The 123918-nt window shown below is 40.3% G+C and overlaps 5 protein-coding genes, 6 long non-coding RNA genes and 1 pseudogene across 14 annotated transcripts; 4 read left to right on the top strand and 8 right to left on the bottom strand.

The window, feature by feature from the left end:
- Positions 1-40863: 40863 nt before the first annotated feature.
- On the top strand, positions 40864-41895 carry LOC120321076. 2 transcript variants are annotated; one of them, XR_005560623.1, is made up of 3 exons: positions 40864-40878; positions 41339-41485; positions 41544-41895. It is a non-coding gene; the product is annotated as an uncharacterized LOC120321076 (long non-coding RNA). The 2 variants fall into 2 exon arrangements; XR_005560622.1 differs by lacking the exon at positions 40864-40878 and having other exon boundaries at positions 40899-41485.
- Positions 41896-42386: 491 nt separating this feature from the next.
- On the top strand, positions 42387-45950 carry LOC26534609. The gene is made up of 2 exons (XR_001453749.3): positions 42387-42572; positions 45471-45950. It is a non-coding gene; the product is annotated as an uncharacterized LOC26534609 (long non-coding RNA).
- Positions 45951-55327: 9377 nt separating this feature from the next.
- On the bottom strand, positions 55328-56539 carry LOC120321136. Its single transcript, XR_005560707.1, has 2 exons — positions 55706-56539; positions 55328-55631 (listed from the first exon to the last, which is right to left on the bottom strand). It is a non-coding gene; the product is annotated as an uncharacterized LOC120321136 (long non-coding RNA).
- An 832-nt stretch (positions 56540-57371) lies between these two features.
- LOC26534837 lies at positions 57372-57986 on the top strand. The gene is made up of 2 exons (XR_005560706.2): positions 57372-57419; positions 57478-57986. It is a non-coding gene; the product is annotated as an uncharacterized LOC26534837 (long non-coding RNA).
- A 2629-nt stretch (positions 57987-60615) lies between these two features.
- LOC120321178 lies at positions 60616-61506 on the bottom strand. Its single transcript, XR_005560768.2, has 2 exons — positions 60820-61506; positions 60616-60754 (listed from the first exon to the last, which is right to left on the bottom strand). It is a non-coding gene; the product is annotated as an uncharacterized LOC120321178 (long non-coding RNA).
- A 3169-nt stretch (positions 61507-64675) lies between these two features.
- LOC120321004 lies at positions 64676-66360 on the bottom strand. Of its 3 annotated transcripts, none has more exons than XR_005560549.2 (3): positions 65875-66360; positions 65449-65827; positions 64676-65390 (listed from the first exon to the last, which is right to left on the bottom strand). It is a non-coding gene; the product is annotated as an uncharacterized LOC120321004 (long non-coding RNA). The 3 variants fall into 3 exon arrangements; XR_005560550.2 differs by having other exon boundaries at positions 65449-65799; positions 65875-66351; XR_005560548.2 differs by lacking the exon at positions 65875-66360 and having other exon boundaries at positions 65449-65868.
- Positions 66361-66876: 516 nt separating this feature from the next.
- On the top strand, positions 66877-73483 carry LOC6539074 (guanine nucleotide-binding protein subunit alpha homolog). The gene is made up of 6 exons (XM_002085952.3): positions 66877-67588; positions 71975-72113; positions 72175-72380; positions 72433-72564; positions 72620-72759; positions 72808-73483. Exons 1-6 carry the CDS (start codon positions 67193-67195, stop codon positions 73166-73168), a joined length of 1374 nt encoding a protein of 457 aa, XP_002085988.1. The 5' UTR covers positions 66877-67192; the 3' UTR covers positions 73169-73483.
- Positions 73484-88966: 15483 nt separating this feature from the next.
- LOC122319541 lies at positions 88967-92882 on the bottom strand (annotated as a pseudogene).
- Positions 92883-93241: 359 nt separating this feature from the next.
- LOC122319540 lies at positions 93242-93775 on the bottom strand. The gene has a single exon (XM_043206925.1). It carries the CDS (start codon positions 93773-93775, stop codon positions 93242-93244), a length of 534 nt encoding a protein of 177 aa, XP_043062860.1.
- Positions 93776-99798: 6023 nt separating this feature from the next.
- Positions 99799-100260, bottom strand: LOC122319539. The gene has a single exon (XM_043206924.1). The coding sequence runs from the start codon at positions 100258-100260 to the stop codon at positions 99799-99801; it is 462 nt and encodes a 153-aa protein (XP_043062859.1).
- A 4687-nt stretch (positions 100261-104947) lies between these two features.
- Positions 104948-108686, bottom strand: LOC122319553. Its single transcript, XM_043206953.1, has one exon. The coding sequence runs from the start codon at positions 107648-107650 to the stop codon at positions 106397-106399; it is 1254 nt and encodes a 417-aa protein (XP_043062888.1). The 5' UTR covers positions 107651-108686; the 3' UTR covers positions 104948-106396.
- On the bottom strand, positions 107666-110028 carry LOC122319538. The gene is made up of 2 exons (XM_043206923.1): positions 108785-110028; positions 107666-107769 (listed from the first exon to the last, which is right to left on the bottom strand). Exons 1-2 carry the CDS (start codon positions 110010-110012, stop codon positions 107666-107668), a joined length of 1332 nt encoding a protein of 443 aa, XP_043062858.1. The 5' UTR covers positions 110013-110028.
- Positions 110029-123918: the final 13890 nt, after the last annotated feature.

Genomic DNA, 123918 nt, shown 5'->3' with positions numbered 1-123918 from the left:
CTTGGATTTCCCGAAGGATATTCATTCCAATAAGGCCATCAAAGAATTGATGAAAATCAAATAATAAAAATGGGAATTTAGTGTCATCATTTCTTTCTTTGAAGATAGATAATAATACCATATGCGAAATTGGGTGTTCTTTGAGAGCAGTTGAAATGGATACTGGTTTTTCTAATTCTATAATGTTTTTTTCTGAAATTATCTTAGGGTGTACAAAAGAACCCTGCGCACCAGTATCCACTAGGAATTTTAAGTTTGAATGATCGGTAAGGCATATAGTAATGTATGGTAACATAGACCCTAATTTAAATTTACTCATGTATCCCGTTTGGGATGTGAGGCATTTAACTGAAAATTTTTGTCTTCATCGTACTTATGTGAAATCTTATTTTGGCTATCATTCGTATTCAAGTCCATATTAAACAATCGTTGACTATTTAAATTAGTCTTCTCATTTTTAAAATTTTGATTTGCGTATTTGGAAGTACTAGGCTTGTCATCGTTGGGCATAATAGCTGGGTACCTATTTGTGGAACCGTTGTTGTTATTTTTAGTTGTAAAATCCCTTCTGTCATATCTATTATAAGAACGATTGTAGCCTTGATTTTGGTATTGGCTGTTCTTATACCTATCTACTTGCCTGTCTTGAAACCTGTTTTGGCTTGGCCTGTTTGCGTTTTCCGTAAAATAGGTATTTCGTTCTTTTAGTGCCCAATCGAATGCCTCTTCTAAATTTTCCGGTTTCATAGCTCTGACTGTACTACCTAGTGGTCCCCCAATTCCGGTGAGAAAGGACTTTAAACAGGCCTGCGAAATTGACCTCTTCTTAACCCTGATCGCTATTAACTCTGTTTCCTCTGAGTCTACCAGCCTAAATAATGTGAGTTTAATCTTAGTTATCTGATCATATAGTTTTTGCAAAGGTAATCTTTTCTGAGGTAGATTAAACAATTCTGCCATTAAAGTAACCTCATCCCTTCTATCCCGACAATGTACGATTAAGGCTTCCTTAATTTCATCCCAGTTTAGAGATGCTCCAGAAGCTATCACTGCCTCATTAGCTTTGCCTTCGATTTTCTGACGAATTGCCCTGAGTAACATTTGTCCATATGGGGCTTGATCTGTGCCCCTAATAAGTAAAATGATCTCTTCCACGCTTGTAATGAAATCGTTTAACGTGTAGGAATCTCCCCCATACGGTGGTAAGAAGCGGATTACATCCGGAATGCGCATAGAATTAAATAAATCAGATGGATTCACGCTCGGAATTTGAGAATGGAAAGATTACCGGTGCTACTACTCCTGGTGGTAATTCTTGAGCCAGGCAAATATTTTTTTACTTTTTGAATTTTCGACATCAATTAACAATTGAATTGGATGATTTTTCTTTTATATATTTTTTGTATATGTATATGCCCTAATTTATGTTTTATGAGGATATACCCACTATTTGTTGTTTTATCATAGAAAACTTAAATATAAAATGTTGTTGTTTTGTATTTTGTCTTTTTCTTAAAATTAAGTACTTAATGTGTTTTTGTGTGTTGTTGTTCTGCCTCCGCTCGTGAAGTGTATATTATTTTCCTGAATTCTAGTAAGACGTTTTGTAGTTGTAGCTGGATTTCGATACCTTGCGCTTCAAGTTGAATGATCAAGTAATGATCGTGTTTTCTTTAATTGTGTTCTTTTTTTTTTTGTGTTTTAGATTAGGCTTGCCCAACTCAACGTTGTTCAAAACCTGTAGGTAGGGAGAAAAAAGATTTTTAGTATGCGTTTAAGAAATAACTACTAGCTGCTAGTACGTAGTACATCTGTCATGCCTTTGCGGCTTCAACTATATTTGTATAAATTTCCCACACATACACATCTCTTTTCTCCATATATTTTTATTTTTACGTAGTTTTTTTTTTGTGTGTTAGAGAATTCGGCTTAGAGTTCTCGACTCTCGAAGTTTAATTACGCTAGAAATTCGCACTGAATTAAAAAAAACGCAAAAACTTTAAAAGTTGTATATATATTTGGTATATTATTTTTATTTTCTTCCGTCTTCAAGCTTGCATATGCCACGAGAAGTTTATTGGTGGGTTATATAGTTTTAAATTTCGCTAGAAATTCGCCCTGAATTAAAAGCTCATAAAACATATATATTTACTTCTTCTTTTCTTTTTTACTTGGTTTTGCCAGAGAATTCGCCCTGAATTCTAGAGGCTTCAAAGTTTAATTACGTTAGAAATTCGCCCTGAATTTAAAACGCAAAAACTTACAAGATTGTATATATATTCTTTTTTGTTTTCTTCCTCTTTTTTTTTGTTTTGCATATGCCACGAGAAGAATTTATTGATGGGGTATATAGTTTTTAAATTTTGCTAGAAATTCGCCCTGAATTAAAAGCTCATAAAAACGTATATATTAATTTTTTTTGTTCGTAGGTTAGAGAATTCAAAGTTTAATTACGCTAGAAATTCGCCCTGAATTTAAAACGCAACCACTTAAAGCAATGTATATGTGTTCAAAAGCCTGTATGTGCCACGAGAATGATTTATATATTTTGTTTTTGTGTGTTGTATTTCTTGTATAGGTTACACATTTCTTTTCTAGAGTTGAGAAAATATGTAGTTTTAATTTGCTATAAATTCGCCCTGAATTTAAAGTGCATAAAAACAACATATCTATTATTCACAACTTTCCTATTTATCATTATAAAAAATTTTTTTTACGTGTTGGATACTCTCTTTTATATTTTTTTAATAACTTTTCTTTATAATAATTCTTTTTAGTCTTTCTATATATCATATATTTTCTTCTTTTTAATTTTTATATAACTGTTACCCCGTGACCGAATAACGCTGATCAAACTCCTCCTCCCGTTTTCATTCATTTTTCCTTCACTTTTTTTTTTTTTTTTTTTTTTTAAATAAATGTACACTTCACTTAATACTTGCGGTTTTTGTGTGTGTGTGTATTTTTATGTGCATCTTTTTTTTACATTGTTAGAAAGACAGGGAGCTTAATTTTTGGTCCGTAGACGGCTGCGCAAGTTATAGTTCCGGGAGTAGTTGTCGAGGAAATAGTTCGGCTGTAGTTTTAAACTTGTAGGGTAATTCAGTTTGTTTGAAAGAATACTTGTGAAGAACTTGGATGTCAAAATCAGACTGAGTTTATATTTTAGCTTTGGCCACAATGAGACCTCCGCCGTTTAAGTACATACAAAGGGATACATAGTCTTAAGCATAAATACAAATGTAAAATAAACTGCTGTGTCGGATTGTCTTGAGTTGGAGTGGTGCCTGTTGCTGACTCGTAGCTGTGGATTCCTGGTACGCTGCGGAGTGGGGGCATCCTGCCCAAGTGCAGCGTAGACATATTTCATATTTAGTCAACGGCCGGTCGTTGAACACAAGTTTATGTGTTTGTTGTCCCGATTCCAGGGTAAGCCTGGGTGGCTTAGCTGGTGGGTCGGTATACCGGTTGGAACCGGTAACTCGCACATAGTGAGCAATACAGGGCGCGCATCAAAATCCGAATGTTATTGCCGCATGACGAATGTGCGGTTATTTGATGAAACATCTCAGCGATATCCGTGCACACGCCTATACGACCTACTCTGAATGCCATAAGAACCTCGGTGAGCGGGTTTAAGTAATCGGTCCCGTTCAGGGAGGGATTTGCCGTGACTCTTTGCAGCTGCATCCCAAACCAAACTTATTTTATTTGGCTTGTTTGGGCTTAGAGCGATGAATATAGGGAGGTACCATACACGGTTTATGTCCTTAGCTATTTCTTTGGTTTCCAGTTCGAAAGCGAACTGGAGATTTTGTCGATTAAGTTGTCATAGGCTTTGTTCGTAGGCCTTTCCTTTGAGTTCCCTTCCCTTTCCCTTGCACTTCTGGAGACGAAGCATGTTCTCAGCGTCTGAAAATCCGGCTACCGAGCAGCTGTTCTCGTATATGCTTATGAAAATTGGCCAGTCTGCTGGGTTGCCATTGAAAGTCGGCAGATCCGCTGCTAATATTTGCCTTGTTGCTAGTTGGGATGCAGTTGGTCCAAATTATAGGATGTGCTTTTCCTGTGTCCCCTGCTCGATATATTTTTTTTTTCCACTTGTCGTGTCTGTTCTGGCATCTCTATCATCAAGTTTTTTGGGCATGGAGTTTATGATGGCTTATTGGGATTGATTTCGATTTGTATCATATCGCTATCTTTCGGCAAGGTATTTGTCAGTTCGTTGCGTTGTGAAGCGGCTTGCTGTGAAGTGGAAGGGGTATCGTCGACAAGTTCGCACAAGTCGCACGTCCATTGTGACGTGCGCCCAGTTTTGGACTCCACTAGATAGGCGGCTCTTATTGTATGAACCGCAAAGAGTTACATCTCCCTCCATTTCCGCTATGAGAATTCAGTCGTTTTCTTCGTCACAGATAATTTCACAACTAATGGCGTCGGTTCCTGGCGTGATCTACTTCAACAGAGTTCTACACATACATAGCCTTCATACGTGTACGTCTGTATCTTGGCTTATAGGTTTGCGTGTGTTCCGTATTAATTTCACAAATGGTTTGCTTCACTTGTAATAGCGCTTAGTATTGATTACTTTTAAAGTTTTTTTAAGAAATGTTGAGGCGTCACTTTTAATTGCGCTTAATATTGAGTACTTATAAAGTTTTGTAAGAAAATGTTGAGGAACTAATTAATTTGGGCCTAGGGAGAGCAATAATAAACCACCTTTTGTAGCAGTCAATTTATTGTTATTTAATTTTTTTTAGCAAAGCGAGCAGCTTTTAAAAACTTTGTTCTTTCTCCTTCGCCAGTGTTTCCTCAAGTGTCGTACAAGTGTTTCCCTATCCAATAACCGCAGATCATGGGTAACATTTTTTCCAAAGGGTTTTAGGGTTACGTCGTTTTTTCCTGGTTGGCGGTTGAATTTTAATTTCGGCGGTAACAACACCCGTCCCGAATAGTTTACCACCACAAAGGAATATTGAGTCCGGAGTTGAGTTCCAAGTTGGCACTTCAGAAATACAACCTGCACTGCCAAAACCCCTCTCGGTGGTTCCACTAAAGAAACCAATTTTCTTTACTCGGCTTTCCCCTGATCAAACATCATTTGATGTATTGTCTTATATACAAGACAAAACAAAAGCCGACAACATAAAGGTGGAAAAAATTTAACTTTTCTTACGCTAGGGACATCTCATTTTTCATGATAACTGTCCCTACTGAGCTATTATCGACCATATGTTCCGTTGAATTTTGGCCGGATCGAAGCTAAGATTAAAAATAGAAAAAAGGGGCAGTGGGAATTAAATTTCCCACACGTGGCCAGATCACTGCCCCATCCTCCTCTACTATTTCTACTTCTTTATCTTCAAAAAACTAAAATCTTGTCTCATTATCTGTTATCAAAATGAAATATAAGATGTAAATGTAATGCTTGTGTAGTAAGCTAACTAATTTGTATTCAGAAAGTTCTCCTATGCATCCCATATTATTGTGTTTACAGAGACTTGGTTAAAACAGGAGATACTTAACTCTGCAGTTTTTCCAGGTATGTACACAGTATGACCGTCCCTCCAGGCGGGGAGGCGGAGTCCTAATTGTCGTTAGGTCTCACGTCAGAGGAGGTACTTTTTGACGAGTTCCGTAACATAGAATTTTTAATATTACGTGCTCTTACATTCCGCCGTCTTCTGAATTTCCTGGATATATAAGCCATTTGTCCGATATCCAATACGTTTTATATAGACTGTCCGATAGGGAACAACTGGTTTTTTTAGATGACTTTTATATACCAGGCACTAAGTGGTCCATAGAAAAATAGTCGAATACCCTTATCTCATAGCACAGCATGACTTTATTGACGGCTTGCTCGACATATTGTTGTCGCAAGTTAATTATATTCGAAATTCTTTTGCACGATTATTGGATCTATGCTTTGTTACAAGTCATGAAACACACACAAGTGTGTTTCTGACTAGGGTAGCACCTCTTAGTCAACCAGAAGATCCATAACATCCAACTTTCGAGGTGACAATCGACACAGGTACCGTAATAAAAGAGAGGTAAGATAAGTCAACCAAACGAATTCATTGATTTCGTAGGGCAAACTTTCGGAGGCTAAATCATTTTATATCTGGCTTTAATTGGTCCGATATTTATTCTGGCAACATAATGGCCGATGCCTTAAATATTTTTTATACTCCCAATTTTACCAGCGCATTGTTGTTAGTAGTAAATTGGTCTACCACTGCTTCTATTGCTGGTATAGATGCCTTGTCCTTGATGGCTTGCAGTATTTTGTTCTGCAGCACTCCTTGGTCTTGCATCAATTTCACGATCTTTCCGACAACATCTTGGGAAAACAATCACTGTGACTTGTGCTTTCTGCTTGTATTTTTTGGCGTGATCCGTTGGAGGATTTTTTTGATTGGTCGCCCAGTTGACCTAGCTGTGCCTCGACTCACAGCTGATTGATCAGCCAACGAAAAGCAAGAACACAATGTTTCACCTTATAGTCCTAGTACTTTAAGGCGTGGTCTTTTATTCTGTGTTTCTTACCACTGGTAGGGGAAACAACAGAATCACTCGAATAACCTTGCTCTTTTTACTTTGAAGTGCTGGTTTCTTCTTCTGTGTTTCTTACCACTGGTGGGTGAAAACAACAGAATTTTTCGAAGGACCTTGCTCTTTTTACTTTGAAGCGCTGGTTTTTTCTTCTGTGTTTCTTACCACTGGTGGGGGAAAACAACAGAATTTCTCGAAGGACCAAAATGTTCACACTAAAAACTAATGCGTACACTTAATGAGTTCAATTCGAGTGTTTGAATATAACTGATTCGCTACTGCGAGGGCGTCGCCTTTTATACATTCTTACATAGGTTCTTATCATCTAATTATATAATGCAGCGCTTGTAAGACGCTGCAGTCTGCGTTGGTCAATGCAGATGAGATTTATCTTAAATCTATGTTTTTGGCCTATGACCGCGCTAATCACCTCCCGCGTGATCATATCTCTTGACACTTCGACAATAGACCACTGCAATCGTACTTATCTGTAGTTGCCACTTATGTTGTCCCGTGCCATGTTTATTGCAGCCCATAAATAGAACATATTTATAGTTTGTCTACTTATCATGTCTAAACACATCTTTAGACACATGCTTGCACGCTAAAGTAAAACAAGGATTGGTGTTATCCATAACCGTTGAGCAAAGGGCGCAATTATTCTCCATATTACCTTCCGAAGAAGTTCTGCGAGGCGTATTCACTACTGGCATTGCTGGTTATCTTAATTTTTTTCTTAAGATTTTATCCTGAATTTGACATTTGATGGCCGTATCTATAACTAGCGTTGAGGGCTGGATTATTGAAAGTTTGATTTCCCGATTGAAATGAGTGCGTTGACTAACTTTCTACAGGTTTCTATTCGGCAAGTGGAAGCATTAAGCTGCATCTTCACAAGTTCCAGACAACAGATCGTATTTTAACTGACAACTCGCAACTCACAGAGCTATCAGATGTGTTTTAAGGAATTTGCAGCAGTAGCGGCATGTAGAAACCACACTCTACCAGCTGAGCGATCATTAAGTATTGATATTCGATCAGAGTCAAATCATCAATATTCTTTAAGTGCTCGTCCCTTTCGCTTGCAAATAAGCGACTGGTACCCTGCCCAAACTCCTACCACTGAACAAAAGAGCATTGATAGTTAGGGACACAAGATTTCCGAATAGCTGATGTTTTGCTAAATTCATGGGTTGGTGTACACTTCAGGTTTCTCGGTTTGATATCCGCGTCCGAATAGCAACGTCGTAGGCCTTGTTAATGGATGAAACATTTGCCTTGAATCGTTACAGGTGCCAACCATCCCAGTGGGTCGAAAATTCTGGACAACTGTGATAACACTAACCGCTTTGTTATGCGTGTTAGCATTGGGTTTTCTGCCGAAAACGTAAATGTATCCTTCTTCGGATCCCATTGAAGTCCTAAGGTTTTGATCGATTAATTCTCCTCAATGCAGATTTTCTCCGCAGCACCGTCGTCCTGAATGTCGGCTAAAATACGTTCGTCATTTGCAACCCATTTTCGCAGATGCATGCAGGCCTTCTCCATCACTTGTCTCAATTTCCTTTGAAGTTCATAGCACTCGTTGACTGTTTCTCCACCAGTTATGAGGTCATCCATATAAAAGCCGTCTGTTATTGTTTCTGCTAAGACGCTATCCTCTTGGCAAAACCGATCTGCCAGCTCTCGTAGACATCGGACTGCTAAGAAAGGTGCTGCCGAGGTGCCATAAGTTACGGTTGTTAACTTAAACTCACTGATCGGCAATTTTGGATCATCTCTCCATAGGATATATTGGTATTCTTGATCTTTCTCAGCAACCTTTATTTGGCGATACATTTTTTCAATGTCAGCTACCATAACATATTGCCAATTGCGCCATTTAATTAGAATATCGAATATATCCTTTTGAATCTTAGGACCAGCTATAATAACGTCATTTAGGCTTAGTCCATTTGTCGTCTTTGCTGATGCGTCAAAAACTACTCGTAGCTTCGTAGTTAAGCTTCCAGGTCTGATGATTGCTTGATGGGGTAAATAGTATTTACCTTGACCCGTTGTCCTTACAGATTCCATATGTCCCATCTTAAGGTATTCTTTCATGAATTTGTTGTATGCAGCCCAGTTCTTTGGGTTTCTTTGAAACTTCTTTTCCATTTGCATAAGCCTTGCCATTGCCTGTTTGCGAGAGTCCCCCAGCTTTGCCTCTTGGTGGAATGGAATTGAAACCACAAATCTGCCTTCCTCGTTGATGACAGTTGTTTCTTGGAATTTTCTTTCGCATTCTGCATTGTCTGTAATTGTCTCATCGGCTTCATCTTCCAATTCCCAAAAGCGATCCAGGTCCTTTAGATTTATTATTGTAGTGGCACTTATAATTTTTTGCTTTGCTGCTCGAGTTATATTTCCGGACACAATCCATCCAAATTTGGTTTTTTTTCCCAAGATTCCATATACGGTTTTTATTTCCTCCATCATAATCAGGGGAAATAGATCCACACCTATCACCATGTCAATTCTGCTTGGCTCGTTGAATCGTGGATCTGCTAGCCTGTAGCCCTTCCACTCTTTGTTGATATCAATATCAAACTATGGAGTGTTGGTAAAACCAATGCTTCCGTTGATGCTTTGAAGCTGCTTGGAATTTTTGGTTTGATCGTCAGGTGGACACTATTTTTTGATAATTGAGTAGTCTGGGAGATACCTTCGACCTCTATAGTACTTCTTACTCTGGGAATCCTTAATATTTGTGGTGCTTCCTCTGAAATTAGCGTCTTCTGGGATCCACCGTCAATAAGCGCCCTCAACTCGTTGTAACCTCCAGCTTTGTTTTTCACTAAAACAACAGATGTCTTGGCCTTGCTTAGGGCTATTGCTGTAGTTCAGGTTTCTCGGTTTGATATCCGCGTCCGAATAGCAACGTCGTAGGCCTTATTAATGGTCGCACTTCTCCCTCTGACATGGGATAGAAAGATCACGCCGTTCTAACTACTTCCACACTTCAGTATCCTTGGGATATCCCATAAAGGACAATGAATTGGATTAGGAAGTCTATACCACTGAAGTTGTAATCGTACCGTGGCATGCCCCACGTTGGGTGCCAAAAGTTATGTAAGGGTTGACTTAAGCATGAGAAGCCGAGGGGTATAATAGTACCCAAACACTGGTGATTCGTGCTCTCACTCTTCTACTCGATTATGAATAATGGCGGGCGGAATCCTCTGGTGCCTTAGCACTTTCGGCGATTGGGTGGGTCGGATTGCCTTTCATAACGGTCCACACATACTTTAATTGTTAGGATTCCTACGGAAACTATAAGTTACTAGACTTGTTAGCATGTACTTAAAGAAGAAAACTGAAGTTAAAAAAAAAAACGGAACTCGCCAAGTGAAAAAAAAGAAAAATGTTACAGACGACAGCAAGACTAAACGGTAGCAAGGTCTTTGGTGGAATTTGAACCTCGCTTTCTCTACCCAACCCGACCATAATCTTCACGATAGCATCTTCGAAAATTCCCTATAGAGACTTCCGATTTTATTTAAGCTGTCATGTCAACTCAGGATAATTACAGGTTTAGCAATTCATGATTTTTTTTTTTAAGTTCGTATAATTTATTTTCAAAAGGGGCTGGATGGCCGAACAAATAAAATGTAGAATGTAGTAATAGTATTAATTTATGCAACTTCATTGAGCGCTTACTCAAAACAAATTAAGCAAACTAAAAAAAACTCCTTCATTTACTTAAATTACTATCGAAATTTTCATTCATTACATTTCCTAAGATCTAAAAGTATTTCATTTAATTCATTTTGTAATGTCTTATCTTAATATTTATGGTTAAATGTTGGGGTTTCTATCAAACGAACTATGCATAAGGTTAGAAATACTTTTGAATAAGAATGCTAGGCCATATGGGGTCGCGTTATGGAAAAATAAAAATAAAAAAAAAATTTCCTTTCGTAACGGGCTCTCTAGTACTTCAATTTCGTTTAATTTCCAGGTTTAGATATATATCTTTTTGTATTCTTTTCAGTCACCCCTTAATCTTTATATTCATTTGAGATGTTCTTGTAAGAATGTAGGTATGGCATACGCTACGACAATACGAAAGTTCCAGCGTTGAAAGGCCTTCCAGCGGTGAAATGATGGTACGGGTTGTCAATGCTAGCGGAGATTAATTGAAGTATAACAAGAGAGAACGCTATAGTCGAGTTCCCCGACTATCTGATACCCGGTACTCAGCTGGTGGAAGTGCGAAGGAGAGTCTTAAACACTGACAGTTTTTGGCAATTTGTGGGCGTTAGGGTGGGCGTGGCAAAAAGTGTTTTTGCAAATCGATAGAAATTTACAAGACTAATACAAAAATGAAAAAATATCAAAACATTTTTCAAAAGTGTGGGCGTGGCAGCTTTCGGCGGTTTGTAGGCGTTGGAGTGGGCGTGGCAAAAAGTTTTTTGGCAAATCGATAGAAAGACCAATATAAAAGTTTTGGGCGTTTTGTGGGCGTGGCGACATGAATCGACAAACTTGCGCTGCTTCAATGTCTTGGGAGTCTGTATGCTTAATCTCAACTTTCTAGCCTTTGTAGTTCCTGAGATCTCGACGTTCATACGGACGGACAGACGGACGGACAGACGGACGGACAGACGGACAGACGGATGGACAGACGGACATGGCCAGATCGACTCGGCTATTGGTCCTGATCAAGAATATATATACCAATTGGGCGCATATATATATCAGCGCACAATTGGTCCTAATCAGATTAAGCATTGCTCTGATCAAAATTATATAATAAGATAATATTTAAACAGATATTGGGCTTATTTCGTGGAATGCAAGAACAATAATATTTCAAAGGGTGTATTTAGATCAATATATATTGAATTATTGAAAAGTGGGAAAGAAAAGCAAAACAACAAATGATTTTTCATATTTATAAGAATATATTTATCAGCGCACAATTGGTCCTAATCAGATTAAGCATTGCTCTGATCAAAATTATATAATAAGATAATATTTAAACAGATATTAGGCTTATTTCGTGGAATGCAAGAACAATAATATTGCACAGGGTGTATTTAAATCAATATATGTATATTGAATTATTGAAAAGTGGGAAAGAAAAGCAAAACAACATATGATTTTTCATATTTATAGGAATATATTTATCAGCGCACAATTGGTCCTAATCAGATTAAGCTTTGCTCTGATCAAAATTATATAATAAGATAATATTTAAACAGATATTGGGCTTATATTGTGGAATGCAAGAACAATAATATTTCACAGGGTGTATTTATTTATACGAATAAGTATTTAATTTGTAGACAAAATAACGCTTGAAGCATTTATGCAGTTTTGAATATTGTTAGCGTCTGGCAAAGTGTAGCTGCACCGATATATTACGTCATGGGCAATCTCTGACGTCATTGAACTTGCTACTCATTAAAACCTTACATTCTTAGAAACATGAAGAGTAATAGAGTGATTAAGCCAAGTTTTTTCGATCGATTAATATTTAGTGCAAAGGAACAATTTTGACCACATCTCAACAGGGGTTTCGACATAATCAAATAAATTAAATATTTTCTCAAAAGTGTGGGCATGGCAGTTTTGGGCAGTTTGTCGGCGTGGCACACAAATTTCTGGGAAACCCATAGAAATTGGCAAAACAAATAGAGAAATGAAAAAATATCAAAACCTTTTTCAAAAATGTGGGCACGGCAGTTTTGGGCGGTTTGTGGGCGTTAGAGTGGGCGTGGCACACAAATTTCTGGGATACCGATAGAAATGGGCAAAACAAATAGAGAAATGAAAGAATATCACAACATTTTTCAAAACTGTGGGCGTCGTAGCTCTGGGCGGTTTGTGGGCGTTAGAGTGGGCGTGGCAAATACATTTTTGGCACACCGATAGAAATTTAGAAAAATATCAAAACCTTTTTCAAAAGTGTGGGCGTGGCCGTTTTAGGCGGTTTGTGGGCGTTAAAGTGGGCGTGGCAACATGAATCGACAAACTTGCGCTGCGTCTATGTCCCTGGAGTCTGTATACTTAATCTCAACTTTCTAGCTTTTGTAGTTCCTGAGATCTCGACGTTCATACGGACAGACAGACGGACGGACAGACGGACATGGCCAGATCGACTCGGCTACTGATCCTGATCAAGAAAATATATACTTTATATGGTCGGAAACGCTTCCTTCTGCCTGTTACATACTTTTCAACGAATCTAGTATACCCTTTTACTCTACGAGTAACGGGTATAAAAACAAGAGAGAATGCTATAGTCGAGTTCCCCGACTATCTGATACCCGTTACTCAGCTAGTGGAAGGGAGAGTCTTAAACACCGTTTTTGGCGGTTTGTAGGCGTGGCAGAAAGTTTTTTGACAAATCGATAGAAATTTACAAGACCAATACAAAAATGATAAAAAATTTGAAAACATTTTTCAAAAGTGTGGGCGTAGCAGCTTTGGGCGGTTTGTGGGCGTTAGAGTGGGCGTGGCAAAAAAGTTTTTTGGCAAGTCGATAGAAATTTGCAAGACCAATACAAAAATGAAAAACTATCAAAACATTTTTTAAAAGTGTGGACGTGGCAGTTTTGGGCGGTTTGTGGGCGTTAGAGTGGGCGTGGCAACATGAATCGACAAACTTGCGCTGCGTCTATGTCCCTGGAGTCTGTATACTTAATCTCAACTTTCTAGCTTTTGTAGTTCCTGAGATCTCGACGTTCATACGGACAGACAGACGGACGGACAGACGGACATGGCCAGATCGACTCGGCTACTGATCCTGGTCAAGAATATATATACTTTATATGGTCGGAAACGCTTCCTTCTGCCTGTTACATACTTTTCAACGAATCTAGCATACCCTTTTACTCTACGAGTAACGGGTATAATTACGCGGCTACATGACGGCGTTTACGAAAACTCTCTCGCAAGTCGACTTTCGTATGGTCTAGCAACCTGCACTGCTTTTATCTTAATCCCTTATCCGCTGACGGTCCTGGTTTTGGTTTCCATAAATGATCCTGACTGGGAAAAGTAACTGGTGCGGCTTATCTCATCCTGCGGTGCGGAGTTAGTTGTAGTTGTTCTACTGCGCACCGATATATACATATATAGATAGGTCGGAGTGTCCAATCAGTGCTTAATCGAAGGGTAAGGCTTCGGGATGTTGGAGTAGCTCCCAGAAAGACAATTGCTTAAATTATTAGTAGCCAGGGGTTGTCCTACGCAGAATAATAACGCTAGTTGGTGGTCAGGAATCCCTCCGACCGGCCAGTATTTGCAGAGGCCCGTGGCCAGATGAAAACTTGATACTGCCAACAGTAGGGTTTTAGTTGGGGCACTAGTGCAAGTCGGCGATATACCTATTCTCTTGGGAGAATTCCCTCCGAGGGGTTATGCGAATCACGTGGTTGGGGCTCCAAGGCGAGGCAAACACCGCGAAGAACACAGTTGCCACTTAAAATTTTGGGGCAGTTTCGTTTTTCCCTCCAATATGTGATCAGATCACGTCACCGATCAGACGACTCTAGTAAGTAGTTGTGCTTAACCTTTAACTCTATTTAGAGGACTTGCACAATGATTTAGCAGGAATATTTTTCTGGTTACGAAAAGAGCGGGACTGAAGCCGCGTGGGCATTTATATACCACCAAATTCCAATAATTATAGCTGTGCTTCTATTGGAAAGTTGGAAGACGCCCTCGGTGTTGGGCAACGTTTTCGGACATGTTAATCGATGATTAGACTGAGGTTATCGACCACAGCCTAAAAGCATAACCACTGAATGAACTAACCCATCCCTAGAGTCAAGTTCTCAGTTGTAAGTGGCCAACATTGCATTTATAATTTCTTTCTATTTGCAAATTCTTTTCGCTTACCATGCCGACCATTACACCACCCGATTATATTTCTTCGTTAAATGCAATATTAGCGGGAATAAGCTTCGAATGTCCTTTGCATGATAGGTTCCTACCTCTCTTCCGCTGGTAATAACAATTTCCCAGTTTTTTTTGATTCGGGACTTTACAAATTATGGGCCTAATTTCGAGTTAAAATTCTGCGCGAATTTGCTTTGGGCAAAATTTCGACGGAATACTTCCTGTCCTTCCTTAAAGGAAATGGGTTTCGCGCGTAGATTATTTTGCCGCACATTGCGATCATAGGAATGATTGGCCTGAACGTCTTTTCGAATGATGACTAAATTGTTAGATCGGGAAGTCGGTGGTATCGGTTCTTCCAATAGGGATAAATTCTTTAGCACTTTATAATCAGATCCATGGGTAATCATATCTAATCCGGGAACGGTTTACTCTTTCGGCCGCATTACTTTGTGGTGAGTATAATGCGGTATAGACGTGGTTTACTCCTAATTCCGTAAGAAAGGCATTGAATTCGACAGCTTTAAATTGGACTCCATTGTCGCTCACGATGGTTTCGGGAACACCTACACTATGAAAGACCTGTTTTAAAAGGAAATCTATGATTGCCGTTGAGGTAAATTTTTTTAGGGGTTGTAACCAAGGATATTTGCTAAAGTGGTCTAATACTATAAGCAATCCAACATGTCCTTCCTTACTACGGGGATAGGGTCCGAGCAAGTCACAAGATCGAATGTAATCTCTAACATCTTTTGATAACCCGGGCCAAAATAGATTCCGGCGTAGCCTTGCGATGGTCTTCTGCATTCCGGCATGGGAGGACGTAAGACTATCGTGTGCCTGTCGAAGCACTTTCGGTCTTAACGTTTCGGGAACCCAGAGTTTCCAGGACTGTTTGTCGTAAAACTCATTTGTACGAATGTACAAAAATTTATCTACTATTTTAATGTCGGGAAATTTTTTCTTCGCTATTCGTAAATTTAGTTTTTAGCGTCGTGTAAGTGTCCTCGTTTAACGCTTCCGAGCTAAGGTCGATTATAGGGGCCATGTCTAATGCATTCTCGAATAGTCTATACAAAGCGTCAGGGACAACATGATCTTTTCCTTTTCGATGCGAGACTGAAAATTTAAACTGTTGCAATCTAAAAACCCACCTAGCCAGTCTTCCTGTTGCATTCTGTTGCCTTATGAGCCATAATAAGCTAGAATGATCGGTAACCACTTCAAAGTTATTATTAAGTCGATCACAACGTAATTATAGCGTCACCGAACGAGAGTGTTAGGCAGTGGTATTACAATGGCTAATATATTACAATGGCTAATACCACTGCCTAACACTCTCGTTCGGTGACGCTATAATTACGTTGTGATCGACTTAATTTTTTTGACATATAGGCAATGGGATTTTCAGCTTTATCTTCCGCTAGTTGAACCAACACTGCACCGATGCCGAAATTAGCTTTTGTCCATGTTAAGAGTAAGATTGGCTTTGCGAAATTCCTCGGCCAATCGAATCAGTACTACCGAGTGAGATGGTGCATTACAAAGCCCGAATGGCATAACCTTAAACTGGTATACTGGTTTTGATTCAGCCCTGAGCTGATGCCCATAAGCATCTTTTAAATCGAGCTTAGATATGATGTTAGCTTTGGGTAATCGGGAAAATATTCCGTCAATGCTGGGCAACGGAGAAGCATCCTTTTTGGTAGCATCGTTAAGCCTGAGTGCATCCAGGCAAAGTCGAATTTTATTAGGTTTGACGACCATACGCATTGGAGAGCTCCATGGGCTTACGAAGGCTCAATAACATCTAATCGCAGCTTTCGATCAATTTCTGCATACAGTAATTTCTCTACTGCGGGACTGACTGGATAGAACCTCTGTTTAACGGGCTTTGCATTTCCGACGTCAATGCAATGTTCAATAAGTGCGACCTGAAGCTTTTGGAAATAAATGCTTCACTACTGCTAGACGCTGACTTTCAGACGACGTTAAGGACACATATTTTCGCTGGCCAACTTATTGTCTTCGATTGGTACGTGTACGGGTGATATAATATTTGGAGCAATTTGGAAAGTTCTCCAAAAGTCGTGGCCAAGAATAAGTCTTTGTTTGATGTTGGGAATTATATACAATCGCAGGGGTCTCCTAACTTTATTGTAGGTTAGTTCGATGTCTAGGAACCCTATTATGGTTTGATTTTCACCACTTGCTGTCTTAGCTCGCGATTTGATAGGTTTAAATTGAGGATGACTTGAAAAATCCTGTTGTGCTAGCTCTTCTCCAAGACAACTAATGTTCGCTCCTGTGTCCAACAGACCAAGTTCTGTATACCCCATGAACGATACTTCAGCATAGCTTCGCAAATCCCTTGATTAATCTAAGTGTTTATATCCTGAAATAGACGCTTCCTTACTTTAGCATAGTTCTTCATATGGGCGTAATCGCATCGGAATGCAGTTAGCCATCGATGGCTTATGTAATGTGGCATTTTGATTTAAATTTTCGGGGGCATTCGGTTCTTGTTGAATGCTCCCGCATGTCGGTTTTCCAATTCTTTTGACGGCAATTTTGACATTGCGGCTTGTAGGTGTCTGGCCTACCACAGCCGTAGCAAAATACTCGACGATCTGCTAAGCAGTTCTCCCAGATATGACCTATTTCTTCGCAGTTCCAACACTTTAGCTTTTCCGTGGATCTACGTAAAGCAGCAATTTCTGCACCCGTTGGAGAAATTTCTTCTACCTCCGAGCTATGATCTTCTAACGCAAAAACCTGTCGGCGATTTGGAATGGATTTTGTCTTAACTTGTTCTGTCCGGCAACTGATTTCATGGGATAAGTTTTCACTCAATTGAACTAGGTGACGTAAGTGTACCACCGAATGCACGGGCTGATTCAGCAACTTTTGCCTAGTCTCGGGTAACAGGTTGTTCTTTAAGATTTCAATAAACTCCTCTTCTTCAATTTTTATCGATGCCTTATCAATTAATAAAGCCACTGCGTAATAGAAAGAGGAATAAGGTTCACCGTGTTTTTGCTTTCGTGCTCTTATCAACTCCATGCTCATAAAATCTGATCGATACTCCTTATATTGTTGATGGAGTGACGCACAAATGTTTGACCAAACTATTCCATCTACCTGCTTGTGGTATCTCCAATACCAGGATCTAGCCTTACCGGAGAACAATACATGCATGTTCTTATACATACTTGTAAAATCACTGCCAAGGTTTCGTCTGTGAGCACTTTAATTCTATATATAAATTCTTCAACTCCTAACCCATCAGTAGATCCATCAAAATGTACTCCCCATTCTTGCATGATGTCGACTGTCGGCCGAGAACTTATTAAGGAGGAACTGAAAGAGGCTTGCTCCCGAGTCATGTCCGGCCCTTGGGAGTTGCTTGGTGGTGGAAGGTTCTGTATGGATAAGGACGATAAAACCCTGGTAATGGTTTGCTCTATCATATCTTGAATTGTATTATAATCCACCGCTTGAGTTCGACGTGAGTCAATGGTTCTGACTGGTCTACCCGAACGGGGCCTACCACGAGGGGGTCTAGCAATACCCTCACAAATGTACGGCCAGTAGTTGTCTCTCATTTATGCGTTGCCTCCGGATATAAATGAACATTATAATTATGATAATCGTTGTCAACGCTAGAGCCGAGTGTCCGCTTGCCGTGTGGAAAATCAAGTCATCAATGTGTACTTTGTTTTTTTTCAGAGTCTGGATGCGCATTTGAAGATTTTGTAGTTCATTAGTGTTGTTGACAATCAAGTGCTTCAGCGGGATCACGTTCCATGTCTCCTTGTCATCTATAATTCGTAAACTGGGGAAGATAGATATTTCAGACGCTGTCGAAATTACTTTTTGAGTAGTAATTATTGTTGTATCCCCTAATATTGCTGTGCATCCTCCAAGTAGTTGTATAATGCCTTGATTGGGCAGTCTTATAACCTGTTCGTTGCATCTTATATTAGCTGTTGTATTCCGAAACAGTCTAAATAGCCAACGGTTGGATCCACTTATCTCTTTGATGAACGTATTGCCTTGGAATTCCATCATTTCGCATGAGTGCTTGGTTTCAATGGAGATATTTCGCAAGAGTGATCATCCGCGTTTTTCCATGCCCAATTACTTTCGCAAAGCCATGTTGTCGAATCCTCTTGTCTGCATTGGTTTATTTCCGATTTAACGTAATTCCATTTGACATTGCGAATTAGTTTATTGATATCTTCCACTCTAGTTCTGACGAACTTATCTTTGCTGCGCTTGTTTTGTATCCAAGCAATAGTAATTTGCGAATCACTCCATGCATGCATTGTAATCTTGTTGCTCCATATAGCCTGCACTTTCGCTAATAACTTTGCTAGTAAATGCGCAGCACATAATTCCAATTTTGGAATTGTTTTCCTGTTTTTTTTATAGGATTTACTTTGCTTTTTGCTGCTAGCAAAGTAACTCTGCCGCCTACTTTTGTATACACAGCCGCTGCATATGCTTTCTCTGATGCATCGCAGAATCCATGTAGCTCCATAATACCTTTGGAGCATCCAGTCCAGCGTGAAATGCCAATTTCCTCTAAATCTGATAGACCTTTAGCATATTCTATCCACCAGTTTGCCAAGTTGGATTCCAATTCAACGTCCCAAGTCATCGGTAACTTCCACAGTTTCTGAATGAAACATTTGCCTTGAATCGTTACAGGTGCCAACCATCCCAGTGGGTCGAAAATTCTGGACAACTGTGATAACACTAACCGCTTTGTTATGCGTGTTAGCATTGGGTTTTCTGCCGAAAACGTAAATGTATCCTTCTTCGGATCCCATTGAAGTCCTAAGGTCTTGATCGATTCATTCTCCTCAATGCAGATTTTCTCCGCAGCACCGTCGTCCTGATTGTCGGCTAAAATACGTTCGTCAATTGCAACCCATTTTCGCTGATGCATGCCGGCCTTCTCCATCACTTGTCTCAATTTCCTTTGAAGTTCGTAGCACTTGTTGACTGTTTCTCCACCAGTTATGAGGTCATCCATATAAAAGTCGTCTCTTATTGTTTCTGCTAAGACGCTATCCTCTTGGCAAAACCGATCTGCCAGCTCTCGTAGACATCGGACTGCTAAGAAAGGTGCTGCCGAGGTGCCATAAGTTACGGTTGTTAACTTAAACTCACTGATCGGCAATTTTAGATCATCTCTCCATAGGATATATTGGTATTCTTGATCTTTCTCAGCAACCTTTATTTGGCGATTGTGACACTTGCGGCAGAGCTAAAGCTGCAACGCCATCTAGGTGTCATATTGCGAGGCGTGCGCCACCTGCATAACGCGTGAAGGGGTTAGCGGCAGGGTCACGGGTCTTACAGGGCTAATTATCAGTTTTCCCAGAGAGAGTAAAATTTCTACAAATCGGGCAGATGCTAGGTTGCCGCCTTATTCTGGCGTCATCAGCAGCCATTCTCCAGTTAAAGATCGGCGGAGAAGGTTCGCTTTGTGATTATGGGCAATTTAAGCCAAATCAGTACAAGTGCTACAGGCGAACCAGATTGGCGAATAGCTTGGACTGGCGGAGAGCTGGGGTAAGTGGAGGAAAAAGGGCTAAGAGACCCAGATTTTTATCGCCTAAATTTTGTGCAGGGTTTTAAAAGAACCAAGTTTAACCAGCTTACTGATCCGGAAGGAAGAAGCGCTACAGCCAGGCAGCGCCAGAGATTGGAGTTTTTTTTTTGTCAGGCCACAAAAGGGAATTAAAAGGCAAAGCAGACAACAAATCTTCGGCTGCAGCTTCTGCGACCAAGGAAGGCCTACGGACCGCGGAAGAAGTAGCCGCCGATTAGTGGATTTTTGTCGGTTGGCTCGCGCGTTTCGCTAGCAGCATGAATTTATAAAAATTGAAAATCGAAAGAAAAGTCCGATCCGCTCGCGAATGCGCAGAACGCGATTTAAAACTAATAGCTATTATAAGACCCGCATTTAAGGCAAATTTCACGAAAGAAAAAATCCAAGGAAAAAGGGAGGAAAACCCTAACTACGGGAAAAGAAAAGATAATTATGTTTTAGTCAATTAGGTTAAGAATTTTTTTTATTATTGTGAAAAAAAATAATGTGCAAATTAATGTGAGGAGAAGTGTCCGATTTCTTTGTTTTGTGTTTTATATTTGTGTTCAATTTGTAAGCCACACGGAAAAAAAAAATGTCCCGACTTTAAAAGGAGAACGAAAAAAAAAATAACAGGGATAAGAATGTGTGCGAGATAATCAATAATTTTTATATTTTAAATCCAAAAAGAAAACTTTACTCCCAATGAAATAGCTGCCGTCGCCGAAAGCGCTTTCTCCGATGGAAGTTACCAAAGAAGAGGGTGAGTCACCAAAGAAAACCATGCTAATTATGTATGTTGGCCAGATTAAAATGAGTTCAACACCAAAAGCATTAACGTAGATGTCCCTATTGTTTTTTTCCCTTGAACTGTTCAAATAAATGATAACGTATAGATCATAAAAGGAAATGCAAAAGAACTAAACACATTCACACTGAGAGAAATCCGAGACAATCGCTATTTAAATTCACGTATATTAATGTCTTGTAATTTTTTTTTGTCAATTTTTATATATTTTTAATCCTCACTTTTCGTGAACTCCAAAAACAATAATTTATTTATATATAAAAATTTATCTTTTTACACATTTATTCCAATTTATTTTATATGCCTAGTTTTAAGAATTTTTATATGCACTAGTAATAAAATCCGATTTATAATGTGGTAATTCCCTAAGTTTTCGCCGCAGCTAGCATGAGGCCCTTGCGAATAGATTAGGTTTCCAAAGGGGCCGTCAGGGAAAATTTTGATGATAAGATGGCCATTGGTAGGGCGGGTCAACGAAGGCCTCCAACAACACCGGAGGCTGGCCGAGATCGGTTTGGCGTAAACTATTAGAACATGTTTTCCCTCTCTAGATGTCTGTAATATGAGTTCTCCTACTTCCGGATCAGGTTGTCAGGATCGTGCTTGTCTAGCACGCGAAAAAAAGTTTTATAATCAAAAATAGGCAAATATGGGATCGCAGCAAGACCACCACCCCCTTTTACCGACAAGCAGCAGCCGGACCATCGCTCGCGTGCGCTCGATACCCATCGAACACCCTGCCTGACGTTATTCTTGGATGTGATACGTTACATTTATGAATAATTAAGATAATTATGATTATAAATTCTTTGGCGCCCAAACGTGTTGGCCACATCTTTAGAAGTGCTCACACTCATATATATATACACAATCATTTTCTATTACTATTTAGCTATGAGCTAAGAGAATCATTTGTGGGCGAACCACATTTGAGCATAAGCCACAGCTACTCGCTTTTATTACCCAAAACAAATACGTTTTAGTTCCGCTGTAGTTCCTGTCTTGCGAATGGGATTGACGAGAGATTTTATCATCAGTAATAAATCAATCGGCCTCGCAAGTCAGTAATTACAAAAGATTTACATCCGTCCTATCACCTACATTTTTATTTATGAGCCACACAGAGCAGCTTATCAGTACGCATAGGACAAGCAGGCGAACAATCTTTTAATAAGAGGTAGTCTGAACACGGCTGATTGGCTGTAATGAAGGGTAATGTTTTCTTACACGGAAGCTGGATCGTTAGTCGTTTATCTGCATAGGATTTACGTAGGCATTCTTTTTATAAAGAAGTTTACAGACCACAGACGACGGCAAAAGAGATAGGCTCCGTTCTTCTTGAAGAAGGGTGCAGGCGGTAGTCGCGTGGACCGCAGTCAGGGATTATCTCTTAAGCTTAGCCACTGACCACAGATGACCACCGGCACAGCAGTGTAGTTGTTGTTGCAATTGCGCGACAAAACTTCTTCGTTTTCCTTATGTTATTTTGTTATAGTCAAACGGTAGACTCGGTTTGAAACCAATTACACATTTGCAGGGGAACAAGCTATGCTTGTCGGCAAAATATAATATATGTTTTGTTTGTTTAGCAATCAATCTTTCTCAAGTTTTGGAAGAGTTCCGGTTGCATGATTTGCGTTATTATACCCGTTACTCGTAGAGTAAAAGGGTATACTAGATTCGTTGAAAAGTATGTAACAGGCAGAAGGAAACGACCATATAAAGTATATATATTCTTGATCAGGATCAATAGCCGAATCGATCTGGCCATGTCCGTCTGTCCGTCCGTCTGTCCGTCCGTTTAACGCTGAGATCTCAGGAACTACAAAAGCTAGAAAGTTGAGATTAAGCATACAGACTCCAGAGACATAGAAGCTGCGCAAGTTTGTCGATTCATGTTGCCACGCCCACTTTAACGCACAAAAACTCTGTAGCGCTTTGTACATAGCCGCGAGACAACCTTATATAATATATGTTTTTTGTTTGTTTAGCAATCAAATTTTTCTCAAGTTTTGGAAGAGTTCCGGTTGCATGATTTGCGTTATTTTTCTATCTATTTACAATTACAAGATTTAACTTTAAAACCAAAGTCATTAGCTGTTATATTAATGTGTTGCTGCTGAAAAAAGGGAAGCGCAACGAACAAGCAGCTGATAAGCAAAGGGAGGTCATTGAACCTCGAATAGGCAAGTGCAAGAATAGCAAAAGAACAAACGCAATCGTTGATATTTACATTATTTGGGCATTTGAATTTTTGTGATTTAACGATTTGAATTGATTTTTGTTTGATTTGCCATTTCATTTGTTCGTTTGATTGCAATAAATATTTTTATTAGTTCTGATTTGATATATTAGTTATTTCGTCTGGTTAATCTGATCATTAATTTTAACTAATTTTTAAATTTATTATATGTTTTTGGCGATTACTCCATCCGTTTAATAAAATTACACTCCGTCTTATTAATTTTTTTTTGATTTATTGTTCTATTTATTTTCAATTTCGATGTTACAATTTTATATTATTTTTTCTGAATTTTATTTATGTGGTTAGATTAGATTATTTCTGTAATTAATTATTCTGATTGGATTTCGATTTAATTTATTTATTGTCCTATTTATTATCATTTATTTATGTGATTTGATATTTGATATTTCAAATATTTTTATTTGTTTACTTTTATACATTATTAAATAATAGTTATTAGTTGCTTACTATATTCATTGGTCTAAATTGGCAAAAATGCCGCTGTGCGAGGAAGAGGGATCCGCAGGATCCTCTCCCAAATGCATCTTGTGTGAAAAATCGTTGGCATCTGCATCTATAGTAAAGATCAAGTGTGGGCATAAGTTTCACAAAAATTGTTTCGAGGTCTACTCCAAAACCAGCAACACCTGTCCGATTTGCAAAGAACCTCAACATCATACTAGGTTGCAGAAACGGCAGAACACGCCTTCAAGATCTGCTCCAGCCAACAATGAAGATTCGGGGCAAGCAGAAATTCCTCATCAGTTAATAGGGAACATGGTAGCAGAACAAGTCAAGGCCATGCAAAATGAACTACTTACGCAGCTGTCGGAAAAAATGTCGCAGCATATACAAGCCAATATAGCTGTGCATTTTCCGCAACCGCCTATTACCACTGCCAATATAGACACAAGGCGATATTCAGAGTCGGTAAATTTTCAGGTTGGAGGGCCAACAAGTATGGTACATGGCTCTGGAAGGGCAACTCCAAGAACAGAGGTTACCGATCTTGTGCAACGACCCGATAAAGTTGGCCAAATACTTAACAGTTGGAAGCTAAGATTCAGTGGCAGTCCAGAGGGCCTGGGAGTTGACAATTTCATATATCGGGTAGAGGCACTTACACAGCAGACGCTAGAAGGGAATTTTGTGGCTTTATGCAGCAATTCTAGTTTGCTGTTTGATGGCAAAGCGCGTGATTTCTATTGGCGTTTTCACAAGTCCGTTAGGGAGGTACGATGGGACTCGCTTTGCTATGCGCTACGAAAGCAATTTCGGGACACCCGCACTGATGTGGATATTAGAGAAGCTATCCGAGATAGAAAACAAAGGGCGAAAGAGGATTTCGACACATTTCACGATGCAATTATGCAGCTCATGGATAGTTTAGAAACGCCAATGTCAGAGCGAGATGTGGTGGACACTCTGAGTAGGAATTTACGACCGGAAATTCAGCATGAACTCCTGAATGTTAATGTCGGCACCGTCGATCGGCTGCGCGAGATTTGTCGGCGAAGAGAAAGGTTTTTAGACGACGTAAGGCGAAGCCATAGCTACCAAAAGAATATCCCTTTTCGCAAGAATGTCTCCGAGTTAATCGAGGAAATGCATTTGGATGACGCAGTTGAATTTTCGGATGAAGGAGAAATAGGTGCTATGGCGTTAATTTGTTGGAACTGTCGCAAAGAGGGTCATAGGTATCAGGACTGCGAGGGAAAACGAAAAAATTTTCTGTTTTGGTTGTGGACGACCGAATACTTACAAGCCATCTTGCGTAAAATGCCAAAAAAAACTCCAAGATGAGCACACAGCCTCGTTAGCAGTCGTGTGTTCAGCGCCAGAAATCGACGAACCCAGATGCGAGCCAATAGAAAATGAAAACTTATCACCTACAATAAATTTCCCGAATTTGTCCGATAGCATTGTCAGTCCGTTTACTCCGTCGCCACAGTTAATAAAATCTAATCAGTTATCCATAAATCCAATGTCAGTCAGTCCGAAGAAAAGATCGCGAAATGCAAACAGGATGAGAGCCTTTTGGCGAGCAGCAAAAGCTGTTAACGCTATCCGTTATAAGAAGGCCGATAAACGCCCTTACGCAGAGGTGCGTTTGCTGGGTAGATACCGGAGCCGCAATGAGTGTGGTTGGGGGCCAATTAGCTGAGCAAATTGTTGTCAGTAAAATTCCTTTTAAACGCGCTGCATCGGTTGCAAGCACGGCGGATGGAAAAAAGCAAGAAGTAATTGGCCCGCTTAAAACTCCTGTGCAGTACAAGCAAGTAATCAAAGATTTAGAGCTGCATATTATTCCGTCCCTTAGTCAGGATCTTTACCTGGGAACAGATTTCTGGAAAGAATTCGATCTTCTGCCGGTTAGTATGAGTGTGGACGAAATATCCCCTGAATCACATCAACTTTCGGTCAGCCAACAGGACATACTCAAGTCGGTGATTCAACGATTCCCATCTTTCGCAGTTTCTGGGTTAGGCAAGACGAACAAAATCTCACATACTATTGACATTGGAGACGCAAAGCCGGTGAAGCAAAGGCATTTTCCCGTCTCTCCGGCAGTGGAAAAGTTGTTGTATGAAGAGGTCGATCGAATGCTCAGCTTAGGAGTTATTGAGGAATCAGATAGTCCCTGGTCATCACCGGTTGTTCTGGTGCAGAAACCGGGAAAAATTCGTCTATGCTTGGATAGCCGAAAGGTCAACGCGGTTACTAAAAAGGATGCGTATCCGTTGCCTCAGATAGATGGTATCTTAGGGCGGCTTCCCAAAGCTATGTTTATATCAAGTCTCGATCTCAAGGATGCCTACTGGCAAATCCCTCTGGACCCTGCATCGCGTGACAAAACGGCATTTACCATACCCGGAAAGCCCCTATATCAATACAAAGTTATGCCTTTCGGTCTCACCAACGCTTCTCAAACTATGACTAGATTGATGGACAAGGTTATTCCCGCAAATCTGAGAAATGAGGTTTTCGTGTATCTGGATGACCTGCTCATAGTATCAGATAGCTTTGAGGCTCACATGAGGGTGTTAGGCTTAGTGGCGAGCTATATGTAAAAACAGCAGGGTTAACTCTCAATGTCGAGAAAAGCAAGTTCTGCATGCGTACTGTCAAGTATCTGGGCCATATTGTCGGGGAGGGCGTTATACGCACAGATCCAGATAAAATATCAGCGATGACACATTTTCCGTTACCGCAGTCGCTCAAGGCTCTGCGCCGTTTCTTAGGCATGGTTGGGTGGTACAGGAAGTTTATAAATAATTTTGCATCTGTCTCCGCTCCGCTTACTGACCTGTTAAAGCCAAGACAAAAATTTGTGATGACTGCTGAGGGAGAGAAGGCTTTTGCGAAGCTTAAAGAAATGTTGTGCTCTGCCCCAGTTCTTCACAGTCCGGATTTTAGCAGACCATTTTTTATACACTGTGATGCGAGTAAGTTTGGTGTTGGTGGAGTTCTTGTGCAAAAGTCGGATGAAGGGGACGAATACCCATTAGCTTTCGTTTCAAAAAAATTGAACAAAGCACAGAAAAATTATTCGGTGACAGAGCAAGAGTGCCTGACGGCCATTATTTGTATAAAAAGATTCCGAACGTATGTAGAAGGACACGCATTCACCGTAATTACCGATCATGCGTCGCTAAAGTGGCTTATGACCCAAACGGACCTCCATTCACGTTTAGCTCGGTGGGCCTTGAAACTGCAGAGTTTCGATTTTAAAATCGAACATCGTAGCGGAAGGTTGAATGTAGTTCCCGATGCATTGTCGAGGGTAAATGAGGAAGAATTGGCGGCCATAGACGCAAGTCACGGGTTGCTAGTAGAATTAGATTTGCCGGAATTCAAAAGCGATGAATATGTGGAGCTGATTGAAAAGGTAAAAGCGAATGGAGAAAAGCTTCCAGATTTGAAGGTGGTCGACAATTTGGTGTATCGCAGAACCGATCACGCTACTGGCGAGGCCTTACACGACAACTTCATCTGGAAACTTTGGATTCCAACGAAATTAGTTCCCGAGGTTCTGAAAAAGCTCACGATGATCCACTAGCATCCCACGGAGGCATCCACAAGACCTTAGAAAGAGTTCGAAGGTATTACTTTTGGCCAGGGTTGATCAAGGACGTAAAGGACTATATACCAGCTTGTGCCACTTGCAAAATGTCGAAAGCGCCGAACAGGATTCAACGTCCACCAATGGGTACCACTCCAGAGTCCCATAGATTCTTCCAGAGACTCTACGTTGATTTTCTAGGACCATATCCGCGGTCTGGGAGTGGGCACATGGGGATCTTCATAGTTTTAGATCATTATACGAAGTTCGTGTTCCTAAAAGCGGTAAAGAAACTCACAGCAGACGTAGTAATTCAATATTTACAGCAGGATCTATTCCATACGTTTGGAGTGCCGGAAACTATTGTTTCGGACAACGGTTCGCAATTCAAATCAGATGCATTCCAGAAATTTTTGCGGGAGTATAAAGTATCGCATACTCTGACAGCATTTTATTCACCGCAGGCTAATGCTTCGGAACGCGTAAATCGATCTGTGATAGCTGCAATCCGCGCATACATTCGTACGGATCAAAAGGACTGGGATGAGCAGCTCAGTAGTATTTGCTGCGCATTGCGATCCTCTGTTCATTCTAGCATTGGTACTTCTCCCTATTATATGGTGTTCGGGCAGCACTATGTATCTTCAGGCTCCACTTTTAAGCTCTTAAGAGCTCTGCGATTGCTCGAGGACAGGTCAGCGGTGTTTACACGAGAAGATTCGCTAGATTTAATTCGGAGTAAAGCAGGCGAGGTTATGAGGAAGCAAAATGCGAGGAACAAACGACAGTATAATTTGCTGTCGAGGGAGGTGTCGTATGCAGAGGGTCAGGAAGTATGGCGACGGAATTTCAGACAAAGCAATGTCGTAGCCGGTTATAACAATAGTTGTATCTTGTATCTGTCTTGGGAATTTGACTCCCAAGTCAGATCTTTGGCGGGGGGTATTTGTGGCACTTGCGGCAGAGCTAAAGCTGCAACGCCATCTAGGTGTCATATTGCGAGGCGTGCGCCACCTGCATAACGCGTGAAGGGGTTAGCGGCAGGGTCACGGGTCTTACAGGGCTAATTGTCAGTTTTCCCAGAGAGAGTAAAATTTCTACAAATCGGGCAGATGCTAGGTTGCCGCCTTATTCTGGCGTCATCAGCAGCCATTCTCCAGTTAAAGATCGGCGGAGAAGGTTCGCTTTGTGATTATGGGCAATTTAAGCCAAATAAGTACAAGTGCTACAGGCGAACCAGATTGGCGAATAGCTTGGACTGGCGGAGAGCTGGGGTAAGTGGAGGAAAAAAGGCTAAGAGACCCAGATTTTTATCGCCTAAATTTTGTGCAGGGTTTTAAAAGAACCAAGTTTAACCAGCTTACTGATCCGGAAGGAAGAAGCGCTACAGCCAGGCAGCGCCAGAGATTGGAGTTTTTTTTTTGTCAGGCCACAAAAGGGAATTAAAAGGCAAAGCAGACAACAAATCTTCGGCTGCAGCTTCTGCGACCAAGGAAGGCCTACGGACCGCGGAAGAAGTAGCCGCCGATTAGTGGATTTTTGTCGGTTGGCTCGCGCGTTTCGCTAGCAGCATGAATTTATAAAAATTGAAAATCGAAAGAAAAGTCCGATCCGCTCGCGAATGCGCAGAACGCGATTTAAAACTAATAGCTATTATAAGACCCGCATTTAGGGCAAATTTCACGAAAGAAAAAATCCAAGGAAAAAGGGAGGAAAACCCCAACTACGGGAAAAGAAAAGATAATTATGTTTTAGTCAATTAGGAATTTTTTTTTATTATTGTGAAAAAAATAATGTGCAAATTAATGTGAGGAGAAGTGTCCGATTTCTTTGTTTTGTGTTTTATATATGTGTTCAATTTGTAAGCCACAAGGAAAAAAAAAATGTCCCGACTTTAAAAGGAGAACGAAAAAAAAAATAACAGGGATAAGAATGTGTGCGAGATAATCAATAATTTTTATATTTTAAATCCAAAAAGAAAACTTTACTCCCAATGAAATAGCTGCCGTCGCCGAAAGCGCTTCTCCGATGGAAGTTACCAAAGAAGAGGGTGAGTCACCAAAAAAAACCATGCTAATTATGTATGTTGGCCAGATTAAAATGAGTTCAACACCAAAAGCATTAACGTAGATGTCCCTATTGTTTTTTTCCCTTGAACTGTTCAAATAAATGATAACGTATAGATCATAAAAGGAAATGCAAAAGAACTAAACACATTCACACTGAGAGAAATCCGAGACAATCGCTATTTAAATTCACGTATATTAATGTCTTGTAATTTTTTTTTTGTCAATTTTTATATATTTTTAATCCTCACTTTTCGTGAACTCCAAAAACAATAATTTATTTATATAAAAAAATTTATCTTTTTACACATTCATTCCAATTTATTTTATATGCCTAGTTTTAAGAATTTTTATATGCACTAGTAATAAAATCCGATTTATAATGTGGTAATTCCCTAAGTTTTCGCCGCAGCTAGCATGAGGCCCTTGCGAATAGATTAGGTTTCCAAAGGGGCCGTCAGGGAAAATTTTGATGATAAGATGGCCATTGGTAGGGCGGGTCAACGAAGGCCTCCAACAACACCGGAGGCTGGCCGAGATCGGTTTGGTATCGGTAAACTATTAGAACATTTTTTCCCTTTCTCGAGGTGTCTGTAATATGAGTTCTCCTACTTCCGGATCAGGTTGTCAGGATCGTGCTTGTCTAGCACGCGAAAATAAGTTTTATAATCAAAAATAGGCAAATATGGGATCGCAGCAAGACCACCACCCCCTTTTACCGACAAGCAGCAGCCGGACCATCGCTCGCGTGCGCTCGATACCCATCGAACACCCTGCCTGACGTTATTCTTGGATGTGATACGTTACACGATACATTTTTTCAATGTCAGCTACCATAACATATTGCCACTTGCGCCATTTAATTAGAATATCGAATATATCCTTTTGAATCTTAGGACCAGCTATAATAACGTCATTTAGGCTTAGTCCATTTGTCGTCTTTGCTGATGCGTCAAAAACTACTCGTAGCTTCGTAGTTAAGCTTCCAGGTCTGATGATTGCTTGATGGGGTAAATAGTATTTACCTTGACCCGTTGTCTTTACAGATTCCATATGTCCCATCTTAAGGTATTCTTTCATGAATTCGTTGTATGCAGCCCAGTTCTTTGGGTTTCTTTGAAACTTCTTTTCCATTTGCATAAGCCTTGCCATTGCCTGTTTGCGAGAGTCCCCCAGCTTTGCCTCTTGGTGGAATGGGATTGAAATCACAAATCTGCCTTCCTCGTTGATGAATGTTTCTTGGAATTTTCTTTCGCATTCTGCATTGTCTGTAATCGTCTCATCGGCATCATCTTCCAATTCCCAAAAGCGATCCAGGTCCTTTAGATTTATTATTGTAGTGCTGCTCGAGTTATATTTCCTGACACAATCCATCCAAATTTGGTTTTTTTTCCCAAGATTCCATTTACGGTTTTTATTTCCTCCATCATAATCAGGGGAAATAGATCCACACCTATCACCATGTCAATTCTGCTTGGCTCGTTGAATCGTGGATCTGCTAGCCTGTAGCCCTTCCACTCTTTGTTGATATCAATATCAAACTATGGAGTGTTGGTAAAACCAATGCTTCCGTTGATGCTTTGAAGCTGCTTGGAATTTTTGGTTTGATCGTCAGGTGGACACTATTTTTTGATAATTGAGTAGTCTGGGAGATACCTTGGACCTCTATAGTACTTCTTACTCTGGGAATCCTTAATATTTGTGGTGCTTCCTCTGAAATCAGCGTCTTCTGGGATCCACCGTCAATAAGCGCCCTCAACTCGTTGTAACCTCCAGCTTTGTTTTTCACTAAAACAACAGATGTAGCCAATAGTGTGTCTTGGCCTTGCTTAAGGCTATTGCTGTAGTTCAGGTTTCTCGGTTTGATATCCGCGTCCGAATAGCAACGTCGTAGGCCTTATTAATGGTGGCACATCTCCCTCTGACATGGGATAGAAAGATCACGCCGTTCTAACTACTTCCACACTTCAGTATCCTTGGGAAATCCCATAAAGGACAATGAATTGGATTAGGAAGTCTATACCACTGAAGTTGTAATCGTACCGTGGCATGCCCCACGTTGGGTGCCAAAAGTTATGTAAGGGTTGACTTAAGCATGAGAAGCCGAGGGGTATAATAGTACCCAAACACTGGTGATTCGTGCTCTCACTCTTCTACTCGATTATGAATAATGGCGGGCGGAATCCTCTGGTGCCTTAGCACTTTCGGCGATTGGGTGGGTCGGATTGCCTTTCATAACGGTCCACACATACTTTAATTGTTAGGATTCCTACGGAGACTATAAGTTACTAGACTTGTACATGCTATACTTAAAGAAGAAAACTGAAGTTAAAAAAAAAAACGGAACTCGCCAAGTGAAAAAAAAGAAAAATGTTACAGACGACAGCAAGACTAAACGGTAGCAAGGTCTTTGGTGGAATTTGAACCTCGCTTTCTCTACCCAACCCGACCATAATCTTCACGATAGCATCTTCGAAAATTCCCTATAGAGACTTCCGATTTTATTTAAGCTGTCATGTCAACTCAGGATAATTACAGGTTTAGCAATTCATGATTTTTTTTTTTAAGTTCGTATAATTTATTTTCAAAAGGGGCTGGATGGCCGAACAAATAAAATGTAGAATGTAGTAATAGTATTAATTTATGCAACTTCATTGAGCGCTTACTCAAAACAAATTAAGCAAACTAAAAAAAACTCCTTCATTTACTTAAATTACTATCGAAATTTCCTTTCATTACATTTCCTAAGATCTAAAAGTATTTCACTTAATTCATTTTGTAATGTCTTATCTTAATATTTATAGTTAAATGTTTGGGTTTCTATCAAACGAACTATCCACTTTTTTTTTTCTTTTTCTTATTTATTGAATCTTCCCTTTTACTTAAGAGACTAACAATAAGTTTTCAAATCTTATTCTAAGCTAGCTAACTATCATTTTATGAGATTTACAAATTTAACGCTGGGCTGGTTGATCGTTGCGGTGCAGTCGACTTTGGCTGCATACTCGAAGAAGTTTTCTTGCAAGGGGATTTGGATGTGAGCCTAGTTTTTCCTTGTATTTTACTTTTCTCTCTGTTATTGTCTCAATGACAAGTTTTATTTCTAGGTCTTTGTGTATATTCTCGTTCCGAAGATACCATGGAGCTCCAATTATGATTCTCAGAATCCTAGACTGTGCTCGCTGTATGATGCGCGTGTGGTTCATAACCAAGGGCGGGCAGCTTTGTTTGTTAAGGGTAAACGTAACTTCTTTGCATTTTTGTTCGTTTACTCGTATGCGCCAATCTGCAAGCAAATTCTCTACACATGTTAAATAGCGTGCAAGTTGCATCGTAGCTTTTACTGGGCATTTGGATTGACTCAGTATTGCAGTGTCATCAGCGAATGTGGAAATTGTTAGCTGGTAGTCTGTTGGGATGTCCGCCGTGTATAGGGTGTATAGAACTGGACCTAATACACTTCCTTGGGGCACTCCAGCTTCTATAGTACACTCGCTTGAAGTGCTTGAACTACATCTAACCGCGAACACTCCTTTGTATAAGTAAGACTTTAGAAGCTTATGTAAGTTTTGAGGCAGCAGTTTGGTTATTTTAAACCTAAGTCCATCCAACCATACTCTATCGAATGCTTGTGCAACGTCTAAGAATAAAGCTGTAGAATATTCACGATGCTCAAAAGCAGTGCGAATTTCCGTTGTGATGCGGTTAACCTGCTCAATAGTTCCATGTTTTGCCCGAAAACCAAATTGGTGCGATGGGAGTGTGTCGTGTGTTTTAAGGTGGGGACTGATTCGTAGCAGCAGTACTTTTTCAAATAACTTGGAGAGACAAGTAAGTAGGCTTATTGGCCTGTATGATGATGGCTGTGTTTTGTCTTTCCCAGGCTTAGGGATCATAACTATAACTGATTTCTTCCACTTTTGAGGAAAGTATATAATTTTGGTAATAGCGTTGAAGAGTAGGCAGATTTGTAGAACTGCACACATTGGAAGCTCGATGATCATTTTCGGTGTTATTAAATCGAAGCCAGCCGATTTTCCAGTCTTCAGTTGCTCTCTAATGACTTTCGTTATTTCGCTTGGCCGGAATTCTATGGGATCTTGTGGTGCTAAGTCAGATGCAGTTAAGGGTGGGACAGTAAATGAGTTAGTGGCTGGATTTGGTTGGAATACCTTTTTGAGATGATCAGCGAAGACTCTTGCTCTGTCCATGTCACTACTAGACCAGTTTCCGGTAGAGTTACGGAGGGGTACGACAGTTTCTGCTGGTGCCTGCAGATTCCTGTGGGCTTTCCACAAAGAGTTTTTTGTGCTGGTGGGCGTGAGATTCTCGATGTAACGCAGTTGTGCGTCCGCTTCTTTTTTCCTAAGCGCTTTAGAAAGTCTGCGAGAGGCTGCTTTTAATCTACTCTTTGCGACAGGTGATCTGTGCTCCTGCCACTCCCTTCAAAGTCGTCGTTTTTCAAGCACAAGGAGTTCGGTATCTCGACTTGTCATGTTGAACTTTTTACTGCATCCGTGGGTATCTTGTGGAGTTGACGCTTTTGCTGCTGCAACTAGTGTTGATTCTAGGCTACCAGCAAACTGATCGATGTCTTACTCGGTTTCCAATGAGCTAGAGAAGTCGGTATGTGAACAAACATATTTTTTGTACCTCTCCCAGTAGGTTCTGTTGCTTGTGAGTCTATACGGCCGCTCGATGTGTTGCAGTTGGTACAAAAGATTAAAGAGCACCGGGCAATAATCAGATGAAAGTTCTGAAAGTGCCTCAGCTGTAATCATTGATTGGGATATCAATCAAGTCTGGAAGCTATTTAGGATCTGCTGGCCAGTATGTAGGCGTACCCGGAGAAACATAATTAAGCTTGTTTTGAGGTTTAATAATTGCGTTGTATAGCTGTTTTCCTTTAGGGGTCGCTATCCGAGATCCCCAGTACATGTGTTTGGCATTCCAATCACCAGCTGCAACAAACCTTTCACCGAGAGAGTCGAAGAGTGTTGTGAATTTTTCCTCTGATATTGTGAAGCGGGTTGGGCAATAGACAGCAGCCAGAGTGAGAGCACCGTTATAGCATTGGAGGCTTATAGATGTAGTCTTCTTGCCAATTACTAACAAAGTGGTGTTTGATTCGCGATCGTATTAGTATGCCAGTGCCTCCATGGGCCTTGCCATCCGGGTGATTCGTAAAGTAAAATTTGTATCCTGGTATTTGAAAATTGTACTTTTCAAAAGGGGCTGGATGGCCGAACAAATAAAATGTAGAATGTAGTAATAGTATTAATTTATGCAACTTCATTGAGCGCTTACTCAAAACAAATTAAGCAAACTAAAAAAAACTCCTTCATTTACTTAAATTACTATCGAAATTTCCTTTCATTACATTTCCTAAGATCTAAAAGTATTTCACTTAATTCATTTTGTAATGTCTTATCTTAATATTTATAGTTAAATGTTTGGGTTTCTATCAAACGAACTATCCACTTTTTTTTTTCTTTTTCTTATTTATTGAATCTTCCCTTTTACTTAAGAGACTAACAATAAGTTTTCAAATCTTATTCTAAGCTAGCTAACTATCATTTTATGAGATTTACAAATTTAACGCTGGGCTGGTTGATCGTTGCGGTGCAGTCGACTTTGGCTGCATACTCGAAGAAGTTTTCTTGCAAGGGGATTTGGATGTGAGCCTAGTTTTTCCTTGTATTTTACTTTTCTCTCTGTTATTGTCTCAATGACAAGTTTTATTTCTAGGTCTTTGTGTATATTCTCGTTCCGAAGATACCATGGAGCTCCAATTATGATTCTCAGAATCCTAGACTGTGCTCGCTGTATGATGCGCGTGTGGTTCATAACCAAGGGCGGGCAGCTTTGTTTGTTAAGGGTAAACGTAACTTCTTTGCATTTTTGTTCGTTTACTCGTATGCGCCAATCTGCAAGCAAATTCTCTACACATGTTAAATAGCGTGCAAGTTGCATCGTAGCTTTTACTGGGCATTTGGATTGACTCAGTATTGCAGTGTCATCAGCGAATGTGGAAATTGTTAGCTGGTAGTCTGTTGGGATGTCCGCCGTGTATAGGGTGTATAGAACTGGACCTAATACACTTCCTTGGGGCACTCCAGCTTCTATAGTACACTCGCTTGAAGTGCTTGAACTACATCTAACCGCGAACACTCCTTTGTATAAGTAAGACTTTAGAAGCTTATGTAAGTTTTGAGGCAGCAGTTTGGTTATTTTAAACCTAAGTCCATCCAACCATACTCTATCGAATGCTTGTGCAACGTCTAAGAATAAAGCTGTAGAATATTCACGATGCTCAAAAGCAGTGCGAATTTCCGTTGTGATGCGGTTAACCTGCTCAATAGTTCCATGTTTTGCCCGAAAACCAAATTGGTGCGATGGGAGTGTGTCGTGTGTTTTAAGGTGGGGACTGATTCGTAGCAGCAGTACTTTTTCAAATAACTTGGAGAGACAAGTAAGTAGGCTTATTGGCCTGTATGATGATGGCTGTGTTTTGTCTTTCCCAGGCTTAGGGATCATAACTATAACTGATTTCTTCCACTTTTGAGGAAAGTATATAATTTTGGTAATAGCGTTGAAGAGTAGGCAGATTTGTAGAACTGCACACATTGGAAGCTCGATGATCATTTTCGGTGTTATTAAATCGAAGCCAGCCGATTTTCCAGTCTTCAGTTGCTCTCTAATGACTTTCGTTATTTCGCTTGGCCGGAATTCTATGGGATCTTGTGGTGCTAAGTCAGATGCAGTTAAGGGTGGGACAGTAAATGAGTTAGTGGCTGGATTTGGTTGGAATACCTTTTTGAGATGATCAGCGAAGACTCTTGCTCTGTCCATGTCACTACTAGACCAGTTTCCGGTAGAGTTACGGAGGGGTACGACAGTTTCTGCTGGTGCCTGCAGATTCCTGTGGGCTTTCCACAAAGAGTTTTTTGTGCTGGTGGGCGTGAGATTCTCGATGTAACGCAGTTGTGCGTCCGCTTCTTTTTTCCTAAGCGCTTTAGAAAGTCTGCGAGAGGCTGCTTTTAATCTACTCTTTGCGACAGGTGATCTGTGCTCCTGCCACTCCCTTCAAAGTCGTCGTTTTTCAAGCACAAGGAGTTCGGTATCTCGACTTGTCATGTTGAACTTTTTACTGCATCCGTGGGTATCTTGTGGAGTTGACGCTTTTGCTGCTGCAACTAGTGTTGATTCTAGGCTACCAGCAAACTGATCGATGTCTTACTCGGTTTCCAATGAGCTAGAGAAGTCGGTATGTGAACAAACATATTTTTTGTACCTCTCCCAGTAGGTTCTGTTGCTTGTGAGTCTTTACGGCCGCTCGATGTGTTGCAGTTGGTACAAAAGATTAAAGAGCACCGGGCAATAATCAGATGAAAGTTCTGAAAGTGCCTCAGCTGTAATCATTGATTGGGATATCAATCAAGTCTGGAAGCTATTTAGGATCTGCTGGCCAGTATGTAGGCGTACCCGGAGAAACATAATTAAGCTTGTTTTGAGGTTTAATAATTGCGTTGTATAGCTGTTTTCCTTTAGGGGTCGCTATCCGAGATCCCCAGTACATGTGTTTGGCATTCCAATCACCAGCTGCAACAAACCTTTCACCGAGAGAGTCGAAGAGTGTTGTGAATTTTTCCTCTGATATTGTGAAGCGGGTTGGGCAATAGACAGCAGCCAGAGTGAGAGCACCGTTATAGCATTGGAGGCTTATAGATGTAGTCTTCTTGCCAATTACTAACAAAGTGGTGTTTGATTCGCGATCGTATTAGTATGCCAGTGCCTCCATGGGCCTTGCCATCCGGGTGATTCGTAAAGTAAAATTTGTATCCTGGTATTTGAAAATTGTACTTTTCAGTATTGTGAGTCTCTGAGAGTAGCATAACATCAATGTATCTGTCCGCTAAGAACTGAGCAAGTTCTAGCTTGTGCCGCGAAACGCCATTAGCGTTCCAGGTTGCTATTATTAGGGGAGTCATTATACTGTTTTAGAAGAAACGAGCATTTGAATAAGGATGTTTTGGTTCCTCATAAGCTCTTGCATAGTTGTTTGCATGAAGGCCATGAAGTCTTTCATGATTTGCTGCATCGAAAGCATAATCGCTTCAACGCCAATTGGCTGCTGTTGCATGTTATCGTGAGTGTTTGTTTGATGAATGGGGGTTTCCGCTGCTGGTGTTTGGATCCCTGATTTTATTTCACTTGCAAAGGAAATATTTGGCGCTGTTCGGTAGCTGGTAGACAAAGGGATGTTAGTTGTACTCGGTTCCATTGCTTTGTGAATTGTTGGTGTGGTACGATCACGAACTGAAGTCAAACAAACTCAAGTTTGTTTAGGCCACTTTTAAGTTCCTTGTAAACAATGCATCCTCGCCAGTTGGCTGTGTGGTTTTCTCCACAGTTGCTGCATAATTTAATTGAGCTGTCGTCCTTGTTGTTAGGACAGTTTGCGGTACTGTGAGCATCGCTGCAAACGACGCAGATAGATTTTTGGGTGCAGTACGCTTTGGTGTGGCCATATTCTTGGCAGTTAGTGCACTGCACAGGCTGCTTGCGCTTGTGTGGCTCTTCGACGGTTATTCTCTGGTGCAGTAGAAACTGTAGTTTATAAATAGGATGTACTTCATTTTTGCTGATTTTTTGACTCGATGGCTCCAGTTCGACTGTGAAGAGTGGCTGCGGCTCTTTCTTCTTCTTAAGAATGTTGATCACCGTTTTCGCCTTAAAGTTTTTCTCCTTTAGTGCCTCAATAATTTCGGATGGGGTCACTGATGAATTAATTCCTTTAATGACAACCTGCAATCCTTTGGCACTTTTAAGCTGGTAGGTATAGTAACTCTTTCCAGCTTCATCTAAGTACTTGGTCACTGATCGATGGATAGACTCATCCGAAGTCTGCTCTTTCGTTTCATGTATGTTTCCCTTGGAAAGAGTTATAACGTGGAACTTGTTTTCTCCGATGATCGTAGATAGTTTGTTAACCAGTGCACTTGAGGTTTTCTCTCGTATAAATATTGGTGGCGGCTTAATCTTCTTCAGCTCCTGTTCTTTGATTGGATGCACTTCGTAGTCATCCAGTAGTGCAAACCTATTTGAAGTTGAGTTTTCAACGTTGGTGCGATTTATTTTCGGCTGATTACCAGCCTGTTTGTGTTGTGGGCTTAGCTTTCGCTTTATTTGAATGTTTGAAACAGTTTTGTTTTTTGTTTTGGTTCTTGTCCGCTTTTGTTTTCTAGAGTCGGAGAGAGTGCACTTGCTTTGGTTGTTGTTGATTCAGCAGAAATGTACACAGCTCTCGGTACTGAGCATAGTGTTGATGTTGTTGTGGTTGTTGCTATAGGTGCAGTTGCAGTTGATATCGAAGTTACTGTGCTGGTAGCTACAGAGCTTGACACCGTTTGCAATGAGGAGAGCGCGAGAGAGACGCTCTTAATGCGTTCGGGTTCACATCGTGCAGTCATAAGCATTGTGAGCAAGACTGCGATCGTTTGCTTTCTGCAGGTGCTAGGTCATTGACCCGATGGATTGTTTGGCACTCGCGGGCGTCAGACACGACGGTGAAGTATGCATTGTTTCGTTGGAGAGAGAGACGGCGCTCGTCTTGCTCTTTTTGCCGCTAAGCGCGCAAATCGCGTTGGCTCATTTTGGAACTGTCGATTTGTTGATGGTACGGGTTGTCAATGCTAGCAGAGATTAATTGAAGTATAAAAATTACGGGGCTACATGACGGCGGTTACGAAAAAACACACTCTCGCAAGTCGACTTTCGTATGGTCTAGCAACCTGCACTACTTTTATCTTAATCCCTTATCCGCTGACGGTCCAGGTTTTGGTTTCCATAAATGATCCTGACTGGGAAAAGTAACTGGTGCGGCTTAGCTCATCCTGCGGTGTGGAGTTAGTTGTAGCTGTTCTACTGCGCACCGATATATACATATATAGATAGGTCGGAGTGTCCAATCAGTGCTTAATCGAAGGGAAAGGCTTCGGGATGTTGGCGTAGCTCCCAGATAGACAATTGCTTCAATTATCAGTAGCCAGGGGTTGTCCTACGCAGAATAATAACAGTAGTTGGTGGTCAGGAATCCCTCCGACCGGCCAGTATTTGCAGAGGCCCGTAGCCAGATGAAAACTTGATACTGCCAACAGTAGGGTTTTAGTTGGGGCACTAGTACAAGTCGGCGATATACCTATTCTCTTGGGAGAATTCCCTCCAAGGGGTTATGCGAATCGCGTGGTTGGGGCTCCAAGGCGAGGCAAACACCGCGAAGAACACAGTTGCCACTTAAAATTTTGGGGCAGTTTCGTTTTTCCCTCCAGTATGTGATCAGATCACGTCACCGATCAGAAGACTCTAGTACATAGTTGCGCTTAACCTTTAACTCTATTTAGAGGACTTGCACAATGATTTAGCAGGAATATTTTTCTGGTTACGAAAAGAGCGGGACTGAAGCCGCGTGGGCATTTATATACCACCAAATTGCAATAATTATAGCTGTGCTTCTTGGAAAGTTGGAAGACGCTCTCGGTGTTGGGCAACGTTTTCGGACATGTTAATCGATGATTAGACTGAGGTTGTCGACCACAGCCTAAAAGCATACCCACTGAATGAACTAACCCATCCCTAGAGTCAAGTTCTCAGTTGTAAGTGGCCAAAATTGCATTTACAGTTCTTTCTAATTTCAAATTCTTTTCGCTTACCATGCCGACCATTACACAATCGACACAGGTACCGTAATAAGGCAAACTTTCGGAGGCCTAATCTTTTTATATATGGCTTTAATTGGTTCTTGCAACATAATTGCCGATGCCATAAATATTTTTTTTACTGCAATTACATCATTTTTTAACTCTTGTGTTCCGTTTTACTATCCGTCTATCCCTAACAAACCTCCTTGGTTTAATAAAGAGTTGACACATGTTTCGTTCCGTTCTGTGCTTTATTTACCGTTTGTTTTTAAAGGATGCGTTTTTAATGTTTTCATTTGGTGGCATTTGTGAGAAAACAACAGAACGAAATGGAAATAAACGTTGAAAAGTTAATTCAGGAAATATTTTTACTCCCAGCGCTATGGGATCAAAAGAGCAAGATCTATCATAATAGAATCTTGATGGAAAAAAAGGTATAGGTATAGTAACTCTTTCCAGCTTCATCTAAGTACTTGGTCACTGATCGATGGATAGACTCATCCGGAGTCTGCTCTTTCGTTTCATGTATGTTTCCCTTGGAAAGAGTTATAACGTGGAACTTGTTTTCTCCGATGATCGTAGATAGTTTGTTAACCAGTGCACTTGAGGTTTTCTCTCGTATAAATATTGGTGGCGGCTTAATCTTCTTCAGCTCCTGTTCTTTGATTGGATGCACTTCGTAGTCATCCAGTAGTGCAAACCTATTTGAAGTTGAGTTTTCAACGTTGGTGCGATTTATTTTCGGCTGATTGCCAGCCTGTTTGTGTTGTGGGCTTAGCTTTCGCTTTATTTGAATGTAGCGATCCAGCCCTGTTTGAAACAGTTTTGTTTTTTGTTTTGGTTCTTTTACTCCCAGCGCTATGGGATCAAAAGAGCAAGATCTATCATAATAGAATCTTTATGGAAAAAAATTGGACAGAAATGGAAAACATATTAGAAACCGAAAGTATGTATAGATTTATTAATAACTGTAAACTATTCGGTGTTTCTGTGAGAGCAAACAAAGTCGCGAAAGGCGTTTCTAATTAATTGGCCTGTTCTTAAATTAACATGGTTGAAAGTTTCGTCGTTATGAGTTTCGGTGTCAATATGGAAATTTTGTGTTTCCATATCAATATCATAAGGCCCTTCCAGGTCAATGATTGTATTATGCAAAAGACATATAATCTTCACAATTATATCAACAAAACTGGGATCTGTCTCAATAGGCTTCCAGAGAAGACGCCACTTGGATGTTATGATACCAAAGGCACATTCAATGCATCTTCGAGCTCTAGAAAGTCTACTGTTAATATATTCGTTGTTTGCATTTATATCCCTTCTTGAATATGGCCTTAAAAGATTTTCGAGTAGTGGATAAGCCTCATCACCAAAAAAAACATATGGCATCTTTGTGTTTGTTCCAGGCAAGCAGGAATCTGGCGCCAAGAATTCTCGAGCCTTTAGCAGCATATACAGTTGTGATGCATTGAATGTTCCACCATCACTTTGTTTTCCGTAACCTCCAAATTCTATGGCAATAAATTTGTACTTGGCATCTGCTACCGCTTGAAGTACTATCGATACGGATAATTTTCGACATCAGTGTAATTAATACAATTTTTATTTCAGAAGCCTGTTTAAAAAAAAATGGAAGAACATCCGCGACCAATTCCGAAGCGAATGGAAAAAAATTCCTATTCCAAAATCTGGAGACCCTGGAATTTCGGAGGAGGCTTACAGCCATTACACTTCTTGGCCTCATTTCACCAGTTTTGCTTTTTTTTAAAAGACCAGATGAAACCGCGCAAATTGGTTGGAAGTTTTGACGCATCATCACAATTTTCCTTTCCAAAAGGAAAATGGATCCGAAACAAAAATTAATATGCCGAATGAAAATTGAAAAAACAATTTTTAATTTTTCTTTTGACGGTATTTCCGATACCGACAAACTATAATACGCAATAAATATATTAAAAACTTACCTCAATGTTATAGGGCAGTAGAGGGTGTATAAAAAAATTTGGCCAATTCTTCATCAAACGACTACTAATTTTATTTAATATAAAATGAAAAGTCGAAATAGACATACGCGTATAGGTAAGGAACCTATCTGGGTAGTTTCGTAAATCATTGTATAAATTGTTGAATTCCCCTTTTTTATTTCTGTTGGTGTTAAGGGGGTGGACGGCGGTTTTTTTTTTAATAGAAAGTTTATAGTTGCGCTTGATGCGAAAAATTCTTCGTCCGAATCCATTGCGGTCACATTTATAACTAAAAGATAGCAATATAGCTCGCTTCTCGCCTCGCTAACTTTGAATTGCATGATCCCTACAGAATTATGTTCTGAATATAATATATTCTATCCTATTATCCCTAATTTTGACTTTCTGTCGTTCTTAAAGCGATCCATACTAAAGTATTTAACAAATTCTTAAATCTTACTATATCGCGTCTATCTTCCCGCGATTCGAGTCGTACGATACACGGCACCGCCCCTCAGTTGGTTGGGTGGGAGGTGTGGCCTTTGACTCGCGCGTTAAAAAAAAATCCAAATTATTTTATAATTTTAGGGTGATGTACGTAGTAAAAAGTAATAATATAAGGAACCAAATTGGATATCAGCTTCCTAAAAAAGCACGAAACTTTAAGTCATAATTTGTAAGTGTACATGTGTGGAATTCCTTGCAAAAATCTAATTTCAGAATTGTTCGATTTAAAGGAAGCCCTGCGGATACATATTATATGTCCAGCCATGCTAAGCATGCGCTTAGGCTTTGTTGATGTTGTGGGAACACATACAAATTTAGGTACTATAGTTATCATATAGAATCATTCGGCTTAAAATTTAGTGATTCTCGTAATGGTTAGTGAAAATAGGTATGTTACATTACATAGATACAGTTACAGTAATGTAGGGGATTTATATTTTCATCCAAGTGCTTCAATTCTGTGTAAATCTTCAATATTTTTTGGACTAACTGAAATAGAGTTTGGCGGATTTTAGGAGGTGGTGACGGGTTTACAGCATGGAGTACGAAATAACCTGTGGCATTTATGAAGACGGTCATCTCATTTTTTTTTAAATTGTTCGGCATGTCCAGCGGTGAAAGGAGATCGGAAGATTTGCTTTTTAAGCCGTGGATCTATCAATTGTGCAATTTATATTTGGACAGCCTTGTAAAGATATAATCCGTTAAATGTATGCAGGTCAACAGACCCTCACTAGATTTAGGACACGGCTTCATGGACTCCAAATTGATTAAAAGACCACAAGTTATGGGGATACATAGTTACTGATGTCCAAGGTCCAATATGATGACCAGTTCATCCACAGTAAATGGTAGTGGGGCTTTTGATGAACTTAAAAATACTTTGCGAACAGCTTCGTGCGTTTTTTTAAATTTTGTTTCATATATTAGCAACTTTCTGTTTAAGACTATATTTAATTTTCTGGCTTTGGGAGACCTTTAGTTTTTTATAAGATATAAAACTGATTTTGAAATATGTCAATTGCTTTTACATTTAGTAAATACAGTTTAGTTTAAAAGCGCCCTGCGCTGGTAAATTAATGAACGTGCAAAGCAGGTGTATTTGTTTTAAAGTAAATCACATCTTTAATCACCGAGCTAGCATTATCAATCATAATTGCAAAATTTCTCTAGACATTTCCCATTTATCCAAAAAAAAAAATTAACCAAAAAGTAAAATTATTAAAAAATTAACTTATTATTTGACAACTCAGCAGTTTGAAATTTGAAACTACTAGATACGAATGCATGTACATTCACAGTAATAAAGGATATATTAGCCATCGATGTGGTTGTAGAGCAAAAGTAATTTTTTGAAAAGTTCTTCGTTTTCAAAAAGTGGCAAAGTATCAATGGCAATGTCCAAAAAGGACATGGTTTATAAAATAATAGTTAAAACAGAAAACAATGAAAATTTATTTATGTATCATTCATCAAAATTCATATATTTGCTATTTTATTTTATTTTTTATTTTTGCTAATTTTGTTTCTATAATTTTTTTAAAATTGATTAGTTTTATTATTTCATAAGCATTATACAAAAAGAAAGTAAAAAAAATAAAAAAGTACAAGAAGTACGCTATAAGTAATTTCCAAAAAATTTAGTCATTCGTAATTAAATACAAGTCGCGGCTACTGAATGAATTTGTCTCCTCATGCGTGTGTCGCCTTATGCTGCTCGAAAAGTCGAAGTAGAAATAGCAACGAAAATCAAAAGCAGCAAACAGTCGATGGCGCCGACTTATGCTGCTGCGACTGCTGACGACTTCCGAAAGTCGTCGGTAGCTGCAGCAGCGACTTACGTCTACGATCCAAAGCAACAGCAAAGCATTCGTCGCTGCGTGATTTTTACTTATGCTTTGACTGCGACTTCTGATTTTTCAGAAGCAGAAGCAAAATCATGTGAAATGAAACTTACGGCAGTTTTTTAAACGCTGATTTTAACCCCGTTGACCACCGATGGTTTAAGAAATTTTCCCAGGTTAACGACTAACTCAGACAAAAGACCAGTACCGACGGGAATAAGATGGCGTTCGAAGCCTAAGGGGTTCTTCCAGTAGCTATCATAATCGTTAGTAAAGACGATAATGTCATCAATGTAACCGTAACAAATTTTGCCGATGTGTTCCCTAAGAACATCATCGAACATTCGTTGGAATATAGCCGGGGCGTTTTTCAAACCGATGGGAAGGCGGAGGACCTCATACTTCCCGTTTAGGGTGGAGAATGCCGTTTTCACGGTATCGGATGGTTTCATGTGTATTTGATAGAACCCCAAAGTAAGGTTAAGTGTTGGGAAGTTTCTGGCTCCGCAAAGGCGAGCCAGCGTAGAATTTATGTACGGCATCGGATATGTGTCGGAAATTGTGACCGCACTTAAGCGTTTGAAATCAATGACCAACCGCCACCTTTTTTCGGCACTATCCACACCGGAGAGTTATACCGACATATGATACCATCACTCAGGAGTTCCCCGAATTGCCTATCCACTTCAGACCTCATGTAAGCTGGGTACTGGTAGCTTTTTGTGTAAATTGGGTCTGAAGTGTTCGTGCCGATTTTGGTCTTTACACTAGTGTCGACGGTCTTACCCGGCGACAAGGGATCAAAAAGGTGCGGGTACTCGTCGATTAAGGCCTTTAAGGTTTGTCTCACTTCATCTGGATTCGTTGAATCTAATAAAGCAATGACGTTATGAGACCTCTTAGCAAGAAGGGGATCTCTATCCCCTTCCTAATCCTAATTTTTCGAAAAACTTCCCGCCTACGCGGTGTGGGTTTACCAGAACCCGTAGCCGATTGAACGCAAAAGGGGATAGGGAGGACAGTCGCTCCGGCATCAATTCTGGGGCTGATGAAATTTTTGTTTCCCCTCGTATTCTAGGTATGGGACGCTGTAGAGTCCTCGGTTTTCCGTAACCTCCAACTTCTATGGCAATAAATTTGTACTTGGCATCTGCTACCGCTTGAAGTACTATCGATACGGATAATTTTCGACATCAGTGTAATTAATACAATTTTTATTTCAGAAGCCTGTTTAAAAAAAAATGGAAGAACATCCGCGACCAATTCCGAAGCGAATGGAAAAAAATTCCTATTCCAAAATCTGGAGACCCTGGAATTTCGGAGGAGGCTTACAGCCATTACACTTCTTGGCCTCATTTCACCAGTTTTGCTTTTTTTTAAAAGACCAGATGAAACCGCGCAAATTGGTTGGAAGTTTTGACGCATCATCACAATTTTCCTTTCCAAAAGGAAAATGGATCCGAAACAAAAATTAATATGCCGAATGAAAATTGAAAAAACAATTTTTAATTTTTCTTTTGACGGTGTTTCCGATACCGACAAACTTAATACACAATAAATATATTAAAAACTTACCTCAATGTTATAGGGCAGTATATGGTGTATAAAAAAATTTGGCCAATTCTTCATCAAACGACTACTAATTTTATTTAATATAATAGGTAAGGAACCTATCTGGGTAGTTTCGTAAATCATTGTATAAATTGTTGAATTCCCCTTTTTTATTTCTGTTGGTGTTAAGGGGGTGGACGGCGGTTTTTATACCCGTTACTCGTAGAGTAAAAGGGTATACTAGATTCGTTGAAAAGTATGTTACAGGCAGAAGGAAGCGTTTCCGACCATATAAAGTATATATATTCTTGATCAGGATCAATAGCCGAGTCGAATTGGCCATGTCCGTCTGTCCGTCTGTCTGTCCGTATGAACGTCGAGATCTCAGGAACTACAAAAGCTAGAAAGTTGAGACTAAGCACACAGACTCCAGAGACATAGACGCAGCGCAAGTTTGTCGATTCATGTTGCCACGCCCACTCTAACGCCCACAAACCGCCCAAAACTGCGACGCCCACACTTTTGAAAAATGTTTTGATATTTTTTCATTTTTGTATTGGTATGGTAAATTTCTATCGATTTGCAAAAAAACTTTTTGCCACGCCCACTCTAACGCCCACAAACCGCCCAAAACTGCCACGCCCACACTTTTGAAAAATGTTTTAATATTTTTTCATTTTTGTATTGGTCTTGAAAATTTCTATCGACTTGCAAAAAATCTTTTTGCCACGCCCACTCTTACGCCCACAAACCGCCCAAAGCTGCCACGCCCACACTTTTGAAAAATGTTTTGATATTTTTTCATTTTTGTATTAGTCTTGTAAATTTCTATCTTTTCGCCAAAAAACTTTTTGCCACGCCCACTCTAACGCCCACAAACCGCCAAAAACTGTCCTTCGCACTTACACTAGCTGAGTAACGGGTATCAGATAGTCGGGGAACTCGACTATAGCGTTCTCTCTTGTTTTTTTAATAGAAAGTTTATAGTTGCGCTTGATGCGAAAAATTCTTCGTCCGAATGCATTGCGGTCACATTTATAACTAAAAGAGAGCAATATAGCTCGCTTCTCGCCTCGCTCTCACTCTGTCATCTTCTCGCTTTGCTCATAGCTTCTCGCTTCGCTTCGCATCGATTCGCTTCGCATCTCGCGCGCACTCTGCCTTCAGCCCAAGAAATATTAATGCGAGTTAAACCTGCCTTTTCGCCAGGTCCCGACGGAATTCCTGGCTGTGTGCTTAGATTCTGTGCGGAAGCCTTGTGCAAACCTCTACTAAAACTGTTTAACTTATCTCTGGAATCTTCCTAGTTCCCCCATATATGGAAGGAGTTCTTTGTGATCCCTCTCCATAAAAAAGGTAGTAAATCGGATGCAAGCAATTATAGAGGAATCTCTAAATTGTCTGCTATCCCTAAGGTTTTTGAAAACGTTATTACTCCTCATTTGCAGCACCTTTGTAGGTCAATTATATCACCATGTCAGCATGGGTTCATGAAACGCAGATCAACAACTACTAATCTTCTGGAGCTAACCTCCTTTGTAGTACAGAGCTTCAAAAATAATCTTTAAACAGATGTTATCTATACGGATTTTAGCAAAGCATTCGACTCTGTTCACTTTTTAAAAAAAAAACTGGATTTATTAGGTTTCGCTGTTGATCTCCTAAATTGGATTCTAAGTTATCTAAATGGCAGGACGCAACGGGTACTCTTTAAAAATTCTCTTTCTGGTATTCTCCGAGTCACATCCGGTGTCCCACAAGGGAGACACCTAGGTCCGCACCTTTTAACCTTATTTATTAACGACCTTCCCTTAATAATAAAGCATTGGCGTGTACTTATGTACGCTGATGATGTAAAATTATGCCTGCAGTATAAAAACATTTCTCGCCATTTGGACTTACAATACGATCTAGATAGCTTTCAACCCTGGTGCCGTTGGAACGTATTAAACATAAATGGTTCTAAGTGTAATGTTATGACCTTTTACACTTTTGATGGTCTTGGTGCTCTTCTGGACCCTAAACTTAAATTTTCAGACCATATTTCGTCCATTGTCAATAAGGCCAGGGATGTGCTTGGTCTATAAAACGGTGGTCAAAGGAATTTGATGATCCTTACATGACCAAAAGAACTTCTTTTTTTTTGCCTTACGGCGCCTTAATTGGGATGTAAACCTTAGATTACCTTCTTATTTAAGTAGTTAATTAACTAAATCTCCTTAGCTAACCGTAGAACGATGCTTGGAACAGTCTTTTTTTTTAACCTTATTCATGGTAAAGTTGATAGTCCCGACTTGGTTAGTCGGCTAAACTTCACTGTTTCAAGCAGATTCACTTGAAATTACATATCTCTAATTATAAATCAATGTAGATCTAACTTTGAATTGCATGATCCCTACAGAATTATGTTCTGACTATAATATATTCTATCCTATTATCCCTAATTTTGACTTTCTGTCGTTCTTAAAGCGATCCATACTAAAGTATTTAACAAATTCTTAAATCTTACTATATCGCGTCTATCTTCCCGCGATTCGAGTCGTACGATACACGGCACCGCCCCTCAGTTGGTTGGGTGGGAGGTGTGGCCTTTGACTCGCGCGTTAAAAAAAAATCCAAATTATTTTATAATTTTAGGGTGATGTACGTAGTAAAAAGTAATAATATAAGGAACCAAATTGGATATCAGCTTCCTAAAAAAGCACGAAACTTTAAGTCATAATTTGTAAGTGCACATGTGTGGAATTCCTTGCAAAAATCTAATTTCAGAATTGTTCGATTTAAAGGAAGCCCTGCGGATACATATTATATGTCCAGCCATGCTAAGCATGCGCTTAGGCTTTGTTGATGTTGTGGGAACACATACAAATTTAGGTACTATAGTTTTCATATAGAATCATTCGGCTTAAAATTTAGTGATTCTCGTAATGGTTAGTGAAAATAGGTATGTTACATTACATAGATACAGTTACAGTAATGTAGGGGATTTATATTTTCATCCAAGTGCTTCAATTCTGTGCAAATCTTCAATATTTTTTGGACTAACTGAAATAGAGTTTGGCGGATTTTAAGAGGTGGTGACGGGTTTACAGCATGGAGTACGAAATAACCTGTGGCATTTATGAAGACGGTCATCTCATTTTTTTTAAAATTGTTCGGCATGTCCAGCGGTGAAAGGAGATCGGAAGATTTGCTTTTTAAGCCGTGGATCTATCAATTGTGCAATTCATATTTGGACAGCCTTGTAAAGATATAATCCGTTAAATGTATGCAGGTCAACAGACCCTCACTAGATTTAGGACACGGCTTCATGGACTCCAAATTGATTAAAAGACAACAAGTTATGGGTATACATAGTTACTGATGTCCAAGGTCCAATATGATGACCAGTTCATCCACAGTAAATGGTAGTGGGGCTTTTGATGAACTTAAAAATACTTTGCGAACAGCTTCGTGGGTTTTTTTAAATTTTGTTTCATATATTAGCAACTTTCTGTTTAAGACTATATTTAATTTTCTGGCTTTGGGAGACCTTTAGTTTTTTATAAGATATAAAACTGATTTTGAAATATGTTAATTGCTTTTACATTTAGTAAATACAGTTTAGTTTAAAAGCGCCCTGCGCTGCTAAATTAATGAACGTGCAAAGCAGGTGTATTTGTTTTAAAGTAAATCACATGCTTTGATCACCGAGCTAGCATTATCAATCATAATTGCAAAATTTCTCTAGATATTTCCCATTTATCCAAAAAAAAAAAATTAACCAAAAAGTAAAATTATTAAAAAATTAACTTATTATTTGACAACTCAGCAGTTTGAAATTTGAAACTACTAGATACGAATGCATGTACATTCACAGTAATAAAGGATATATTAGCCATCGATGTGGTTGTAGAGCAAAAGTAATTTTTTGAAAAGTTCTTCGTTTTCAAAAAGTGGCAAAGTATCAATGGCAATGTCCAAAAAGGACATGGTTTATAAAATAATAGTTAAAACAGAAAACAATGAAAATTTATTTATGTATCATTCATCAAAATTCATTATTATCATTATCATTTATTTTATTTTTTATTTTTGCTAATTTTGTTTCTATAATTTTTTTAAAATTGATTAGTTTTATTATTTCATAAGCATTATACAAAAAGAAAGTCAAAAAAATAAAAAAGTACAAGAAGTACGCTATAAGTAATTTCCAAAAAATTTACATTAAATATTTACATTAAATTTAAATTAAATACAAGTCGCGGCTACTGAATAAATTTGTCTCCTCATGCGTGTGTCGCCTTATGCTGCTCGAAAAGTCGAAGTAGAAATAGCAACGAAAATCAAAAGCAGCAAACAGTCGAAGGCGCCGACTTATGCTGCTGCGACTGCTGACGACTTCCGAAAGTCGTAGCTGCAGCAGCGACTTACGTCTACGATCCAAAGCAACAGCAAAGCATTCGTCGCTGCGTGATTTTTACTTATGCTTTGACTGCGACTTCTGATTTTTCAGAAGCAGAAGCAAAATCATGTGAAATGAAACTTACGGCAGTTTTTTAAACGCTGATTTTAACCCCGTTGACCACCGATGGTTTAATGAATTTTCCCAGGTTAACGACTAACTCAGACAAAAGACCAGTACCGACGGGAATAAGATGGCGTTCGAAGCCTAAGGGGTTCTTCCAGTAGCTATCATAATCGTTAGTAAAGACGATAATGTCATCAATGTAACCGTAACAAATTTTGCCGATGTGTTCCCTAAGAACATCATCGAACATTCGTTGGAAGATAGCCGGGGCGTTTTTCAAACCGATGGGAAGGCGGAGGACCTCATACTTCCCGTTTAGGGTGGAGAATGCCGTTTTCACGGTATCGGATGGTTTCATGTGTATTTGATAGAACCCCAAAGTAAGGTTAAGTGTTGGGAAGTTTCTGGCTCCGCAAAGGCGAGCCAGCGTAGAATTTATGTACGGCATCGGATATGTGTCGGAAATTGTGACCGCACTTAAGCGTTTGAAATCAATGACCAACCGCCACCTTTTTCGGCACTATCCACACCGGAGAGTTATACCGACATATGATACCATCACTCAGGAGTTCCCCGAATTGCTTATCCACTTCAGACCTCATGTAAGCTGGGTACTGGTAGCTTTTTGTGTAAATTGGGTCTGAAGTGTTCGTGCCGATTTTGGTCTTTACACTAGTGTCGACGGTCTTACCCGGCGACAAGGGATCAAAAAGGTGCGGGTACTCGTCGATTAAGGCCTTTAAGGTTTGTCTCACTTCATCTGGATTCGTTGAATCTAATAAAGCAATGACGTTATGAGACCTTTTAGCAAGAAGGGAATCTCTATCCCCTTCCTAATCCTAATTTTTCGAAAAACTTCCCGCCTACGCGGTGTGGGTTTACCAGAACCCGTAGCCGATTGAACGCAAAAGGGGATAGGGAGGACAGTCGCTCCGGCATCAATTCTGGGGCTGATGAAATTTTTGTTTCCCCTCGTATTCTAGGTATGGGACGCTGTAGAGTACTCGGTTTTCCTCAACCTCCAACTTCTATGGCAATAAATTTGTACTTGGCATCTGCTACCGCTTGAAGTACTATCGATACGGATAATTTTCGACATCAGTGTAATTAATACAATTTTTATTTCAGAGGCCTGTTTAAAAAAAAATGGAAGAACACCGCGACCAATTCCGAAGCGAATGGAAAAAAATTCCTATTCCAAAATCTGGAGACCCTGGAATTTCGGAGGAGGCATTACACTTCTTGGCCTCATTTCACCAGTTTTGCTTTTTTTAAAAGACCAGATGAAACCGCGCAAATTGGTTGGAAGTTTTGACGCATCATCACAATTTTCCTTTCCAAAAGGAAAATGGATCCGAAACAAAAATTAATATGCCGAATGAAAATTGAAAAAACAATTTTTAATTTTTCTTTTGACGGTGTTTCCGATACCGACAAACTTAATACACAATAAATATATTAAAAACTTACCTCAATGTTATAGGGCAGTATATGGTGTATAAAAAAATTTGGCCAATTCTTCATCAAACGACTACTAATTTTATTTAATATAAAATGAAAAGTCGAAATAGACATACGCGTATAGGTAAGGAACCTATCTGGGTAGTTTCGTAAATCATTGTATAAATTGTTGAATTCCCCTTTTTTATTTCTGTTGGTGTTAAGGGGGTGGACGGCGGTTTTTATACCCGTTACTCGTAGAGTAAAAGGGTATACTAGATTCGTTGAAAAGTATGTTACAGGCAGAAGGAAGCGTTTCCGACCATATAAAGTATATATATTCTTGATCAGGATCAATAGCCGAGTCGAATTGGCCATGTCCGTCTGTCCGTCTGTCTGTCCGTATGAACGTCGAGATCTCAGGAACTACAAAAGCTAGAAAGTTGAGACTAAGCACACAGACTCCAGAGACATAGACGCAGCGCAAGTTTGTCGATTCATGTTGCCACGCCCACTCTAACGCCCACAAACCGCCCAAAACTGCGACGCCCACACTTTTGAAAAATGTTTTGATATTTTTTCATTTTTGTATTGGTATGGTAAATTTCTATCGATTTGCAAAAAAACTTTTTGCCACGCCCACTCTAACGCCCACAAACCGCCCAAAACTGCCACGCCCACACTTTTGAAAAATGTTTTAATATTTTTTCATTTTTGTATTGGTCTTGAAAATTTCTATCGACTTGCAAAAAATCTTTTTGCCACGCCCACTCTTACGCCCACAAACCGCCCAAAGCTGCCACGCCCACACTTTTGAAAAATGTTTTGATATTTTTTCATTTTTGTATTAGTCTTGTAAATTTCTATCTTTTCGCCAAAAAACTTTTTGCCACGCCCACTCTAACGCCCACAAACCGCCAAAAACTGTCCTTCGCACTTACACTAGCTGAGTAACGGGTATCAGATAGTCGGGGAACTCGACTATAGCGTTCTCTCTTGTTTTTTTAATAGAAAGTTTATAGTTGCGCTTGATGCGAAAAATTCTTCGTCCGAATGCATTGCGGTCACATTTATAACTAAAAGAGAGCAATATAGCTCGCTTCTCGCCTCGCTCTCACTCTGTCATCTTCTCGCTTTGCTCATAGCTTCTCGCTTCGCTTCGCATCGATTCGCTTCGCATCTCGCGCGCACTCTGCCTTCAGCCCAAGAAATATTAATGCGAGTTAAACCTGCCTTTTCGCCAGGTCCCGACGGAATTCCTGGCTGTGTGCTTAGATTCTGTGCGGAAGCCTTGTGCAAACCTCTACTAAAACTGTTTAACTTATCTCTGGAATCTTCCTAGTTCCCCCATATATGGAAGGAGTTCTTTGTGATCCCTCTCCATAAAAAAGGTAGTAAATCGGATGCAAGCAATTATAGAGGAATCTCTAAATTGTCTGCTATCCCTAAGGTTTTTGAAAACGTTATTACTCCTCATTTGCAGCACCTTTGTAGGTCAATTATATCACCATGTCAGCATGGGTTCATGAAACGCAGATCAACAACTACTAATCTTCTGGAGCTAACCTCCTTTGTAGTACAGAGCTTCAAAAATAATCTTTAAACAGATGTTATCTATACGGATTTTAGCAAAGCATTCGACTCTGTTCACTTTTTAAAAAAAAAACTGGATTTATTAGGTTTCGCTGTTGATCTCCTAAATTGGATTCTAAGGCAGGACGCAACGGGTACTCTTTAAAAATTCTCTTTCTGGTATTCTCCGAGTCACATCCGGTGTCCCACAAGGGAGACACCTAGGTCCGCACCTTTTAACCTTATTTATTAACGACCTTCCCTTAATAATAAAGCATTGGCGTGTACTTATGTACGCTGATGATGTAAAATTATGCCTGCAGTATAAAAACATTTCTCGCCATTTGGACTTACAATACGATCTAGATAGCTTTCAACCCTGGTGCCGTTGGAACGTATTAAACATAAATGGTTCTAAGTGTAATGTTATGACCTTTTACACTTTTGATGGTCTTGGTGCTCTTCTGGACCCTAAACTTAAATTTTCAGACCATATTTCGTCCATTGTCAATAAGGCCAGGGATGTGCTTGGTCTATAAAACGGTGGTCAAAGGAATTTGATGATCCTTACATGACCAAAAGAACTTCTTTTTTTTTGCCTTACGGCGCGTTAATTGGGATGTAAACCTTAGATTACCTTCTTATTTAAGTAGTTAATTAACTAAATCTCCTTAGCTAACCGTAGAACGATGCTTGGAACAGTCTTTTTTTTTAACCTTATTCATGGTAAAGTTGATAGTCCCGACTTGGTTAGTCGGCTAAACTTTACTGTTTCAAGCAGATTTTCTTGAAATTACGTATCCCTAATTTTAAATCAATGTAGATCTAACTTTGCATGATCCCTACAGAATTATGTTCTGACTATAATATATTCTATCCTATTATCCCTAATTTTGACTTTCTGTCGTTCTTAAAGCGATCCATACTAAAGTATTTAACAAATTCTTAAATCTTACTATATCGCGTCTATCTTCCCGCGATTCGAGTCGTACGATACACGGCACCGCCCCTCAGTTGGTTGGGTGGGAGGTGTGGCCTTTGACTCGCGCGTTAAAAAAAAATCCAAATTATTTTATAATTTTAGGGTGATGTACGTAGTAAAAAGTAATAATATAAGGAACCAAATTGGATATCAGCTTCCTAAAAAAGCACGAAACTTTAAGTCATAATTTGTAAGTGCACATGTGTGGAATTCCTTGCAAAAATCTAATTTCAGAATTGTTCGAAAAGGAAGCCCTGCGGATACATATTATATGTCCAGCCATGCTAAGCATGCGCTTAGGCTTTGTTGATGTGGGAACACATACAAATTTAGGTACTATAGTTATACCCGTTACTCGTAGAGTAAAAGGGTATACTAGATTCGTTGAAAAGTATGTAACAGGCAGAAGGAAGCGTTTCCGACCATATAAAGTATATATATTCTTGATCAGGATCAATAGCCGAGTCGATTTGGCCATGTCCGTCTGTCCGTCCGTCTGTCCGTCTGTCCGTCTGTCCGTCTGTCCGTCTGTCCGTATGAACGTCGAGATCTCAGGAACTACAAAAGCTAGAAAGTTGAGATTAAGTATACAGACTCCAGGGACATAGGCGCAGCGCAAGTTTGTCGATTCAGGTTGCCACGCCCACTCTAACGCCCACAAACCGCCCAAAACTGCCACGCCCACATTTTTGAAAAATGTTTTAATATTTTTTCATTTTTGTATTGGTCTTGTAAATTTCTATCGATTTGCAAAAAAACTTTTTGCCACGCCCACTCTAACGTCCACAAACCGCCCAAAGCTGCCACGCCCACACTTTTGAAAAATGTTTTGAAATTTTTTCATTTTTGTATTAGTCTTGTAAATTTCTATCTATTTGCCAAAAAACTTTTGGCCACGCCCACTCTAACGCCCACAAACCGCCAAAAACTGTCCTTCGCACTTACACTAGCTGAGTAACGGGTATCAGATAGTCGGGGAACTCGACTATAGCGTTCTTTCTTGTTTTCATATAGAATCATTCGGCTTAAAATTTAGTAATTCTCGTAATGGTTAGTGAAAATAGGTATGTTACATTACATAGATACAGTTACAGTATTGTAGGGGATTTATATTTTCATCCAAGTGCTTCAATTCTGTGCAAATCTTCAATATTTTTTGACTAACTGAAATAGAGTTTGGCGGATTTTAAGAGGTGGTGACGGGTTTACAGCATGGAGTACGAAATAACCTGTGGCATTTATGAAGACGGTCATCTCATTTTTTTAAAAATTGTTCGGCATGTCCAGCGTTGAAAGGAGATCGGAAGATTTGCTTTTTAAGCCGTGGATCTATCAATTGTGCAATTCATATTTGGACAGCCTTGTAAAGATATAATCCGTTAAATGTATGCAGGTCAACAGACCCTCACTAGATTTAGGACACGGCTTCATGGACTCCAAATTGATTAAAAGACCACAAGTTATGGGGATACATAGTTACTGATGTCCAAGGTCCAATATGATGACCAGTTCATCCACAGTAAATGGTAGTGGGGCTTTTGATGAACTTAAAAATACTTTGCGAACAGCTTCGTGCGTTTTTTAAAATTTTGTTTCATATATTAGCAACTTTCTGTTTAAGACTATATTTAATTTTCTGGCTTTGGGAGACCTTTAGTTTTTTATAAGATATAAAACTGATTTTGAAATATGTCAATTGCTTTTACATTTAGTAAATACAGTTTAGTTTAAAAGCGCCCTGCGCTGGTAAATTAATGAACGTGCAAAGCAGGTGTATTTGTTTTAAAGTAAATCACATCTTTAATCACCGAGCTAGCATTATCAATCATAATTGCAAAATTTCTCTAGACATTTCCCATTTATCCAAAAAAAAAAAATTAACCAAAAAGTAAAATTATTAAAAAATTAACTTATTATTTGACAACTCAGCAGTTTGAAATTTGAAACTACTAGATACGAATGCATGTACATTCACAGTAATAAAGGATATATTAGCCATCGATGTGGTTGTAGAGCAAAAGTAATTTTTTGAAAAGTTCTTCGTTTTCAAAAAGTGGCAAAGTATCAATGGCAATGTCCAAAAAGGACATGGTTTATAAAATAATAGTTAAAACAGAAAACAATGAAAATTTATTTATGTATCATTCATCAAAATTCATATATTTGCTATTTTATTTTATTTTTTATTTTTGCTAATCATAATCATAGCTATCATAATCGTTAGTAAAGACGATAATGTCATCAATGTAACCGTAACAAATTTTGCCGATGTGTTCCCTAAGAACATCATCGAACATTCGTTGGAAGATAACCGGGACGTTTTTCAAACCGATGGGAAGGCGGAGGACCTCATACTTCCCGTTTAGGGTGGAGAATGCCGTTTTCACGGTATCGGATGGTTTCATGTGTATTTGATAGAACCCCAAAGTAAGGTTAAGTGTTGGGAAGTTTCTGGCTCCGCAAAGGCGAGCCAGCGTAGAATTTATGTACGGCATCGGATATGTGTCGGAAATTGTGACCGCACTTAAGCGTTTGAAATCAATGACCAACCGCCACCTTTTTCGGCACTATCCACACCGGAGAGTTATACCGACATATGATACCATCACTCAGGAGTTCCCCGAATTGCTTATCCACTTCAGACCTCATGTAAGCTGGGTACTGGTAGCTTTTTGTGTAAATTGGGTCTGAAGTGTTCGTGCCGATTTTGGTCTTTACACTAGTGTCGACGGTCTTACCCGACGACAAGGGATCAAAAAGGTGCGGGTACTCGTCGATTAAGGCCTTTAAGGTTTGTCTCACTTCATCTGGATTCGTTGAATCTAATAAAGCAATGACGTTATGAGACCTTTTAGCAAGAAGGGGATCTCTATCCCCTTCCTAATCCTAATTTTTCGAAAAACTTCCCGCCTACGCGGTGTGGGTTAACCAGAACCCGTAGCCGATTGAACGCAAAAGGGGATAGGGAGGACAGTCGCTCCGGCATCAATTCTGGGGCTGATGAAATTTTTGTTTCCCCTCGTATTCTAGGTATGGGACGCTGTAGAGTCCTCGGTTTTCCGTAACCTCCAACTTCTATGGCAATAAATTTGTACTTGGCATCTGCTACCGCTTGAAGTACTATCGATACGGATAATTTTCGACATCAGTGTAATTAATACAATTTTTATTTCAGAAGCCTGTTTAAAAAAAAATGAAAGAACATCCGCGACCAATTCCGAAGCGAATGGAAAAAAATTCCTATTCCAAAATCTGGAGACCCTGGAATTTCGGAGGAGGCTTACAGCCATTACACTTCTTGGCCTCATTTCACCAGTTTTGCTTTTTTTTAAAAGACCAGATGAAACCGCGCAAATTGGTTGGAAGTTTTGACGCATCATCACAATTTTCCTTTCCAAAAGGAAAATGGATCCGAAACAAAAATTAATATGCCGAATGAAAATTGAAAAAACAATTTTTAATTTTTCTTTTGACGGTGTTTCCGATACCGACAAACTTAATACACAATAAATATATTAAAAACTTACCTCAATGTTATAGGGCAGTATATGGTGTATAAAAAAATTTGGACAATTCTTCATCAAACGACTACTAATTTTATTTATTATAAAATGAAAAGTCGAAATAGACATACGCGTATAGGTAAGGAACCTATCTGGGTAGTTTCGTAAATCATTGTATAAATTGTTGAATTCCCCTTTTTTATTTCTGTTGGTGTTAAGGGGGTGGACGGCGGTTTTTTTTTTAATAGAAAGTTTATAGTTGCGCTTGATGCGAAAAATTCTTCGTCCGAATCCATTGCGGTCACATTTATAACTAAAAGAGAGAAATATAGCTCGCTTCTCGCCTCGCTCTCACTCTGTCATCTTCTCGCTTTGCTCATAGCTTCTCGCTTCGCTTCGCATCGATTCGCTTCGCATCTCGCGCGCACTCTGCCTTCAGCCCAAGAAATATTAATGCGAGTTAAACCTGCCTTTTCGCCAGATCCCGACGGAATTCCTGGCTGTGTGCTTAGATTCTGTGCGGAAGCCTTGTGCAAACCTCTACTAAAACTGTTTAACTTATCTCTGGAATCTTCCTAGTTCCCCCATATATGGAAGGAGTTCTTTGTGATCCCTCTCCATAAAAAAGGTAGTAAATCGGATGCAAGCAATTATGGAGGAATCTCTAAATTGTCTGCTATCCCTAAGGTTTTTGAAAACGTTATTACTCCTCATTTGCAGCACCTTTGTAGGTCAATTATATCACCATGCCAGCATGGGTTCATGAAACGCAGATCAACAACTACTAATCTTCTGGAGCTAACCTCCTTTGTAGTACAGAGCTTCAAAAATAATCTTTAAACAGATGTTATCTATACGGATTTTAGCAAAGCATTCGACTCTGTTCACTTTTTAAAAAAAAAACTGGATTTATTAGGTTTCGCTGTTGATCTCCTAAATTGGATTCTAAGTTATCTAAATGGCAGGACGCAACGGGTACTCTTTAAAAATTCTCTTTCTGGTATTCTCCGAGTCACATCCGGTGTCCCACAAGGGAGACACCTAGGTCCGCACCTTTTAACCTTATTTATTAACGACCTTCCCTTAATAATAAAGCATTGGCGTGTACTTATGTACGCTGATGATGTAAAATTATGCCTGCAGTATAAAAACATTTCTCGCCATTTGGACTTACAATACGATCTAGATAGCTTTCAACCCTGGTGCCGTTGGAACGTATTAAACATAAATGGTTCTAAGTGTAATGTTATGACCTTTTACACTTTTGATGGTCTTGGTGCTCTTCTGGACCATAAATTTAATTTTTCAGACCATATTTCGTCCATTGTCAATAAGGCCAGGGATGTGCTTGGTCTATAAAACGGTGGTCAAAGGAATTTGATGATCCTTACATGACCAAAAGAACTTCTTTTTTTTTGCCTTACGGCGCCTTAATTGGGATGTAAACCTTAGATTACCTTCTTATTTAAGTAGTTAATTAACTAAATCTCCTTAGCTAACCGTAGAACGATGCTTGGAACAGTCTTTTTTTTTAACCCTATTCATGGTAAAGTTGATAGTCCCGACTTGGTTAGTCGGTTAAACTTCACTGTTTCAAGGAGATTCACTTGAAATTACGTATCTCTAATTTTAAATCAATGTAGATCTAACTTTGCATGATCCCTACAGAATTATGTTCTGACTATAATATATTCTATCCTATTATCCCTAATTTTGACCTTTTGTCGTTCTTAAAGCGATCCATACTAAAGTATTTAACAAATTCTTAAATCTTTCTATATCGCGTCTATCTTCCCGCGATTCGAGTCGTACGATACACGGCACCGCCCCTCAGTTGGTTGGGTGGGAGGTGTGGCCTTTGACTCGCGCGTTAAAAAAAAATCCAAATTATTTTATAATTTTAGGGTGATGTACGTAGTAAAAAGTAATAATATAAGGAACCAAATTGGATATCAGCTTCCTAAAAAAGCACGAAACTTTAAGTCATAATTTGTAAGTGTACATGTGTGGAATTCCTTGCAAAAATCTAATTTCAGAATTGTTCGATTTAAAGGAAGCCCTGCGGATACATATTATATGTCCAGCCATGCTAAGCATGCGCTTAGGCTTTGTTGATGTGGGAACACATACAAATTTAGGTACTATAGTTATACCCGTTACTCGTAGAGTAAAAGGGTATACTAGATTCGTTGAAAAGTATGTAACAGGCAGAAGGAAGCGTTTCCGACCATATAAAGTATATATATTCTTGACCGGGATTAGTAGCCGAGTCGATCTGGCCATGTCCGTCTGTCCGTCCGTCTGTCTGTCCGTCTGTCCGTATGAACGTCGAGATCTCAGGAACTACAAAAGCTAGAAAGTTGAGATTAAGTATACAGACTCCAGGGACATAGGCGCAGCGCAAGTTTGTCGATTCAGGTTGCCACGCCCACTCTAACGCCCACAAACCGCCCAAAACTGCCACGCCCACATTTTTGAAAAATGTTTTAATATTTTTTCATTTTTGTATTGGTCTTGTAAATTTCTATCGATTTGCAAAAAAACTTTTTGCCACGCCCACTCTAACGTCCACAAACCGCCCAAAGCTGCCACGCCCACACTTTTGAAAAATGTTTTGAAATTTTTTCATTTTTGTATTAGTCTTGTAAATTTCTATCTATTTGCCAAAAAACTTTTGGCCACGCCCACTCTAACGCCCACAAACCGCCAAAAACTGTCCTTCGCACTTACACTAGCTGAGTAACGGGTATCAGATAGTCGGGGAACTCGACTATAGCGTTCTTTCTTGTTTTCATATAGAATCATTCGGCTTAAAATTTAGTAATTCTCGTAATGGTTAGTGAAAATAGGTATGTTACATTACATAGATACAGTTACAGTATTGTAGGGGATTTATATTTTCATCCAAGTGCTTCAATTCTGTGCAAATCTTCAATATTTTTTGACTAACTGAAATAGAGTTTGGCGGATTTTAAGAGGTGGTGACGGGTTTACAGCATGGAGTACGAAATAACCTGTGGCATTTATGAAGACGGTCATCTCATTTTTTTAAAAATTGTTCGGCATGTCCAGCGTTGAAAGGAGATCGGAAGATTTGCTTTTTAAGCCGTGGATCTATCAATTGTGCAATTTATATTTGGACAGCCTTGTAAAGATATAATCCGTTAAATGTATGCAGGTCAACAGACCCTCACTAGATTTAGGACACGGCTTCATGGACTCCAAATTGATTAAAAGACCACAAGTTATGGGGATACATAGTTACTGATGTCCAAGGTCCAATATGATGACCAGTTCATCCACAGTAAATGGTAGTGGGGCTTTTGATGAACTTAAAAATACTTTTTTTTAAAATTTTGTTTCATATATTAGCAACTTTCTGTTTAAGACTATATTTAATTTTCTGGCTTTGGGAAAAAAAAAATTAACCAAAAAGTAAAATTATTAAAAAATTAACTTATTATTTGACAACTCAGCAGTTTGAAATTTGAAACTACTAGATACGAATGCATGTACATTCACAGTAATAAAGGATATATTAGCCATCAATGTGGTTGTAGAGCAAAAGTAATTTTTTGAAAAGTTCTTCGTTTTCAAAAAGTGGCAAAGTATCAATGGTAATGTCCAAAAAGGACATGGTTTATAAAATAATAGTTAAAACAGAAAACAATGAAAATTTATTTATGTATCATTCATCAAAATTCATATATTTGCTATTTTATTTTATTTTTTATTTTTGCTAATTTTGTTTCTATAATTTTTTTAAAATTGATTAGTTTTATTATTTCATAAGCATTATACAAAAAGAAAGTCAAAAAAATAAAAAAGTACAAGAAGTACGCTATAAGTAATTTCCAAAAAATTTACATTAAATATTTACATTAAATTTAAATTAAATACAAGTCGCGGCTACTGAATGAATTTGTCTCCTCATGCGTGTGTCGCCTTATGCTGCTCGAAAAGTCGAAGTAGAAATAGCAACGAAAATCAAAAGCAGCAAACAGTCGAAGGCGCCGACTTATGCTGCTGCGACTGCTGACGACTTCCGAAAGTCGTCGGTAGCTGCAGCAGCGACTTACGTCTACGATCCAAAGCAACATCAAAACATTCGTCGCTGCGTGATTTTTACTTATGCTTTGACTGCGACTTCTGATTTTTCAGAAGCAGAAGCAAAATCATGTGAATTGAAACTTACGGCAGTTTTTTAAACGCTGATTTTAACCCCGTTGACCACCGATGGTTTAAGGAATTTTCCCAGGTTAACGACTAACTCAGACAAAAGACCAGTACCGACGGGAATAAGATGGCGTTCGAAGCCTGTGGGGTTCTTCCAGTAGCTATCATAATCGTTAGTAAAGACGATAATGTCATCAATGTAACCGTAACAAATTTTGCCGATGTGTTCCCTAAGAACATCATCGAACATTCGTTGGAAGATAGCCGGGGCGTTTTGCAAACCGATGGGAAGGCGGAGGACCTCATACTTCCCCGTTTCATGTGTATTTGATGGAACCCCAAAGTAAGGTTAAGTGTTGTGAAGTTTCTGGCTCCGCAAAGGCGAGCCAGCGTAGAATTTATGTACGGCATCGGATATGTGTCGGAAATTGTGACCGCACTTAAGCGTTTGAAATCAATGACCAACCGCCATTGCTGTTCGCCATTCTGTTTCACCTTTTTCGGCACTATCCACACCGGAGAGCTATACCGACGTATGATACCATCACTCAGAAGTTCCCCGAATTGCCTATCCACTTCAGACCTCATGTAAGCTTTTTGTGTAAATTCGTGCCGATTTTGGTCTTTACACTAGTGTCGACGGTCTTGCCCGGCGACAAGGAATCAAAAAGGTGCGGGTACCCGTCGATTAAGTCCTTTAAGGTTTGTCTCACTTCATCTGGATTCGTTGAATCTAATAAAGCAATGACGTTATGAGACCTTTTAGCAAGAAGGGGATCTCTATCCCCTTCCTAATCCTAATTTTTCGAAAAACTTCCCGCCTACGCGGTGTGGGTTTACCAGAACCCGTAGCCGATTGAACGCAAAAGGGGATAGGGAGGACAGTCGCTCCGGCATCAATTCTGGGGCTGATGAAATTTTTATTTCCCCTCGTATTCTAGGTATGGGACGCTGAAGAGTCCTCGGTCATAAATTTTGACCCTCAGCTTCTATTACAGAGCCGTCTCTCTCTTCCATGGCATCCTGGTAAGGCATGCCAACGTTCTCAGCACCGAGCTGATCGTAATAGGGGTCAATTGAAAGGACCTCGACATGTTCGACAGGATTGTAGTCAAATGGCAATGGGTATCATGTGATAGAGCTTCGTGACCCTTTGGAACGGATTCTGATACTCAGACGGTGTTTTTTTCATGCCAGAACCCTCGCTGTGAGGGGACCTGTAATCTGAACGGTGGGACTTGCCCGACCGATTCGACCCCATTTTAATGGCCGGTCTTGGGAACTGGAAGCGATTATTAATTCTTTTAGCTTTTTCGGTTGTTATTTTTTTCGATTTAAATTGATTTAATATATGGCGACAGTGGCGAACGAGTTTTGTGTTGAGTTGAACTAAGCACTGGGCACAGTGCACTGTGTGGTCCGTATTTTTCCTTTTAAGCCCTAGCCTACTAAGAAACGATTGCCACACAATCCACTGGGCAGGTTTTTCGAGTGCCTCGGCGCCGCTTAGGCTATCCAGCAGATTGCCACACGCCTTAATCAAAACTCACAGTTTATTTTGTTATTGACGAAGTTATTCTTTTTGTTTCATTTAAGTGTCAGTTTCACATTATGAGCTTTGCACTCGGGAATGGGCTCCAGGGGCTGTAGACAAATCGCCGCAGTGGGTTGCTACAAAGGTCCTTTTTATAGTTATATATATTATATTTAAAGTATACACTTTGCGCCCGCATAAAATGTTCCCCGCTCCGGGACTGAGCTCCGCGGAGGCGGCATTAACGCTGCGGCGGGTGGTCTTCTGTTTTGTTATATACGACTTTTTGCTACAGGTTGTAGCGGCATTCTCACCGCGGTTGGTGGTCGTTTTTATACCCGTTACTCGTAGAGTAAAGGGGTATACTAGATTCCTTGAAAAGTATGTACCAGGTAGAAGGAAGCGTTTCCGAAAATATAAAGTATATATTCTTGATCAGGATCAATAGCCGAGTCGATCTGGCCATGTCCGTCTGTCCGTCCGTCTGTCTGTCCGTCCGCATGAACACTGAGATCTCAGGAACTACTAAAGCTAGAAAGTTGAGATTAGGCACACAGACTCCAGAGACATAGACGCAGCGCAAGTTTGTTGATTCATGTTGCCACGCCCACTCAAACGCCCACAAACCGCCCAAAACTGCCACGCCCACACTTTTGAAAAATGTTTTGATATTTTTCATATTTATATTGGTCTTGTAAATTTCTATCTATTTGCAAAAAAACTTTTTGCCATGCCCACAAACCTCCCGAAGCTTCCACGTCCACACTTTTGAAAAATGTTTAGATATTTTTTCATTTTTGTATTAGTCTTGTAAATTTCTTTCGATTTGCCAAAAAACTTTTTGCCACGTCCACTCTAACGCCAACAAACCGCCAAAAACTGTCAGTGCTGAAGACTCTCCTTCGCACTTCCACTAGCTGAGAAACGGGTATCAGATAGTCGGGGAACTCGACTATAGCGTTCTCTCTTGTTTATTTACTTTAATATTTCCACTTGTCGTTATCTTGTTTTACCACATTTCGTGGTTCACTTTTTCCCTTTTTTATTGCTGTTTTAATTTTTATCGTGTTAAGTTGGTAAACATTGCCGGTAGTCAGAATTCTGACTGTTCGAGCGCCTGTAGATAGATTCCCCCAATGAAGTGAAGAGTCTTCAGTAGCTTCGTTTCACGTTATAATTTTAACTAAAGGAACTTGGGTTTGATATTTAACAGAAAGAATTTCATTTAAATAGCTCGAGGCGTTGGTGTTGGCTGACACCAGGGCTCCTGCTTCCATGCAAAATGCGGCGTTTGCAGCCAGGGCAGGGCGATGGGCGACCCTGCATAGCTGTTGGGCAAGTGTCCAAAATACGAGCCAAGCTATGTCAGCGGTTGTTAACCCACCATCCGGCGGCTGCGCTGCTCGCAATAACAAAGGGTCGCCCGCGGACGCAGCTCATTGTATCTGGCGCGGCAGTCGAATACGTCGCCGGTTTTGGTTATTTTTGTTATTTTAATAAATAAATAAATAATTACACACATATACATATTGATCACAGAATTTCGAGATTAATTTAGCACTCCGACATTGAAAAAATAACAAAATAAATAAATAAATTAAATAAATAAATATGATCAATAAGTAAAATCAATAAGTAAATAGGGCCAATAAATAAATAAATAAATGTATGTAAGTGTGCTAATAAATATAGGTATTTGTTAAATAATAAATTAATATTGCCGCATCGATTTGCTGGGCTTGGTTTAGCTGCGGTATTGGGTTTGGTTAGGGGCGGCGTGGGTATCCGGATAAGAAAAACAATCCCCAGTTCAAAAAGAAATTATCCTGGCTACAAAAGGTTATCCCGCGTCCACTGAAAGGCGGTTCTGCCTCACTGAAACCCAAATAAATCTTTTTATCCCTTTTTTAGGTTCCATTTGGGTCGGACTCACTATTGCCTTCTTCTTCCGGCTGCCTAGTCTTATCCTGTCCTGGTTTTCCACGTCGACCTCCGGAGCTCTAGGAGCATCACACGTCGTTTTTTGTGCCCCGCGACGATTTTTTCACGCCCGTGTATATTTGCTCTCGTAACGGCGGTTCGTTCGGTTTAAAATTTTAAACCAGCCCGCATGTCCATTACTTTGTCCTAAATATGGGGTCGGTTCTGCCGGTTCCCTTTCCTGCTTTTTCATTCCTCTCTCTCTCCCATAGGTCCCATAGAGTGTGGAAACAACAGACAACGTGAAAAATTTCTTTATATTTGCAATTGCTTGTTTTGAAGCCAGGAGAATTCATTTAGGTACCTCAATTAAATAGAATTATTTGGCCCTCCTTTAAATTAATTAATAAATTCTTTCATATTCTATAAGTATTTTTACCTGCCGTCTTCGTTTCACCGACAGTTGGCAACCTTCGCGATAACTTTTGGCGACGTTCTTATCGACCTTATCGAAAATTGTTGTTGCCGACGGCAACATTTCGTTTGTCAAATCTGAAGTGGGGTGAGAAATTCATTTTTTATACAATAGCTAAATAGCAGAATGTGGAATGATGTGTGATGTGGAATAAACATCAATAGACCACTTATTAAACTGTTTTTTCCCTTAGTAAATAAGATCTGATTTGTATGTTGAGTTTGCTCTGCAGTTCTAAGGACTAGTTAGTAGCTTTACTACGCTGGGTCACTCGGATAATTGTGTTTTTCTAGTTTGTAAATAAACAACCATTTATTGAAAAGAAGTAAAACCCTCCCATGTCTCTAATATGTTGTAATAATATGTATGTAAATTTGTAACAGTCTGATAAGACGTTGTCAACATGTATTTATCAATTTGGTAAATGTTTGCAAAAAATTGTTCCAACTGAAATACTTTACCGACAGCATCGGGCGTTTGCGTGAACAATATATAATAATAATTATATTAATAATTTTTTTAGACTTTTATTAGATTTATTAGACTTCGGTAATAAAAAATGTGTGTTTTTAGCTCAAAAAAGTCTCTTACATTGTTCTTCGAAAAATTAAGAAAAGCCAAAAATTTAATATTAAATTTAGACTTTCTTAATTTGGCAGACTTTGGCATAGGATAGATTTTATAAATTGCATTTCTGGAACAACCGATGTATTATATTTCCTTTTTGTTTTCTAAAGTTTATAACTTTAAATTTTGTTCCGATTTAACAGATCAATGTAAAACTAATTTTTAATTGAATTGGAGGATCATGTTATGAAACCTCCACCTTTTCCAACCGGCAAGTCCTCTGTGGGGACAGGTTATAACACATAATGTATGTATTCGATATACAGACAAATATTTCAAATCACCGCTGTTGTTTGCAGCAAATATATTTACAATCGTATTCGGAAAGAAACGGTAATGTAATGGCCGACATTCTAATAACCTAATAACGTTCACATTCACCGTCTTATTGGTGTTGATTTCGAAATTTGTGTTGCGTTTAGGTGTGATGCCATGTAGAAATATAATGCTAACATTTGTGGCACCGGCTTTGAGATGGCAGCATCGCCTTTTACACTATTAAACCCCTACGCTTTCATTATGCTCAATTTAGAAAGTGCTTGTACATTTGCTAAGTCCAGAAACTATAAGGAATGCTGTAGTGTATCGAGTGTACGACGCATTGGTGTTCGTGTGTGTCTGTAGAGTGCGAGCATCTGGCGTTGGCTTGCCAACGATGTCTGGCATTACGTTAACTAAATTAACTCAAGGACGAATTTCCATTCCAAACAATAATGTCATCACGTACGGCGTCGAAAACAGCATAGGCAGTGACACGCTGAGTGGTACTCTGACTCATCTTATGGAAGAGCATCGCACGCGGGTGGGAGCGGTAACTGGACCAGAAGCAGCGACCACGTCTACAGACGGACTAATATCGAATGGAACAGAGCGATTGCGACTTCAAGGAAGTCGTCTTCAGAACTCTCGCTTTGCTTGCTTTCGATGTTGCGGAAACATTATCACTTATCTAGTAAGGCTTCGTAGTACACCTGAAGAGCTGGAGCAGCGTTACAAGTCCAAGGAGATTGATAAGTTCCTGGAAAAAGAAAAACACACATTTCGGCGTCAGGTGAGGCGATCTAAGTATATAGGTTTTTATATCCTTGCCGTGGGCATTTTATTTAAAAGGTAACAACGAAGTGAATGAGAGATATTTGACACAAAGATGTATGCATGTTAATGGTTGAAAAAATTTAATATGTTTTGTTTTGAATGTAATGTCAATACTCAGTTATAAGCAAATAACTCAAAAAAGGCACTGTCAAAAGTAAAGTCCTTTTTTGGCTAGAAATTCTAGGATGGTTATCAGAGAACTGCAAGAGTGGCATTTTTTGCCACCCTGATCACACTCAACAATTTTGAGTGCGGGTGCCACTCACACCGGTTTTCGCGGGTACATACAAACACCCGCTCAAAATATTCGGGTGTCTGCAAACACCCTGGTGCCTGCGCACCCGAATCAATGCGGCACCCTACGTCGCGGGTAGCGATCACACTCGCCACTCATAACGAAGGGTAGAGAAGGCAAACATGCAGAAAAAGGCAAGAGCCTTTCATTTAGTAATGTCTTATCTTAATATTTGTGGTTAATTATTGGGGTTTCTATCAAACTAACTATGCATAAGGTTAGAAATATTTTAAATAATAATAATAGACCATATGGGTCGCGTTATGGAAAAATAAAAAATAAGAAAATAAAAAATAATGTTTCGGTAAACACCCGGGTGTCTGGTAGACATTCGAGTGCCTATGGTAGGTAACATACGAAAAAGAAAAGTACATTAAGTACTGAAAAACGAAATATATTATGCCGAAAATCTGTAGAATTATGCGTTCTATTTACAGAAATTTAACCAATACGAAATAGACATTTCTTTTTTATATCTTATATTATTTGCTTTGTTAACATTTTTAATATTTAATTACCATATTTAACTTTGTATGTATAATTTTTCTTTTTAAAATTATAAAAAAAAACAATAGAAATAGAATTGTGTTAATTAAGTATAAATACTATTTAATAATATACATAATATATTATTTAATAATACATAAGTTTGTTTTTTGTAGATAGATATGTACATCAAAACGCAAAAACATGTGCACGACCTTTTTCTCGGGTGTTTCCATTCACCCTAAATTTTTTGGACCGTGTCTAGCTTCCACCCATACAATTTTTATGCATACAGAAAAGTACCTGCGGCCGATCCTTGCTTGCGCGTCACCCACCCTAAACTTCTTTGCAGAGCAGACACCCGGGCGTTTTTGTGCAAGTACAAAAAACACCCTGGTGGCAAAACACCCGGGTGTTTGTCATTGCTAAATGTAGGGTGTCTCCAAACACCCGGGTGCGGAGACTCCCGGTGTTTAGCGGGTACACTTAGGGTGCCGGTGGCTTGCTGCAGTTCTCTGATGGTTATATGTATAATTAATCAGCAGAACCAGCCAAGTTGATCAGTTCACAGGAATAGGGTTCGAGGACCTTTTTAAATCCGCAAAAAGTTAAATGTTTGGATTGAGATCGGGTGACTGCGGGCCAACCCATGCCATCGACTGGATTGGTGGTAAAGCACTGATTGGCAAGTTTACTTGTATGTTTCGGATCATTGTCCTCTTAGAACGTCTAAACAAGTGTATTGTCCTCTAAGACATATGGGAGCATCACCTAAAATACTACCTTGAGCCACTATTTTAGATAAGAACTATTTTGGTTTTAGCCGACCCCAAAATATTCCTCCACTTCAAGGGCCAATACAAGTTAATATTTTTTGTTTTCTACTTTTGCGTCTTTAACGATCTTTCTCGGATACCGACCAGTTTTAAAGTGTGTCAGCCGGATATATCTTTTGTGACATATCAAGATTGCCACATTAAACGCTCCATGCTCTCTCTAAATCCAAAACACCCTGCTTTAGACTGGCTGTTCGGTAATAAGCAAAACAACTGTTGCACAAATATGTTGTTAATAAAATTTAAAAAACATACAATACAATTATTACTTCTTCCCTTATAAGAATAAGAAAGAATTTGGGATACTTGCGTGTTTTAAAATTGAGAAACTAGTTTGCTTAGAAACCAATACACGCACATGGCTATTTCGATTTGCTTGCTTATACTGATCAATAATATTTATACTTTATATGTGGCAAATGTCACCTGCGTTTAAATCATCTGACTGAAATAAAAAAAAACCCATTTAATATTATGAGAAGTATAGCCTTATTTAAACCGAAATATAGTTATGTACTCAATACCTACCGATCTTTCAAAAACATTTTGACTAAGCCCACTTTAACGCTTAAAATGCCTAAATCTTTCACATCGAAAAAGCTGGTGCTTTGTTTTGCCCATCTATATCCATCTATATGTCAAAAAATGTTTATATAAAAACTTAATACATATTAATTAAAAACATCGAGAAAAAATGTAACCGTCGCTGTTTTGAGCAAGTGTGCATTCTCGGAAACAGTCGCTTTGCTGATTGCTTACCCTTAAGCAGAGAGTGTGGTATCTGATCTCTTTTGGTTTTATTAAGTCGGCCTAAAGCAAAAATTATTTTTTTTGTTTAACAAAATCAATCCGATCCAAATGAACTTATTTCGGGCACTTTAGACAAGCGATCCATATTTAACAATTGTAATAGAATCTGGGTTAAGATAGGTACGGATGATTGAATTACTATAATCACATTTAAATGTTACCAACATCACCTTTATTAACCTTGGATTAAATATCTGAAACTGCAGTTGTGTGTTCTATAGATCGCAAGGATTCATTTCCAGCCGAAAGAGAACATGCATCATTATCTAAAAGCTAAAAGGGCTAAAAAAGTATTTCGAAGCTTATTGTTTAGCCGACTCAAGATCCATCGAATCTACAGTTGGATTTAATTTTCAACTTTTTCATTGCAATATTTTTTTTGGCACAAAATTAGATCTTAATAATTTCCCAACTGTATATATGCGTCTATTTTCGGGAATCAAAGAAGCTAACAGAGGAAGAACAATAATTCATTACTAATTTAAATTTAACAGATACAAATATTGTATTAATTAAATTCATAAAACATACAATACAAATATTACTTCTTCCTTTATAATACTGCCTGCAATAGGAAAGAATTTGGAATCAAAGAAGCTAACAGAGGTAGAAAAATAATTCATTACTAATTTAAATTTAACAGATACCCGTTTCTCAGATAAAGAAAGTGCTAACAAAAAATTTCAACATAGTTTTGGGATATTGATAAACATTGGTGAAAAAATAATATAATTAAAAAAACCTACAAATTTGTAAAAGTGTGGGCGTAGCAAAAACATTTTTGGTATACCGAATAATATTTGTAAAACAAACAAAACAAGAGAGAAAGCTATAGTCGAGTTCCCCGACTATCTGATACCCGTTACCCAGCCGGTGGAAGTGCAAACGAGAAATTTCCATACTGACAGTTTTCGGCGGTGAGTGGGCGTTGGAGTGGGAGTGGCAAAAAGTTTTGGCAAAAAGATAAAAATTTACAAGACTAATACAAAAATGAAAAAATATCAAAACATTGTTCAAAAGTGTGGGCGTGGCAAAAAGTTTTTTTGCAAATCGATAGAATTTTACAAGACCAATACAAAAATGAAAAAATAATAGGCGTGACAAAAAGCTTTTTGGCAAATCGATAAAAATTTACAAAACCAACACAAAAATGAAAAAATATCACAATTTTCAAAAGTGTGGGCGTGGCAGTTTTGGGCGGTTTGTGGGCGTGGCAACATGAATCGACAGACTTGCGCTACGTCTATGTCTCTGGAGTCTGTATCCTTAATCTCAACTTTCTAGCTTTTGTAGGTCCTGTCCTGTCTAGTTCCGTCCGTCCGTATGGGACGGATATGGGCAGATAGACTCGGCTATTGATCCTGATCAAGAATATATACATATATACTTTATATGGTCGGAAACGTAGCTTTGATTATTTTTATATTTTATAATATTTATTAAAAGTGATGCCTAAGGTAAACAAAAAATTTGTTTTCAAAAGGGAAAATTCTATATTCAAGGGTTATATCGCCGCTGACATCATAATTTGTGTAAGTGATGCTGGCCACAATTTTAATCTAAAGTCAAAAACCAAACATTTTCACACTCGATAGAGTTTTTTTTAAATCTTTAGTCTTTATAAAAGACTTGTTTATACTTTTTAAATCCTTAAATATGTTCCACAATATCGAGTATTAGCTTTTGAAACTTTGACATAATATTCTCAGGCAATATTCCTACCGATTAAAACAATACAAAATTATTTAATTATGAAATTGTATACATTATGAGTTGTATACGCCATTTGTATATATTGTTAAGAATTTTATTGGTTAATATTCTTACTTTGCAAGCCTTGCTAAATAAATATATATTATCAACACTGGAATACAACACAAAATCGCTATATTGACATGTCAAAACTCGGTTGTAGGTAAAACTGCTGCTTTTAGGTGCTGGAGAATCTGGAAAGTCAACTTTTCTTAAACAAATGCGAATCATTCATGGGGTTAACTTTGATTATGAATTGCTGCTGGAATACCAAAGTGTCATATACCAAAACGTTATACGAGGTACGTAGTTAATTTTATAATTCACCAAAGGAGATTTTGTCTTAGAAAACTAACCTTTAAGGTATGCAAGTCTTATTGGACGCTCGCGAAAAGCTAAACATTGCGTGGGGAAGTGACGGCAGAGAACAGGATGCCTATGATGCCAAATTAATGGAATGTAGTTCACTAGACCTACCCAAGTTTATGGAGTATGCACCACTAATAAGCCGACTGTGGCAAGATCGCGGCATAAGAAGAGCTTTTGAAAGAAGACGAGAATTTCAAATTGTAAGCTTACTTGCGTCGCAGATTGTTAAAATTTTTACAAAAATATTTTTAGAGCGATTCTGTTAGCTATTTCCTAGACGAGATTGAACGGCTAGCTACACCAGATTATGTCCCAACGCACAAAGACATATTGCATTGCCGGAAGGCAACTAAAGGGGTTTATGAGTTTTGTGTGAAAGTTCAGGTGTGTGATTTAAATAATAACATAAAGTTACCTCTAAAGACTTGCTTATTTTTAGAACATTCCATTTGTGTTCGTCGATGTTGGTGGACAGCGAACTCAACGCCAAAAATGGACAAGATGTTTTGATAGCTCTGTAACGTCCATTATATTTCTCGTATCTAGTTCGGAGTTTGATCAAGTTCTTGCGGAAGACAGGTAAATTATAATCAATAAACGATTAATAATTGACAATTGTCGTTACAGAAAAACCAATCGTCTCGAAGAGTCAAAAAATATATTTGATACAATTGTCAACAACGCAACATTTAAAGGAATATCAATTATTTTATTTCTGAACAAAACTGACTTGCTTGAACAAAAAGTTCGTAATCCTGAGACTGATATTCGCTGGTACTATCCGCATTTCAATGGAAATCCACACTCAGTTTTAGATGTTCAGAACTTCATACTACAAATGTTTATGAGCGTACGTCGCAGTAGCAGCATAAGTAGGATCTATCATCACTTTACCACAGCCATAGATACACGTAATATTAATGTTGTTTTTAATTCTGTGAAGGACACAATACTTCAGCGTAACCTTAATGCTCTTATGCTTCAATAGAAATCCCCATTCTTACAAACAAACTTAAGATATTTAAGAATTTGTAGTTAGGATTAAACAGAATTTTGTAATCCTGAGGCTGACACTTGCTGGAGCTATTCTCAATGGGAAGTACACCCGTTTGTGGTTTCCAATGCCTAAGACACGTGAAATTAGGCTTCCTTTGGTAACTGGTAAATAACTATATATAAAATTATAAAAAACGAGACTACAGCATTTTTATGTGCATTTAGACCTATTGAAACGGCAAACTTAGTTATCGTGGCATTTGTGATATAATAATATTAATAACAACTTTTTAACATATGCATTTAATATGGTAGATTTGTTGATTTATATTAATATTATGGATATATTGAAACGGATATTGGCAAGAGAGCAAGTCGAGTTCCCCGACTATCAGATACCCTTTACTCAGCTAGTGGAAGTGCGAACAATGAATTTACAACATATTTTCGGATATCGATAGATATTATGGAAAAATATAATAAAATTAAATTAAAATTTAAAAATTTACCAAAAGTGGGCGTTACAGTTTTTGGCGATTTGTGAGTTTTACAGTGGGCGTGGCAAACAAATTTTTTGGCAAATCTATAGCAATTTCCTGTTACCGCGAATCTAGTATACTTTTTATACGTTTTACTTAAGAATAATGGGTATAAAAAATTGATTTTTAAGTACTTTGCGTCAATCATCGTGTTGAGGAATCTGCCAGTCACCAATGTACGTCAGATTATCAAATCAGCTGCTTGAAGAGGTGTTAAAAGTAACATGGAATTCTTATTGACATTTCCACCCCTAAAAAATTTGAAAAAACCAAAAAAATGTTGTTCATATTTGCTTTATGTTTGTATTATCATGCGTCTTATACGCTATTAACTACGGAATGCATATCTGAGAAAGAGCAAGTTTTTTTTATACATCCTAATAAAATAATATACCCATTCTACAGAAAATATGAAATGTAAACATTACATTATAATGAATTGAGGAAAAGCCTTGTTATCACGTTACCTTGTATCCAAAACGGTATTTTTTTTGTACAGAGCTCCAATTGTTGCTAATTTCGTAAAGATATAATTAGCTGTTCACTAACTCGGTATTTAATAAAATTGTTTCTTGTTTGCATACACATATTAAAACATAAATTTAATTTTTAATTTTTTTTTTCTTTTTAACAGATCTAATTTTTTCCTTTATTGTTTCCTTTAAAATTTTGTATCATTGCCCTGTATTTGTTTTAGTTTTATAGCAAAGATTTTATGATTTCTTTCATGCCCAAAAAATAGCTGATAACTAAATTTGTTTCCGCTTTGACCCCTATTTAACCATTACAAGCCGCAAAGCATTACAAATTGCAAACGCACATTGAACACTTCGGACAGATATATCGATAGTTGGCTGCAACTGCAAATGGAGTATACCGAAAAGGACATTGTTTCAACCAACTATGGTCATAATTTACTGTCCTTGTGCTCATATACATAAAAAGTAGTTTTTTCCGCTGTTTATACTGTTTATACTCCACCAGAATTCTAAGGCATTCCTCAGGGCGATGACAGTTACAGTTAAGATTATTACTAGCGATTGAAAGAATTCGACGCTATTTAGAGGTCTGAAATCAAATCTTCACGGAGCATCTGATGGGCTGCATGCGGCTAGTTTCCAGGAAGATACAAAAGGCAAGAGACCGCTTCAGTAAAAGCTATTCCAGAAACGATATCCGCAGGCCGAGAGTGGTCTTGCATTGATATTTATCGTAGTGGACTCGAAATATATTTTCCTAAAGGTAGTGAAGGATGCGACGGCAGGAAACTTTTTAGACTTGCTGGTGAACGGATTTTTTTCAAGTTCGTTGTCCTTGAAACAGTACATTCAGAGAATGGGAAACCACTCATATCTAGGACGTTTGAGGAGCTTGTCAATGGTCAACCTAAAGCAACGCAGCGGAGAGGGTTAATCGAAATATGCTGTCGGCAAGTCGAAGCTTGTTAGACGAAGATCATGGAGAATGGAATGCGAATCCACTGGTGGTCGAGATGGCCATACGAAATACCGATTACACCGTCAAAAGAGAAGAACCGGTCTTCACCGTATTCGGCCTAAATGGCGCCAGTCATAAGTTCGCTGAGGTCTCGGTGCGACCATAAGATGGTAGAGATGCAGGCAAAGAATAAGCTTCGGGTCCTACGACAAGTAAGCCCGCAAACAGCACTCGAAACTAGAACACGAAATCTATCTCAGGAACTTCGTGGTGAGTAATTTTAGCTGGAGGACCTATAAGTACGCCGGCTGGGAGTGTAATGCGCCGAGAACATCCGGTTTTAATCTGCAAGCGGAAAAAGAAAGTATCTGAAAGAAAGTATCATCAGAAATAAGAGTAAACTAATTAAACGGATTAAAGTTTTTAAATACCTCAAAAGCTTATGCAAGAACTTTGTTTTGAGTGATTCTAGCAGGACTTTCAACTTTAAGTTCGCCCATAAATAATTCTGGTTCGCTTAATTATTATTCTTAAGTGAAAAAATCTGTGCCGAAGCCGGTGAAGTAAGCAGCAGAAAGCCATGCCAAGCAAATGAAGCACTACTGCGAGTAAAGAAGCATGGACGAAGCGAAGGAGGAGACGAAGTTCTAAAGCCTGTCGGAAAAAAACAGGATAAGAAAAGGTCAAGAATAAATGTTTATCGTTGAGATGCTTGCTTTCAAGTAGTAGTAGGATGGCAAGAATCCTTCAAGCAATCGCACAATGGTGGTGTCCAAACCAAGAAAAGACAGGTTTTGTTTGTATGCCCCTAACCTGAACGCTTTAACGCTGAAGGATGCAAATTGAACAATATGACAAAATCAAGCAATACACTGTGCTTACAGTTCTTGAAAGACCGTTCTATCAGTTCCGGATGATGCCATTAGAACTGTGCTACGCAGCTCAAAGCTTAATGCGCCTGAAAGATCGGATGATACCTGCGGAGCTAAAATCTAATTTTTTCTTTTATCTTGACGACCTTTTAATCTTGGCTTCCGATTTCCAGACGCACTTCGCGTAACCCGTAGAGTAAAACCAGCCGATTTAACAATCGGCCTAAAAAATCTAAATTTAGCTTTAAGTCACTAAAGTACGCCGGGCGAGTTTCGGCGATAGTTGAGATCTGTGAAGGAAAATCGACCACACGGTCACGGACAAGGAGTTTCACGGTTCAGCCTTGCTTCTCGGTGGTGAGAACGGCGTCTGGCACCCACGGTCCATTATTGGACGATTAAGATTTGGATTTACCTGTAATTTCTAGTTTGGCCTTACTGGAAGAAGCTGCCTACTTTGATCTTTAAACCTAAAATGATCTTTAAACAGATTTCATCTACACTGACTTTAGTAAAGCATAGATCTTATAAATTGGGTGTTTAAGTTTCTGAATTCCTCCTTGTGTGTAAAGTTATGACTTTCTGTCGTGGCCAACCTTTATAAAAAGGTGGTCAATGGAATTTGATAATCCTTACATGACCAAAACCTTATTCATTTCAGTAGTCCTTCCGATTCGTGAGTATGGATAACCTTATCTATCGAACCGTACGATAAACGTCAGCGCCCCTCGGTCGGTTGGGCCAAAGGTCGCGGGCCTCGCGGGTAAAAAAAATGAAAATTATAGAAGCTAGAGGGTAGATTAAGCATACCGTTATTAGAGACATAACCGCAGCGCAAGTTTTTTGACCCATGTTGCCACGCCCACCTACATTTTTGTTAGTAAGTTCCTATCGATTCGATAAAACAAATTTTTTGCCATTTTTTGTGTGTTTGTGCTTGATGGTTTTATAAAGTATGTGTATGAATATGTGTGGAATATATCATTTATTTGCCACTACTTACTTTTTAAATTTATTTTTGTATTATTTTTTGCTTTTTTTATTTTTGAAATCCCCGTCTCAATTCCTTAGATCACATTTGTGGAAAGTTTTCCCTGATCTGGTTCTAACTGTTACATTGTTGTCTTCCTGTACCTTTTCGCATCTGAACCTCGTCTTTTCTTTTGTTTTTATTTGCTTATTTGCAACAAAAACTTCATCCCGCGAGCCATAGTACTTACGCTTGTTCCTAGTTGTATTCCGTGCCATGTTATTTCTAGCTTGCTTTCGCTCGATTAAGCACCTTATGTCTTTTAAAGTCTGTCGCCCGAAATCTGTCAAACCCTAATAATTTATTCTCGACGAGCGGTCCAAAAAACATCGGCTAGTTTCCGATTCGTTACTGAGTAGACGCTGTTTTGGGAATGTGCTTTCTTTCATGTGGATTTGATGGCATTCAGAAGTCAAATCCAAGGTGGTAAAATATTTCCAGATAGGGGAATTGTAAGGGCTATTAGATGTTCGAATTATACCGCCGTGCAGCAGTTCGTCGATTTGACGTTGGACTTTTCCGCGCATGTTGACTGGGTACGTGTATAGTTAGTATAGATCGGGTTTTGTGTATTTGTGCGGATTTCAGCCTTGACGGCCCTCTCCATGGAAATTCCAGATGAGGGAGCTCGAAGATGTGGGAATACTCTTCAAGAAGGGAGTGTTCGGCGGCGAGTAACGGGTTGACATTTAATGAGGCTTTGATCAAAAGGGGGATTTTAATTCCTGGGGTTATTATTAAACAATTGTTTTTTCTATCTACTATGGCTTTTAAGTCTTTGAGACTTAACATCTTACCATCTCCAATGATACCATCAAAAGAACGTAAATTTGGATGAACGAAAAAAGTTAATATCTGAGTAGTTTCCTAGTGGTTCGAAAAATTTACCAACTAGGCGAAGAGTTATCTTAATGTTACCTGCAGCGGACTGTACAGATAAAGGTTTGTGGACCGTGATACAACCGGCTGCAAGCTTGTGGCTAATAAACTTTTTGTTCGCCCCTGTGTCGATAAAAAAAATGTAGCCTTTTTCCCCTTTCCCCTTCGTCGCATACTCTAAGTAAGGTACACTGGATAGCCGTCGGTCATAAAATTCACTCCCCCCTCGGTTTCAAGGTTATGTGTAGCATCTGTATCTCCTTCCGCTACCTTCTGCGGAGGATAATCATTGGCTTCCTCGACAACTTGAGACGCGCCATCGTAATAACCCTCATGTGAAGGGGCTTGGTTGCCTTCTCTAGGCGACGGGGTTGACGGAAGTGGTGCCAATTCCATGTGGTACAATCTTTGTGCCTTTCGGAATATGATCTCGCCCTCGGGCGTTCTTTTAATGCCGGAGCGACTACTGTACCTGATTGGTCAGATTGACCCCACCGATTAGATTCCATTTTAATGGCCTGTATAGGACTCTGAGTTCTGTAAGAATTTTGCGAAAATCTTCCCAAACCAGGAGAAAAAGGGGTTCGAAATAGTGCCCTGACCTGATGTTTAAATGGTCCTGAAAATCTTGGGGCACCTGACGGTTGATTAATCTGAGGTGCGGAGGTCCTCGATATTACATTCAAAACATACAAAAAGAGTACACCTCTGGTAAATTTCTTGGGGCCGCTGACAAGTAAATGTTTGGAACAGTCTCCCACCATCCTCGGATAAAAACATCCAAAGCCTTGTCCCTGTAGGTTTCTATTAACGCGTTGACCACCTCACGAGTGTGATTTCCGGTTTTTAGATTATTCAAGATCAATGAGAGAGGGCCGTTAACGTCCATATAAAATCTGCCCTATTTATCCAAGACGAATAAGCTTTCTGCTGTCCTTCGAACGCTTGTAGTTCTTTGACGCAGTCAGGGAGGACCAATCTCCTTTAATTCATATTCGGTGCGTGCGCGCACGAGGTGTTGTGGTTGATCGACCGTTGGTTTAGCACTCCCACGATCTTGTTCTAAAATGGCCACCCTATCATTTTTCTTTTTGATGTCTTCCTTAATGCCTGTTACCACATTGGTCAAAGCAACGGCAACAACGGCTTCAATTGATAAAAAACAGGAAAGTACGCTATAGTCGAGTTCCCCGACTATCTGATACCCGTTACTCAGCTGGTGAAAGTGCAAAGGAGAAATTTCCATACTGACAGTTTTTGGCGGTTTTTGGGCGGTAGAGTAGGCGTGACAAAAAGTTTTTTGGGAAATCGATAAAAATTTACAAAACCAACACAAAAATGAAAAAATATCACAATTTTCAAAAGTGTGGGCGTGGCAGTTTTGGGCGGCTTGTGGGCGTTAGAGTAGGCGCGGCAACATGAATCGACAAACTTGCCTAATCCTACTCTTTTACTCTACGAGTAACTGGTATAACTACCATTTTTATACCCGTTACTCGTAGGTATGTAGTATGTAACAGGCAGAAGGACGCGTTTCCGACCATATAAATTCGAGTGCCACGTCCACTCTAACGGCCACAAACCGGCCAAAGCTGCCTCGCCCACACTTTTAAAAATGTTTTGATATTTTTTAATTTTTGTATTTTTTTAATTCCTTCTTATTCCTCTCGGGAACTTTGGGCTTCTACGAGAGCCTTCCATCTTACTCTGTTTTGTGCTGTCTGTTTAGCATTTTCCCGTGTGATGTTTATTTGGGCAAGTTCTTGTTGAGCGGTTTTCTCCATGTTGCTCTTGGCCTTCCTACCCTCCTGCTTCCTTGGGGGAAGTCCAGTGCCATCCTTACTATGCTACTAGGGTTTCTTCTGAGATCGCGCCCTATCCACATCCATTTCTTCTTCCTTATTTGGTTGTGTATCGGTGGCTCGCTCGTAACGCGCCACAGCTCTGTGTTGGCTATTCTGTTTGGCCAGAATATCCCACATATGATTCTCAGATATTTTTTGCTGAAAACCTGCAGTTTCTGGGTTACTTTCTTCGTTGCGAGCCATGTCTCACTTCCGCATAGCAGAATGGATTTCACACACGCGTTGTAGATCCGGAGCTTTGTTCGCCGGCTTATTTCTATGTTTTTCCAAATGTGGTATAGTCTCCCAAAGGCTGAGCGGGCTTTTTCAAGACGACTCGAGACATTATCATCCACTCCATCATTGTTGGATATTATGGTGCCAAGGTTGGGAAACTGTTGACGAACTCGATTGGGTTCCAATGTATGATGATGTTTCCTTGATTGGAGTGGATAAATCGCATAGCTTGTGTTTTTGCTACGTTTATATCAAGTCCGACGATGCTGGCTATCCTGACGTGGTCATCACTTTTCCTCTGTATATCGCCGATTCTATGAGAGATAAGACAGATGTCGTCTGCATAGTCCAAGTCCTCAAGGTGTCTGGTGAGATGTCTGGTGATAACGGGCATCCTTGCCGAATTCCGGTGTTCGTCTGGAAAGGTTTGCTTGTTTTCCCGTTGTGCAGTACCGCCAAGTTGGCATCGTCATACATCGACTTGATGATAGCGATGAGGTTCGCCGGTACTCCTTTCATTGCAAGTGATCGCCATGTTGCTGCCCTTTCAACTGAATCGAACGCCTTCTTGAAGTCGATGAACAGGAGATAAAGCGGGACTCTCCATTTCACAGCTTGCTCGGTAATTATGCGTAGTGTGTTTGCCTGGTCTACGCAGCTCCTGTGTGGTCTGAAGCTTGCCTGTTCGTCTCGGATTGTTGGCACGATTTTTTACTGGAGGCGTTCGTTCAGCAGTGTAGCTAGGATTTTATAGCTAGTGTTGAGCAGTGTTATTCCTCTACAGCTGCTGCAGTCGCTAAGGTCGCCTTTCTTGTGGAGCTTCACGATGATTTCGCTTTTCCAAGTCAGGTACAGTCTCGCCTTCCCATATGCGTGCGAAATGTGGATGCAGCGTACCAGCCATCAGCTGAGTGTCAACTTGGAGCAGTTCGGCTGGTATGTTGTCCTCGCCGGCTGCACTGTTGCGCTTTAGCTTCTTTATTGCATTCACCATCTCTCTTACATGCGGGGGTGTAAAGGGTATCCTGGTATTCCCACTTGGTGGCGCAATGCTTCTATAGTCCATAGCCACGTTTGGTGATGTCGTGTGGCTAATTCCCATGAAGTGTTGGCGCCATCTCCGGATTTGTGCATTATCATTGGATAATAGGTTGCCTTCTAGGTCTCTGACTGGCTGGTTCCGTCTGTGGTGGGTTCCGGCAATCCGTGCAATCTGCTGGTATAACGAGCGCATGTTGTTCTCGCCGGCTGCTGGCTCTGCGTCTGTCGCAAGTCTATTCAGTAGCGCTCGTTTGTCCTTTCTAGCCGCTCTTTTCACAGCTCTGCACAGTTTGCGGTATTCATCACGATTCTGTGAGAGCTTTTCCGCCAGAGGCTTCACATTGTTTCTTTTTCTAATCAGGTCCAAGGTCCCTTCAGATATCCAGTCTGCTCTTCCACATTGTTGCAGCCCAATTATTTGCTCAGCTGCGGTCCTTAGCTGCAGCGGACTGTACAGATAAAGGTTTGTGGACCGTGATACAACCGGCTGCAAGCTTGTGGCTAATAAACTTTTTGTTCGCCCCTGTGTCGATAAAAAAAATGTAGCCTTTTTCCCCTTTCCCCTTCGTCGCATACTCTAAGTAAGGTACACTGGATAGCCGTCGGTCATAAAATTCACTCCCCCCTCGGTTTCAAGGTTATGTGTAGCATCTGTATCTCCTTCCGCTACCTTCTGCGGAGGATAATCATTGGCTTCCTCGACAACTTGAGACGCGCCATCGTAATAACCCTCATGTGAAGGGGCTTGGTTGCCTTCTCTAGGCGACGGGGTTGACGGAAGTGGTGCCAATTCCATGTGGTACAATCTTTGTGCCTTTCGGAATATGATCTCGCCCTCGGGCGTTCTTTTAATGCCGGAGCGACTACTGTACCTGATTGGTCAGATTGACCCCACCGATTAGATTCCATTTTAATGGCCTGTATAGGACTCTGAGTTCTGTAAGAATTTTGCGAAAATCTTCCCAAACCAGGAGAAAAAGGGGTTCGAAATAGTGCCCTGACCTGATGTTTAAATGGTCCTGAAAATCTTGGGGCACCTGACGGTTGATTAATCTGAGGTGCGGAGGTCCTCGATATTACATTCAAAACATACAAAAAGAGTACACCTCTGGTAAATTTCTTGGGGCCGCTGACAAGTAAATGTTTGGAACAGTCTCCCACCATCCTCGGATAAAAACATCCAAAGCCTTGTCCCTGTAGGTTTCTATTAACGCGTTGACCACCTCACGAGTGTGATTTCCGGTTTTTAGATTATTCAAGATCAATGAGAGAGGGCCGTTAACGTCCATATAAAATCTGCCCTATTTATCCAAGACGAATAAGCTTTCTGCTGTCCTTCGAACGCTTGTAGTTCTTTGACGCAGTCAGGGAGGACCAATCTCCTTTAATTCATATTCGGTGCGTGCGCGCACGAGGTGTTGTGGTTGATCGACCGTTGGTTTAGCACTCCCACGATCTTGTTCTAAAATGGCCACCCTATCATTTTTCTTTTTGATGTCTTCCTTAATGCCTGTTACCACATTGGTCAAAGCAACGGCAACAACGGCTTCAATTGATAAAAAACAGGAAAGTACGCTATAGTCGAGTTCCCCGACTATCTGATACCCGTTACTCAGCTGGTGAAAGTGCAAAGGAGAAATTTCCATACTGACAGTTTTTGGCGGTTTTTGGGCGGTAGAGTAGGCGTGACAAAAAGTTTTTTGGGAAATCGATAAAAATTTACAAAACCAACACAAAAATGAAAAAATATCACAATTTTCAAAAGTGTGGGCGTGGCAGTTTTGGGCGGCTTGTGGGCGTTAGAGTAGGCGCGGCAACATGAATCGACAAACTTGCCTAATCCTACTCTTTTACTCTACGAGTAACTGGTATAACTACCATTTTTATACCCGTTACTCGTAGGTATGTAGTATGTAACAGGCAGAAGGACGCGTTTCCGACCATATAAATTCGAGTGCCACGTCCACTCTAACGGCCACAAACCGGCCAAAGCTGCCTCGCCCACACTTTTAAAAATGTTTTGATATTTTTTAATTTTTGTATTTTTTTAATTCCTTCTTATTCCTCTCGGGAACTTTGGGCTTCTACGAGAGCCTTCCATCTTACTCTGTTTTGTGCTGTCTGTTTAGCATTTTCCCGTGTGATGTTTATTTGGGCAAGTTCTTGTTGAGCGGTTTTCTCCATGTTGCTCTTGGCCTTCCTACCCTCCTGCTTCCTTGGGGGAAGTCCAGTGCCATCCTTACTATGCTACTAGGGTTTCTTCTGAGATCGCGCCCTATCCACATCCATTTCTTCTTCCTTATTTGGTTGTGTATCGGTGGCTCGCTCGTAACGCGCCACAGCTCTGTGTTGGCTATTCTGTTTGGCCAGAATATCCCACATATGATTCTCAGATATTTTTTGCTGAAAACCTGCAGTTTCTGGGTTACTTTCTTCGTTGCGAGCCATGTCTCACTTCCGCATAGCAGAATGGATTTCACACACGCGTTGTAGATCCGGAGCTTTGTTCGCCGGCTTATTTCTATGTTTTTCCAAATGTGGTATAGTCTCCCAAAGGCTGAGCGGGCTTTTTCAAGACGACTCGAGACATTATCATCCACTCCATCATTGTTGGATATTATGGTGCCAAGGTTGGGAAACTGTTGACGAACTCGATTGGGTTCCAATGTATGATGATGTTTCCTTGATTGGAGTGGATAAATCGCATAGCTTGTGTTTTTGCTACGTTTATATCAAGTCCGACGATGCTGGCTATCCTGACGTGGTCATCACTTTTCCTCTGTATATCGCCGATTCTATGAGAGATAAGACAGATGTCGTCTGCATAGTCCAAGTCCTCAAGGTGTCTGGTGAGATGTCTGGTGATAACGGGCATCCTTGCCGAATTCCGGTGTTCGTCTGGAAAGGTTTGCTTGTTTTCCCGTTGTGCAGTACCGCCAAGTTGGCATCGTCATACATCGACTTGATGATAGCGATGAGGTTCGCCGGTACTCCTTTCATTGCAAGTGATCGCCATGTTGCTGCCCTTTCAACTGAATCGAACGCCTTCTTGAAGTCGATGAACAGGAGATAAAGCGGGACTCTCCATTTCACAGCTTGCTCGGTAATTATGCGTAGTGTGTTTGCCTGGTCTACGCAGCTCCTGTGTGGTCTGAAGCTTGCCTGTTCGTCTCGGATTGTTGGCACGATTTTTTACTGGAGGCGTTCGTTCAGCAGTGTAGCTAGGATTTTATAGCTAGTGTTGAGCAGTGTTATTCCTCTACAGCTGCTGCAGTCGCTAAGGTCGCCTTTCTTGTGGAGCTTCACGATGATTTCGCTTTTCCAAGTCAGGTACAGTCTCGCCTTCCCATATGCGTGCGAAATGTGGATGCAGCGTACCAGCCATCAGCTGAGTGTCAACTTGGAGCAGTTCGGCTGGTATGTTGTCCTCGCCGGCTGCACTGTTGCGCTTTAGCTTCTTTATTGCATTCACCATCTCTCTTACATGCGGGGGTGTAAAGGGTATCCTGGTATTCCCACTTGGTGGCGCAATGCTTCTATAGTCCATAGCCACGTTTGGTGATGTCGTGTGGCTAATTCCCATGAAGTGTTGGCGCCATCTCCGGATTTGTGCATTATCATTGGATAATAGGTTGCCTTCTAGGTCTCTGACTGGCTGGTTCCGTCTGTGGTGGGTTCCGGCAATCCGTGCAATCTGCTGGTATAACGAGCGCATGTTGTTCTCGCCGGCTGCTGGCTCTGCGTCTGTCGCAAGTCTATTCAGTAGCGCTCGTTTGTCCTTTCTAGCCGCTCTTTTCACAGCTCTGCACAGTTTGCGGTATTCATCACGATTCTGTGAGAGCTTTTCCGCCAGAGGCTTCACATTGTTTCTTTTTCTAATCAGGTCCAAGGTCCCTTCAGATATCCAGTCTGCTCTTCCACATTGTTGCAGCCCAATTATTTGCTCAGCTGCGGTCCTTAGCTGCAGCGGACTGTACAGATAAAGGTTTGTGGACCGTGATACAACCGGCTGCAAGCTTGTGGCTAATAAACTTTTTGTTCGCCCCTGTGTCGATAAAAAAAATGTAGCCTTTTTCCCCTTTCCCCTTCGTCGCATACTCTAAGTAAGGTACACTGGATAGCCGTCGGTCATAAAATTCACTCCCCCCTCGGTTTCAAGGTTATGTGTAGCATCTGTATCTCCTTCCGCTACCTTCTGCGGAGGATAATCATTGGCTTCCTCGACAACTTGAGACGCGCCATCGTAATAACCCTCATGTGAAGGGGCTTGGTTGCCTTCTCTAGGCGACGGGGTTGACGGAAGTGGTGCCAATTCCATGTGGTACAATCTTTGTGCCTTTCGGAATATGATCTCGCCCTCGGGCGTTCTTTTAATGCCGGAGCGACTACTGTACCTGATTGGTCAGATTGACCCCACCGATTAGATTCCATTTTAATGGCCTGTATAGGACTCTGAGTTCTGTAAGAATTTTGCGAAAATCTTCCCAAACCAGGAGAAAAAGGGGTTCGAAATAGTGCCCTGACCTGATGTTTAAATGGTCCTGAAAATCTTGGGGCACCTGACGGTTGATTAATCTGAGGTGCGGAGGTCCTCGATATTACATTCAAAACATACAAAAAGAGTACACCTCTGGTAAATTTCTTGGGGCCGCTGACAAGTAAATGTTTGGAACAGTCTCCCACCATCCTCGGATAAAAACATCCAAAGCCTTGTCCCTGTAGGTTTCTATTAACGCGTTGACCACCTCACGAGTGTGATTTCCGGTTTTTAGATTATTCAAGATCAATGAGAGAGGGCCGTTAACGTCCATATAAAATCTGCCCTATTTATCCAAGACGAATAAGCTTTCTGCTGTCCTTCGAACGCTTGTAGTTCTTTGACGCAGTCAGGGAGGACCAATCTCCTTTAATTCATATTCGGTGCGTGCGCGCACGAGGTGTTGTGGTTGATCGACCGTTGGTTTAGCACTCCCACGATCTTGTTCTAAAATGGCCACCCTATCATTTTTCTTTTTGATGTCTTCCTTAATGCCTGTTACCACATTGGTCAAAGCAACGGCAACAACGGCTTCAATTGATAAAAAACAGGAAAGTACGCTATAGTCGAGTTCCCCGACTATCTGATACCCGTTACTCAGCTGGTGAAAGTGCAAAGGAGAAATTTCCATACTGACAGTTTTTGGCGGTTTTTGGGCGGTAGAGTAGGCGTGACAAAAAGTTTTTTGGGAAATCGATAAAAATTTACAAAACCAACACAAAAATGAAAAAATATCACAATTTTCAAAAGTGTGGGCGTGACAGTTTTGGGCGGCTTGTGGGCGTTAGAGTAGGCGCGGCAACATGAATCGACAAACTTGCCTAATCCTACTCTTTTACTCTACGAGTAACTGGTATAACTACCATTTTTATACCCGTTACTCGTAGGTATGTAGTATGTAACAGGCAGAAGGACGCGTTTCCGACCATATAAATTCGAGTGCCACGTCCACTCTAACGGCCACAAACCGGCCAAAGCTGCCTCGCCCACACTTTTAAAAATGTTTTGATATTTTTTAATTTTTGTATTTTTTTAATTCCTTCTTATTCCTCTCGGGAACTTTGGGCTTCTACGAGAGCCTTCCATCTTACTCTGTTTTGTGCTGTCTGTTTAGCATTTTCCCGTGTGATGTTTATTTGGGCAAGTTCTTGTTGAGCGGTTTTCTCCATGTTGCTCTTGGCCTTCCTACCCTCCTGCTTCCTTGGGGGAAGTCCAGTGCCATCCTTACTATGCTACTAGGGTTTCTTCTGAGATCGCGCCCTATCCACATCCATTTCTTCTTCCTTATTTGGTTGTGTATCGGTGGCTCGCTCGTAACGCGCCACAGCTCTGTGTTGGCTATTCTGTTTGGCCAGAATATCCCACATATGATTCTCAGATATTTTTTGCTGAAAACCTGCAGTTTCTGGGTTACTTTCTTCGTTGCGAGCCATGTCTCACTTCCGCATAGCAGAATGGATTTCACACACGCGTTGTAGATCCGGAGCTTTGTTCGCCGGCTTATTTCTATGTTTTTCCAAATGTGGTATAGTCTCCCAAAGGCTGAGCGGGCTTTTTCAAGACGACTCGAGACATTATCATCCACTCCATCATTGTTGGATATTATGGTGCCAAGGTTGGGAAACTGTTGACGAACTCGATTGGGTTCCAATGTATGATGATGTTTCCTTGATTGGAGTGGATAAATCGCATAGCTTGTGTTTTTGCTACGTTTATATCAAGTCCGACGATGCTGGCTATCCTGACGTGGTCATCACTTTTCCTCTGTATATCGCCGATTCTATGAGAGATAAGACAGATGTCGTCTGCATAGTCCAAGTCCTCAAGGTGTCTGGTGAGATGTCTGGTGATAACGGGCATCCTTGCCGAATTCCGGTGTTCGTCTGGAAAGGTTTGCTTGTTTTCCCGTTGTGCAGTACCGCCAAGTTGGCATCGTCATACATCGACTTGATGATAGCGATGAGGTTCGCCGGTACTCCTTTCATTGCAAGTGATCGCCATGTTGCTGCCCTTTCAACTGAATCGAACGCCTTCTTGAAGTCGATGAACAGGAGATAAAGCGGGACTCTCCATTTCACAGCTTGCTCGGTAATTATGCGTAGTGTGTTTGCCTGGTCTACGCAGCTCCTGTGTGGTCTGAAGCTTGCCTGTTCGTCTCGGATTGTTGGCACGATTTTTTACTGGAGGCGTTCGTTCAGCAGTGTAGCTAGGATTTTATAGCTAGTGTTGAGCAGTGTTATTCCTCTACAGCTGCTGCAGTCGCTAAGGTCGCCTTTCTTGTGGAGCTTCACGATGATTTCGCTTTTCCAAGTCAGGTACAGTCTCGCCTTCCCATATGCGTGCGAAATGTGGATGCAGCGTACCAGCCATCAGCTGAGTGTCAACTTGGAGCAGTTCGGCTGGTATGTTGTCCTCGCCGGCTGCACTGTTGCGCTTTAGCTTCTTTATTGCATTCACCATCTCTCTTACATGCGGGGGTGTAAAGGGTATCCTGGTATTCCCACTTGGTGGCGCAATGCTTCTATAGTCCATAGCCACGTTTGGTGATGTCGTGTGGCTAATTCCCATGAAGTGTTGGCGCCATCTCCGGATTTGTGCATTATCATTGGATAATAGGTTGCCTTCTAGGTCTCTGACTGGCTGGTTCCGTCTGTGGTGGGTTCCGGCAATCCGTGCAATCTGCTGGTATAACGAGCGCATGTTGTTCTCGCCGGCTGCTGGCTCTGCGTCTGTCGCAAGTCTATTCAGTAGCGCTCGTTTGTCCTTTCTAGCCGCTCTTTTCACAGCTCTGCACAGTTTGCGGTATTCATCACGATTCTGTGAGAGCTTTTCCGCCAGAGGCTTCACATTGTTTCTTTTTCTAATCAGGTCCAAGGTCCCTTCAGATATCCAGTCTGCTCTTCCACATTGTTGCAGCCCAATTATTTGCTCAGCTGCGGTCCTTAGCTGTCTGCAGGTGCGCTCCCAAGGGTGGTCTTCTAGGGGGATCAGTTGTTCCCGCAATGTGGAACATCTCTCGTCCTCAGAGTGGAGTCGCTGAGGAGATGCAGGTTCATTTCTACCGATTTGCAAAAAGACTTTTTGCCACGCCCACTCTGACGCACACAAACCGCCTAAAGCTGCCACGCCCACAAGTTTGAAAAATTTTTTGATATTTTTTCATTTTTGTATTGGTCTTGTAAATTTCTATCGATTTGCCAAAAAACTTTTTGCCACGCCCACTCCAACGCCCACAAACCGCCCAAAACTGTCAGTGTTAAACACACTCCTTCGCACTTCCACCAGCTGAGTAACGGGTATCAGAAAGTCGGGGAACTCGACTATAGCGTTCTCCCTTGTTGTTTTTAAAATCGTGTTTTTTGTTTTTATTTAACTAGATTTTGCAAATGTGGCAAGAAAATAAAATGAAATATTTCACTCACCCTTGTATGCTTTTTATTAGTTTGCGTTGTTACAGGTTGTATCCTTACAATATAAAAATTCTGTTAAGATAAGGAAGAAGGTTACTTTAGTATGTTATACAAGAAAATTTGTATTATATGTTTTATTTTCCAATTGCGGAGCTGTGCGTATGTTTATCTAATATTTTGTAGTGTATTGATTGGGTGTATTTTATTTATTCCATGTCGTGTGTGCGCTGTGCATTTTTCACAATAATTTGTGGTTTATTCATATACTCTTATTGATGACCTCGAATTATTTTGGCACTGACCGCGGTGGTTCGGTAGTATCCCTTTTGGATGTTTTGTCTACTAAGGTACGGTCGCCACACAACATGATGGGCGGTTTTTATTGTGTGCATTCCACAAATCTTAACGTATCCAACAAGCTGCCACGCACCACTTTATCGCGCTGAGCGCTTGTTTGCAAAACGCAGATAAACTGCCGCAATTGTTCTCTATTGTATTAGTTTATCACACACAATATTTTGCACTTGCGAATTGGCAAGAGAAAAAAAATGTCGTACGTCGTAGCGCCGCAGTGGGTTGATTGCGTTTTAGTTAAGTTATAGGCATCGTGCAACTATTGCGCTCGGCATGGACGACGTGGCGACCTCCGGTGGCGGGTTGTTATTATTTTAAATTATGCTTTAATATTCACAACACAAGTTGTACATTTTCGTATGTTCTATTGTTTTATGCAATATGTTTTCGCCCCGTAATGGGCGTAATTCCCCCGGCAGCGGGTAATTGCTCTTTTGTTGTTCAATATTTTACTCACAGCTCACGCAGCACATGTTTTTTCTGAGATATTTTAATCTTATTTATTTAACTTTTTTTTATATTAGGTTAGGTTAGGTCTTACCGGCCGTCGGTTATCCGACGCACTTAGACCATTAGAGGTCCATTGTGATACCGTGTATGTTTTCCCCTTTCGCCTGCCGAGGTTCGTGTGAAATTAGCAGTTTCCCCAGCCAGAGGCGCTGGTAATTTTTTGTATCCGATGTGGATCGGTGTCGGACAGGTCGGAAGTGTCTATCAGGAATCTGCCACCTAATTGAGCAAGTCTTTTCGCTTGCAGTGCTGGGCACTCTCATAGCAGTGCTATGGTTTTCTCTGGTCAAGAGTTTTGACGTTCTTTTTGATCTTATTGTTGGCCATATTTGGCGTGTTAGGCGACAGTGTGTGGTATTTTCCCATATTGTCTGTTTGTTTCGGCTTAGGTTTTCCCTACATAGTAGTTTACATGTGGCTCTCTTGTATGAGTGGCGAGGTAGTGCCTTCTCGAGCTAGTTCATCTGCGATGGAGTTGCCTTCTATGTCTCTGTGTCCGTGTACCCATATAAGGCTGATAACGAATTGTTGTGTCATCTCGTGTAAAGATGAGCGGCAATTCGATACCGTTTTCGAGTGACTAGAGATTAGGCCAATCGATTTTATAGCTTATTGGCTATCACTGAAAATGTTTACGTGAGCTTTCCGGTTTTAGTGCTTTCATATGTTTTAGGGCCTCCGTTATTGCTGATACTTCAGCTTGGAAGACGCTGCAATGATCGGGGAGTCTAAATGAGTAAGCCTAGCTGTTCAGGATGAACTCCTCCTCCTACTCTGTTCTGTAGCTTTGATCCGTCCGTATAGAAGCATATAGCATTCTGGGACCCAGGTGTCTGGGAGTTCCACTCGTCCCTCTCTGGGATAATTGTGTTGAACGGTGTTTGTATGAACTCTGTTGGAGCGCAGTCCTGGAAGGGACTATTTGAATGTATTTTAGGATACATGAGTGACCTGCTTCTTGTGGGTTACACTGTTTGGTATCTCTAAGCCTGATTGCCGGTACTGTAGCCTGTTCCATGCCAGCTAGTTCTGGGCTTGGGAGGTTGAGTATGGCATTTAGGGCTTCGTTTGGGGTGGTGCGTAAAGCACTGCTGATGCAGAGTGCCGCGGCTCTTTGCATCTTTGCTAGCATTTTTATGCTGGATTTCTTTTTCAGGACCGGCCACCATACCATGACCCCATACAGTAGTATTCGTCTGACGATGGCCGTATATATCCAGTTTACTATATAGGGTGTTATGCCCCATTTGAGCCCTATTGCTTTCTTGCACGTGAAGAGTGTTATTGAACTTTTTTTGTATCTGTCTGTGACGTTTAGTTTCCTGTCAAGTATTACGCCCAGGTACCTTGCGCTGCTACTGAAGGAAAGTCTTTGATTGTTGAGGATAAATAGGACTAAGTCTTGTATATAATACTTCCTAGTGAAGAGAACCAGCTCGGTCTTTGAGGGGTTAATTCCTAGTCCATTATTTTTGGTCCAGCTGGACAAAACACTGAGTTTTTCGCTCAAGAGATCGCATAACATTTGGGGGTATTTACCTGTGAAAATAATAGCAACGTCGTTTGCATAGGCTATTATCCTGCAGCCCCCCTTCCATGTCGCATAGTATCAAGTTGACTGCTATGTTCCATAGAAGGACGAGGGGAAAGGACGCCTCCTTGCTGACGTGCCCAGTGAGGGTTGACGCGCCAAGTGAAGACATAACCTTCCTGCAGGTGAGCAGTTGATTTGTGAGTCCCACCAAGTGGCGGTCCACCCCAAGGTCTGTCAGGGCTTCGGTAATCGCGGTTGCGATGACGTGGTTAAGAGCTCCTTCTATATCCAGGAAAGCTCCCTTTTGGGACATTGATTTTTCAATCTTGGAGACAAGGGAGTGTAGTGCTGTCTCTGTCGATTTCCCTTTCTTGTAGGCGTGTCTGTGATGAGAGTTGATCTCAGATGCAGGCCGATGATTATTTCAAGGGTCTTTAGTAGGAAGGATGACAGACTAATTGGTGTAAAATCCTTGGGGGTCGTGTGTGATGGTTTCCCTGCTTTGGGGATGAAGACAATTCGCCACGATTGCGGTAGGTGTCCAAGAAGTACGGACCTTTTAAAAATGTTTAGAAGCCAGTTTATAGCTATATTTTCCGCATGTTGGATTTGTCCGGGTATGATTTTGTCTGGACCTGCAGATTTGTATGGTTTAAAACTTTGTATGGCCCAATGGAGGACCTTTGGGTCTATGCACAGTTCGATACTTGCCAGTATGGCGTTTGTTTGTTGGGAGGTGAGAGCGTTTTGGCTGTTTCCTGGGAAGGAATGCCACGAGGATCGCTTTGCTTTCCTGATGGCTTTTTTGTGGTTTGCAAGGGCTTTTTTGTAGGCGGTCCACAGGGCCTCCTCATTTCCTGCCTTGGCCCTGTTTAAAAGGGTTGTGCAGTCCATTCGGAGGGGATATAGTTTTGCTGACCACCAGGGAGGTTTTCATTTTCATTTGGGCTTGCTATTGGGGCAGGCCTTCCTTTAGTGCTTAGTTGCAGGTTTCTGTGAAAATTGAAACTAGTTCGATTAGACTAGATATTGTTTGAGGGTATGAAGGGGGCTCTGTTGGGATTTTTTCATTTAAAATATTTTTGTATTTTTGCCTTGGGTTTGTTTTCCTTGGGTTTAAGAAAACTGCTGGTTTTAAGGGTTGGTTTTGAGGGTCCTTTCTATATACCTGTGGTCCGAGAAAGATTGCTTATCTAGTACTCTCCAGTGAGTTACTGTCTCTAATAGTGGCTTAGAGACGATAGTTAGGTCTATTACCTCTTTTCGGTTCTTAATGATAGAGGTGGGGCCATTACCTTTATTGCATATGAAGAGATTCAAACTAAAGATAAAGTTGAAAAGAGACTCACCGCGGTCGTATGTGTTTGTACTTTTCCATTGTGTATGGTGGGCGTTTGCGTCAGCCTACTAGGAGGCCTGTGTTTTACTACGCTGTCTTGTACCATTCTTCTTACCCGGCGGTTCTTGCCTTTCGTAGGCCATGTACGATGACAGCACTCGGAACGGCTGACTCTCCACGGTGGCTGCCGCGCTGTAATTATGGAGCAGAAAAATGCTAAGGTGCTTTTTGGCTAAGATGCAGTCCCTTACTTTATCTTCGCTGGGAGCTGTTAGAAGCTTATATTCCTTAGTCCCTATTCCTGAAACCTTTCCTCTCACTATCCAAAGTTCCTGGATCAGGACTATGTCGACTCCATCCTCAGCCATATGGAGTTGAAGAGCAGCGGAAGCTGCCTTACTGTGGTGGAGGTATATTTGCAGAAGCCTCACGGACATCTGCTGTGGGCATCTCCACCGCGGTAGTGTCGGCTCCCTCCTCGTCCGATGTGTCTAGGTCATGCCTAGATTGAGGCATCGGTCGAGTAGCCGTCCTCGGCTTCCGATGCCTCGATCTCAGAGGCAATTTCCGCGATCATGCTTCCACCGCCTTTCTGATATTCCTTGGCGAAGTCCGATTTACAGACCTTTATGGTCACTGAGCTAAAACCGAAGTTTAGCTCCCCATGGCCGACCTCAATGGGAGCTAGGAACTCCTTGTTTAAGATAAGGATGGCCTGGTTTGTTGGACCTTCCATCTCGTCGACCTTTACCACTCGCCAGTCCGAGGTGGGAAGGTGTGGGTTGCATCGCTGCAGCATGGTGAGGATCTGGTCCGGAGCCTTGATGGATGCCGGGATCCAGATCCTTGCACGGGGTCGGCAAGGTACGTCGGACCAGCTCAACGCAACGAGTCCGGCGCCCTCCCTCAACTCCTTTACTGCGGCTTTGTATAGCTCCGCAGAGCGCTCGTCGTCACAGGCGATCACCTTGACGCTGCCTTGGAAGCATCCCACGTCTTTGCAGACAGGAAGGGGGCCAGGTTCTTTGGCTAACATTTCAAAACATTTTGGGGCAAGGGCTGCCTTCACCCACTTTCACTTGTTTCGGGGAATCCTGCCGCTCGGGTCGTTTCTGTCGACCACGACCAGGAGAATGCGCTTTTTCGCGATCTCCGCAAAAATTCGACCTGGCTGTACGCGTTGCCGCTTTGCCGAGGGGTCGGAGGTAACGTCCTAGGAGCGCTCCCTCTTAAGTGGAGGTCGTTTTTTGACCTCTGTGGGCTTCGGTGGCTTGGGGGCTTCCGTGCCGAAGTTTGGCAATACGGATCTTGCCCATTCCACCTTCTACATCCATTCAGCAGAAGGAGCCGTTTCCGACCCTCAGTCAGGCTGACTCTCGGCACGGGTCAAGTGACACCTTAGTCCGGCCCGGGACGCCCGACTACCATTTGCCAGCATCCTCTGGCAGGGACATAACCTTGCCAGGAGACCTGACATATATTCTTGATCAGGATCAATAGCCATGTCCGTCTGTCCGTCCGTCTGTCTGTCCGTATGAACGTCGAGATCTCAGGAACTACAAAAGCTAGAAAGTTGAGATTAGGCATACAGACTCCAGGGACATAGACGCAGCGCAAGTTTGTCGATTCATGTTGCCACGCCCACTCTAACGCCCACAAATCGCCCAAAACTGCCACCCCTACACTTTTGAAAAATAATTGAATATTTTTTAATTTTTGTGTTGGTCTTGCAATATTCTATCGACTCGCAAAAAAACTTTTTGCCACGCCCACTCTAACGCCCCCAAACCGCCCAAAGCTGACCCGCCCACACTTTTGAAAAATGTTCTGATACTTTTTCAGAGTAACAGGTATCAGATAGTCGGGGAACTCGATTATAGCTTTCTCTCTTGTTTTAAATTATGTTGTCTTCATAATTTGAAGACATCGGTTAAATAAGATAAGGGGGCTATTATTTTCTGATATAGACGGCTGTACAATACCATTTTTATCAGCTTGTCAACTTTTCTTTGAATTTCTGGCTGACTTTTGACTTTCTGGCATTCTATAGGTCATTTTGTAGACTGTAGTTATACCCGTTACTCGTAAAGTAAAAGTAAGTATGTAACAGGCAGAAGGATGCGTTTCCGACCATATAAAGTATATATTTTCTTGATCAGGATCAATGTCGGTAGACATCAGTTGAATCTTTTAAATCACTTCTGATCTAACTGCAAAACAATTTTATTGTCTAGTAAATGTATTATAGGAATGTTTATCTTCCTGAAATGTTTGGGCCTCAAAGGGAAACAATCTTTTTGGTAGTGGAATTCTAAAATATAATTGGTTTGGATTTTATTAAGAAATACAATTGTATCATCCCCAGGTTTAAGAAAATTTTAAGGTACTATATGGAATTCAAACGGTATTGCTGCATTTGCCAATTTTTCAAGTTTATACCACCTAGAGACTCAATTGTCCCTTGCCTATTCCTGATATACTAGTTGTATTTAGTGAATTTAAATCATTAAGGTTATTGTTTCTGCATTTAAGAAGTGAAATTTCTGCACCTGAGTCTATGGATAGAGCTTAAAATGATTTGGTACTCAATTAAAATGCTTAAATTAATATTAATTTTTTACAGCCTTTGGGTTGGCGATTGTTCAAGGGGGTTCCTCGGCTTCTTTAATTATTATTATTATAGTTATAATAATCTCGGCCATTACCTCTGTTTTGGTAGTTTTATCGGTTATTATTTACTCGATTTTGTCCTCTATTGCTGTAGAATAATACACCATTCGAATAGCCGGTCATTTCGGTAAAGCAGTGTATAAATTTTTCAATAATAATATTCATGGTCTTGAATTTCCTGCTTCCAGTATGGTCTTGAGCTTATTGTGCTCACAATTCTTTGTCATTGCAGAGATCGCTTCCTTTGTAGCGAATTTATATGCACTATTAAAATGTATACCATCTATATAAGCCACCTACGTAGGTAGGTGGATATATTGCGCTGCAGTTTTGCCACGCTGTTGTGTATTAAGCAGCATATCGTTAATGGCATCAGGCGATTTGTCTTTAACTGATGCCCTTAATACACATTTTTATTGTACCGATAATGGTCCTTTCATTTTCGAATTTATATGACAAGGGATCAGTTTACTTTGTCTTGATAACCTCAACTGCTAGCAATTTATGATCTCCTCTTGTGAGGTCTGTTAAACGGAGAGCCGTCAGTCTCAAGAATTGCGGACGAAATTTGTCCCACATATTCTCTAGAGATTGCAGCAGATCCGGACACTGTGTTTAGATTCTAGATTCGTTGAAAAATATGTAACAGACAGAAGGGAGCGTTTCCGACCATATAAAGTATATATATTCTTGAACAGGATCAATAGCCGATTCGATATGACCATGTCCGACTGTCCGTCCGTCTGTCCGTCCGTCCGTATAAGCGCTGAGATCTCAGGAACTACAAAAGCTAGAAAGTGCAGATTAAACATACAGAGACATAGAGGCAGCGCAAGTTTGTTAATTCATGTTACCATGCCCACTCTAAGTCAAATTAAGTCGTATTTTGACATTTTCGCAAGTTCTAACGGAACCTGTTTAAAAATTTTACTTATTGTGTTAGATGACTTTTTTTTAGTCTCTTTCTTTCTATGTGTATTAATTGGTGTGCTCGCACTCTATATTTGTGCATATTTATTAAGAGTGCCTTGTTGCACTTCCCGATTCTGGCTTATGCACTTATCGAAAGTCGTTTTTATTTCTATAAGTTTGTTTAGTATCTCGTACCAGTCCAATTATATGTTAATATAAATTTATCTATGCAGAAGTTTAAAAATCGTTGTTTCATCTAGATAGGTATTATATTCTATTACTTGTTTTACTTTGACGTAAGGTAAAATGTATAATACCATGGCTTTTTCCAACTGGAAAAAGCTCGAGCAGTGCATATAAGTCAAACGTGTCTATGTACTCTACTCTACTCTGTATTGCTCTTTAAATGATCAATGGCTCCCTTCTTATTGTTTCCTCAACTAATTCTTCCATACTTTTCATATATTTCTAAATATATTTTATTTTCTTTATTGAATTTTTTTCTTAATTTCTTTGTGTTTGCTTTATGTTATTATTTTGTTCTTTATTTATTCATTTTATATATTTTGCATACATCTATGCATATATCTAGGTATATTGGTTTTTGTCGTTAATTTATACAAATTTGGCAATTTGTTTTTTTAATCTTATCCAAATTATTCGCTCTGCTCATATACCATCTTTTTAATATTTTATTGTCTTCTGTATGGTCGACTATCTTTACATTATTGACCACATTGGCTGTGTTATCTGTTGTCTGACTGTCGTCAGATCCAAACCAGCCAATTTTTATTTAATATTCTTTATTTTTGGCTGGGCTCAGGATTTTTATACATTTATTTATATTTACGAGTTAAGACCGAGGGTTTAATAAAAAGAGAACAGAGTTGTTTTCTTTTTTATTATTAAACTTTTTATTTATTCCATTAAAGGAAGAACTAGCCTTTGGATTATCACTAGGTTGGATAATGGACATCAAAGTTGAAGTTGGCTTAGAAGGGGTATCGCAATAGCTTACTCAGTACGGAACATGAATATATGTTTGCGTTTATATAAGCAGATTGGGATAGCTTAAGAGCGAAGTTCAAGAGAATTAAGTTATAAACGCCTATTCTCCCAGGAAGAGAGAAGCTCCCGAAAAATAAAAGTAATTGGAGAATCCGGAGACGATTGCGTGGGTGGAAAAGTTTTTTATTTCCGTTGGATCGCCAAGTGATGGAATGTTTAGGGGACGTTGGCTTGCCATAGAGTCAAGACTTTGGTACATACTGCTGTGCATAGATAGCAGCTAAGCTTAATCGAATGGCTCTCGATCTTTGATTACATTTTGTACTTCGACATTAATGTGTGTGTGTGAGCTGTTATAATAGTGTGTGTGGTTTTGTACCCTTCAGTACCATACCCTAAGGATTCCCTAAGGGATCCCTAAGGAGTCCCCAGTCCCCAGAATGTCTGCTCCCAGGACAATGGAGACGGTAGCAGGCCCATGGAACTGGTCATCAGCCAGCATGATGTCCTGGAACTTGGACACCACTGTGTCGCTCAATGCCCGTACAGGTGTGCCGATTCGCACACTGGGCTCGATCTTGAGCACGACCTCCAGCTTTGTTCCAGCGTCGACCCTGGAGCAAATCGTCGTCGTTCAGACCTTCTCGTCGCCAACACTGGTCATCGGTAACTTAAAGGCTGACGCCAACGAAGCGTCGATGCAGCTCATGGGGGTGCACGGATCGATGAGTGATGCGGTCTCGAGGGCTTTCGTCCCGGTCTCCAACATCCGAAGAGGATGGATACCGCGGCAGACTCGGCATCGGTAGGATTGAATACCTCGGGTACGTCTGCTCTCCAAGGCAGGAGCACTACGTGCGTTTTGTTGACGAGGGGCCATGCTGCGCTTAGTTGAATGTCGAAAGGAGATCGAAAACGAAATGAAAAATAATGGATGATTAGTGCTAGTGAACTACAACTAAGGACGAGAGGAGCGCCTATTATTGAGAAGATTCGGAAGACTCCGTCGGCAAAAGCACCATTTTTGCCACTGGACGTTTAACAACTCCACGTGCAGTACGGATATTTACTACACGGACGTTGCCGTCGGCTCCTGGGAAGACAGACTCAATTCTGCCGAGCCGCCACTCATTAGAGGGTAAGTTGTCGTCCTTGATGATTTTTGGACGGGGCCTGCCATTTAGTGCGCTTGTGGAGTTCTTTGAGGTACTCTTCTTTCCATCGCACACGGAACTGCTGATGGATAGCTTTCAAATGCTGCCACCGATTAAGAATGGATTTCGTTTCTCCTTTTTCTTCGGGTTCCACCGTGGACATAAGGCGTCCCCCGATAAGGAAATGACCTGGCGTCAGAGCCAGCAAATCTGTCGGATCCTCAGACATAGGAGAGAGCGGCCTGGAGTTAAGGCATGCTTATATTTTTGCCTCATTTCCTGCCTTGGCCCTGTTTAAAAGGGTTGTGCAGTCCATTCGGAGGGGAGATAGTTTTGCTGACCACCAGGGAGGTTTTCATTTTCATTTGGGCTTGCTATTGGGGCAGGCCTTCCTTTAGTGCTTAGTTGCAGGTTTCTGTGAAAATTGAAACTAGTTCGATTAGACTAGATATTGTTTGAGGGTATGAAGGGGGCTCTGTTGGGATTTTTTCATTTAAAATATTTTTGTATTTTTGCCTTGGGTTTGTTTTCCTTGGGTTTAAGAAAACTGCTGGTTTTAAGGGTTGGTTTTGAGGGTCGTTTCTATATACCTGTGGTCCGAGAAAGATTGCTTATCTAGTACTCTCCAGTGAGTTACTGTCTCTAATAGTGGCTTAGAGACGATAGTTAGGTCTATTACCTCTTTTCGGTTCTTAATGATAGAGGTGGGGCCATTACCTTTATTGCATATGAAGAGATTCAAACTAAAGATAAAGTTGAAAAGAGACTCACCGCGGTCGTATGTGTTTGTACTTTTCCATTGTGTATGGTGGGCGTTTGCGTCAGCCTACTAGGAGGCCTGTGTTTTACTACGCTGTCTTGTACCATTCTTCTTACCCGGCGGTTCTTGCCTTTCGTAGGCCATGTACGATGACAGCACTCGGAACGGCTGACTCTCCACGGTGGCTGCCGCGCTGTAATTATGGAGCAGAAAAATGCTAAGGTGCTTTTTGGCTAAGATGCAGTCCCTTACTTTATCTTCGCTGGGAGCTGTTAGAAGCTTATATTCCTTAGTCCCTATTCCTGAAACCTTTCCTCTCACTATCCAAAGTTCCTGGATCAGGACTATGTCGACTCCATCCTCAGCCATATGGAGTTGAAGAGCAGCGGAAGCTGCCTTACTGTGGTGGAGGTATATTTGCAGAAGCCTCACGGACATCTGCTGTGGGCATCTCCACCGCGGTAGTGTCGGCTCCCTCCTCGTCCGATGTGTCTAGGTCATGCCTAGATTGAGGCATCGGTCGAGTAGCCGTCCTCGGCTTCCGATGCCTCGATCTCAGAGGCAATTTCCGCGATCATGCTTCCACCGCCTTTCCGATTTACAGACCTTTATGGTCACTGAGCTAAAACCGAAGTTTAGCTCCCCATGGCCGACCTCAATGGGAGCTAGGAACTCCTTGTTTAAGATAAGGATGGCCTGGTTTGTTGGACCTTCCATCTCGTCGACCTTTACCACTCGCCAGTCCGAGGTGGGAAGGTGTGGGTTGCATCGCTGCAGCATGGTGAGGATCTGGTCCGGAGCCTTGATGGATGCCGGGATCCAGATCCTTGCACGGGGTCGGCAAGGTACGTCGGACCAGCTCAACGCAACGAGTCCGGCGCCCTCCCTCAACTCCTTTACTGCGGCTTTGTATAGCTCCGCAGAGCGCTCGTCGTCACAGGCGATCACCTTGACGCTGCCTTGGAAGCATCCCACGTCTTTGCAGACAGGAAGGGGGCCAGGTTCTTTGGCTAACATTTCAAAACATTTTGGGGCAAGGGCTGCCTTCACCCACTTTCACTTGTTTCGGGGAATCCTGCCGCTCGGGTCGTTTCTGTCGACCACGACCAGGAGAATGCGCTTTTTCGCGATCTCCGCAAAAATTCGACCTGGCTGTACGCGTTGCCGCTTTGCCGAGGGGTCGGAGGTAACGTCCTAGGAGCGCTCCCTCTTAAGTGGAGGTCGTTTTTTGACCTCTGTGGGCTTCGGTGGCTTGGGGGCTTCCGTGCCGAAGTTTGGCAATACGGATCTTGCCCATTCCACCTTCTACATCCATTCAGCAGAAGGAGCCGTTTCCGACCCTCAGCCAGGCTGACTCTCGGCACGGGTCAAGTGACACCTTAGTCCGGCCCGGGACGCCCGACTACCATTTGCCAGCATCCTCTGGCAGGGACATAACCTTGCCAGGAGACCTGACATATATTCTTGATCAGGATCAATAGCCATGTCCGTCTGTCCGTCCGTCTGTCTGTCCGTATGAACGTCGAGATCTCAGGAACTACAAAAGCTAGAAAGTTGAGATTAGGCATACAGACTCCAGGGACATAGACGCAGCGCAAGTTTGTCGATTCATGTTGCCACGCCCACTCTAACGCCCACAAATCGCCCAAAACTGCCACCCCTACACTTTTGAAAAATAATTGAATATTTTTTAATTTTTGTGTTGGTCTTGCAATATTCTATCGACTCGCAAAAAAACTTTTTGCCACGCCCACTCTAACGCCCCCAAACCGCCCAAAGCTGACCCGCCCACACTTTTGAAAAATGTTCTGATACTTTTTCAGAGTAACAGGTATCAGATAGTCGGGGAACTCGATTATAGCTTTCTCTCTTGTTTTAAATTATGTTGTCTTCATAATTTGAAGACATCGGTTAAATAAGATAAGGGGGCTATTATTTTCTGATATAGACGGCTGTACAATACCATTTTTATCAGCTTGTCAACTTTTCTTTGAATTTCTGGCTGACTTTTGACTTTCTGGCATTCTATAGGTCATTTTGTAGACTGTAGTTATACCCGTTACTCGTAAAGTAAATGTAAGTATGTAACAGGCAGAAGGATGCGTTTCCGACCATATAAAGTATATATTTTCTTGATCAGGATCAATGTCGGTAGACATCAGTTGAATCTTTTAAATCACTTCTGATCTAACTGCAAAACAATTTTATTGTCTAGTAAATGTATTATAGGAATGTTTATCTTCCTGAAATGTTTGGGCCTCAAAGGGAAACAATCTTTTTGGTAGTGGAATTCTAAAATATAATTGGTTTGGATTTTATTAAGAAATACAATTGTATCATCCCCAGGTTTAAGAAAATTTTAAGGTACTATATGGAATTCAAACGGTATTGCTGCATTTGCCAATTTTTCAAGTTTATACCACCTAGAGACTCAATTGTCCCTTGCCAATTCCTGATATACTAGTTGTATTTAGTGAATTTAAATCATTAAGGTTATTGTTTCTGCATTTAAGAAGTGAAATTTCTGCACCTGAGTCTATGGATAGAGCTTAAAATGATTTGGTACTCAATTAAAATGCTTAAATTAATATTAATTTTTTGCAGCCTTTGGGTTGGCGATTGTTCAAGGGGGTTCCTCGGCTTCTTTAATTATTATTATTATAGTTATAATAATCTCGGCCATTACCTCTGTTTTGGTAGTTTTATCGGTTATTATTTACTCGATTTTGTCCTCTATTGCTGTAGAATAATACACCATTCGAATAGCCGGTCATTTCGGTAAAGCAGTGTATAAATTTTTCAATAATAATATTCATGGTCTTGAATTTCCTGCTTCCAGTATGGTCTTGAGCTTATTGTGCTCACAATTCTTTGTCATTGCAGAGATCGCTTCCTTTGTAGCGAATTTATATGCACTATTAAAATGTATACCATCTATATAAGCCACCTACGTAGGTAGGTGGATATATTGCGCTGCAGTTTTGCCACGCTGTTGTGTATTAAGCAGCATATCGTTAATGGCATCAGGCGATTTGTCTTTAACTGATGCCCTTAATACACATTTTTATTGTACCGATAATGGTCCTTTCATTTTCGAATTTATATGACAAGGGATCAGTTTACTTTGTCTTGATAACCTCAACTGCTAGCAATTTATGATCTCCTCTTGTGAGGTCTGTTAAACGGAGAGCCGTCAGTCTCAAGAATTGCGGACGAAATTTGTCCCACATATTCTCTAGAGATTGCAGCAGATCCGGACACTGTGTTTAGATTCTAGATTCGTTGAAAAATATGTAACAGACAGAAGGGAGCGTTTCCGACCATATAAAGTATATATATTCTTGAACAGGATCAATAGCCGATTCGATATGACCATGTCCGACTGTCCGTCCGTCTGTCCGTCCGTCCGTATAAGCGCTGAGATCTCAGGAACTACAAAAGCTAGAAAGTGCAGATTAAACATACAGAGACATAGAGGCAGCGCAAGTTTGTTAATTCATGTTACCATGCCCACTCTAAGTCAAATTAAGTCGTATTTTGACATTTTCGCAAGTTCTAACGGAACCTGTTTAAAAATTTTACTTATTGTGTTAGATGACTTTTTTTTAGTCTCTTTCTTTCTATGTGTATTAATTGGTGTGCTCGCACTCTATATTTGTGCATATTTATTAAGAGTGCCTTGTTGCACTTCCCGATTCTGGCTTATGCACTTATCGAAAGTCGTTTTTATTTCTATAAGTTTGTTTAGTATCTCGTACCAGTCCAATTATATGTTAATATAAATTTATCTATGCAGAAGTTTAAAAATCGTTGTTTCATCTAGATAGGTATTATATTCTATTACTTGTTTTACTTTGACGTAAGGTAAAATGTATAATACCATGGCTTTTTCCAACTGGAAAAAGCTCGAGCAGTGCATATAAGTCAAACGTGTCTATGTACTCTACTCTACTCTGTATTGCTCTTTAAATGATCAATGGCTCCCTTCTTATTGTTTCCTCAACTAATTCTTCCATACTTTTCATATATTTCTAAATATATTTTATTTTCTTTATTGAATTTTTTTCTTAATTTCTTTGTGTTTGCTTTATGTTATTATTTTGTTCTTTATTTATTCATTTTATATATTTTGCATACATCTATGCATATATCTAGGTATATTGGTTTTTGTCGTTAATTTATACAAATTTGGCAATTTGTTTTTTTAATCTTATCCAAATTATTCGCCTGCTCATATACCATCTTTTTAATATTTTATTGTCTTCTGTATGGTCGACTATCTTTACATTATTGACCACATTGGCTGTGTTATCTGTTGTCTGACTGTCGTCAGATCCAAACCAGCCAATTTTTATTTAATATTCTTTATTTTTGGCTGGGCTCAGGATTTTTATACATTTATTTATATTTACGAGTTAAGACCGAGGGTTTAATAAAAAGAGAACAGAGTTGTTTTCTTTTTTATTATTAAACTTTTTATTTATTCCATTAAAGGAAGAACTAGCCTTTGGATTATCACTAGGTTGGATAATGGACATCAAAGTTGAAGTTGGCTTAGAAGGGGTATCGCAATAGCTTACTCAGTACGGAACATGAATATATGTTTGCGTTTATATAAGCAGATTGGGATAGCTTAAGAGCGAAGTTCAAGAGAATTAAGTTATAAACGCCTATTCTCCCAGGAAGAGAGAAGCTCCCGAAAAATAAAAGTAATTGGAGAATCCGGAGACGATTGCGTGGGTGGAAAAGTTTTTTATTTCCGTTGGATCGCCAAGTGATGGAATGTTTAGGGGACGTTGGCTTGCCATAGAGTCAAGACTTTGGTACATACTGCTGTGCATAGATAGCAGCTAAGCTTAATCGAATGGCTCTCGATCTTTGATTACATTTTGTACTTCGACATTAATGTGTGTGTGTGAGCTGTTATAATAGTGTGTGTGGTTTTGTACCCTTCAGTACCATACCCTAAGGATTCCCTAAGGGATCCCTAAGGAGTCCCCAGTCCCCAGAATGTCTGCTCCCAGGACAATGGAGACGGTAGCAGGCCCATGGAACTGGTCATCAGCCAGCATGATGTCCTGGAACTTGGACACCACTGTGTCGCTCAATGCCCGTACAGGTGTGCCGATTCGCACACTGGGCTCGATCTTGAGCACGACCTCCAGCTTTGTTCCAGCGTCGACCCTGGAGCAAATCGTCGTCGTTCAGACCTTCTCGTCGCCAACACTGGTCATCGGTAACTTAAAGGCTGACGCCAACGAAGCGTCGATGCAGCTCATGGGGGTGCACGGATCGATGAGTGATGCGGTCTCGAGGGCTTTCGTCCCGGTCTCCAACATCCGAAGAGGATGGATACCGCGGCAGACTCGTCATCGGTAGGATTGAATACCTCGGGTACGTCTGCTCTCCAAGGCAGGAGCACTACGTGCGTTTTGTTAACGAGGGGCCATGCTGCGCTTAGTTGAATGTCGAAAGGAGATCGAAAACGAAATGAAAAATAATGGATGATTAGTGCTAGTGAACTACAACTAAGGACGAGAGGAGCGCCTATTATTGAGAAGATTCGGAAGACTCCGTCGGCAAAAGCACCATTTTTGCCACTGGACGTTTAACAACTCCACGTGCAGTACGGATATTTACTACACGGACGTTGCCGTCGGCTCCTGGGAAGACAGACTCAATTCTGCCGAGCCGCCACTCATTAGAGGGTAAGTTGTCGTCCTTGATGATTTTTGGACGGGGCCTGCCATTTAGTGCGCTTGTGGAGTTCTTTGAGGTACTCTTCTTTCCATCGCACACGGAACTGCTGATGGATAGCTTTCAAATGCTGCCACCGATTAAGAATGGATTTCGTTTCTCCTTTTTCTTCGGGTTCCACCGTGGACATAAGGCGTCCCCCGATAAGGAAATGACCTGGCGTCAGAGCCAGCAAATCTGTCGGATCCTCAGACATAGGAGAGAGCGGCCTGGAGTTAAGGCATGCTTATATTTTTGCCAAAAGCGTGGAGAGTTCTTCGAACGTGTATTTTCGTGTGGCAGTGCATTTGTAAAATAGCGTCTTAAAACTTTTTACGCCTGCTTCCCAAAGGCCTTTCATATGGGGTGCCCCCGGAGAAATAAATTGCCATTGCATCTCAACAAAGGTTTTGCCATTGACTGACTGGACTTGACGTGGACACCCTCTTCTGGATACAAAACGAGCGAAAGCGGCAAGAAACTTTTCGGTCGTTAAGTCAGATGTAGGCTCTAAATGGATGGCCTTGTTGGAGAAACAAACAAAAACAAACACATACCCCTTTGTAATAAGACATGCTCTTCCCGTATAGTTCTTTATATCGAACGGACCGGCGTAATTCATGCCAGTATATGTAAATGGTCGGGAGAACGATGCTCTTTCTTTGGGCAGGAGACCCATTAGTTGGCTTTGCAACCGATTTTTGTGGATAACACATACTTTGCACGAATTTACTACTGCTTTCATCAGGTTCCTAATTCTCGGAATCCAGTATTTCGACCGGATGAGGCGCACCATTAACTGGTTACCACCATGGAGAGTTATGCGATGAGTGAAATTCGCAAAGTGGCGAGAAAGCGGAAGAATCACTGGATGCCGTTCATTGTATTAAAGGCTTTCGGAAGCCGCCACACGGCCGCACGCCCTGATCCGTCCTTGCGGATCTAGAAACGGGTTCCTGCTTAGAATGGCACTTGAACTTGGCACTGGACGCTTTTCACTTAGGCAGTGATATTCCACAGGGAATTCTCTGCGCTGAGTGTTCGAAATTAGGAACCGCTCGGCGGCGGCGATTTCAGTGGCCAGCAAATGCACATCAGATGGAGATGTCTGCTTCTTGCACCGCTGAATGAAGCGATGAACATAAGCAAGGACCCGTAGAGCTTTCTCAAGCTTGGAGAAACGTGCCAACAACTCTTCAGAAGGAGCTTTTGCGAGATGGACTTTAGAGCACCCTTCTCCACGTCGGTCACCGGAGCGTTGTCGACCTGAGTTGGCCATTGGTTGCGTGGATTTTGCATCCAAGTCGGTCCGTGCCACCATAACTGGCTATCGGCTAGATCTTGGAGGGAAACCCTCTACTTGCTCTGTTTTTGTGGCCTGGGCGATCTTCGTCACCCTATTGGCTACAAATGTGGTCTACTGGCACGCTGGCTTGCTTAACCATGCAAGCATTATCGTGGAGTCCATCCAACAGTAAAGTTCGGAATTTATCGTAGGCATCTGTGAAATGATGGCTGTAGCCATTTCGGAAAGCAATAACGCTCCGCTCAGCTCCAGTCTTAGGAGCGAAACCGTTTTGACTGGTGCTACCCGGGTCTTCGCGGTTAGGAGTTGCACCATAATGAGGCCCCCCACTTCTACGCGGACATTTATTGCCGCCCCATAAGCCTTTTGCGATGCATCGCAAAGGCCATGATGCTCGACTTTGAACTCTGGATGAAACGAGAGCCAGCGTGGAATGCGTATCTGCTCTAAAACCGAATAACTTCGAAGAAAATTAAGCCATCGCTGAAAAAGCTCATTTGGAATGTTTTCGTCCCACCCAAGCTCCTGCAGCCAAATCTCCTGCATGAAAATTTTAGCTCGAACGATAAACGACGCTAACCAGCCTGCAGGGTCGAACAATTTGGCAATTTGGGACAGGACTTGGCGTTTTGTAAAGGACATTTCAACAGCCAACTCTGGCGGGACGAAGATGAATTCGTCGGAGGTTGCCTTCCAGCGAATACCGAGGTTTTTGGCAGTGCTTTCTGCATCGATCTCGAAAAAATCAGTATTTAAGAAATGGTCGCTCTGAATGGCCGCTAAAACTTCCTTTTGGTTGGAGGTCCATTTCCTCAATGGAAATCCGGCGGAATTCGGAGCGTCTCGGAGCTCTTGCACCATGAGCTGAGCTTCTTCCGTGGAGTCCGCTCCGGCTAAAACATCATCCACATACATGAAATTTCGAATGATATTGCTAGCTTTTGGATGGCTGAGTTCTACGTCAGCTGCTAGCTGCTGCAGTACTCGGATGACCAGGAAAGGCGCGCAATTGACTCCAAAGGTTACTGTTTTCAATTTGAAATCTCTGATTTCCCCTCTATTGTTACGGAAAAGTATTCGCTGGAATGGAGTGTGTTTCGGATCTACCCAGATCTGCCGATACATTTTCTCGATATCGGCGCTGAACACGTATCGGAAATAGCGCCACTTCAGAATTTGATTGGTCAAGTCGGACTTTAAGACAGGGCCAGCATGAAGGATATCATTTAAACTGGTACCATTCGATGAAGGGCTGGAGGCATTGAATACTACACGAAGTTTAGTAGTTACGCTCTCCGGTTTTAAGACGGCGTGATGTGGCATATAATAGGCGTTGCAATCATGGGTAGGAAGAACTTGTCGCATGTGCTTTAAGTCGAGTTATTCCTGGATCACCGAATCGTATCTCGCCTTCAAGGCCTCATCTCTTTTTAGACGCTGCTCATTTCTTAAAAACTGAGCCAACGCGAAAATCCTGGAATGCCCTAGTCCAGAACCGATATTCTGAGTCGCGAAAAGGCAGAGTAACGACATATTTGCCGCACTCGTCTCTCGTGGTCGTTTGAAGGAAATTCTTCTCGCACATGGAATCGGATTCTTTTACCAACTTTGTTGGTAAATTCTCCACCTCCCAAAACTTTGTGAGTAGTTTGTCCAGGGAATTATCATACGCGTGGGCGATCTGCGTCGAAAAGGAGAATATTCTGCTTTGTGCTGAGGCTGACACTGGCCTCAGCTAGTACCCAGCCGAAAATGGTCTCTTGCCTCAAGAGAGAGCCACACATGTTGGTTTTTGCTCCTCTCAGAAGCACCGAAGGCAGAATGTCGGCTCCGATAAGGACATCTATTTGTGCGCTCTCATAGAATTTGGATCCGCCAGTGGAAAATCAGGAAGATCCCGAAGGAAATTTTGCGGAATTGGGTAGGAAGGCAGATTTCCGGTTAGATGTGGGAGGACATAGGCCGTCGTCTCCAACTGCAACGCGGGCCTAGTCGGAGATCGGATGGTGAAACTGCAGAGCTTCTTGGACTGAGCTGCTACTGTTTGGTTTAAGCCTGAGACTTGGGCTTGAACCACCTGGAATGGCAATCTAATTAGATTGAAAAGTCGCTCGGTTATGAATGTTGCCTCTGATCCGGAGTCGATCAGGGCGCGTACCTTAAATTTAGTGCCAAGATGGGAAATATTGATTACGGCAGTGCTAAGAAGGATAGCTCTTGAGCCCGTGGCGAAATAATTTTGAACACCGGCTGGCTCATTTGGAACGAAATTGGCCTGATTAGCGGAAATTGGCCTTGCAGGATTTAAAGGGCTTGAATTACTGGAAAAGGGGTTGTTTCGGTGCAACAACGTGTGATGCCGGCCACGGCAAGTAAAACAATTGTGCGTGCTTTTGCACTCACGAAGCTGATGTCCCTTTGCAAAGCAGTTTAAGCATAACTGCTTCCGTTTAATGTAGGTTGACCGGTCGTCAACCGACATTTGGAGAAAACGCGGACATACACGGACAGGATGGTTTTCTTTGTTGCACAAGTCGCAACTTTTCGATTTTGGAGCCACTTTCGTCTCATAGGAATTTAGTTTTCTAGAGGGCCCACTTGAGTTCATCGCTTTGGAATGCGACTGACTTGTTACGGACGGTCTCACATCATCGATGACCTCTAGGGTTCGATGACGTTCTGTGAGGAAGGTATTCAGCTCTGCCCATGTCGGGATGTCGGCTTTCTTATGGAGCGACTGCTCCCATAAGGAGAGAGTTATCTTCGGGAGCTTGGATGAACACAGATATACCAGCAGGCAGTCCCAGTTCTCAGTGTTGATGCCTGACAGTTCTAAGGCAGTCAAGCAACCTTGAACAGTACTTTGCAGTACCTTCAAGGCCGCCCCAGATTTCTGTGGTATCGACTGCACATTAAACAGTATTTTCAATTGACTGTTTACCAACAATCGTTTATTTTCGAAACGCTCTATTAGGTTTTCCCACGCAGAGCGGAAACCCTCGTTGGTAATAGGCGAAATGGAAACGATGGCATGCGCGTCGCCACTTGCTTTGGCATTTAAACGGAATAACATTTCAACCAGAGTCAGCCGTGGATTATTGATATAAATGGCTGTGAAAAGATCCCGGAAAGTCGGCCAGCGAAGATAGTCGCCTGCGAAAACTTCTCCATCGCATGGAGGCAACAGACAACCAGAGGAAATGTAGGCCTGGGGCGCAGCGTTCGCGGCTGGGATGGACTGAGACGTGCCCTGCTCGATTTTATCATCGAGCTGGGCAACACACCTTTCATAGACTGAATAGCAATAACTGTATTTAGCCCTGAGAATAGGCATGATGCCTGCTGCCGCTTCGCCTGCTGACACAAGGCACTCTGAGCAGATGTCGAATTCCTTTTCAATCTTGTCCCATAGGATTCGGACTTGGTCGCGACGGACGCTAAGCATCGTGTCGGTTGGAACTGCAGATTCCGGAGTGTTGATCTGAGCCTCAAATTCGCTTAAGCGATCATAAACCGAAATGAATTTGGCTAGCGCTAGATCGGAAGCTGCCATATTTTTAGCTGTGCGCTGTACTGTGGCTTTGGATGGAGTAGCACAGTCGTCGGAAATCTGCGCAGGCGTTTTCACCGAAATGCTTGGAATTCTTGGACTCTTCGGCCCTTGTGGTGGAAAAATAGACCTGGGTTTGTCAGCGGACAATTTCTTCTTATCGTCCCCGATGGGCATAATCGAAGAAATGCGAAATGGAAAGGAAGCTGTTTTGGAGCGCGGTCACACTTTTGCAGATGTGGACAGATACGAATCTGTCTACGATAGTCTGCACTTAATAAATTTAAACTTGCCGCCGTGAACGGTAGAAAGCAGCGGAAAAAGACCGTATAGGATATAACGGGTTCTCACCCGTGGTGAGAGTGGCGTAAAATTTACGAAGTGGAAACGTCGTAGTTTGGACTTATTGGACAGTTGACTTGGAGTGAGCAGCGAATTGTATAAATGACCGGTGATTTATGGTAATCAGGTCCACCTGATTTACGGCTGGAACACTTGGAATGTGGAACACGGTCGAAAAAATATTTATTAGAACGTAGCAAAAAATTGTATTTTGGAATTGGAATCTTTTCTCCGCGTTGTAAGTACTTCTAAAAAACAAACACAAATTAATATCCGAGCAATACAGGAAAATATATTTGCCGGGTGAACGATTTATATTTGGCATTTTCTATTTTTTTTTTAATTCCTTTTATTTCTCTCGGGAACTTAGGGCTTCTACGAGAGCTTTCCATCTAACTCTATTTTGAGCTGTCTGTTTTGCACTTGCCCATGTAGAGTTTATTTGGGCTAGTTCTTGGTGAGCGGTTCTTCTCCAGGTTGCTCTTGGCCTTCCTACTCGCCTGCTTCCTTGGGGGTTCCAGTCTAGTGCCATCCTCACTATGCTACTCGGGTTTCTTCTGAGAGCGTGACCTATCCACATCCATTTTTTCTTCCTTATTTGTATGTGAATCGGGGACTCGTCTGTAACGCGCCACAGTTCTGTGTTGGCTATTCTGTTTGGCCACATATGACTCTCAGGCATTTGTTGCTGAAAGTCTGTAGGTTCTGCGTTATTTTTTTCGTGGCGAGCCATGTCTGACTTCCGTATAGCAGTATGGATTTCACACACGCATTGTAGATCCTGAGCTTTGTTCGTCGGCTGATTTGTCGGTCTCTCCATATGCGGTATAATCTCCCAAATGCTGAGCGGGCATTGCCAAGACGACTGGAGACATCATCATCCACTCCACCACTGCTGGATATGATGAAGACAAAGTATGGGAAACTGGTAATGAACTCGATTGGGTTCCCATTTATGTTGATGTTTCCTTGGCTGGAGTGGTTGAAGCGCATAGCTTTTGTTTTCACTATGTTTATCTCGAGCCCTACGCTGCTATCTATCCTGACGAGGTCCTTTTCCTCTGTATGTCATCGAGTCTGTGCGATATGAGACAGATGTCGTCTGCGTAGTCCAAGTCCTCAAGGTGTCTGGTGAGGTTCCACGTAATTCCGCGCTTGGAAGAGCATACTTCGCTCATTAGCTCGTCGACTACGGTGTTGAAGAGGAGTGGTGACAGCGGGCATCCTTGCCGAATTCCGGTGTTTGTCTGGAAAGTTGCACTAGTTTTTCCATTGTGCAGTGCCGACAGGTCGGCATCGTCATACATCGATTTGATGATGGCGATGATATTTGCAGGTACTCCTTTTCTTGCAAGTGCCCGCCATATTGCTGCTCTTTCAACTGAGTCGAATGCCTTCTTGAAGTCGATGAACAGGAGGTAAAGCGGGGCTCTCCATTCCACAGCTTGCTCGGTTATTATGCGTAGTGTATTTGCTTGGTCTACGCAACTCCTGTGTGGTCGGCTGGTATGTTGTCTTCGCCAGCTGCCCTGTTGTGCTTCAGCTTCTTTATTGCATTCACGATTTCTCTTACATTTGGGGGTGCAGAGGGTATCCTGCTACTCCCACTTGAAGGCACAACACTCCTGTAGTCTATGGCCACGTTTGGTGATGTGGTGTGGCTAATTTCCATGAAGTGTTGGCGCGGTTACCTTCTAGATCTCTGACTGGTTTGTTCTGTTTGTGATGGGTTCCTGTGATCCGTGCAATCTGCTGGAATAGCGAGCGCATGTTGTTCTCATGGCCCTGTGGTCCACCTACAAGATAGCCCTTGCAAAATAAAAAAAAAGCCATCAGGAAAGCAAAGCGAAACTCGTGGCATTCCTTCTGCTCAGAAACTGAAAACACAACTGAAGCAGCCAGACTTAGAAAAATACTATCCAAATCGGCCACAACCCTAGGCTACCTTAAAAGAGCAGATGGCTCCTGGACCAGCACGAGTGAGGAATCTCTGGAGATACTTCTAGATACTCACTTCTCAGGAAACAGCCAAAACGCTCTCACCCCCCAACAAACAAACGACACTGGCAAGTATCGAACTGTGCATAGACCCAAAGGTCCTCCATTGGGCCATACACAGCTTTAAACCATTCAAATCTGTAGGTACAGACAAAATTATACCCGCACAAATCCAGCATGCGGGAAATATAGCCATAAACTGGCTTCATGACATTTTTAAACGGTCCCTACTTCTTAGACACCTACCACAATCGTGGCTAGAGTCCCGTAAAGTCTTCATCCCCAAAGCTGGGAAACCATCACACACGACCCCCAAGGACTTCAGACCAATCAGTCTGTCATCCTTCCTACTAAAGACCCTTGAAAGAATCATCGGCCTGCATCTGAGATCAACTCTTAACCCTAGTCTCATCACAGACACGCAACACGGATGATAGCCTATGCGGATGACGTTGCTATCATCTTCACAGGCAAATACCCTCAAACGCCATGCGATCTCATAAGCGAAAAACTCAGTGTTTTGTCCAGCTGGACCAAAAAAAAAAAAGGATTAGGAATTAACCCCTCAAAGACCGAGCTGGTTCTCTTCACTAGGAAGTAGGAAAGACTTTCCTTCAGTAACAGCGCAAGATACCTGGGCGTAATACTTGACAGGAAACTAAACTGGAACTTGAACCTCACAGGCAGATATAGAAAAGCTTCAATAGCACTTTTCACGTGCAAGAAAGCAATAGGGCTCAAATGGGGCATGACATCCTATATAGTAAACTGGATATATACGGCCATTGTCAGACCAATACTACTGTACGGAGTCGTGGTATGGTGGACGGTGGAACCCACAAGAAGTGGGTCACTCATTTATCCTATAAAACATTCAAATAGTCCCCTCCAGGTCAGATTACTGCACTCCTACGGAGTACATACAAACACCTTCCAACACAATCATCCCCAGAGAGGGACGATTGGAACTCAAAAATACCTGGCCCCAGAATGCTATATGCTTCTATACGGATGGGTCAAAACTACAGAACAGAGTAGGAGGAGCAGTTTACTCCGAACAGCTAAGCCTACGCACCTCGTTCAGACTCCCCGATCATTGCAGCGTCTTCCGTTGAGATCTCGACGCGTTGAATCCTGGGTGTTGCTATATATTTTGATGGAATTATACATACGCATACATTTCTGCACCAATAATTTGTAAACTGAACAGTAACGTAATATACACAAACAAAAAAAAAAGAATATATACTAAGTAAAGTTCGGTGGCACTCTTCGGCCGCTACCCGATTTTTAGAATACTCGAATTGTGCACTCTTTTGGCAAAGTCACTGCTGTTCTTTTGTCTATCCACATAAAAAAAAATTCACTGGAATACTTATTCATTGTTTATTTGTTTGACCGGCTTTTATGTTATGTTTGGTAGTAAGCAGAAATCACTTTGTATAACGAACTAATACGAAGTAGTATAGAAACCTTAAGTCTAAGATTTGCTAAATCATATACATTTAAGAATAATTAAATGTGAAATTCCGAATTTTAGATTGCTAATAAATATATTATAAGAGAAAGGGTTTTATACAGTTCCAGTTATATAGCGGAATAATGCAAATCCAGTTTTAAATCCCGTTAAACCACATAATGCAACTCACATAGAAATTAGTAACAACTATAATACATACATAGTTGTAAGATATACAACACCATTCCAACCATCATACGACGCAATGTTATGGTTATATTTTATACCAGCATAGACCGTTTAACCGACAGTTTGTATTCGACCAGAACCGCTTGGAATCCGCAAATGCATTTTCCGCTAAGAGAAAATTCTTCCACAATTTATTTAAATAAAGCGTTTCACCAAATAGAAATTAACTCCAATTCTATCTCTAAGACAGCCTTCACAACTAAGACAGGGCACTACGATTACACTCGTATGCCATTTTGGCTGATAAACGCATGCAAGAATATATAGTAAAAGCCCGGAATGTATTTAGGCATTCCCATACTTCGATCACCAGACTTTAAAAAAAATTTGTTTTCATAACATGCGCTAGTAATGTAGCTTTGCTTTCTCTAGAAGGTCGCCCTAAAAGCTATATCAGTAGAACACTTAATAATCATGAAACAACCTACAGTACGATCAAAAAAGAACTGCTAGCTATTGTTTGGGCAACAAAAACGTTTAGACACAATTGGCCAGGAAGACATTTTGAAATAGCAAGTGATCACCAACCGTTGTGCTGGTTACACAAGATGCAGGAGCCCAACGTCAAATAAACGAGGTGAAAATTTAAATGCATACGATTTCTATATTAAATACGTCAAATGCAAAGAAAATGATGCAGTAGATGCTTTATCCATCCAGAATTAATATAGGGGAAGTGTTCTTTGCTGAAGCTACGCAGCACCGGACTCAAAAAGATAACTAGAAACTAATATTCATAACAGAAACTGGCTTTTCTAATAATTACAACAGACAAGTAATTTTCACTAAGGGACTGCTGATTTCGAAACAATACAGAAAGCTCATAAAAAAAACTTCAACCCAAGTACCACATAGGTACTCAGAAGCCTAACTTTATTAAAACAAGAGAGAACGCTATAGTCGAGTTTCCCGACTATCTAATACCCGTTATTCAGATAGTGGAAGTGCGAAGGAGAGTCTTAAACACTGACAGTTTTTGGCGGTTTGTGAACGTTATAGTGGGCGGGGCCAAAAGTGTTTTGGCAAATAGATAGATATTTACAAGACCAATACCAAAATGAAAAAATATCAAATACCACATACCGCAGCTTTGGGCGGTTTGTGGGCGTTAGAGTGGGCGTGGCAAAAATTTTTTTTGGCAAATTGATAGAAAATTACAACTCCGCTTCTTTGTCTCTGGAGTCTGTGTGCTTTATCTCAACCTTCTAGCTTTAGTAGTTCCTCAGTAGAGATCTCAGCGTTCATACGGACGGACAGACGAACATGGCCAGATCGACTTGGCTATTGATCCTGATCAAGAATATATATACTTTATATGGTCGGAAACGCGTCCTTCTGCCTGTTACATACTTTTCAACGAATCTAGTATACCCTTTTACTCTACGAGTAACGGGTATAAATATAAAGTCATATGAATTCAAGGAGGTAATCCTTCAGTCCCATGCAATGCTTTTGCATCCAGGGATCCAAAAATCTAAGAAATTATTTTGTGAGAACTATTTTTTCCACTTTCAATATGTAGAGTAGAGTTAATATGTAAGTAAAGTATATACATTGTGACACTTTGTCACATAAATTATAATAAACACAAATAATGTCAAAAGACCACCAACACTTACATAAACACTCCAGCTCTTGAAATACCATCTAACGCTTATACATAAGCCGATCGCGGAGCGTGAGAATGCTGAGCATGCACTTTGCAGCTCAAGTGGTCAAGCTATGTATGCCCTCTGCATACACATTTATATGTATATAATATAACAAACACACAGTCTTAAGCACACCATGTACGGGTAGCTGTACCCAAGAACAGCAATATAAATTCATTCGAATAAACCGATTCAAACAGAGCAGATGCTCTGAGCTCTGTCAACCAATTCTATTACAACTAAAAAGATATCACATGGCGACCGTGACTCGGTCTCGAGTCTGTCTCTGTGTTGTGTGTGTGTGGATAAAAATTATATATACATTGTGAATTAAAATGTGCAAGTTGTTACTTGTTGGACGATTTAAATGCAAAATTAATGCACAACAACAAATGTTCTATTAGAACAAACAACGCACAGCCAAACGCACAAAAAAACACACAAAACACACAGACACAAGCGGCAATTGATGGCAGACGAGCCACAATTGACCGAGGCGCAACCCGAGGTAAAAAGGGACCGGCTAACGCTGGATTAAACCCCGCCGATGGACCACGCCCACTCACAATAGCTGAGTACCGGGCACGTCAGGAGAAGCGCCAACCCAGGAAACATAAACGCTCTGGACGTAGAGTGAAATTACTACAACAACGCCAACTGGTCAAGGAAATGACCCAGTTGGCCAAGGAGGAATCAGCCCGGCAACGCTACAAAGAGCGTTTGGAAATTATAGAAAAAGAACTTCGCCAAAGTGCGAAGACACGCAAACGGGCTGCTTAAATGCAAATGCCCCAATTTGCCATAGATTTAAACTAAACCCAAGACGAGGCGGGAAACCGCTGCTTGAAAAAAACTAACAACAAAACTGTCAGGCTATATACTAACAAATGTGGTTGGAGATTTTTTTATAAATTCTAATGAAATGTAAACTTTGACTTGTGAGCCAACCACATTAAAACTATCAAATTTCCATGTCTCTGGCACTTGTATATATTTAATACAAGTTGCTAATATTTAAAGTAAATTCGTTAAATTTCAATATTCACTATAAAAACTTTTCAAGCTTTATTTCCAATAAATTGAGAGATTACACAGATTTCATTTATTCTTTATTGCAAATTAATATTTCCAAAATGGGTTCTACTGAATCAAAAGTAGATCACCCAACAGCCAATGTAATTAATAAAGTAAGAATAATTGATCACAAAGATGAACTACAAAATATATCCATCTTGTTATTGATTATGACTGTCATATCAATTTTGAGTTTGACCCTTAAGATTTATCAGGAACATAATAAACGACTTAAGAAAAGATATCAGAGCCGTGCAGATGGCCTAGACAAGATATAAACTGTACTTACGAAATAAAACAATATAGATATGACTTAGAAGACTATACAGAATATAAACTACAGTATAGAATACCATTTTTATCAAGGAAAAACACAATAGGTAGACATCCTTCTTGTCAAATACATTTATATGATTCCGAATTCCACTTTAGTAGACAAAATTGTTGCGAATATAAAAGAAACACCAAATGAGTGATTCACAGTGGGTACACCTGAAATGGCCCAAAATAGCAGCGTCAATAAAACATAATAAAGCAGTATTTGACAAATCATATAAATGTGTAAACAAAGAAGTACCTACACTGGTAGGCACAATTATTTTGACGAAATGTTCTATCGTGTTCCTCAGTACTCTTTGATCAGCAGCTTTCAAATAGTGCACAGAAGTTCATAAATAGCATATTAATAATAGCATATAAAAAAAAGTAGCAAGAGTTTTAGTTCAAGCTGATCAAAGAGTACTGAGAAACACGAAAGATAATTTCGTCAAAACAATTGTGCCTACCAGTGTATTAAAGTAGAGACTCTAGAAATACACATAAAGATAATAATAAAAGAATACAATAACATATGTAGAATAATCACATCTATAGAAGATAGATTAACAGAAACACATAAGAAACATTGTCATAAAATACTAAGATCTCTCAATAAAAGATTGATCAATATTAGCATCAGACATAATGTAGATATTTAAATACCTGAAGATTTGCATGCATTGGTTAATATAAATGAAAACCAATTACAAAATCTTGAGGAGTCTAAAGGTTATATCAACATTGAAATCGAAAGCGATATTGAGTCGTTACCTGAAGACATTGAAATAAAAAACAACGAAACCAAAATGCCAGACCAAATTGAGAAAGATAGAGAATATGTTCGACAATTTTCGACAACAATACCAGAATTCGATGGCAAAAAGTCATCATTGACACGCTTTATAACAGCGTTAAGAATAACAGATAGAACAAAGGGAACTCAGGAAGATCTAGCAGTAGAGATAATAAAATCAAAAACAAGAGAGAACGGTATAGTCGAGTTCCCCGACTATCTGACACCCGTTACTCAGCTAGTGGAAGGGAGAAGGAGAGTCTTAAACACAGTTTTTGGCGGTTTGTAGGCGTTATAGTGGGCGTGGCAGAACGTTTTTTGGCAAATCGATAGAAATTTACAAGACCAATATAAAAATGAAAAAATATCAAAACATTTTTCAAAAGTGTGGGCGTATCAGCTTTGGGCGGTTTGAGGGCGTTAGAGGGGGCGTGGCAAAAAGTTTTTTGGTAAATCGATAGAAAATTACAAGACTAATACAAAAATGAAAAAATTTCAAAACATTTTTCAAAAGTGTGGGCGTGGCAGTTTTGGGCGGTTTGTGGGCGTTATAGTGGGCGTGGCAACATGAATCGACAAACTTGCGCTGCTTCTATGTCCCTGGAGTTTGTATGCTTAATCTCAACTTTCTAGCTTTTGTAGTTTCTGAAATCTCGACGTTCATACGGACGGACAGACGGACGGACAGACTGACATGGCCAGATCGACTCGGCTATTGATCCTGATCGAAAATATATATACTTTATATGGTCGGAAACGCTTCCTTCTGCCTGTTACATACTTTTCAACGAATCTAGTATACCCTTTTACTCTACGAGTAACGGGTATAATAATATGACCAATTTTATACAAAGTAAAAAATGAAACAACCATCAGAGGCATCATTGACATACTAAATAGTAATGTAAAAGGTGAATAAGCTGAAGTTGTAAAAGCAAAGTTACTAAATATTAAACAGAAAGGGAAGACAGCTTCCCAATACTTAACTGAAATTGACAATTTGCGTAAGCAATTAGAAACAATATATAATATATTGACTTAGGCCTTTCAGCCGAAATGGCGGATAACTTCGCAACTAAAGAGTCAATACAAGCAATGACCAAAAATTGTGAATACGAAAAGCTACGAATAATACTCGAAGCTGGTAATTACAATACATTCAGTGATGCAGCAGGAAAATACATACACTGCTCCACTGAAATGACAGGCAGTCCCAGTAGCGTCCTATATTTCAATAGTGGACAACAAAACTCCAAGGGAAATAACAACTATCGCGGCCATTACCGAGGCCGAGGCCGAGGTAACCGCAGTGGTTACAATACCAATTACAACAACCGAGGTAATTTCAGAGGAAATTACAGAGGAAACAACCGAGGAAGGAATAATTCCAACCGAGGTAATAGACAAAATCAAAATAACAACAACAATAACAATGTCCGAGCAATCGAAACTGCTAGTAATCACAAAATGCTACAGCTTCGGAAAACTAAATAAGACGGTTCACACAATCAATCTTAATTTCAAGATTTTTATACATGTGCATAATAATAATACGAATACAAAATTAACATTTTTAAGAGATACAGGAGCAGATATTTCACTTATCAAAAACAGCTCAGATAATTTCCAAGACATAGACCAAAATACAAAAACAAATATTTTTGGAGTTGGAGATGGTTCAACAACCTCTCTAGGTCTAGTAAACATAGAACTAGCAACAAATAACAACAAAACACATAATTTCCACATAGTTAATTCTAATTTCCCAATACCCACCAATGGAATCATCGGAATAGACTTTAAAAAGAAATACAATTGCAAATTAGATTTTAATACAGAAGAAGAATACACCCGATGAACAGATCCTCATTCCTAATCAAGAAATAGACACAGGCATCTTTATTGCAAATACAATAACGACTAGTAAAAACACAGTAATTCGTATAATAAACACAACCAAAAGAAACCAAATAATAAATATTGATAAGATACAATTTGAAAGTCTTAACAAATATGAAATAGTAAAAACAATAGATAACGAAAGAAATGAACATATTTTACAAAAATTAAACGAAAATTTCCCACCATTGTTTAAAAAACAACTAAATAAATTATGCACAAATTACACAGACATATTCAGACTTGAAACCGAATCTATAAGTACCAATAATTTTTACAAACAAAAATTAAGATTGAAAGATGATGAACCGATATACAAAAAAATTATAGAATACCAGAATCACAGAAAGAAGAAATACACAGACAAGTTAACAAATTAATTGATGATAAAATAGTAGAACCAGCCGTTTTTGAATACAACAGCCCATTGCTACTAGTACCGAAGAAATCATTACCAGGTTCCGCAACAAAACGATGGCGACTGGTAATCGATTATAGACAAATTAATAAAAAGCTCTTATCAGACAAATTTCCACTTCCAAGAATAGACGAAATTTTTGATCAATTAGGACGAGCAAGATACTTCTCGTGCCTAGACTTAATGTCAGGATTCCATCAAATAGAACTAGATGAAAGCTCAAGAAACGCAACGTCATTTTCAACGAGCAACGGCTCCTATCGCTTCACGCGATTACCCTATGGTTTAAAAATTGCGCCCAATTCATTCCAAAGAATGATGACAATGGCATTTTCTGGATTAGAACCTTTACAGGCATTCCTGTATATGGATGTCTTAATAGTCATCGGTTGTTCCAAAAATCATATGATCAAAAATTTGACTAACGTCTTTGACCTATGTAAAAAAAATAACCTAAAACTACACCCAGACAAATGTTCATTCTTCATGCATAAAGTGACTTTTCTAGGTCATAAGTGTACTGATCGTGGTATTTTGCCAGATGATAAGAAATACGAAGTCATTGACAAAACCCCGTCCCTACGGACGCAGACAGCGCAAGAAGATTCATTGCATTTTGCAATTATTATAGACGTTTCATCAAAAATTTTTCTGACTACTCTCGTCACATAACAAGGTTATGTAAAAAGAATGTAAAATTCGAGTGGACTGCAGAATGCCAAAATGCATTCACATATCTCAAACAATCATTAATACAACCAACGTTATTACAATACCCAGATTTCAGCAAAGAATTTTGCATAATAACAGATGCAAGTAAACAAGCTTGCGGGGCAGTATTAACACAAACATACGATGAGATACAACTACCAGTAGCATATGCCTCTCGCAGCTTCACTAAGGGAGAAAGTAACAAAAACACTACAGAGCAAGAATTAGCGGCAATACACTGGGAAATTAAGTACTTCAGACCATACATATATGGCAAACATTTCGTTGTAAAAACAGATCATAGGACTTTAACATACCTCTTCGCAATGAGAAATCCTACTTCCAAACTCACTAGAATGAGACTTGATTTAGAAGAGTATGAGTTCACAGTAGAATATCTTAAAGGAAAGGATAATCATGTAGCCGATGCGTTATCAAGAATAACCATCGATGAATTAAAAAATATGCAAAAACAAGTCTTGAAAGTCACTACAAGACAACAGAGTAGACAAAACAACTGCGCAGTAAATGAAAAAGAACAAGAAATTTTGTCAAGGCAAATACTTGAAAATGCTTCTAAGCCCAACGTATATGAAGTCATCAATAATGACGATGTACGAAAAATAGTGACCTTGCATATAACTGACACATTATGTTTCTTTAAACATGGTAAGAAAATTATTGCAAGAATTGAGATTAGCGACCTATATACTAATGGAACTCTCGACTTAGGTCAGTTCTTCAACAGGCTTGAAAAAGAAGCCGGTATACTTGGTATCAGCCAACTCAAAATGGCACAGAGCGGAAAGATCTTTGAATTAATTTCAACTGAAACTTTCAAAAATATGGGCAATGAATTTTTAAAACAAATAAGAGTAGCGCTACTCAAGCCGGTGACCACAATATCTGATGATATTGAAAAAGAAGCAATACTGTCTACATTTCACAATGATCTTATTCAAGGAGGTCATACTGGCATTTCAAGAACGCTAGCGAAAATCAAAAGACATTACTATTGGAAAGGGATGATAAATTTCATATCTCAGTACATACGTAATTGTCCAGAATGTCAGAAAGCAAAAACAACAAAGCACATAAAGACCCCTTTAACAACTACAGACACACCAACTAAAGCATTTGACAAAGAGTCACTATTGACACAGTTGGACCATTACCCAAATCAGACAATGGTCATGAATACATAATTACTTTAAAATGTGATCATCGTTCATCACCGATATGGGAACAGAATATAGAAACACAATTATGAACGAACTTTGTAAGTATTTGAAAATAAACAATCTTACATCAACAGCTCACCACCATCAAACACTTGGTACGGTAGAGAGAAGCCACAGAACACTAAATGAATATCTACGTTCATACATATCAGTCGATAAAACTGATTGGGACGTATGGCTTAACTATTTCGTATATTGTTTCAATACTACACCATCAATGGCACATAACTATTGTCCATAAGAATTAGTATACAGTAAAACACCTAATTTACCTAAAGAATTAAGCATTAAAAATAACATAGACCCTATATACAACATAGATAATTACGCAATAGAATCTAGATACAGATTAGAAATGGCATACAAAAGAGCCAGAATAATGTTAGAAAACCATAAACGTAAAAATAAGGATTACTACGATAGGAAAGTACTAGATAAGGAAATAATAATTAGCGATAAACTTCTTTTAAGAAATAAAACAGGACATAAATTAGACAATAGATATTTAGGACCATATATAATAGTAGGAATAGAAGAACCGAACAATATAATAATAAAAGACGATAAAAACAAAACTCAAAAGGTTCATAAGGATAGATTAAAAACTTTTAACGAATAACGTAATTTTTCATTTAATAACAAATAAATACGAAACATTTAAACTCTCAATTTTATTCAAAAGAAAACACATAAATTATTCTTATCATCATCATGCAACCGATTGGTCTGATCAACCACATCAACAGAATATGGTAATGATGACAATAATATACAAAAATTAAAAAATACAAAAATTTCATGAATTTACGAATTTACAAAGAGACACAATATTTTTAAATCTACACAATACATATAAATAAATAATAAATAAATAAATAAATAACAAATACAATTTTATATACACAAAAAAAAAAAAAAAAAATTTATAAGTATATTATAAAAAAAAAAAAACAACACAAAAACAAAAATATGTCCAGGTAACGGGGCGAGGACTGTCACCCGCTCTCCGCTCCCTCTCCGCTTTCTCCCGCTCTTCACCACAGAGGCTCCGCTGCGCTCGGGAGAGCTTAGCTAATTAAAATAAGCATTAGTGTCTAATTGGTATTCGCCGAATAAACATTACGCCCGGTCGCGGCCGTGCAATTACTAAAAGACAAGAGTTCGCCTGTTCGTGTTTTATCTTTCAGCGTATTTGGAAAATTCCAGGCCAGCCAGCCCCAGCACATTAAAAGGATCATACATAAAACTAAACCAATATGCAATTTTGTTCCCATAACTTTTGCACTCTTATTTAAACACAGAACTAAACAGTATCATTACCGCATTTATAACTGTATATACAAACATATAGCAAGATTGTTAAGATTCAAATACTAATGTTACAATTAAAGGCAATAAAACTATGTAAAATAAAGATAGGAGAAATAGTGATAGGGGCAAAAACCTGGACCCAGAAATTAATCTAACCCCATTGTATTCACCATAAGGACATTGTAAAGCTAATATTAAATAATAATGTAAAAGTCGGTATAATTTTATTAATCATAAGTTTCTTAATTTGCTTTGCTATCATCTTTTTGAAATTTAAAAATAAGTCAACAATAAAAGTATCCAACAGCACTACCCCGACAATATTAATCAACCCCAATAGAAGCATAAGCTAAGGGGAAGTGACATATCTACAATAACCACAGGGTAGGCCGCCAATCGACCATATTACCATGCACAGCTTTAAAATACAGTTTTTGTATATCTCGACGAGTTACATACATATTTTATTAGAAAATTTGGACTCACACCTGATTTTGCTTCAGGAAATGTTTGTTTAAGGAACACGAAATGACGGAGTATCCAAATTCAGCATGAGAGAAACTAAATAATTGTTTTTTTTTGACAATTATGTTTCAGTGAGTTATGAGGCAGCGATGA

Source organism: Drosophila yakuba, chromosome 2R, assembly GCF_016746365.2.
Source record: "Drosophila yakuba strain Tai18E2 chromosome 2R, Prin_Dyak_Tai18E2_2.1, whole genome shotgun sequence".
In the NCBI taxonomy this organism is placed as follows: Eukaryota; Metazoa; Arthropoda; class Insecta; order Diptera; family Drosophilidae; genus Drosophila; species Drosophila yakuba.
This window is presented reverse-complemented; position numbering and strand designations above follow the sequence as displayed.

Bases quoted from the DNA above. Each gene is read 5' to 3' on its own strand.
- LOC6539074 (XM_002085952.3), top strand. From the start codon at position 67,193: ATGTCTGGCATTACGTTAACTAAATTAACTCAAGGACGAATTTCCATT. The intron at 72,114-72,174 runs GTACGTAGTTAA...CTAACCTTTAAG, and splicing joins ATACCAAAACGTTATACGAG to GTATGCAAGTCTTATTGGAC. The intron at 72,760-72,807 runs GTAAATTATAAT...TTGTCGTTACAG, and splicing joins CAAGTTCTTGCGGAAGACAG to AAAAACCAATCGTCTCGAAG.
- LOC122319540 (XM_043206925.1), bottom strand. From the start codon at position 93,775: ATGTTAGCCAAAGAACCTGGCCCCCTTCCTGTCTGCAAAGACGTGGGA.
- LOC122319538 (XM_043206923.1), bottom strand. From the start codon at position 110,012: ATGCCCATCGGGGACGATAAGAAGAAATTGTCCGCTGACAAACCCAGG. The intron at 107,770-108,784 runs GTCCGCGTTTTC...GTTCTGGACTAG, and splicing joins AAACCATCCTGTCCGTGTAT to GGCATTCCAGGATTTTCGCG.
- LOC122319553 (XM_043206953.1), bottom strand. From the start codon at position 107,650: ATGCGACAAGTTCTTCCTACCCATGATTGCAACGCCTATTATATGCCA.
- LOC122319539 (XM_043206924.1), bottom strand. From the start codon at position 100,260: ATGTTAGCCAAAGAACCTGGCCCCCTTCCTGTCTGCAAAGACGTGGGA.